At 36.8% G+C, this 144,179-nt stretch overlaps 5 protein-coding genes, 2 long non-coding RNA genes and 1 pseudogene across 8 annotated transcripts; 4 read left to right on the top strand and 4 right to left on the bottom strand.

The window, feature by feature from the left end:
• LOC113109723 (flocculation protein FLO11-like) lies at positions 1-3,235 on the bottom strand. The gene is made up of 3 exons (XM_026273463.1): positions 3,115-3,235; positions 2,973-3,025; positions 1-2,885 (listed from the first exon to the last, which is right to left on the bottom strand). The coding sequence occupies exons 1-3, from the start codon at positions 3,132-3,134 to the stop codon at positions 73-75; spliced, it is 2,886 nt and encodes a 961-aa protein (XP_026129248.1). The 5' UTR covers positions 3,135-3,235; the 3' UTR covers positions 1-72.
• Positions 3,236-8,373: 5,138 nt separating this feature from the next.
• On the bottom strand, positions 8,374-20,841 carry LOC113109721 (V-type proton ATPase subunit B, brain isoform-like). Its single transcript, XM_026273462.1, has 14 exons — positions 20,634-20,841; positions 18,055-18,110; positions 17,634-17,732; positions 17,442-17,535; positions 17,282-17,359; positions 17,033-17,172; positions 13,483-13,584; positions 13,305-13,402; positions 13,064-13,187; positions 12,313-12,463; positions 12,137-12,219; positions 11,932-12,036; positions 11,310-11,439; positions 8,374-9,287 (listed from the first exon to the last, which is right to left on the bottom strand). The coding sequence occupies exons 1-14, from the start codon at positions 20,764-20,766 to the stop codon at positions 9,151-9,153; spliced, it is 1,530 nt and encodes a 509-aa protein (XP_026129247.1). The 5' UTR covers positions 20,767-20,841; the 3' UTR covers positions 8,374-9,150.
• An 865-nt stretch (positions 20,842-21,706) lies between these two features.
• LOC113109458 (coxsackievirus and adenovirus receptor-like) lies at positions 21,707-23,869 on the bottom strand. Its single transcript, XM_026273023.1, has 5 exons — positions 23,760-23,869; positions 22,987-23,183; positions 22,119-22,229; positions 21,900-22,038; positions 21,707-21,776 (listed from the first exon to the last, which is right to left on the bottom strand). Exons 1-5 carry the CDS (start codon positions 23,867-23,869, stop codon positions 21,707-21,709), a joined length of 627 nt encoding a protein of 208 aa, XP_026128808.1.
• A 5,331-nt stretch (positions 23,870-29,200) lies between these two features.
• Positions 29,201-66,997, top strand: LOC113109457 (amine oxidase [flavin-containing] A-like; annotated as a pseudogene).
• Positions 58,054-62,056, top strand: LOC113109720 (uncharacterized). The gene is made up of 3 exons (XR_003293009.1): positions 58,054-58,852; positions 59,691-59,723; positions 61,292-62,056. It is a non-coding gene; the product is annotated as an uncharacterized LOC113109720 (long non-coding RNA).
• A 9,780-nt stretch (positions 66,998-76,777) lies between the features above and the next one.
• On the bottom strand, positions 76,778-130,254 carry LOC113109716 (leucine-rich repeat transmembrane neuronal protein 4-like). Of its 2 annotated transcripts, none has more exons than XM_026273460.1 (3): positions 129,647-130,254; positions 111,958-113,603; positions 76,778-77,948 (listed from the first exon to the last, which is right to left on the bottom strand). In XM_026273460.1, the coding sequence occupies exons 1-3, from the start codon at positions 129,648-129,650 to the stop codon at positions 77,883-77,885; spliced, it is 1,716 nt and encodes a 571-aa protein (XP_026129245.1). In that variant the 5' UTR covers positions 129,651-130,254; the 3' UTR covers positions 76,778-77,882. The 2 variants fall into 2 exon arrangements, 1 of the variants encoding a protein (XP_026129245.1); XR_003293006.1 differs by having other exon boundaries at positions 77,877-77,948; positions 111,891-113,603.
• Positions 83,175-88,419, top strand: LOC113109717 (uncharacterized). The gene is made up of 2 exons (XM_026273461.1): positions 83,175-84,641; positions 87,958-88,419. The coding sequence occupies exons 1-2, from the start codon at positions 83,523-83,525 to the stop codon at positions 87,958-87,960; spliced, it is 1,122 nt and encodes a 373-aa protein (XP_026129246.1). The 5' UTR covers positions 83,175-83,522; the 3' UTR covers positions 87,961-88,419.
• LOC113109719 (uncharacterized) lies at positions 104,465-105,542 on the top strand. The gene is made up of 3 exons (XR_003293008.1): positions 104,465-104,624; positions 104,907-105,060; positions 105,279-105,542. It is a non-coding gene; the product is annotated as an uncharacterized LOC113109719 (long non-coding RNA).
• Positions 130,255-144,179: the final 13,925 nt, after the last annotated feature.

The following is a 144,179-nucleotide window of genomic DNA, read 5'->3' as shown; positions in this document are numbered from 1 at the left end:
TACTTTGCTTAAACCATTTATTGGAGTTTCAGATCTGGAAGACATTTGCATTATGCAGATTACTGGAGTCTCTCAGCCCTTGACAGAGTAGACACGTCTTGAGGAAGAGCTGCGGGATGGAGCAGGAGCATTCTGGTTGTTCAGTGAACTGGACCCACTTAAGACCTCAGAAGCAAAAACACTGGATGTACCTTGAGCAGCAACACTTGGATCATAGGGCAAGACCTGGGATCCAGTGGTATACTTTGTAGAAGAGCTTTGTGACTGGAAAGAGCCATCATGACTGGTGCTCCCACGCGATGCAGAAACAGACAGACTAGAAACTCTTGAAGTGGAGCCTCCTGCGGATGACTGGGAAGAGAACTGTATTGGAGAGCTTGGAGATGAAGAGCTACCCAGTGGAGCACCAGCATCTGAAGTTGGAACACCTTGTGTCCAATGAGTGGATGAAGGCTGCCATCTTTGGGACACAGAAGAGCCCCGTTGTGGTTGGCTGGACTGACTGCCTACACTTTGTGGCGAGGACGACACACTTGCAGATGAAGACCCAGGGACAAATTGACCTGTTGCACCTTGTGTAGATGATCCACCAGAAGCACTGCTTCCCTGCAGTGTAAAAGAGGATCCAGCCTGGGTGCCAGAGCTGCCTGTGAAGGTAGAGGTAAATGTCTTCCGTAAACTAGATGGACTGGCAACACCTAGGGATGAGGACACACCGTGATACGAGGATGGCCACCCAGGGCTAAACTGGTTAGCATTATTTTGAGGTGGAGATGATCCACTTGAAGCAGTGTGAAGCAGGGTGAAGGGAGTCGAGGACCCTGCCTGAGTGCCAGAGCTGCCTGTGAAGGTAGAGGTAAACGGTTTCCGTGAACTCTGAAGTGAAGGACCAGAATCAGCTTTGGGGAAGGACACTGATAAACTTGTGTAGGAGGGTTTCGATCCAGGGGCAAACTGACTTGCAGCATCTTGAGACTGGACAGAACCACTGTAACGGCTACTCGTGCTTCCTGGTGCAAAGAGAGCAGAGGCCCCAAGCGGAGCCATCGAGCTGCCCCGGGAGGCAGAGGTAAACTGGCTCTTTGAAGCAGATTGACTAGCAACACCTAGGGGTGATGCGAATGATAAACTTGGATAGGATGGCAACCCAGGGCTAAACTGGCTAGTATGTTGAGGCTGAGGTGATCCATCAGAAATGGTGTGTTGCAGGGTAAAGGGAGTGGAGGACCCAGCCTGGGTGCCAGAACTGCCCGTGTCAGTAGATGGAAGCGGCTCTTGTAAATCCTGAACAGTAGAAGATTGGGATGATGCACTTGAAAAGGAGTGGGACACAGGGGCAAACTGACTTGCAATAGCTTTCTGCTGTGGGGGTCCATCATAAGTGATACTTCCTTGCAGGGTGAAGGGGGTAGACGACTCTGACTGGGTGTCAGAGTTAGAGGCAAAATGCTCACTTGAATGGTGAACTGTAGTAGTCTGACTGTCTACATCTAGGGGCGACAATGCACACTTGCAATATACACTTGAGGAAACTGAAGACGGGACAGAACCACTGGAAGGGCTGCTCATTCCCTGCCAGGCCCCAAACTGAGCCCCAGTGGTATCCTGGAATGCAGAGATATATGGTTTACGGGAATTTGAGACACTAGCAGACTGACTGGAAGTGCTTTGGGGTGAAGAAATGGGCTTAGAAAGAAATGAGTAGCCAAGAGCATATTTCCCAGAGTTAGCTTGAGACGGTGGAAGCAACCCACTGTAATAGTTCCCTCCACGTGATGGAAATACACCAGAAGATTCCATTTGAGACAGAGAGCCAACCGGTGAAACTGCACTATGGGAAGTCCTGCTACTTGTGGGACCGCTTATATATTTGGTAGGGGATATTGGAGTATACTCACCCAGAGTGCCTGGAGGCTTAAGAGATAACCTGGTAGAGCTACTACTGCCTTGTACAGGGACATGACTAGAAGTCACTAACGGCATGCTAGACCTGCTCTGGGTGTTTGATGTAGAAACAATAGGTGAACTTTGAGAATTTGTGGACCGGCTAGCATCAAGCTTGTTAGACATTAAAGATCCTGGAGTATACTGACTAGAGGGAGTGAGAGACTGGGACACGCCACTGTAACTTCCAACTTGTGTAGGTATAGAATGGACCGAACCAGAAGATAAAAATGTGCCAGAAACTCCTGGAGATCTGGAATTAAACCAACTCGGGGTGCTTTGTTTACCAGAGGATAGGTGAGAAATGGTTGAACTGAGCTTTGTACTGGAGTCTGAGGTATACGGAGTAGAGGCCCATTTAGACAAACTACCTTCACCCTGAGGGTACAAAGGTTGACCTGAGCTTTCTGAATGCAGTACAGGGGTACTTTGAGAAGTGGAAGCAGCACCTGGAGCAGATGAACTGCTGTAAGAGGTACTCTGAGAGAACACTGGCAAAGGGGCTTCTGCTGATTGAAGCATTAAGATTCCCTTGGAGCTGGCCACCTGCAAAGTATCACGGTTGGAGTGGCCAGAAATACCAGGCACAGCAGGGTAGCTACTCCCTCTATATATCGGAAATCCAGAATCTCTTGCAGCATACTGGGTTCCCAAATTTAATTGACTAGCGACACCTGGAACGGTTGATCCAGACATCAAACTGCTTGAAGGCCGTTGAACTAGGGGCGGAGGTAAGGAAGCCGAAGCATAGCTGCTTGGAGCAGTCCGGTCATGGGATACTGACTGATCGCTACTAGAACCACCTTTGACAAACTGGAGTAGATTCAACTTTGACCTGCTTCTAAAGGATTTTTGAGGAAACAAAGTGGAGCCCACTTCTCCAACAGGCAGAGTCTCAGTCACGTGGGCCTCCGAGATGTCAGAATTTGAATAAACACCCCCTATAGAATAAAACAGAAAGATTACTTTCATACACAAGCCTTAATCTTTCTTGGAAGACAGGGGGAATGTGGCGTGGGGCACCTCACTTTTAAGTCCATCAGCAGTCCTCCAGAGTAGTAGGAATACTATCAAGGGTAACCTAAAAAAAAAAAAAGAAGAAAAAAAAGCCCCACACATTAACAGGTGTCTGCAGTCATTGACCATTAAAAAGCAAGTGAATAAACTCACATTTTCCATCCTTGACCCATAACAAATATTCACAAGTACTCAAATAAATAATAAAAAAACAAAGTTCAAGTTTTCACACCACAGAAACTGCAATTACCAGCATACATGTTGCAGGAGGTATGTGTATTTTATAGGCATTCACAAGTCCACAGCAAATTACTAATTACATGAAATATTGTTCACCTGGGAAACTGGTTGTTAAACTATAATTGAGGCTTGTGTTTTGAAGGCTCTGATACCCTCTGCAAATTAAACTTTTTTATATAGCTAATTAATCCCAGAACATTACTTTCACTGTGTAATGTTTAAATAAAATGTGTAAGACACCTTACATAAAATATTCCACATCATGTATGTATGATTGTATGTATGTATCTGTGGCATAATAGGTAAGATGGGCATGATTTAGGTAAGATGGGCGTGATTTCCCAAATTGAATTATTAGGACGGGTGACACTTCGTCCCAGTAGGTGGCGGAATATGCACCAAAAGGTGGTTTGCATACTGCCATAAAACATCAGTAGAAGAAAGAAGAAGAAGAAGAAGATAATGATGAAGAAGAACCTGTGGTCTCATTTACAAAACTCTCCGTAGATTTCATCCTAAAAGTGTACGTAGGCACAAAAATCTCTTTATTAAATCCAAGTATCCTTGTTATTTTTTAGCATAAATATATGACAATAAAAATCCCTAAAAACAAAACTGTTTACAATAGTTCTCAGATAAATATAATATAATTGGTCTCTTTCCTTTCCACGGGCCGAATAGTATTTCATTTTTTTTTTTAATCGAAGTGCACATATTGAAATGTAAACTGATTTTAAAATCATTCCTTACTCCATTACTTTTCTCGTGATTGTTTGGGTGGATAATATCCTCGCAGTGGCAGCACCGCTGTCTAGTTCCAGGTCAAACATCATTGAGTCTGTGTGTGTGTGTTAGGGCACGACCTATTTATTCTATTCATCTTTTTCAAATTAGTTCATTTCCTTTATACACTATATTCATTTGAGTGGTTTACTTTATATTTTGTTAACATTGTGAAATCTTTTGATTTAATCATTTTTTGTTGTTATTTGATATTGAGTTAAAGTGTATTGTTTAAGACTTGTGTAGGTTGTGATCTGGAACAACTTGTTAATTTCTCTCTCTGTGTGTGTGAGTGAGTTCTTCAGTTGGAGCTGATGGCCTTCATTGACCAGGGTTGATGACTTCCTCTTTAGATGGTGGTGGTGTTTCTTCACTGTGTAATGTGGCCTTTGGCATGCACTGGGGTCTTTTATTTTGGTATGTGAGTGTGTTATGTAGATTAAGAGCCCCTTTTGGAGAGTCTTCCCTGTAATTTAGGCCGCAGCTCTGTGACATTTTGAATGACTGATTTTAAGTGTTTCTAATAGTTGATGTTTCTTTTAATAAATGTTATGCTACTTCAATAAAAGATTGGTGTTTGATACCGGTGTCTACATGTTTTGCTTGTCACTGGGCAGGAGACCTGTTTAAAGTTTGTGATTCTTTGGGTGAAAGTACCAAGGTGGCTTAGTCAGGCATTCTTCGATTTAAATTAATTTATTGAAATCCAGCATTGGCCACAATCTGGTGTAGTTTACTATAGGGTTTCTCTTATTGGTTACCTTCACACCCACCTGACCACTCGCCCTGCCACATTTGGAATATTTGGCAGGGTTGCCATAGCTCAGGGTAAGCTTGTTTTTGGTTTTCCATTTTTTTCTTTTTTGCAGATGTGGGAAGGGCATTTTTTACTTTATTTTGTATGGAAATGTTTTGCATGTTGTGTTCTTTAAGAGGCAGAGCAGCACTGCAGGTCATTTTTGTGAGTGTGTGGGGGGGTTGGGCTCTCCGTGGATGGGCCAATCTACAATTGGTAAGCGTTGATGGGAAGAGGAGCTCCTTTTTATATAATGCATGTTATGTAAAATTCGGAAACCCCTGGGCATGAAATTGTTGAAAAGGAGGTAGGTAAAAGGTGGTTGCATCAAGCTGGAATACGTTAAGTTTTGCTCACTGGATGTCTGTTGGAGGTCCTTAGGTGAGAATGGGAGAGAACTCTGAGGGGGTCCTGGTATCAAGGTTAGTTCTCTGTGCCATTAATGTTGTATGGGGTGCACGGGAGAATATTTTTAGAGGCCCATGGTGCCCAAGTAGAGCTAGGCCCATCAAAGGAACTGTCGAGATGGCAGAAAGTCCAATTGGATCAGCTCTTTGGAACTTGTGGTAAGGGTCTTAGGCCATAAAGTGTCATTATACCCATCGTGTTCATGGTTCTTAATCATGGAATTGGTCCTCCTGTGGTAAATCCAAGGATGATTTGAATGTTTGTGACCTGGCCTTTTTGCCAGTGTAACCCCTCTCACCCGGGTCCTCTCTGACGCTCCTCGCACTCGCTCCGAGCGGGGCTCGAACCCGGGTCTTCCGGCATGGGAGGCGGACGCACTAACAAGGAGGCTAAATGGCTACAGCCACTAGCGTCTGTCGCTAGTGCGTCTCTTGAGATCGGGGAGTGAGGTTTACCTGCACAGCACTACTTGCTGGCCTCCGTTACACTCACCCCCCTAAACCTCACTCCCATCCGGGTCACGGCACCAATGTAACCCCTCTCACCCGGGTCCTCTCTGACGCTCCTCGCACTCGCTCCGAGCGGGGCTCGAACCCGGGTCTTCCGGCATGGGAGGCGGACGCACTAACAAGGAGGCTAAATGGCTACAGCCACTAGCGTCTGTTGCTAGTGCGTCTCTTGAGATCGGGGAGTGAGGTTTACCTGCACAGCACTACTCGCTGGCCTCCGTTACACTCACCCCCCTAAACCTCACTCCCATCCGGGTCACGGCACCAATGTAACCCCTCTCACCCGGGTCCTCTCTGACGCTCCTCGCACTCGCTCCGAGCGGTGCTCGAACCCGGGTCTTCCGGCATGGGAGGCGGACGCACTAACAAGGAGGCTAAATGGCTACAGCCACTAGCGTCTGTCGCTAGTGCGTCTCTTGAGATCGGGGAGTGAGGTTTACCTGCACAGCACTACTTGCTGGCCTCCGTTACACCAGGAAGTGTAACGGGTAGGTTTGCACCTCACCTTATGTCTTGTAAGGTCCCTCTGATGGTTTAAAGTGAGCAGTCTTTTGCATGCTAGTTGACTTGTTATAACTCCAATGTTCTGTCAAGGTATACAGTTGCAGGGTATGGCATTTTCAATTAGTACCAGTAAATTGGTCAATGTGGTTTCTGCATGACCTTATGCTTTGTTAACCCCCTCTAAATATGGCCTTCCAGTGGGATTGATTGCCTCATTGTCATTGGTGTAGGTAAGTTGGGGCATTTTCGATGCCGCTGAATGTGGGTAACACGGGTATAAAATTCAGTTAGTCAACTTAAGTGGCATTAATGTTCCTAGTTTCCCTTCAAGGGTTCATGAAGATCAAGGCCAATAACTGGTCAGTTCTGAATGTCTACTGCTTGTCAAGGGCTGTGGGCAAAGTGGTAAACAGTGCAATGTCACCCTCTGGTGTCATATCCAGTGCCATGTCAGTTTTTGTCAGGCCTTTTGGACAATTTCTGAGGTTTGTTCATCGTTGGGGTGACGATGCCTGATGTTAGGGTGGAATGTAGCAGTGTGGTATAGACCCTTAAAGATTGGCTGGCATTACCCAAACAGCTAGATCACGATTGGTCAGTCCCGTTTTGTGCATATAAACACTTGACTTCGAACACTTGATAATAACTGTGGAACACACTACACTATTTATATTTACATACACACTTATTTATCTAACACACATACTTGGTGTACACTTACATTTTTGCACATAATATACCTGTACATGCATAACTGCTTATTGTAATATACCTGCCATACAATTATCAATTTGTATATTGTCATTCCTTACCTACTTATTTGTATTTTTTATTATTTTATTTTATTTTATTTTTGTCTCTGTCATTCTGTTGCACTGCAGAGCATCTGCCATGAAAACAAATTCCTCGTATGTGTAAACATACCTGGCAATAAAGCTCATTCTGATTCTGATAAAAAAGGGGGAAGTGGTTGGTTTCTTGGGCTGCATCGTCCTTGGTGCTGCCCCTTTTTGACATGGCACTATGAATGAATGCTAGCAGCTGGGTTATCCTTCTGTCTGTATTGTTTTATATCTGTCCATCTTCATACTTACCCTGCCTTTGGGAACAAACCTGTGTCCTTTGCTTAGGGATGTTATGTCCCGGTATATTACGGGTGGCGTATTTGTCTATACGACTTTCATGACCGCTCGTCCCCCTGCCACATATGGATAGATCTCTCACTCTCTCTCTGACTCTCACTTAGTATAACTTTGCTAAGACATATTTTCCGGTTGAATGAGTATGCACTTAATATTTTGTAAAGTGCTGTTGTGCAAATTACATCAGTTTCAAAATAATTCAACACCAAACCATTAATTACAGGTGCATCTCAATAAATGTAAATGTTGTGGAAAAGATCATTTAAGTTATTCAGCTGAAATTGTGAAAATCGTGTATTAAATTCACTGCACACTGTCTGAAGTAGTTTGTCTTTGGTTCTTTTAATTGTGGTGATTTTGGCTCACATAAAAAAAAAAACCCCACCAGTTCACTATCTTAACAAATTAGAATATGGTTAAATGACAATCAGTAAATCAACTAAAAACACCCTGCAGTTGGTTAAATTACCATGGTGTTTGTGTGCTTGACTGGCCAGCAAACTCACCAGACCTGAACCCCATAGAGAATCTATTATCTATTATTGATCTATTGCCAAGAAGAAAATGAAAAACAAGAGACCGAAAAATGCAGATGAGCTGAAGGCCACTGACAAATAAACCTGGGATTCTATACCACCTCAGCAGTGCCACAAACTGATCACCCCCATGCCACGCTGAATTGAGACAGTAATTAAAGCAAAAAGGTGCCCCTACCAAGTATTGAGTACATGTACAATAAATTAACATACTTTCCAGAAGGCCAACAATGCACTAAATTTTTTTTGTTTTTATTGATCTTATGAAGCACTCTAATTTGATATGGTGAATTTGTGAACAAAATCATCACAATTAAAAGAACCAAAGACATAAACTACTTCAGTCTGTGTGCACTGAATTTATTTAATACACAAGTTTCACAATTTGAATTGAATTTCTGAAATAAATTAACTTTTCCACTACATTCTAATTTGAGATGCACCTGTATATTTGATGACTATCAAAATGACAATTCATTTATAACACATCACAGTTTTTTTTTTTTTTTTTTTTTTTATTCAGCCAGTGTTCACATACATTTTCAATATAGCATTCATGCATTAGGACAACAATCACTTCATTATGAATTCACTTGATATCACACACTTTAACACAGTACATATATTCATGGCACCAAAATAAATTATAATAAACATATTGCTTACACAAACAAATTACACACTTTTATACAAATTGTAAAATAATTAACAGTACACCACAAATGATAAATCTGTTCAATGTTTGCTTTTCTATTCCTTTGTAATTCATTCTATGAACATGGGCTTCTTTTCATACTTCATGTTAAATATGCACTTTTATAGATAGTTTATTCATTATTACAATAAAATATTCATAGAACGCATCAAGCTATTATACATTTAACTTGGCACTTCTGAAACACAGGCTGCTTTGTAGTAGATTTGTCAGTTGCTCTAAAATGTTGCCAGCAAAGAGAAATATTGTCCTTTCCTGCACTGTTCAGAACAAAGTTTGACCCACTGAGCTACACACACACACACACAATAATTTCACACTGCAGTGTAACAACAATATTCATATAATATTTGCTTTACTATTCAGCAACACTTACATAGTAAATAAATAAATAAATACCAAGAGCAGCGATGAAAAAAAAAAAAACGTAGTATTCCATCAATGTAGACTCTGTGTACTTGATCTGAGCAGAGAACAGCGAGTAACATCTAGAAGTGTAGAGGACAGATTCATAGCTAGTTGAGAGACCAAAGTAATAACATAGAAGGAAGCAACACTAATGTTTGGAGTCTCGGGGGTAAAACTCAGTCAGAGTGCTCTGAGGAATCCTCTTCAGCATCTCCTTGGGGAAGATTCTCAACAGCTGCCAGCCAATGTCCAGTGTTTCAAACACAGTTCGGTTCTCATATGCACCTGTGGCACAAAACATGTTAGGCTCATTCTGAAGTTAGAAAATAGTGCAACCCATATATATATATATATAACTAAATATTAGATATCACCTACAGTACATGCCATCAAAGATGGAAGGGAGTTGTTTCTTGGAGAAATATAAAGGGGTCATGTGACGTTGCAAAAAATAACTTAATTTTGTGTATTTGATGTAATGCAATGTGTTAATGCGATTTAATGCTTAAACACATTATTTTCCATATAATGCCTTTCTGAAATGTGACTTTTTTTTCACAAATCTCATCGTTCTAAAAAAGCGAGGTGTGCTGTGATTGGCCAGCTATCCCGTGCATTGTGATTTGCCGACTGCCTCAAGCGTGTGACGGAAGTGTTACCCTCCTTCATTCATGCCTTCTCCCAGCAGGACGAGACTCAGTCCAGCTGCTCTGCTCATGCACATCCCATCATCGGTTCTCTTTAGTGGTTCAGTTAGGAGTAACTGACTAATTTAGGATATTGGTTTTGTTTCACGTCAGTGGGAGAGTCAGGCATGTTTATGAACGAAACAAATTAATTTGTGGATTAGTGCGTACTGGAGACGTGAACCGTTTCAAATGATTCAGTTTGATTTGGTGAACTGGTTCACTAAGAACATCCGATTAAATTGAATGATTCATTCACCGTCCAGACATCACTAGACGAGACAAAACCAACAAAACCCATTACAAATGAGGCATTTGTTGCATCCAGTGGGAACATAATTACTGATTATAATGACTTATACTGTCTTTTTGCGATTTGTGTTGCGTAAAAATAAAACCATGTCTCCATTTTTCATCAGAGAAACAACAAACCTACTCTACACTGCTCAAAACTCACAACATGGCACCAGCAAAAACAGCGAGAATAAAAGTTAAACCCTTTTTGCAAATCTTCCCACATCATGATGTAGACATGGGGCCATGTTAGTATGAGCCGTTATAGGAGGGCGTGGACGAGTCTTAACTTTTATAAAGAATATCTCTTTGGATTTGAGACTTTAGTCTTTGCAAATTTACATATCTTCTTGAGCTTGTGACACTCCAAAGAGGAAGGAAATTTTAAAATCGCATCATATGACACCTTTAACATTACATCACTTGCTCACCAATGCAGTGAATGGGTGCCATCAGAATGAGAGTCCAGACAGCTGATAAAAACAACACAAGAAATCCACACGACTCTAGTTCATCAATTGATGTCTTTGTTTCTTAAAAAAGCACTGCTTTCCGCTTCACAAAACATGAATTGATGGACTGGACTTGTGTGGATTAATTGTGGATGGTGAGGTTTTTATCAGCTGTTTGGACTTTCATTCTGATTGCACCCAATCACTGCAGAGCATCCGATGGGGAACAAGAGATGTAATGCTAAATTTCTCCAAATCTGTTCCCATGAAGAAACAAACTCACCTACATTTTGGATTGCCTTTTTAAAAAATTTAAACATTTAATTAATTTTACTTTTACTAGCCACATTTCCTTCTTACTAAACATCCTTGCATGCCAAATGTAAATAACGAGAGCAATAACGGTTGTATTTTTCAATACAATCAATGCATTCCTAAGGTGACATTTACACTGAGGTAAACATATGCTTGATGACAAACTAAAGTTTTTGTTTCTTTGTATGGTGCTGAAAACCAGTTGGCAAAGATAAGTTACAATCATTGAAGTGCTTACACCTCGAAAACTGTTTGCCAAGCATTGAACACTTAACAAGAGATAATGAATTAGAATTAACTGAAGACAGAAATCGACCTTTTTTTCAAAATGTTTAGAAAAAACATTGTTTTTTTATGGCTGGATATAGATATCAACAATATTGTGAACTGATAATGCACAGAGAAAGATACATTTTTTTTTGTATAAACTTTGTTTGGGACTCATTTGAGGGCAGCTGAATAGATGCGTTTTTTAAGTTTTTTTTTTTTTTGGAAGGGCCTTAAGACAAGATTTTTTTTTTGGTATCATTCCACAGGTCAACTCTTATTGCTATACTTACCCTGGGAAATAAAATTCCTCTCAAATTTCTGTAAGAACTCCAGGTACAACAAGTCATCTGATGTCAGTGCTTCTTCCCCAACCACGGCCTTCATTGCCTGCACATCTTTCCCGATGGCATAGCAAGCATACTGCAAAAGATTAGAAATAATTTAAAATCAAATTTAAATCTCTATGTGCCTAAAACTTTAAGGCCTGTATTCACAAAACATTTTATCTTACCGCTAAGAGTTCTCCTACATAGTAGTAAAAGGTTTTCAGATTTCTTTAGAAGTTATTTGATGAAGAAATATGAATCGTACATCACCTTCAGCATTACAATTATTTCACCTGCACCAGACAGAGACTGAGACCATGCCATGGCACGTCAGACTAATCATCAGCTTGAGATCAGTTTATGAGATCGGCCTTTATAGAGACCACCAATCAAAGATCCCAAAGCAATTTGTGGCCAATAGTGACTGGTAGCCGATCAGCAATGGGACTAGTAACTATGCATTATTTATTTCTATTATATAGTAAGAACATGTAATGTGTAACAATGACACCTTAAAATAAAGTGTTACCAAAATTGAAAATATTTTAGACATAATTAGCTGATCTAAAATGATGTCCATACTTACCAGCTGATTAGAGACATCTGAGTGGTCTTTGCGTGTCATTCCTTCACCAATGGCTGACTTCATCAATCGAGACAAAGAAGGTAGTACATTGATGGGAGGATAGATCTGTATAGAAATATCAACAGTTGCTATTTAACAGCATAAAGGATTCAATAATGTTCTAAAAAATATATTTTCATCCAGTAAGCTTGATTCCATTACTCGCCTGTCTGTTATGAAGCTGCCTGTCCACATAAATTTGACCCTCGGTGATGTAGCCAGTTAAATCGGGAATAGGATGTGTAATATCTGTGGACAGGAGATTAAATTAAGCAAGTAAACCATTTATGATGATTAAAGTAATGAAAGAGGAGTAGGAACAAGTACTGTAGGTTTGCTAACCATCATTGGGCATAGTGAGGATTGGGATTTGAGTGATGGAGCCATTGCGTCCCTCCACACGTCCAGCCCTCTCGTATATTGTTGCCAGATCAGTGTACATGTAACCTGGGAAACCACGTCGACCAGGAACCTCTTCTCTAGCTGCTGAGACCTTCAAGATGATAGGGATTAATGCAAAGTCAGGAGTAGCATGTTTAGCCTTGATGCTAATGGCTGTAAGTATAAATTCACTAGGTACGCCAAATCGATTAATTGCAACCGAAATAAAAGTTTATGTAACGTGTGTGTGCTGTATATATTTATATGCATATATAAATACACACACACACACACACACACACACACACACACACACACACACACACACACGTGCATGCATTTAAGAAATATGTTATGTATATTTTAGTGTTGTCTTATGATTAATCAGGATTAATCTAATCCAAAATAAATTTTTGTTTACATAATATATGTGTGTGCACTGTGTACATTTATTATGGATATATAAATAAACATATGCATGTATGTTTAAGAAAAATATGTTATTTTTATATATTAAATATATTGATATATGATATAATTTATATGAATATAAATATATAAATATACACAAATATTTTCAAGATATATGCTGTATGTGTTTGTCTTTGTATATACAGAATAAATATACAGAATAAACGCACATATTATGTAAACAAAAACATATTTTGGATGCAATTAATCATTTGACAGCCCGAAAATTAACACACTGTACCTCTCGTAAAGCCTCGGCATAAGAGCTCATGTCAGTCAATATGACCAGCACGTGTTTCTCACACTGGTAAGCCAGAAACTCAGCTGAGGTAAGTGCAAGGCGAGGGGTGATGATGCGTTCAATCCTGCAACAGGACATCAAACATTTTAGTCCAAGTCACATTAAAATACTTTTATAAATAAAATATACATTTTGGGGTGAAATGCCTTAAACGTTCAAGAATATTTGAGAGTATACTGACGTGGGATCATTGGCCAAATTTAAAAAGAGGCACACATTGTCCATGGAACCGTTTTCTTCAAAATCAGACTTAAAAAATCTTGCAGTCTCCATGTTGACCTAATGACACAAGTTACTTCATTAAGATTTCCCATTGGTATGGATGTAGACGTTATTCTTTAATCAGAAGTGCTCCTCACCCCCATGGCAGCAAACACAATGGCAAAGTTGTCCTCACTATAATCCATAACATCTTTGGACTTCTTCACCAATCCCGCCTGACGACAGATCTGTGCAGCAATCTGAACAACACAGTTACATTAAAGTGAGAAAAAAAAGTGGGTTCAATATTGCTTCTATTGTTCTCATTTGTAAGTAGCTTTGGATAAAAGCTTCGGCTAAATTATTAAATGTAAATGCCAATTGTTAGGTAGACTGAGACGATCTAAGGTCAAATATTATTTACATATTTAGTAATACAAAGCACGACGCATTGCATACAAATCACAGCGAGAGCTTTCCAATATGCGCGCCACTGAGTAACGTCTGTACTTCCAAGTCAGAGAGCACCTGTCCATCAAAAGCTCACTATCCAATCAGAGTAAATCACTGTTAAGCCCGCCCCCACGAGAGGTTTGTCAAAACACCAAATGAAAAACTGTGAAGCGTAAGCGAAATCTGTGGCAATGCATTCAGAATCCACGATTAGAGAAAACAAATCTTTAAAAAACATTAACAAAGAATGAAGCATATTTGAAGAGCCTATTAAATATGTGCGACTGATTGTATTTTTCTTCTTTTGTAATGGTATATTTTTGATAGTTTCTGAAAAAGTTACATTCAGTTTTATAAAGTTACGTTCATTTTTTTAAGCAAATATAATTCCATATGTTCCATAACTATACATTGTTAATCATAAATTACATTTATGTTTATACGTGGAATTCAACATTTTTATATTTGTAAAATGCACACTTGTAAATTAACATATCTGTATATCCATTTAAACAATCTATAAACATTTATACTACAGGGGTCGTTGAATGCTTGAATCTAGTTGGCTGACGAACGTTCTGAGGTGTGCAATTATTTTCTGGGAAACGCACAGTGAACGTAGTTCCAGACAGCTCTCTTGACCGCTTTACAGTTTCATATCACTTCGCATAGTTAACTGTAATAACAGTCACTCAGTTTGCACAAAAATATGTCGTCAGCGCTGCCCTAACGATTTTATCATTTGACGCTTCGCGTTGTGGCCACATCACCACCTCGGGTGTGCATTATTTTTCTAATAATTCAACGGCCCATCGTCAATTATTCCTTACTTCAACACTTCTACTTCTGTATATAGTGCATTATTATTTAATGTTCTTTTTTTAATTAAAGGGTGAGGTGTATAAATTTTAACATCTAGCGGTGAGCTTGCGAATTGCAACCAACGGCTCTGTCCCCCGCTCACCCCTCCCTTCAGAGAAGCTACGGTGGCTGATTCAGGACTAAGATGTCGGCGGTAAAGACAGCAGAAAGCAATGAGATTTCTTCAATATAAAATATATTAAGGAATTATATTTACTTAATTATTCAATGAATCATTGTTATTGCGAATATTAATGCACTTGTTCATCATTGTGTCAGTGTTTTATTTGCAAGAACAACAAAGTGACAAAACATGCTCTGTAGAGCAGTTTGTTTGTTTAGGGCTACTGTATAAACATGGTGGAGACTTCCAGGTAAGGGAACCTTTGAATGTAGATATAAATTGCCCAAGCTAAGGTAATAAAAACACAACAGTTCATTAAGTTAGGTCTTTATACACATCTGAAAACATAGTTATGTATGTTATATAGTAAAATTACAGAATGCACCCTTTAAGGTTATATTCCATCTCTGTGTTATTCCTATATACAAACCTGATTCCAAAAAAGTTGGGACACTCTACAAATTGTGAGTAAAAAAAGGAATGGAATAATTTAAAAATCTCATTAAATATTTCACATTAGACTATTTCACTATACATTTCACTATTCACAATAGAATATAAATAACATATCAAATGTTGAAAGTGAGACATTTTGAAATGTAATGCCAAATATTGGCTCATTTTGGATTTCATTAAAGGGCTACACAGTCCTTGTCTCTCAGAAATCAAGATGGGCAGAGGATCACCATTCCCCCAATGCTGCGGTGGAATATCAGAAAGGAGTTTCTCAGAGAAAAATTGTAAAGAGTTTGAAGTTATCATCATCATCTTCTACAGTGAATAATATCATCCAAAGATTGAGAGAATCTGAAATAATCTCTGTGCGTAAGGGTCAAGAGCAGAAAACCATACTGGGTACCCGTGATCTTCAGGCCCTTAGATGGCACTGGTCACATACAGGAACGCTACTGTAATGGAAATCACAACATGGGCTCAGGAATACTTACAGAAAACATTGTCGGTGAACACAATCCACCGTGCCATTCGCCGTTACCGGCTAAAACTCTGTAGGTCAAAAAAGAAGCCATATCTAAACATGATCTAGTTGCGCAGGCATTTTCTCTGGGCTAAGGCTCATTTAAAATGGACTGTGGCAAAGTGGAAAACTGTTCTGTAGTCAGACGATCAAAATTTGAAGTTCTTTTTGGAAAACTGGGACGCCATGTTATCCGGACTAAAGTGGACAAGGACAACGCAAGTTGTTATCAGCGCTCAGTTCAGAAGCCTGCATCTCTGATGGTATGGAGTTGCATGAGTGCGTGTGGCACATATGCTCCCATCCAGACGTTGTCTCTTTCAGGGAAGATCTTGCATTTTCCAACATGACAAAGCCAGACCACATACTGCATCAATTACAACATCATGGGTGTGTAGAAGAAGGATCTGGGTCCTGAAATGGCCAGACTGCAGTCCAGATCTTTCGCCCATAGAAAACATTTGGCGCTCATAAAGACGAAGATGTGACAAAGAAGACCAAAGATAGTTGAGCAACTACTGTAGAAGCCTGTATTAGACAAGAATGGGACAAGATTCCTATTCCTAAACTTGAGCAACTTGTCTCCTCAGTCCCCAGACGTTTGCAGACTGTTATAAAAAGAAGAGGGGATGCCACACAGTGGTAAACATGGCCTTGTCCCAACTTTTTGAGATGCGTTGATGCCATGAAATTTAAAATAAACTTATTTTCCCCTTAAAAATACACATTTTCTCAGTTTTAACATTTGATATGTAATCTATGTTGTATTCTGAATAAAATATGGAAATTTGAAACTTCCATATCATTGCATTCTGTTTTTATTCACAATTTGCGCAGTGTCCCAACTTTTTTGGAATCGGGTTTGTATGTCTGTACTTTCTTCTGCACTGGAAATTTCAGCAACATTACTCCAGTCAACAGTGTAACATGATTTTTCAGAAATGATTTTATTATGCTGACTTGCTGCTCAAGAAACTCTTTGACTCTTTTTTACTATCAATTATGAAAACAGTTGCACTCACTGCATAATACTTTAATAGTAGGTTCAAAATAACAGAATTTATTTGAAACAAATTCAACAATTTGAAACAAAGTATAATTATAAAGTGATATTATAAATGTCTTTACTGTCACTTTTGATTAATTTAATGTATCTTTACTGAATAAAGGTAAAAATTTCATTCAAAATATCCAGTGTGTGTGTGTCTCTTCAGGCAGAATCACCTTTTATATAATCATGCTTTAAAATAAATAAATAAATAAAACGTTTAAAAAACAACAACAGCAGTCTCACCTCATTGTGGGGTAGACCAGCTGCAGAAAAAATGGGAATTTTTTGGCCTCTTGCAATACTGTTCATTCCATCAATGGCAGAGATGCCAGTCTGGATCATTTCCTCAGGATAAATACGACACTGAGGATTAATCGGCTGACCTACAGGAAGCAGGAGGAAATTGGATGGTACACATATCATCAATACCCAAAAATGCCACCGATGACTATTTGTGAGTGTCATAATTTATGTGGCCTCAGTGACATGTACCATTAATGTCTAAGTAGTCCTCCGCCAGCACCACGGGTCCTCGATCAATTGGCTTTCCTGAGCCGTTGAAGACCCGACCTATAACAGACTTCTAGTTTTACCAATTACACATGATAAAAAATATCACATGGCTTCAGCATGTCTCCTTTTTTCTTCTTACCCAGCATATCCTCAGACACAGGTATGCGCAAAATGTCCCCTGTGAATTCACATGAAGTTTTTTTGGCATCGATACCAGATGTTCCCTCAAACACCTTAAAAATTAAATAATAAGGGATGATACTGATCAGATTTCTGCAGTGGATTTTTTTTTTTTTTTACATAGGTATTTCAGAAGGTCTCATTCACTGACCTGTACCACAGCTTTGGAACCTGTGACCTCCAGCACTTGTCCGCTCCTCTTGGTGCCATCAGGCAAAGTCAGATGAACGATCTCAGCAAACCTGGGGAACTGAAGCACACGTTACTAAACAACCAGTTAACATTACATCAATTACTAGTGTAATCCAGCACTTTCCAAACAAATGAGATGAATGTCTTCACTTCTGAATTCATGTTTATAAACACAATAATGAAAATCTGTTATTGAGTAGAAGTGGCCAAGTCATCATTACCATTTATGTGAAAATATTTTATATTGACTTTTATTTTGTACTTTATACTCAATAACCAAGCTGACAGCTGTGGGGCCATATTTGGATGCATAATGTTTCTAAAACACAATAAAAATTAGACATGTAACAATGGTGATAAATAATATAGAAATACAATACCTTCACTTGATCCAAAATGACCAGGGGTCCATTAACACCAGCCACGGTTTTATAAGCTTTACATACAATAAAAAAAATCAATGTCAAATACAAACACAACTTAGTCTCTGAAGTTTTTTTTTTTTTTTTTTTTTTTATAATCAGTAAGCTCTGCATTATGAAAAATAAATACAGTAAAAAATAAAGCACATATCACCTGATAAAATGACATCATGTTATGCTCAAAGTGTCTTTAAAAGAAAAATAAAGAAAAAGAATGAGAATGTCATAACATACAAAAACATGAATCCTAAAAGGAAATAAATAACAGAGATGCTCATAATCAGTAAATAAAAAGACATTATGCCTCACAAATGTGCTATTCCTAACAATTTATTTATTTGCTTAAGTTTAAAAAAAAATATTTTACCATATTTAAGAATTAACCAGTTTAAATATCAAATCTGTTGAAGCTCCTAGCATGTTGTGATGTCATCAGTGCAGCTGATGATGGGGCCATCTGTGGCAAGCCAATTTATAATTAATCTGTTTATTTTGTTACTACTATTTACTTTTATTTCTAGTAAAACAACAACATCACAAGTATTAACCAGGATCCTATGATCGATTACGTTTTATCAATACCGATACCGATACTGCTTATCGATAAAGGTACTTATCGATACTGTTATTGATACTATGTGGTGCTAAAAGATACGATGTGAAATGTTGAAAATATCAAGTTATTTTATTACTGCTGAACTTTAGCAACTGTATTAAAGTTCTTCAGTAAAGAACAATGAGTGATTTTTTCTCTTTGTGTTTTATTTTATTAATTTTAAAGAAACAGTTTAGCCAAAAATGAAAATTGTCATCATTTGCTCACTATCAAGTTGTTTTAAACCTGAATGAGTTTCTTTCTTCTGTTGAACATAAAAATTATTTTGAAAAATGTGTGAAACCAGCTGCTGGTTATTTTTATTTTTTTAAATGTCGCAAATTTCCCCTACTTATTAAAAAGCTAGGTTCATTACAGTAGCAAACATCATGAACACGATAAACACCAGATGAACACGACCTCAACATATATAACAAACTACAAAGTGCTCAATCTGAAATCTGAATTTATTCAGATAAATAACTGACTATATACAGTACCGATTTAAAGACATAAAGCTTTATTTCCGAGATAGTAAGTTAAGATTTTCATTAAGCAATATTAACAACATAATTGTATCATTCATTCTAATATACTCAAATCAATTTCTGATACTAATACGCTCATGTTTAATAATTACTGAATAATTATGTTCATAAAGAAATAAGCAATATTTTGTGTTGGATCAGTTACCTGTGTCGTCAGTGCGCAGCAGACACACCCACCTAAACTATTTAAATATATCGCTTATCCTGCCGCTAAAGACCGCAAACACTGCAGATAACATCTGAAGTAAACATTAATTTACATACACATAACATAAAATCGAGTCCCGTTTGACTGATTTGCTTCAAATCGAGTGATATTAGGACAGCGGTTTGAATGCGACTAAATGGTGCTCTCTGCTGGTAGGGATTAGTAAGGATCGAACACTTCCGGTGGCTTCACTGTCTGCTGGCAGTTTAGGACGCGATATGTGATCCAGTCATATATATAAATCAGTGGTGTGGACCAGCAACTGTTTGGTTACCCACATTCTTCAAAACATCATCTTTTGTGTTCAGAAAGAAACTAACACAAGTTTTGGTACAACATGACAGAGAGTAGCTAAATAATGACAGAATTGTATGACAATCAGCAGTATGTTTAGTACTGTTGCTTTAAGAGCAGCATGCATCTGTTTTTCTCTCAACTGTTTACTTTCAATTAAGACATAATTAACTGTGTTTATACGTAAACTGTATGTGTTTATGTGTTTTAACCATATTAGTGCAATTAGGTGACAACTAAGTAATCAGGTGCTATTTGACCAGCCTTTTAGTGTATGCACACTTCAGGTGTACAAGCTCTGAATAAACAGATTAACTTAAACTAGTATGTATTCCAATTTTTTCTGGTAGTAACAACTTTTTAATTGGTAGTAGTACTTCTGTACTACTGTAATAACGTAATAAATAATAATGAAAAAGAACTAGTAACATAATTATATATATTAAAGGACTACTCTAAATGTTAAAACGGCTTGCCACGAAGCCATCACGATGCAGATCGTGTATAAAACCTGAATCATGTTGATTTTTTTTAACGACATATGTGGTGAAAACCAAACCTCTAAATTGATGTTAAGATCATGCAATTAGACATAAACAATATGCAGTTGCAAGGAACATATTCTTCAAGCTGACCCTGAATTCATTTGATTGCATATTTTGGATCAGGCGTAATTAACGTTACAATATCAGAAATGCTACAAATTAGAAGCTAAATGTCTGCAGCTGAAATTAACATGATGATGATGATGATGATGATGATGATGATTAGAAGATGCAGTGTAAATACAGAGCGCGTCATTCATTCGTTGCGACATAGACACATCATTTGATGGCTACGTGGATGGGTTTCTGTTTGTACGGGCCCTTCATAGTCAGCACTGGTCACTCACTTAATCTCGGCTGAGAAATGTAGTCACGAGTCACGGCGAGGACATTTTCCCGAACGGCGACGTATTTGCTCCCGGTAACAGCAGATGATATTTCACTCACGGCTCCACTCACCATTCCTCTAAGAGCCTTCATGATGACTATACTACACAAAAATCACAACTGTAAGCTAAGCGTGAGATCACGACTGATCATGCGCAATAGTGTTTATGTGGTTCTCCCCCCTCCCCTTTTCAAAATCGACGCAGTGAACAATGGCGCCCTCTAGAGGTGTCACTAGAGACAGGATAATAGGATATGCTTTATTATATTTCATATTATTAGAATAACAACGTGAGTAAAAATATGTTAATTTCAGAATTTAAATGTTTTTACGTTTCTACTTTGCTTGAATGATACCAGCTCTAAATGATCTTTGTGCAAATCCCGATGATCATGTAGATAGATAGATAGATATATATATATCTTCAAAATTAGTTTAAATAACATATAATTATTATTTTTACAATTATTGTACAATTATTCAAGAAGCAGTATGTATGACTGCATATTAATTTAATTTTTTTTTTACAAAATGCTTAAAAATAGACTTCCATTTGTATTTTAACAAAAAATGTGGATATTAAAAAAGTTATGATTTTGTTGTTTTTCAACAACTGATTTTCTTGAATGTTTCATTGCAAATTCAACAAACAAATTTAGAATAAGTCCTAAAAAAAAAAAAAAAAAAAAAAAAAAAAAACAATTACTATTAATTGTTACATCCAACTATAAATACACATCCAATTTCATCACCTTTGTTTTCCCTTTTTTTCTGTCATTACATTTCTTGTCATTACAGCTTATTGATGTTTAAAAATTACCATCAACATCCAAATATCATAGAACAACCATACAATTTCCATATTTACTGTATTTACATCATCTTAAGAAAACATCAACAATGGAAGCTCCTCACACACAAATATAGAATTTAGGTCTTGTTAAGAGATTTTACCAAATCATATGTGCATTATTAATCCTATACATAATATCCTTCTTTCACATTAAACCTACTGTATAATTACATTGAACGTTACATAATTACAAGGCAAAACATTTTGATTCCTGTAGGCTGTATTCCTGAGGGTGCAGGAGCATCCTCTCTTTAAGGACAGAAAGAAAAATAAAAGAAATCAGAGCCAGAAAGTCTCATTATTAACATCAAACTTCACATCATTGAAGCAAATGGATGGATTCATGAAGAAAAATGGAGGGGTTGATATCACCTAATCTCATTGGAGAACTCTTTCTCATGTTGATTCCAGTTACATTTGAGGATGATAAGCCATATAATGATCAGAGGGATCATGATGATCAGTAAACATCCAACAATGGTTCCTGTGATGACCCCCGCTCTTTTAGGAGCTTTGGAAGATTGAGAAAACAATTATGAGAAATCAGTTAGCATAAAATCACCACAGGGTGTGTCTATACGCTTCACTTACGCATCAGAGATTGAAGGTGAAGCCGACAGCTCTCTTTCCCAACAGCAATAGAAACTGCACAGGAATAGACACCGGAGTGGCTTACGGAGTGATTACTGATCAGAAGTTCTCCTAATGACGGAGTCTAAAGGTATGGAAGAAAACAACAACAACAACAACAACAACAACAAAAAAACATGATTTAAATTATTTAGAAATGTCAGTCGTCCATAAATCTATAGGTTTTTATATATATATATATTTTTCTCATATGTAGAAATATGTAGAAATGTTATTATAATGCATCATCTGTGAAAGTACAAGGTGCTTTATTATATTTCATATTATTAGAATAACAACATCAATACATATTTATGTTTCATTTAGTTTTAATTTTTATATATATATATATATATATATATATATATATATATATATATATATATATATATATATATATATACACTTTCTATGTACAATTATATGCATAAATAACTTCTTTAATCCTTGCTGATTTTCAACGACAATTAACCAATTCCCCCATGTAAAAACAATAAATGGCTTAAATGACACAAAAATTTTATTAAACAAATTCTATTTATAATTTTTTTTTTTTACAAAAAAATTAATTTGTTTTTGTTTTTCATTTTACATTATTTTATTTTAAATAGGTGCTAATTAACTAGGTTAATTTAGGTCCTGCATGGAATGCATTTCCAATATTTCTCTCCACTAGACATAATTCAAATAAATTGTTCTCTAATGCATAATATATTATATCATAGGCTCAACATTCTTTTGCAAAAGCCATAATTAAGAAATTAAAACTTCACTAGGGAATCACTGGACAAGAAGCATGTCATTATAACACTTTACCAGCTGAGGTAGCCCTTACTCTGAAATGCATCTGGAGGAATGGACCCTCCACTCTCTCTCCTCCATGAATACAGCAGAGGTACAGTGCGTTCATCTGACCTGCAGCGGAGAGATGCTGCTTCACCACCATCGACCCAAAACGTGGGCACAGACGGCCTCACTGCCACAAAGAGAGGCGAAACAATTTTTGCATTCACAATCAACTCAATACTTCAGCACAATCTGTGTGAAAGTGAAAATAGTCCTTTCACTGCCACAAAGAGAGTCCAACAACTGTTACAATTCACCCATACAAATTCAAGACTGTTTATAAATTGCATTGTGAAATTTTATAGGAAGCAAAAATAACTTCTGAGAAGTGGTACACAGCTATTATCTTCAAGGACATCTCTTTAAAATAAACCTTTTCAGAGGAAAAAAATCATTTTCAAACTGTTTGGCCCTTTTCAACAGCTCTGAGTTTGCCTGAACACATCTCCGTTTCTATTGGTCAAATGAACTGACAGCCCCGCCCCCACTCACACTCCATTGGTTGAGCCCCTTTGTTGCCGTAACATTTAGCTTTGATTGTAGAACTGTGGTGTACTTAAATGTAGTCTTTGCATATTAAACGGGGAAAGAGGAAAGTATTGCCAAATCAAAATCTGAAAGAAATTTAAAGATCCCTAATGGAAACATACCCATAGTAGATAATGATTCAGAATCTCACACAGAAAATAGCTTATACTCCATGTTGCAAAATAAGGTTGCTAAAAAAGACTGGATATACAGTATATGTGACATTACCCATCACAATCGCCTATGTCTGCTTGGCTCGACGTGTAGGTGCAGTCTAGAGTAACCGGATCCCCTTGAGCCATCTGAAGAGTTTGTGGCCCACTGGAGGTCACTTTCATTGCTGCTGTCACATCTGCAGAATATGGCGAGAGATTCATGTGCATCCACTAAAAAAATGCTCTGAAGAGCTGTTCAGTCGTGACGTTGGTTTATATTCCAACCTGCAAGTTAATATCATTCATTTTGAATAAGGTTTTCTTTTTATTATTTATTTATTGAGTAAAATAGGGTTGTGGTTAACATTATGTGAATAAACTTTAATTTTGTGCTACATATTTACTCTGGAGGCCCATTTCCACCACATGAGAAACAAAATCATGCTTTGGTAAATTATAATTATGAGATACAGTAATTTTTATTATTATTTACAACTGGAAAAAAGTATTTATATTTAATGTATAAAGTCAAAATTATGAGATAAATAGTCATAATTATGATAGAAAAACAATTATGACAGTAAAAAATGTTGAGATAAAAAAAAGTCATAAAAATCTAATTTTAAGTTTTTATGCTAAATGTGTCTTTATAGGTTATAATTTTGACTTTGTTTTGACTTCTTAATCTCATTATTCCTTAGTTTCTAATAATATTGACTGTATCTTATGAAAAATGACTTTTTTCTTACATGAAAGAAATTGGCTTCCGTAATAAATACATTCACACCTACAAACATACTGACTACAACAAAACATCACATACTTGCAGACATGGAAGTAACTTAAACATAAACATAAACTTTACATAAATTAAAAACTGCTATTCTGAAAAATAAAAATAAAAATCAGAAGGAATCCATGGCTTGAAAATGCCACCTGTCTCATTTAATAAATTAACAATGGACTACAAACATCTTCAAACTGTTCATGTAAATGCAGTTTACAGATCATTTTCTTTTAAATGTGATATTGAAGCTTCAAACCAGAATTAATTTATTAGCATAACTATAGTCTTCGGGTTGTTCTGTTCTTTCTAGGTATATTTTGTCTCTGTCTGTCAAAGTCCAAGGATGATCATTTTCAATTAGCCTGTTATTCCCAAATCTCTCATAGTCCTAGTTTCATGCTGACAGTCTGACCTGGTGCTCACTCATGAATGATTCATATGAGCTCATATAATGAAACTCTCCAAATGACTAATATCTGGATTTGGTCCAAAAGCTTGTGAATAATTCCCATCATACATCCATGACTTGGATGATGGAAAACTTTCAGGCCTAATTGAGGAACTTTAGCTGTGTTGTGAGCAGAATGTCAAATTAACCTGGTCTAGAAAGTGCTGGAATTCAAGTTTCAAAGTACATCAAGTCTTGGTGAAACTTACTTGCTTTGAGCAAAAGCATGGCGAGCACAGTCAATATCATAAATGAGGACGATGGGGACAAACTTGCAAGTCTAACACAAGGCCATTTTTGACATCTGTAAAAGATGAAGGCAAAAAGACAGCAAACGCTATAAAAGAACATGACTGAGAGAGACTGTGAAGAAGATAATGAGCATGTCTTGCTGGGTACAATATTTTGAACTTTCAATGGTAACACACAAACCTTGTGTTGCAGAAGCGGTTTTGTAAATTCCAGTTTGAACACCTTTCTTTGTGCCACTTTCTCCCATTCAGCTGTCTGACGTTTTTAAGACACACGCTTGAGCCCAGAAATGAAAAGAAACTGCAAAAAAAGATATATATTTTACACCAATTAACTTTACTAGTGAATTTTAACAAAATGGCTATAAAGTATGATGTACGATGGATGATGTAATTTCATATCAATGATCCCTACAAGGAATGTTTTTAGAACTTTTAGGTTCTCTCAAAGTTATGAACAAACATTCTTCCGATAATGTTTGTTGTAATATTGTTATCTGGTCTTTAACAATATTCTTCAAATGTTAGCACAAACACTGGTGTTCCCAGTGAAAAATAAGCTGGCTTTCAAAAATGCTACAGGTCCAATCCTGACAAAATCTGGGGCTTCGTTTACACTTAGCATTAACATGCGACCTGTATCCGTATGTTGTCCACGGACACATTGAAAAGTGTTAATGCACTTCTGATCGGAATGTAAATCGATGCGTGTCCTGGTCCAGAGGTAGTTGAGGACAAATTGTGATTGGATCTCAGTGTAATGTAAACGCAATCCAGCCATCGTGTCTGCATTCGCAGGTCAACATCATGCAAAACACCACCCCATCGCCCGCAAACTGAAAAATGACGGAGAACACCCGTGTGGAGACTATGAGACTCCTACATTTATCTTTGATTTGTAAAATGTCCCTTGACTGAAAATCTTTTCAAAAGAAAACCCACCACTTCAAGATGCCTTTGGACTAGGCCATTCTCGGCAGACTTAAATATTTTGCTGGACAGACAGATCAGATTGTTTATCCAGATAGAAAAGTCAATTGATGTTGCCCAGTATAAACGCGCCATGGTCTGAACGCATGTTAATGCCAAATGTAAACGCAGCCTGGGATTCAATCTTTTTGTCAGCTTGTTTTATTTCAGTTTACACAGGCTTTTTGGAACTGATTGATTGTAGGCCTCATCGATCTGAGCTGGTAAACAAATTCACAAAAAGTTAATAAGTTGTTGAAATACCCAAAATGATGACATTTTAGGAAGTTGTTATACTCTCTTTGAACAAAGTTAGAAGGTTTAAGTCCAATGTGAAGACATTAGCATTTTTGGGAAAAATAATACCCCTGCTGGGTCAAAATGGCTGGAACACAGAAAAAAAAAAAAAAAAAAAAAGAAAAAGAAAAAATAATAAAATGCATTTTAAACATTCAGATAACGTTTGGGTACTTTAGCAAAACATTCTAGCTTCTTTTAAAGCACTTCACTGGTAGTGAACATTGATCTTACATATAAAAAGTAAAAATAGGACACAAATCTTATAAAAACGTTATACCACAGCAAAAGTCCAAAATACGCACCTGTAGTGACCTCAAGACATTTTTCCACAATCACAAAGTGAAACGTTTCTTATCTTCCTCCCTGTGGTGAGAGAAAGGAACATATCTTTGGTGCTTTTCTTTTTGTAACACACTCCATTCTTCCTCCTACACTGTTGTGAGAGCTGTAACCTCATTGATCAGCAAAATTTATCCTGTACCATAGATTATACAACACAAGAAGAAACATTTTGGCTGTTCATGCTGATTGACCAGAACAACAGGTTCCTCTGTGTGCAAAGGCTTATCTGAGCTAGAAAATAGGCCATAAAAACAGATATTTCTGCAATTTTACTGTACATAGAGACTTACACATGGAGGGACAGTTCATCTCTCTGCTTTAGTCTTCATGCACCTTGCCTTCTGGGAAGTCGTGGCCTAGTGGTTAGAGAGTTTGACTCCTAACCCTAGGGTTGTGGGTTCAAATCTCGGGCTGGCAATACCATGACTTAGGTGCCCTTGAGCAATGCACCGAACCCCCAACTGCTCCCCGGCGCCGCAGCATCAATGGCGTCCCACTGCTCTGGGTCTTAAATGCAGAGCACAAATTCTGAGTATGGGTCACCGTACTTGGCTGAATGTCATGTCACATCACTCACTTCTGAATGGCTCTACTGTGAGACAACAAGCCTCTTCTGGTATCAAGTGAAGGTGGTGCAATGGTCATGTGGTCCACAGAGACTGTTCTCAGGTTAATCCACTCAGAAATACAAAGGACAGAATAATAAATTATTGGAACGTTTCATTATATCATGTTTAATGCAATAATGTTTACTGATAATAAACTGAGTTTATTCCTTGCTATGCTCAGTGAATTTTTACCAAACTAACATGCAGTGAAAGTTTGTCTAAAGGTAGTTCCTTTGCAAAGAACAGTGAGGCTCTCTCATGCCGACCTAAACAGGCCACTGCAACCTTATCTTCAAGAAATGTCCATGCTTTTTAAAAATCGAACTAGAATTATCAACATAATGAAACTGTGAATAAAACTTCATGACAAAGAAATACATTTAGTAAATTTAACAGCTGCTATGGCAACTTTGGCCTTACATGTGAGACTCAAATGGTTAACGGATGGCAAATATGTAGTTCAGTAAGAATGCTAGGAAAATAAAGGTTTTCCTTAAAATGTAAATAAACAAAATAACACTGTTTGGATCAAAGGTTAACCGACTATTCATATAGTTATGTGGTAAATACTGGCACACTTTTTGGGCACACATAACCTAAACAGAAGTGGAAGGTCTGAGTTAGTATCCTCCAAGGCTCGGGCTAAACGCCAAAAGAGTTGTGTGACCCCAAACCAGGTTTGAAATTAAAACCTGTCAAAAACCAAATGCAGGAAGTTGTGGCCGTTATTATTTTTAAATTTCAATGCCTTGAGAAATACTTTCTGCAGCGCCCAGCTTTCACGTTTTACTATTATATTCTAGATTCTGCAAATTATAATATTTAGCCTATATTTCCATTCAAAAAAGAACGCAATTTTCGCTGTTCAACGAAGATAATATATATATATATATATATATATATATATATATATATATATATATATATATATATATATATATATATATACTGTTCCAACCAAGTAAAATTAATTCGTTTAACCCAAGCTAAAGAATAATAATGTGCATTTGATTAATTCTGTCATTAAATACTCACCCTCATGTTGTTTCAAACCCAGATGATTTTCATTCATCATTGTTACACAAATTAAGATCCAAAAGCTTTCAGACCCTGAATAGACAGCAACACAACTATCACATTCAAGGCCTATAAATGTAAATACTGTTGAATAAAGTCGCTTTTTTGTTTTCTTTGCATACAAAAAGTATTGTCGTAGCTTCTTGCTTTCTGCAGGGTAAAAAAGCTCTCTAAAACTAAAACTCTCCTTTTAATTCTAGGAAAACAGGAAACAACACACTTTGTGTAACTAGCCTTCTGAACCAAAACCTTACTGAAATATAGTGTTTGTGACAACTAGTCCCAACTTGCTTGTTTTTGAGGTGTGATAATTGGAACATCCCAAAAGCTTGTTTAAGCCCACAAGCATTAAAAAAGTGTTTTCAAGCGAGATGTTTATTGCTGTAATCCACTCACCAAACTATTTGAGAAATACCCCGAGCTACTCTCAGCGTCCACCGGGATCAATAAACAGCCGTTGCCTGGGGCTGTCAAAGCCTTCGCTTTAAATGAGGGCAAGCAGGGTTTTCATCAACTTACACAAAGTCGATTTTGAATGATGCATCTGGCTGCCTTTAGATGTCCCAGTATGTGCAGAAACACACTTACTGGTAATTTATTTGTAGCTCGCAGACCCATGTCATGGAGCTTATTTGAGAGCTTGGTCTGGAGGTCTTTCCACAATACACTGAGGCCAAGAAGGTGCATCACGTGGGTGCTCCGCATGACAAAATCAAAACGTAAACCACTAGCATGCCGTCATACTCCCTGCTCACCCTGCTGGACTTTACCCAGATCATGAGAAACACCACTATCTCATCTGACAAAGTGCCAGTTTTTTTTTTTTTTTTGAGTGCTAGAACGTGACTAATAGCCATCATTTCATGTCTTAATGGATGAAGAATTCAGGTTCCATATTGTATCGAAGATGCATATTTACCTTCTACATTCAGCCACGATAGATCTTGTAGATCTGTATAGATGTATTTTTAGCTGCTATTTCTAAGGGTGGTTAATGGATTGATGGGTTTCTCCAATCTATTGAGGTCATTTTCGAAATGATGCTAGTTTCAAGCTTAACCATGAGGTGAGAAATGTGTATACCGCCTAAATAATCCATTTTACTCAGACCTTATCAGTTGAAGACCCAATGAGTTCTCCTAATGCCCAGCTCTATGATGGCATGACGCTGCACGCATTCATGGATAAACATATCTGGACAAGACGTGAGCATCGAGCATTTCCTGCATTTTCAGTTCACTTGACATTTGTCAATACTTATCTACTGTATCTGTGCGTCCTATAGAGGTAAAGAGGAACTGGCCTTGTGTAGCCGTATTGTTTCAGTCATGGCTTGAAATCCCAGCTTTTTTAATACAAACTGGTTTAAAAGGAATAAATAATACAGAGACTATTATAACATTTTGTCATCATTAATTGCCTCTTATGTATTAATGATTGTTTTCTTCCATTGAATACAGAATTGACCAGGGACCTGTCAAGCCTCCAAAAATATATAAAAAAACACTGTATAAGTATTATAAAAGAACAAACAATATATACATTTCAGCGTTGGGCTGAGTGTTTATGAAAAAAAAATGTTTTGGGGCTTTTTTAAATATGTTTTTGGGGTGATTTACAGCTGGGGTTATTATTGACTAATGTATGGAAAATAATTAATTTTTAGTTATTTTTTTTGTTTGTTTGTTCCACTAAAAAGCATATGAATATGAGTTTAGAACAACTTGAGGGTGAGAAAAAAAATGAAAGAAAATACAATTTCTGAATAATCCCACACACACACACACACACACACACACACACACACACACACACATATATATATATATATATATATATATATATATTATAAATATCAATTTTAGTTTGCTCTGTAAAAAGGTTTAAGAAAACAGCTAATTTAGAAGAGCTTTTATCTTCTGTTCCTCTTTTACCTACTTTTTGTCAGCACAGACTGTTTTGTTTATCTCTCCACCAGATTAGATCTATCCATTATTATTACAATGCATCTTTGCCTTAGCATAACAGGCAATACAATATCATAGTCTCAAAAAAAAAACATAGATCTGTCACCATGCTATGATCATTTTTTTGTACAGCAGATATTTGAAAGTAATTTCACTGTGGCAGAGAAGAAACCCAGTGGGGCATCGTGCCAAAACACACAGACATCTGTAAGGAGGTGTTGTGGTGTTTTATGTGTGTGTTGAGAGCAGCAGCAGCAGCAGCAGCAGCTCAGTGTGATGCCCATCTCTCTCCACAGGGGGGCACTCAGCAGCTGTTAGAGAAGCTGGTGGAGCAGATCGGCAAAGAACGGGTCCGGCTGGGTGCCGCCGTAATGCCCATATGTCAGGTAACGACTCCATCAGCGCAAGGTTGACACAGAGATAACGAGCATTTCTCCACCAGTGGTGCGAGTGATAAGTTCCTTTCCTTTAAACAAGATACTATTCGGAAACCAAGACTTGGGTCCCACAGTGTGCCTTTCGCTTGTTTTGCTCTTCCTCTTCCTTCCCATTTCTGTATTGTACATTATGGTACGCTGAAGTGCTTGTCATGACTAAAATATTTAGATGAGCTAAATCAAATCCACTCCATTAGATCGCTCTCATTTGAGAATTGGTGACACAAAATCTTTTGAAAGCCTAACGTCGGGGAATTAGCCTATAATGTCGCTCTCACACATAGAGAGGTAAAATCCATTAGCCTCTTAATGGTGTTACATCGACATGCCATTGCCTGAGTAGAAAGTTTTACTCACCCCCACTGTTTATCCACATGAACTCATTGACTTCTATCACACACATAGGTGCTGGTCATATAGAATATCATCAAAAAGTTGATTTATTTAATTCCATTCAAAAAGTGAAAGTTGTATGTTATATTCATGCATTACACACATACTGATGTATTACACATGTATATTTCTTTTAATTTTGATGATTCGATATCTCAGAAAATTTGAATATAACTTAAGAATAATACAAAGAAAGGATTTTTTGAAATATCCTAAATAACTAAAAGTATGAAAATGAAAAGTATGAGCATGTACAGCACTCATTACTTAGTTAGGGCTCCTTTTCCTTCTGAATTACTGCAGCAATGCGGCGTGGCATGGAGTCGATTAGTCTGTGACGCTGCTCAGGTGTTATGAGAGCCCAGGTTGCTCTGATAGTGGCCTTCAGCTCTTCTGCATTCTTGGGTCTGGCATATCTCATCTTCCTCTTCACAATACCACATATATTTTCTATAGGGTTAAGGTCAGGTGAGTTTGCTGACCAATTAAGAACAGGGATACCATGGTCCTTAAACCAGGTACTAGTAGCTTTGGCACTGTGTGCAGGTGCCAAGTCCTGTTGGAAAATGAAATCTGCATCTCCATAAAGTTGATCACCAGCAGGAAGCATGAAGTGCTCTAAAACTTCCTGGTATATGGCTGCGTTGGCCTTGGACCTCAGAAAACACAGTGGACCAACACCAGCAGATGACATGGCACTTCTGAATTTTCTGAGATACTGAAAGATACTGGACTTTCCTTAGTTGTCAGTTATAAACATCAAAATTTAAATAAATAAACATTTGAAATATATCGGTCTTTGTGTAATGAATAAATATAATATACAAGTTTAACTTTTTGAATGGAATTGGTGAAATAAATCAACTTTTTGATGATATTCTAATTATATGACCAGCACCTATAAACCTTTAATCTGAATATATAAATATAGCTGTTTACTTTAAAACTGCTATATATGTCAAATATAAATATAAAAATGTGTATTTAAATGCATAGTATCCAGTTTCTTTTTGCAATATAGTGTATATAAAATAACAATTTCCTGAAAAAATAGCTATGAAATCAATTATCTCTGGCTCTGAAAACAGCAAAAATACAGTACATATGTTAATTCTTTTAAGGCAATTGGAAAATTACAAAATCAGTTGAAATTGAAATGGGTTAAATGGCTTACATCACTTTCAGCACCTTTAGGCAAATAATATTTTACTAAAAATAATTATTAATTCATAAAATATTTAAATATTAATCAAAACATATTATTGTACCCATGTTTTTGTTTTAAGCCAATCAGAAAATTAGCAAATCAGATGAAATGGAATCGAATTAAGTGGCTAACATCAATTTCAGCAGTTTTGGGCAATAGAATATTTTACAAAAATTATTATGAATGTATCAGATATTTTAATATGAAGAAACTATTAATGTTCCCATGTTTTTATTTTGAGCCAATCTGAATTATTTTTATTTTTTTACCTAACATATTTTCCCCTGGGAATCAAACCCACAACCTTTTGTGCCGTTAACACAGTAGCAGAACTAGTTTGGAGTCTGTGTTTGGAATATGTTTTTAAAAGAAGACTCTTATATGCTCATTACGGCTGCATTTATTTTATCTAAATTACAGTAAAAAAATGCATATTGTGAAATGTTATTACAATTTTTCAAATAACATAATTTTTCATTTTTTATGTCAAAATGTAATTTATTTTCAACATCCTAACTCCAGTCTTCAGTGTCACATGATCCTTCAGAAATCATTCTGCTATGGAAATGTGCTGCTCTAGAATCATTACTGAAAACAGTTGTGCAGTTCAGTATTTTTATACAAACCATGATACATGTTTTTCCAGATTATTTGATGAGTAGAAAGTACAAAAGAACAGCATTTATTTGAAATAAGAATCTATTGTATTGTACACACACACACACAGACACACACACACACACAACCATCAAATACAATTCAATGAAAAGTCATCAAACAAATATGTTTTAGGCTAAAACTTAAAGGCAGATATATGAGATTACAAAGACAAACCGTAGAGTTCCAGAGCTTGAAAGTGATGACACAAAAAGATTGTCCACCTAGAGTATAGTCAGACTCTAGAAACGGACAATAGGCCAAGTTTAGATGATCCTAGATGCCGAGGGTGAAGTAGGTTTGATAGATATAGAGGTGAGAGACCATTTAAAGCCATAAAGGGTTAGTTCACCCAAAAATGCTCACTCTCAAAGCATCCTAGGTGTACAGTATATGCCTTTCTTCTTTCAGACGAATCCATTCGGAGTTACAGTTGAACAGTCCACAAGTCGTCAAATAAAGCGTGCACATTCATAATAAAACGTGCCTCACACGGCTCCAGGGTGTAGATAAAGGACTTCTGTGGTGAATGCATGTTTTTTTTGTTTTGTTTTTTAAGAAAAAAATATCCATATTTCAAATGTAACAAACACTTCTTTTTCTCACTTCCGTTATCTCTCATGTGCGGAAGCAGTTCAGGCAGATGTTCGAGCATTTTATTATGTTTTTAGAAAACCATGTCTTGATTTTCCAGGTAACAAGCTGAATCAATATGGGGCTCAGTAGAGTAAAGATGTGTTAGTTCAAATTCTGTCATTAATTACTCGCCCTCATCTCCTTTCAAACCTGTAAGAACTTGGTTCATCTTCAGAACACAAGTTAAGGTATTTTTTATGGAATCTGAGAGCTCTCTTACTCTCCATAGAGAGCAAGGATATTACCACAATCAACACACAGAAAGTAATCATCGCTGTTTACATATAGCAGAAATATAAAAATAGCGGAGGACAGTAGCTCCTGGAGGAGAACTGTCGAATAAATTATGTTATTGTTCTTTGCGCACAAAAAGTGTTCTCGTAGCTTCGTAAAATTACGGTTGTACCCCTGATGTCACATGGACTATTTTACTGATGTTCTTCCTTTCTGTGCGTCAATCATGGTAATATCCTTGCTGTCTATGGAGGGTCAGAGAGCTCTCAGATTCCATCAAAAATATCTTAATTTGAGTTCCAAAGAAGTGTTTTGGAATGGCATGAGGGTGAGTAATTAAAGACAAAATGTAAATTTTTGGGTGAACTATGCCTGTAATGCACCCCCCAGCCAACCCCTCCCTTCCCATAGTCGAGGGTAACGTTCATGAATGTCTCAGATGATGAAACATCCAGGCGTTTTGCCATAGATTTAGTAGCTGTTCTCCATTACAAATAGTTGTCTATTAAAAGTAGTGCTCCTATTTCTATCTATGGCACCTTTGGGAGTTCTAACAGCCAGTATTCATTTATATCTTAGTCCAGTCTGTTTGGGACGGCTTTATGACAGGAAGCCATAATAATGCCAACAAGCCTCCCAAGTGTTAGATCTCTCTCTTTCTGTGTGTGTGTGTGTATCTAATGTATTTATTCTCCATCTTCAATCCATAATTCTATGTATTTCACCACAGAGATCAATACATAACAATTCCCTTATTTTGTTGAGTACATTTTCCTTCGCAACAGGCCTTAATTAGTGTCCTTGCCATTCTAGTTAGTTTCAACCTCACAATACCAGCCTTTACCGGGTTTCAGTTTTTAATCAATTCTAATACGTTTTTCTCTTACAGAATTCAGAGAACATAAAAGTTATGACTTCGGCAGGCACAGTCACTTGTAAAGCTGTCATTGTTGCGTGTCCTTCTCACTTGGCAGGTTAGTGCACAAACACACGGGTCTATGTGAATCACATGGTTTGTATAAAACAGTCTGTCGAGCTGACCCCAAAACAGCAGTCAATCATGTGCCCCCTGCAGTGCACTTCCTCTGGGAGTACCGCCATCCTGGCTGCAAGTTTGGCTGCCACGTTTTGTTTAACAGATAGTGCGGCGCAGTCTGTTGCACAAAGTCTGGCGAGAACACTTTTAATGTGACAGATCTAAGGACAGCTCTGAATTACGCAGAGTGCCTGAACTGCCATCGTCCTTCTGGCTCTAAATCAGAATTTGCAGACGACAAGCTGACAGGTGAGGCGAGCTCTTAAAAACTGGAGACACTGTTGAGATTAGACAGCCGTCCAAAATGCATTCAGCGATTAAATAATGGAGGCAGGCAGCATGGCTTGAAGTCAACACTTGGGCTCGTCTTCTCCTGTTAAAAAACAAAAGACAAAAACTAAAAAACTTTACTTTTTTTTAACAGCCTTACTGGGAATCAGAATGCATTATACAATCTGTACACATACACCTGTGTATATTACGTAGTTTTACCTATTTATTCTTTTTTTTTTTATGACATGCATAAAAAAAAATATTAATCCGAAATGCTGTTTTAGTGCAAAATAATTTTAAATCTTAAACAGAATGTCCTTTGACAGCTTTTCCATACAGTTCAATTTGATTTGATGCCAAAAAAAAGAAAAAAAAACATATATATATATATATATATATGTTATATATATATATATATATATATATATATATAAAACATATATATATATGTATATGTATATGTATATATGTATATGTATATGTATATGTATATGTATATATGTATATGTATATGTATATGTATATATATATATATATATATATATATATATATATATATATATATATATATATATATATATATATATATAAAATAAAAGTTATTAAAGTTACGCCAATTATATTTGAGAGTAACAACAGGAAATAATTTTTTTTTTTGTGTCAATTACTCTAACAAAGCTATAACTTAAGCAGACTTGGGATATAGTGAAACAAGTCATTCAGATAACTTTTATGGTACTTTTTATCATACTGCTTATGAGTTTGGCTTTTATCTGCTTTAATTGAATGGAAAAGCTGCTTATGGCAAATGTAAAAGATTAAAAACTATTATTTAGTTGCAGATCCCTTACATTTAATCACAGCAGTGAGTCTGTGGCCCACAGACATCACAAGACTCTTGGGATTATCCTTTGAAATGCTTTTCCCAGCTTTTAATGCAGCAAGTTCCAACTGTTGCTTGTTTTGGGGAGTTTCTGCCTTTAGTCTTATCTTCTGCTTGTAAAATTCTTCTTCAGTCGGATTTAAACCTAGAGATTGATTTGGGTCTTTCTATTTCTTTGCCCTGATAAACTCCTTGACTGAACTGGCAGGGTGTTTTGGGTCAATATAAAGCACTTTCTGATGAGTCTGGTGGAATTTTCTTAAATATTGGTAGCCAAGATGTTTCTGTACCCTTCCAAATTAATTCTGCTACTGTCATCATACATTAAGTCATCATTAAAATTGAGAGGGGCTGTTCCAGAGACAGCTATGCATGTCTATTCCATGACACCACCTCCACCAAGCTTTACAGATAAGATTCCATAAAACGTAGTTCCAAAACTCTACTCTACTCTCTGTTTTTTTTTTTTGCATACTCTAATCTTATACCTTTCGATTTTTGGTGCTGGTCAGATGTTTGCATCTTTCTGTGTAGCTTCTGTAATTCTATGTCAAAGTCTCCTGCGGACAGTAGATTTTTAGAGCATCACCCCAGCTTTCTGGAGGTTGTTGCTGATTTTACAGACATGTATTTTAGGGTTCATTTTCACAGCTTTTATGATTCGTCTTTCATCAACTACAGTTGTTTTTCTCAGCCGCTCAGGTCGATGTTGGCAGCTGATCTGTTTTTGCTATAGCTCTAGGTGACTTCTTTTCTTTTAGCATCCAAATTGCTTGCTTTTCTCTCAAAGTCAGCCCCCTTGTCTTCATACTGGCTTGTGTGTCACCATCGAATGCTAGACCCATAATGCAGAAGCAATGGATATAACTACTACGACACATTCCCTGCTTTTAATATCTGAATAATTTATGCAACAGGACACAGTTGATCACTTAGTAAGACCTGTGAGGCAACTGTTCCAATACTTATGCTCACATCAGATAGTGGGATGCACTTTAAAAGTGCTGATCTTCTTAGCTGGTAAAACATTTCTGTGCTTAATCACAGAATAATAAAATGTGACATTCTGTAGTTTTGTCTTATATTCATGTGTTAATCATATTTACAGGTTTCTTGACTCAACAGTAAACAGAGCAATTTTGTCTTTATTGTCCCAATACTTATGGAGTGCACTATAGTAGCAAAAATTGCTAATCAGCCAATCACATGGCAGCAACTCAATGCATTTAGGCATCTAGATGTGGTGAAGATGACTTGCTGAAGTTAAACCGAGCATCAGAATGGGGAAGAAAGGGGATTTAAGTGACTTTGAATGTGGAATGGTTGTTGGTTGAGTATTTCAAAAACTGCTGATCTACTGGGATTTCCACGCACAACCATATTTAGGGTTTACAGAGAATGGTCCGAAAAAGTGAAAATATCTGGTGAGCGGTAGTTGTGTGGACGAAAATGCCTTGTTGATCTCAAGCGGTCAGAGGAGAATGGGCAGACTGGTTAGAGATGATAGAAAGGAAACAGTAACTCAAATAACAACTCGTTACAACCAAGGAAGGCAGAATACCATCTCTAAATGCACAACAGCCATATCACCCTGGATCCCATGACTGGTTTCCCACTGAAGCTAAGCAGGGCTGAGCCTGGTCAGTACCTGGATGGGAGACCTCCTGGAAAAACTAGGTTGCTGCCGGAAGAGGTGCTAGTGAGGCCAGCAGGGGGTGCTCACCCTGTGGTCTGTGTGGGTCCTAGCGCCCCACTGTAGTGATGGGGACACTATACTGTCAACAAGCACCATCCTTCGGATGAGACGTTAAACGAGGTCCTCACTCTCTGTGGTCATTAAAAAATCCCAGGATGTCTTTCGAAAAGAGTAGAGGTGTGACCTCGACATCCTGGATAAATTCGCCCATTGGCCTCTGACCATCATGGCCTCCTAACAATCCCCATATCTGCTGATTGGCTTCATCACTCTGTCTCCTCTCCATCAGTAAGCTGGTGCGTGGTGGGCGTTCTGGCGCAATATGGCTGCCGTCGCATCATCCAGGTGGATGCTGCCCACTGGTGGTGGATGAGGAGATACCCCTGACAATGTAAAGCGCTTTGAGTGCCTAGAAAAGCGATATATAGAACTAAAAATGTTATGTAACATAACACACTGGGTGCCGTTCCTGTCAGCTAAGAACAGGAAATGGAGGCTACAATTCACACAGGCTCACCAGAATTGGACAATAGAAGATTGGAAAAATGTTGCCTGGTCTGATGAGTCACGATTTCTGCTGCGACATTCAGATGGTAGGGTCAGAATTTGGCGTAAAGAACATGAAAGCAAGGATCCATCCTGCCTTGTCTCAATGGTTCAGGCTGATGGTGGTGTTGTAATGGTGTGGGAGATATTTCCTTGGCACACTTTGGGCCCCTTAGTACCAACTGAGCATCAGTTAAACACCACAGCCTACAATTTTGTTGCTGACCACTTCCATCCCTTTATGACTATATTGTACCCATCTTCTGATGGCTACTTCCAGCAGTATAATGCACCATGTCACAAGGCTCATATAATCTCAGATTTGTTTTTGAACATGACAATGAGTTCACTTTACTCAAATGCCCTCCAAAGTCACCAGATCTGAATCCAATAGAGCAGCTTTGGGATGTGCTGGAACAGGAGATTCGCATCATGGATCTGCAGCAGTCAAATCCGCAGCAACTACGTGATGCTATCATGTCTATCATAAAATCTCTGAGCAATGTTTCCAACACCTTGTTGAATCTATGCCATGAAGAATTGAGGCAGTTCTGAAGGCAAAAGGGGGTCCGACTAGCAAGGTGTACCTAATAAAGTGGGCAGTGCGTGTATATTAGTATATTATATTAAAATATTTTTTCATCTAATTTCAGTTTTTGACTTCTATGTGTGATGTACAAACTGGTCCGCTCATGGAATTGAACACCTACAGGGTTTGTAACACCAATTGACTCACTCACTGGAGTGTTAGCATGCTCCGCTGTGTCGTCCTGTCATCTTGGCTGATGGAGACCAATGTTTTAACCTCCCATCCATCTATCTTTTATAATGAGTGAAGTCACTCCCCCACCTCCACTTCAATGATTAATGAACTGCTTGACTTGACAGTACTTTATTATGCTTCATTTTGCCATGCCAGGTAATAGAAGACTTCTCTTCTACTGGCAGCCCACAAGAGCTGCCTCTCCCTGCATATTCTCAATACTGAGTTTCATATTACATTAAACATTTAAAGGAATAGTTCATCCAAAATTTCAAAATGTCACAGTATTCAGTTTCTGTTCCAATGATTTAAAAAAAAATGCTAAATACAGGTTTGGAACAACATAAGGGTGAATAAACAATCCCTGAATATTAGGTTTGGTAGGAACTATCCCTAAGAGGACTAAATGTAAATTTGACACTCTTCCCCTGGCTTTACAGTCATCACTTTAAGACATTTGTCTACTTGAGAAATCACAGGGAATGCCTGTCATGAGAAAATTCAGTGAACGTTTTAAACCTTATACTCAATCTTGGATTTCTCTGTCATTTGGGGAGAGGACAGAATATGAAGTGTGGGTGTGCGTGGGCAACCATGAGAAAAGGACGTGTGTGTGTGTGTGTGTGTGTGTGTTTGCTGGGATTGTTGTGCGTGGGCGCGTGTAGCTGTATAAACCCATGAAGCATTCATGCTTTGCTGCACCAAACCTACAATATGCCCGCGATTAGTCAGGTTGTGGGATGTATGTGCTTTTTGTCTTGCCATTTTTGTTGGCGTGCGGATGCTCAATCGAGTTTGGATGCGTTCCTTCGGTGGGTTTGCGGCATGTCGAAGCATAAATGGTTGCAGCTGGTTAGATGCTATATTTAACTCAAGTCTTCCTCCAAAACGCTGTACCTGACTAAGCTGGCACTGCAGCTGCATGCAATTTGAGCTGACTGGCAGAGAAAACGGTCCCCGGCCCGGCCTCCCATCGACTCCACTTTGATGAGAGAGCATCTCCAGTGACAGCGGACTACAGCGGTGGCAAGAAACCTCACAGGCGCGTCACTCAGAGTTTTGCTTAGAGGTCTGTTTATACTGTAAGAAAGCAGGGAAGCATTAGCATCCGTTTGACTGCCATGACCTATTTTTAAGGGAGTTTACAACAAAGTTTAAGCAGATTTTTTTTTTTTTTTGGTTTAAGAGTGCCGGATTGTTTCCAGTTTCCCAGCATTTTGGGAATGAGTTCAAAAGCACAGGTTTTACGCCTAAACCTTTAATTAGCAAATTGCTGGTATCACTTTGCCATTTACAGATGAATGAAGGCAGGGTGGATGTGTGAATGGGAACAAAGGATGCTGCAGATTTTGGCCAGGAGTTTGCAGCTGAAAATGGCATTTTATGGGTGAAGCTATGTTCACTTGGACATATCAAAGTTTAAAAATGCTTTGACGTTGATGGACAGGTGCAGTTTTCTTTTCTGATTGTTCCATACATTTGTACTTTAATTACAGTTTACTAATAAACTAATCATAGCATAGTTTACCTTTATTTGCATGTGTTTAATTTTATTTAAATTATCATATTTTCTAAATGCAACTGTTTTAGTTATCTAACTTTGTAAGCAATTACAATAAATGCATTTGTTGATTGTGAAAACATGAACATTTTTATGAATGTGACTAACTGTAGAACAAGCAATATTCAGTTAGTTCAAATGTATTAAATTTTGGACATACTGTAAAATTATATAAACCTTATTGTGTATTTAAAATCTATTGGTACTATTACAGCAATCTTACTGGTTTCATATGGGAAACATATGCATCACATTAAGCATGCATTTATTGATTTGTTTGTTAAAACTATATAATTCAGTTGTATACAAATAATATACTTTATTAAATAATATTATATATTAAAAATAATAATAATATGGAAGCCTAAATATTTTTGTGTGAAAGAATTGGTATTGGGAGAGAGACATTGTCATTCTAGGATGCATTTTTTTGGACAGAATTCTGTAAAATAAGATGGATGAATCAGTATTTTGGTCTGTGTTTTTATATCTAAACAGTTGTCAAATATTCTTGAAATTATTATTTTTTTAATTATAGGAAGTATGCAAATTTTATATTTATAATATAAATGTATAATTAGTTTAGTTATTCAAAACAAAAGCTAATTGAAAACAAGCATTCAGCCCAGTATGTTCAGAATTTTGTTCTGGTGCAACAGTAGTGTGAACCAATGTTTTTATTTATTTATTTATTTATTAATTTTTTTTATAAGTACAGCTTTCCCCAAGGCTCCAGGCAAGTAATGCTGAGGAGCACCTGTGGCTCATTAGCCTGAGGTTATGCTATAAATGTCTGCTCCACCACTCACTGCTACCTGAGTAACAGAGGTGACAGATACCAACGAGTGAGGTGGAACAGAGACAACACAAATATAAAAATAAATAAATAAATAAAAATCCTGAGGGCAAGAATGAGAGGGATAGACTGACAGAAGTGAAAGGAACAAAAATATGGGCTGAAAACTATCCAGGGAATTCACCAAAGCATGAACTGCTGCCACAAAGCGTGTGCGTGTTATTTATTTATTTGCATTAGTGTGTCGTTTTAACACACAGTTCACTAAATGAATCATGCCAGTCAGGTAAATTTCCAACATTCTCAAATAATGTGCTGAATGTAATTTGCACAAAACAATTTCCATCCTCCAAGCTGCTTCTGAGTGCTCAGTTGTGGATGGTACAGCAGATTACAACAATCTGGTGTACTTTACAGGCCTGTACAGCATCACTCATTAAATGCTTCGTTAAAATAGCGGAACTGCACTTTTTCGATACAGTTTATGTCCATTTAACACTCCCTCCATCATTTGATTGTTGTTAGGTGAATTACTGCTACCATAAACAATGTAAAACATACACAAACGTCTTTTTTTTTTTTTTAAGCTGCGCAAATGAATTCAACATTCTGTCCTTCTGTTTAGCTGCCAGAAAGGTGGTGTTGTGGCAATGCTATTTCCTAACGTCTAGTAAATTGTAGTAAGCAGACAGCCGCTGTCACTTACAAGCACATAGTTATGATGGACTGCCTGGCCCAGAGTGATTGCTCTCAATCAATGAGAGCAACTCCACTGCTCAGTCACTGCAGCTAAATTAGATCCGTTTCCCCCGTCTGCTATCACAGCCCTTTAGAATAACAGATTCATGTGGGTTGACATGATATTGTCGGTCACATGTAAACAATTGCACATATAAATTATGGTTAAGAAAAGATGCACTGGCATGTTGTGTGGTTTGTTGGAAAGTCCTTTGGGAGAGATTTAACCCAATAGAAATGTGCTAATCAGAGCCTCTTGTACAATTAGCAACTTTCATGAAACATAATGTAATCAAAATATAATTTTCTGATTGCCGTTGCTTAATAAAATTACACGCATAGCGCTTCTCCGCTTTGCTTGTCTTGTTTGATTTTTCATTGTCAGGATAGAGACATTTATTAACATTCGCTCCAATTAAAATGCTTTTCTGCCTATACCGGATCCACTTGAATGATGTTGTGCTATCTGCTAAATATTTTACAGATGGACTTAGTGACAATTTCCTTCCCAACAGTATCCAAGCCCCCTTTTATGTCCCTTTTGTTGCAATAACCCTGGTATTTTGTATTTGTGGCTTATAAGATAATCATATTCATTTAGTTGATATATTAAAACACTCAGCTGGCATAACAGTGACCTGCAGCTTTTTAAGTAATGTTGGTCCTGGAAGTATTATTTATTTATTTTTTCCTGCTCATTTTCCTTTTTTCTTTATTTTTTTTTTAATCTTCAATGAACAGTTTGAAGCCATGAACCATGCAAGCCAGCTCCCAAATGGATAACAACATTAAAACATTTGACTCAAAGCTAAAAACTATTTGAAAACTGGAAAATATAAGTATAGTATAAGATATAAGTATAAGACTGTGTACATAACATCTCGAGGGAATAAACTATGCCGCATTCACTCAGTGTTTGTTTTGTTTTTAGTGTGCGCATGTGTTTTGCTTATGTCTGTTTACATTTGGTGTCAAAACTGGAGAAACACTCTCATGTTTCTTGCATTACCTGGTTTTGTTTTAAAGGGCTGAGAAACAAAAAAATGCCTTGTACTTTTGACATATAAGAGGTCATATTTACAATAAAAAAAAAAAAAAATCCTATAACTTTCAGAACTCAAAACTTTGGGTGCATCTCAATCAGCTCCCGAGCTCACGAATCTCTAAATCTTGTACACAAATTCGGTAAATAGGAACATTGGGACACTGATCACTCAGTTTCCGGTGACATGACTACATACAATATCTGAAAAAAATGATAACATAGTAGAACGTCACCACTGGAATTAATAAACAACAGGCAGGTCCGATCTTTTTTTGATATTAATTTTTATTCTCTTTAAACATGTTGTTCTGTTGCATGTTCTTATAACATTTCAGGCAAATATTAATTATACATTTTAACTAGATGTTGTTCATTACCTGTCTAGCGATGTGTTTTTCTGAAATATCCCAAACAAAATATGTATATATATATATATATATACAGTATTGTTCAAAATAATAGCAGTACAATGTGACTAACCAGAATAATCAAGGTTTTTCGTATATTTTTTTATTGCTACGTGGCAAACAAGTTACCAGTAGGTTCAGTAGATTCTCAGAAAACAAATGAGACCCAGCATTCATGATATGCACGCTCTTAAGGCTGTGCAATTGGGCAATTAGTTGAATTAGTTGAAAGGGGTGTGTTCAAAAAAATAGCAGTGTGGCATTCAATCACTGAGGTCATCAATTTTGTGAAGAAACAGGTGTGAATCAGGTGGCCCCTATTTAAGGATGAAGCCATCACTTGTTGAACATGCATTTGAAAGCTGAGGAAAATGGGTCGTTCAAGACATTGTTCAGAAGAACAGCGTACTTTGATTAAAAAGTTGATTAGAGAGGGGAAAACCTATAAAGAGGTGCAAAAAATGATAGGCTGTTCAGCTAAAATGATCTCCAATGCCTTAAAATGGAGAGCAAAACCAGAGAGACGTGGAAGAAAAAGGAAGACAACCATCAAAATGGATAGAAGAATAACCAGAATGGCAAAGGCTCAGCCAATGATCACCTCCAGGATGATCAAAGACAGTCTGGAGTTACCTGTAAGTACTGTGACAGTTAGAAGACATCTGTGTGAAGCTAATCTATTTTCAAGAATCCCCCGCAAAGTCCCTCTGTTAAAAAAAGGCATGTTCAGAAGAGGTAACAATTTGCCAAAGAACACATCAACTGGCCTAAAGAGAAATGGAGGAACATTTTGTGGACTGATGAGAGTAAAATTGTTCTTTTTGGGTCCAAGGGCCACAGGCAGTTTGTGAGACGACCCCCAAACTCTGAATTCAAGCCACAGTACACAGTGAAGACAGTGAAGCATGGAGGTGCAAGCATCATGATATGGGCATGTTTCTCCTACTATGGTGTTGGGCCTATTTATCGCATACCAGGGATCATGGATCAGTTTGCATATGTTAAAATACTTGAAGAGGTCATGTTGCCCTATGCTGAAGAGGACATGCCCTTGAAATGGTTGTTTCAACAAGACAATGACCCAAAACACACTAGTAAACGGGCAAAGTCTTGGTTCCAAACCAACAAAATTAATGTTATGGAGTGGCCAGCCCAATCTCCAGACCTTAATCCAATTGAGAACTTGTGGGGTGATATCAAAAATGCTGTTTCTGAAGCAAAACCAAGAAATGTGAATGAATTGTGGAATGTTGTTAAAGAATCATGGAGTGGAATAACAGCTGAGAGGTGCCACAAGTTGGTTGACTCCATGCCACACAGATGTCAAGCAGTTTTAAAAAACTGTGGTCATACAACTAAATATTAGTTTAGTGATTCACAGGATTGCTAAATCCCAGAAAAAAAAAAATGTTTGTACAAAATAGTTTTGAGTTTGTACAGTCAAAGGTAGACACTGCTATTTTTTTGAACACACCCCTTTCAACTAATTCAACTAATTGCCCAATTGCACAGCCTTAAGAGCGTGCATATCATGAATGCTGGGTCTCGTTTGTTTTCTGACAATCTACTGAACCTACTGGTAACTTGTTTGCCACGTAGAAATAAAAAATATACTAAAAACCTTGATTATTCTGGTTAGTCACATTGTACTGCTATTATTTTGAACAATACTGTATATATATATATATATATATATATTTAAAACGTTGTAATGTGTGTTATTATGCATGTAGGCCGTTTCTCAAATGGAAGGCTGCATCCTCTGGAGGTCACATTTGTAGGCTGCATATATCATAAAGTATCTTAAAGTTAGGCTATAAATTTGATCATTATTCTTAGTTTTTCGTATATTGTTGTAATATGTTTATGAGTAGCGAATGTAATGCTTAGTTAACTGAAATAAACCAAGCTTGAAGACGTATGCAGCCTGCAATTGCAAACACCATAAGATTTAGCCTTCCATTTGAGAAATGTCTGTGTTTATAGAGAGGCAAACACACAGGTCAATGCAGAAACCAAATGATAAAGATAACTCTGGAGACAACAAGATGCAGTGCCAAGTTGTGGAAAAACAGTCTATGCATTACCTTCCTTCTGATCCCAACATTGGGAAAGAGTAATTAACTTCAGTTAAATTAAAGGTCCAGACTGCGTCAGAACTTGGTCCTTTGTTTACTTCATTTAACCACAGATTTGTTTACAAACAAGGCACAATTTGATGCGGGATTTAAAAACTGGACAGAAAATAGCTTATTCTAAATTACAGTATTCTTGTTTTTGATCTAAAAATCTTGATAAAATTATAAGTGGACCACAGAGAACAGTACACAATAAAAATCAAAGGCACTTAATGACCCCTTTAATAGCTAATTGTGCTCTGATTCTCTGATTGGTTGATCTTGATTAAGTGTGGGTATTGAAGTACTTTAAAAGTGATTTGTGGCTAAGAGTAGTGTGAAAAGGTTTATACATACAAAAATCAGTTTTTCTTTGAGGGAAATCATAATTTATTTGCTGTACCGTTGCTGTCAATATGCAGAGCATGCAGTTTGCTTAGCACACCAACTCCCAGGGGGGCAACATCCCAGTTCTATATTAATATTAGCATATACATGTACATATACATAAATACAAATCTAAACATATATAGATAATTATAAAAAATGCATTTTGTGATGAATGCAGTAGGCAGTATAAGCATATGTGATGCACCATCCCTGCATCTGCGCCCGTGCTCGCTCTCACATCATGTTTGCGGCTGAATACAAATGATCATCATAATTAATGGACAACTAGGCTATATCAGGGAAAAGACATCAGTGCAGTCCTGCACAGAGAAAAAAACAATTAAAAAGCCCAAGATGAAGCCCGTGCATCACTTTCAGGTAGCCTAGCTATATTCACAATCCTGTGAAAATTTACATTAGTAACGTCTTTTCATGTCGGTAATAATTTCCCCACCAACAACACATCTGACTTAAAATTCTAGTTCCCATGACTTAAAATGTATTTTTATAAAACAACGAGGCAATTGGTTAGGCGATTAAAAAAATCATATGTTTTCATTGAATAACCCTGTTAAAATAAATAATGCAATACAAAATAAACAATTTACATTATTACAAATGCCTGAAAAGGACACAAAAGGCCCGATAACTGCTGTTGTTACACTTACATGAAGATCAAATCCTTGTTTAATATTGACCAAACATTTAATTCAAATATCCACTTAATTTTGCTACAAGTGTGACTGCATCATATAACAATTATTAATTAATAATATTAATAATGTTCATCGTCTGGCTGACTACGTCTTGTATTAATTTTTTTCTAAAAATCCTGTCAAACGTGCACAAACTGACAGTCACCACCATAAGCTACTACTAAATATTCTAAATATTGTAGAAACATAATTTTCTGTAAAGTTGCTTTGTAATGATTCGTATGGTAAAATCGATATACAAATAAACTTGAATTGAATTGAATAGAATTTTTGGCCACCGTTTTTGCGACAGAAATGCTACAGCCTCTTTAATTTCTTCAACAATAAGAAAAAAGTGGACATCACAAAACTTACCAACATTATCCATGGTTATAGTTGTGAAACTGCTTAAATTTTATTTTGGGTGATTTCTGAATGCTTGAGACTATAAAATCAATCAGACAACTCTATTAATACAATCATGGCCACAGTTAACTGTCTAGAGCAACACTTGTAATTTATAAATAATACAATTTAATTGCAATTTATTTATTTACTTTTATATTTTATTAAAGTTCTATTTTGACCCCTTATAGTAGGTGTTTATTTTATTTTATTTTATTTTGGGAGGGGGCACAACAATACTATTCTGCTTAGGGCACCCATTTGGCCAGCAGCGGCCCTGTTTATTTGCAAGGAAAGACTTATTTTCATAGTGTGCTTCTTGATTAAAGCCAGTGTAGGTGATTTGGGAAAAAAAAAACAACAACAACAACAAGAACAACAACAACAACAACAAAAAAAAAAACATTTGGATTTGGAGAGTGATTTGCAGGGAGGGTGGGATCTTATGCTTTCAAAGGAAGATTGCTATTGCTACCAACAGTGCCCTACCTTGGTTCAGATTTCTCTTGTGTAAAATGTGCGCTTGTAAGTATATATTTATTTAAAAATTTGACTTGCAGATAATATATTATTAACTAAATAAAAGTGCACGTTTATGACTATTTCTTAACAAATAATTGCTTTTAATGTAAACTTTAACTAAAATACGTTTTCATTTCATTATGAAAAACATGCAGTTACATATATATATAAACATTTAGTTCAGTTTGCACATAAATATGTTATTTTCATACAAGTTTTATTGTCAGGCTATAGAGTTATGTTTGTTATGTAAGTGACCAACTGGGCAGCAGACAACAATTTATTTATGTGCCCCCTCTTCAAAAGGCTAGATGACACGTTGGCTTGTCGCCAGATGGCTGTCTCGTCAAAAATGAGGTCAGTGTCCCTTCTGGCACTGTTTGTGTTACTCAGGCAGAGATGGCCCTGAGGGCTGCACATAAAGTTATTGGATACCCCACACTTACACTCGCAAAATGGCTAAGCCATAATTACGGCTTTTAGGAAAACAAAGTAGTAGTCTTAAATCGCAGGGATTCTTTAATAGATTGGCAATTTCATGGAGAGCTAGTCACTGGGGTATTAGATCCAATTTGTGAAAGTGCTGCTTGATTAGAAGGTATAGCCACCTGAATCAATACCAAAGGATGATCTGAGACCTATGAGTTGTTCTATACCATATTCTTCCTGTCTGTGTTCCTGCAGTCACCATTTGTCCCTTTCATATCTTTGAATTCATTTGCTGTTTTCCATTTCTCTTTAAAGCACATATTTCTATTCAGCCCTGACATGTCCTCTATAACGTCCCCTAAATCAAATGTATAAACAGTATCCCAGAATCCCCTATGATCAAGAGTGTCAGCGAGACATTCCAAAACTTAGTGAGCTGCCTACGTAGGCAGAATTTTAAGGCATCGTAGATGTTTACCTGACTCTGAGACTATAGTAAAATGTACACTCTAAGAAATTGTATCCAATTTACCAAATTTACAAAAATTAAGAAAAACACAGCGAAGAGCTTTGTGAAAATTTTAATCCAAGATGGCTGCTGATGTGATTGTTGAAATGTTGCTTATTAACATATACTGTATTTCATTCAGTACTTTAAAAAAATTATAAAGCTAGCTAACATTTTTAGCCAATATTTCTATCTATCTTTTAAGCTAGTTAGAGTCTCATAGCATTAGCTTAGCAAACATGCTAACATCAGACTATTGAATTCAATTATGAGTTGCTTCTTTCATATGGAGTACAATGTTTCCAAAGTGTTCCAATGCTTTCTAATGTGGTCAGGATGCTTTCTCAGAAGGTAACTCCCTATGAAGACAGTAACCAATCAGACAGCTCACAAATTTTACAGTTTTTTATTTATTTATTTATTTTTTTGTTATTATTACTTGGACGTACTTCTCAATACTTTGGGGACCTTTTCAAAACTCTCCTTACCAACTTTCAGTAATTTCACATCCACTAAACTACCAAAACACTTCATAAATGTCTCAAATCAAGCGATAATTTGTCATAAATTGTCCATAAAACAATGCCTTAAAAACACTAACAATAAAAATAGTATTATATGGTGATTTCTTTTGTAAAATTATTCTTTGCGTCTCTCTACTGTTTGGAATTAATGCTGTATATTTTACATGGTCCATTTTTACATTAGAGTGAAAAAATTATAACCAACCTTATGAAAATAAACCATGGTTTTATCATAGTACAAGTGAATTGTAATTTTCATAAGGGCTTAAGTCCCCTTTTGTGGAGATGGTAATGAAACTGAACGCCTAAAATCTGTGTTGGTGTTAAACAGTTGTTTTTACTAATTGTTTGATAGAATTTCTTACTTTCTTTTTTATTATTATTATTTTTTTAGATCTGGAATTATTTCAGTATAGTTTTAGTGTACAAATGTAGCAGAATGCAGTCATAGTCGGTTTTGTATTATGTTAGGTAAATGTGCAAATTTGAAGGCTAAATGGCGATGGTTGTGTCTGAGTATGAATAAAATTCATGTAATTTGAAAGACAATAAATGTATTTTGTGATAAAAAAAAAAAAATGGCCTACAGTTTAGTCCACGTTGACTGCTGTTTTTTTCAAGTTGTAAATAAAACAAAAGATAACTGAAATATAATTAGACAGGTAATTTTGTCTTTCTATCAGTCTTTCTACTTCAAAATGTCATGTTTAACTCAATGTGTTACTTGCTATTTCTTTAAAATGAGTTGGGAAATTTGCTTGGAATTTCTGAGTGAAAATTGCTTCAACACTTTTCTTTTTTTTTTGTGAAGACTTGAAAAAGTGAAATCAAATTAGTACTGATGTTCATTCATGTTAATTTCATGCTTTGATGATTTGAAGATGATTGTTTCACGTGTGCAGCTTTAACTGGTGCAATACAGTGATCTGTCAAGACACATTAAAGAGCCACAACACTGTATTCATTGTTAGATTTTTGTATTATTATTATTAAAAAAGACAACATTTGAAAACTGAGACCTCGTTTCACACCAGAGGTATCCTGCTCTGTCTTGTCTGTTGGGACGTTTTCAGTTTCCTCTTTGCTCCACAATTTATTTTGTAACAACATGTTGTGTAGTGTGATAGAGGCATGGCTGGTCGGACACTGCAGCAGTAACTAAGGAGGGCGGGTTTTGTGAAGGGTCAATAGTAAGAACAAGTATCACTCCATTGTTGTTTTCTAGCACTTAATGGCTCTTATTTAATTCAGAGGCTCTCTGATTATGCCCTCTCTTTCAAGCCCATATCAATTACGAGCCTGCCCTGCCGGCTGAGTGCCAGCACCTCACCGAGTGCCTGCCTACCGGCTACATGACGAAGTTTATAGTCACGTACCCCACTGTGAGTAACATGCATAACCCATCCACTTACCCACAACTGGCTTACCGGCTTTTCCAGCACAGTGCAGTCACTTCCCCTACAGCTCTATTGCATTAAACTCTATAATGAAGTTAAAATGTGCAGAGGCATGGAGAGCTGCCTACTAGTGCTCTGACTAGCATATTCAGTATAAGCCCTCCCTTTAATTTAATATTTAATCTTGGCTCTGCAGTGACTGGAGAAGCCACCTTAATCAGGGGATAAGATTTGTCTGTCAACAGTGAAAGATGTTTTTTGAACATCTTTTGCATATTAAATAATAAGATAATAGGTTTTATTCACTCACTACTTGTGCATAAAATGTTAAAAGTAACGATGCGTTTACACAATTAGAGCCCACTGAAAACCAAAAAAAAACCTTCATAAATTCATAAATCATAAATTTAATCACTTCACAAAATCGATTTACAAATACCACAAAAAAAAAAAAAAAAACATTTTGTTTTAAAATGTTGTGATTGAAATAAAATATATAGTTTAAATAGCAAGTATTGTGAAAAAAAAAAATGAATACAATATTTAGTTATTTAATTGAATTGGCATGGTATGCACTTATTTTTCCAGAAAAAGCAAAACACTTTTTAACGACAAATTAGTTCATTATATGCATTAGTGTGTTCAATATTTTAGTCTAATAGAACAGTTTTATTTACTTAAAGAGATCGTTCACATAAAAATGAATATTCTGTCATCATTTAGTTCCTTCATATCATTTCAAACCTGTTTGATGTTTGGTTGCTAGTCAGTATGAAGATATTGTATATAACTGCCCATAAATCTACAATTTATGCAAATATAGCTGACATTTATGCAGATAATGTCCATTTCCAGCATTGCGCTGGTCTCTTTAAATAAAGAATGAATGCTTTTAATTTTCAAGGTTGTTCGTTATCTGTTTTCTTTTCATCTGCTTCCCAGGCGTTTTGGAAGAAAAAAGGTTTCTCTTGGGAAATCGTAGCACGTCCCTCTGAGGACTGCCCTTTAAGCGTCACATTTGATGCCACCAGCCCCCAGGGGCAATCCTGCGCTGGTGGGGTTCATCACTGAAGTACAGGCCTGTGACTGGTGCGACAGAAAGGTGAGAGACAGACAGAGAGACTGAGACTCAGGCTTTGGGAAAGAGAGCAATGCATTTTAATAGCATATCGCAAGAGTGAGAAATGGAAAGGGAAAGTGAGAGATACAGAGAAGGACGTTTAATATGTCAGGTCTATTCTCAGTTTCACACTTTCAGGGAATACTGGGACAGTGAGTCAAGAGGTGAAAAAAAATATATATAAAAAGTATATATTGACATTAAGTTGCTCATAAACCGCCTTAGTAAAGCATAACAGTTACAATACCCTGCTGAAGAGACTGGCAGAGTTGCTCATAACCATATGTTGTGTTTTGGAAACTCATGTGCTGGTTTTCTTCATCTAGTTGAGCTTGAAGTTCTACCATATGTGGAGAAAACTGTTAGCATTACCATTTCAAAGTTCATTTCACACTTTTAGGAGCCTTCAAAACCATGTACCATAACATATGGGTGGTTAGCCATTTAATAATAATATTATTTGCAAAAGAAAATGATGCAATAATAGCTTTATGTATGTACTTTTAAAAAGTCATTTGATCCTACTTACAGCATCTGGGGAATAACTGCTAACCATGCTACCAATTATTGTATCCAAAATAGCAAAATGCTCTTGCTCAACCAGCATGAGCTACATTTTGCTGGCGAAAATAATGACTATTTGGTCCCGCAGCTAGACCTGCACCAGCGTTATTACTGTTAGCTATTAAAATAATTTGGTAAACAAAATATGTTACCATAAAATGCAATTTAGAGTTTAAGTTTAAGTACTAAAATGACTAAAAATGAAAAAGAAATAAACGCTGGTAACAATTACAAAAAAGCATTATCAAATAAAATTAATAATTAAATTATTAAAGTAAATATCAAAATGAAAACTGAAAATACAAAAAATTATTACAAATACTGTAATAGTATATAAATAATACTTGTACTGTATGCTAGTCTTTCAGTGACCAAATTGTCTGTAAACAAGCAATATCAGATTAGCGATTAGCCAAATGTCTTTGGTACAAATTTACCTGGAGCTGTTATCTTGGGAAAACAAATATTTCCAGCTCTGAGTCTTCACAGAGTCTTTTCCTCGCTGATAATGTGGCCAACTATTGATTCATCTGTCACTCATCGCTCAATCAAACAAATATGGCCACACATCTTGCGTGCAGAAAATTGCTAGCCTACAGCTCAAATCCATGAAAACCAGATGAGACCAGAATCCCCTTTTCGAGATGAACTGGTCTGATGAACACGTTTCCATCACGCTTCTTCCCAGACCGTCTGTATTCATTCATAATAGACAAGAGCAGTGAGTTTATGGTCGGTCATTCATAATGAATCAAAGGGACAAGCCAGCTCTGGTTCTCATTTGCTAATACAGCATTACTAGATTGTATTTGGTAGTGTTTTATGTTGAAATATCCAATTGTAACCTCCATTAATTGAGATTTGTCCATAAAATGAAGAAGAGTCACTTACACTGTAATGCACTTGTCGACAAGCTCTGGTTCTTACAGATCTGGTTCTCAGCGCAATTTGCCAGAGTTGTGTGCTTTCTGCTGTTATTTCAACATTACCTTCACATGAATGAGCCGCCAAACTTTGAAGTGTGGACATGAAGTGTAATTTTGTGCGGTTTGTTTTATGGCCAGGCATTAGAGAAAGTAGCTAGCCCTCCAACTTCTCATGGACACTTTTATAACACCCCCGCAGATGCCTCCTCGGCCGCCCCACCCCCTGCCTGGTGCGAAGCCATAACTGTAGGCTGAATTATGGGCTGGGACACTCGGTTCAAGTGGAAGTGCACAACATGCAGATGCAGGGTTTTATACGTTCCCTTAACATCTGTCATTCGCTGACGTAGTAACAGCAAGGGTTTGCGGCCTGGCTTTTTTCTGCCCATAACTCATTGAGAACAGAGACCAAAGAGGGATTGAGTTATTTGGATCGATGGAGGTTTGAGAACCAGACTCAGCCCAGTTCTCGCCCTTTGGGAAAAAGAATTACAGTTTAGCATAATTTGGAGAATAGTACTTTTTAAGGAGACTATGTACTTTAGAAGTGTATAAGTAATGTGTTTGGTGATGTTATTTGCAATTAAATGAAAATGTATTAAAGTTTACATTTATATTTCTAAAGAGTGCTTTTTTTGATCCTCTTAAGACGTGCACTTTTATATGTAAGAAATATTTTACGACACTCATGTAGCCTTTTATTTCATTAATATTATATAATCTGCAAGTACATTTTTTTTTTATATTTATACATACTTTTAGGATATAAAGTTCACTCGAAGTGTACATTTTCACAAGGATGGATGCACAATTACACACACATATATTAATACTTTTTTGTGATAAGTTGATGATTAAATGTTTTTGTGCTCATTTTAGATGGAGGAGAGAAGAGATGCTGTGATCTCCAGCTTGGTGAAGTACCTTGGTCCGCAGGCGTCCACCTACATTCACAATGAAGAAAAGGTATGTGGCGAATTTCAGCCAATATGTGCGCTGAGTCACAGAAAGTAAAGTCATTGTCTTGCGAAACCCTTAGCTACAGCTTTATTTAGTAGCATCTAGAGGCACCCGGAGTGTATGGAAGAAATGGAAAAATAATACAGAGAAATATTTTATGGCGTCTTGCGTTGTTAGACGCAGCAGAAAAAAATGTGGAAACTAGACTCGGGAAGCTTTTTTATTTTAGGTCTTTAGGTTTTGCGGACACCACTGAGTGTGTGGAGGTTTGTCTCTGCAACTGTATGAGTAACTTATGTTAATCTTGGATTGCGGAGAAATTGTGGTTACTTTTATTTTTATTTATTAAATATACTGTTTAAATAAATGGTAATTGATTATTAGTTGAGCTGCACCCACTTTGGTAATTGCTGCTAACTGAAGGTAAGAACAGTACATTTTCAGCATATTTTCATTTTTGGGTGAACTAATTCTTTAATTTAGCACTAATGTAGGTATCCTTTATATACAAAAAATAGTGAAGAAATAAGGGGAACAAATCTCCCTGGACAAGTAGTATAATTTGTACAATAGTGAGTTAAAAATAATTTAAACTGAAGTTAATTTCAGTAAACTCAATCCAACAACATTGAAGATGCATTCATGGAATGCAAATTCAGATGGCGAAACTAGTTTTTCATACATTTATGAATTGGACCTCAGGCAATGTCAACAGCGTGACCCAGTTCCATTTTTGGAAATTATATTACAAATGCCATTGCCATCTAGATAGATATTAAGACTCACTCAACCTTTTATTTTGATTGGTTCAGTCTTCCATTGGTTGGGGAGGGGGGGGGGGGTTGTATGGGTCAGACCCATAATTTATCCCGTAAGAAGTATGATTTTCTTGTATATTAACTCAGCTGTAAAAAATAATGAACACATAGAGAGGTACACCCAGTATCCCCACGACCCTATATTGGGTGAGCTTTTTGGAAAATGGATGGAAGAAACATCTTTTAGACTTGAGTGGATCCAAATGTCAAAGCTCTCAGTTTGCAGTTCCTGTTCTCACTGAATGAGTCAGCATGTGAAAATAACACACATTGTCTAGAATCAGGCATGAAACCTATTAAGACCTGCTAGAGTTCATCACCTCTGTCAAATCTCCTGCATGACTCTGAAAACCTTCAGGGTGACACCTGCCACAAGCATAAACTAAAAATGGAAATCTCTGCGGCCACCTCTATTCCTCGTGACCAAAGCTGAGAGCCAGTCCTCCATTGTACTTAAAACGCACCATTTCACAAACAAAATGGGAATTTATTTGCCCTGAGAGGTAAAAAGGCACCATAGACCATGCTGGAGGCGTAAATGAGATTGACAAATGGGCACATTGGTTTGACAGCCATCAGATTCAACAGTATGTTAACATTTTACCGCCATGGTGCAAATGGGGTGTCAGACCACTTTAGCACTGTAAGTGAAAAGGGAGAATAGCCTTAAGCAACTCTGTGGCCTGTGGATAGAGCGAGCGGGAGAGGATGATGGAACTACCGATGGCAAGGCCATTTTCCAATGAGCTGCAACTGAGAAAGGAAATATGCTACATTTTCAACTAGAGAATTACCAAGAGTGCCCTGAGAGGTCTCATGCACTGGGCTTATAGGTGCATTGTGGAAAGCAAAGGCACATCAACTCAAAAAGATCCAGATGGTGTTTAATGCATATAGTGTAAAGAAGCTAAAGCACATCCGTTCTCCCTTAATAGGCTTTAAATAACTTAATAATAAAAACATCATTGTATGAAGGCCCATTTCCACCACAAAAACAAAAATGCTTTGGTAAATCATAATTATTACATAAATTATTAAACACTAAGTCATAATTTCTAAATAAAATCTAAAGTCTAAATAAAAAAATGAAAAGAAAATGTATTAAATTAAAAAGAGTCATACAAATTCAACTTGTTGTCTTTTTTTGCAATACATAATTATATAATAATTATGAGTTGTTGTTTTATGAATTTTTATTTTAAAATGTAATTTAAAATGAAAACTAAATGAATTAACCTGAATAAAAAAAAATAAAATAAAAAAGTTTTTTGTGTGTGTCTTTTTTTGTGTGTCATAATTACAACAAATCATAATTACCTCAAAATGTTTTCTAAAAAATATGGCTCTGGTAAATCTTAACATATTTAATTAAAATATTTAATTAAATCATAAATATTGCACAAAGCTGACATTCGAAATAAAAGGCTGACATAATTATGACAAAACATATTTTTATGTCATAATTATGACTTTTTTAATCATTTCAATTGTTGTAGTCTATCCCAGTTTTAGGCCACAGGTTAGAAAAAAAAAACTCTGGACCCATGGTCAGTTTATCTCATAATTATTACTCCTCTCACAATTTCAACTTTTTATCTCATACTTATGACTTGTTAATTATGACTATGTCAGTTTCAACTTTTCTTTCACAGAATCATATTCATATATAACTCATATGTTATATCTCATTATTTTGACTTTATGTCATCATTTTGATTTATGTAAATGATGACAATTTCAAATTATGCCATAACTATTTTTTATTAGTAGTGGAAATGGGCTTAGATATAATTGGTATTTAGACATAAAGTTGAGGCATTATATTTATTTATTTATTTATTTTTACATCCATTTTTGCCCCTGAATTTTTTTTTATCTACATTAGTAAATAACTCCCACTTCCTGCTTTCAGGCAGTTTTATTTACATAGGTTTACCATTGCTGTGTCTGCTATTGTTTTTGTTTGTGTGTTTATTATTTTTTACAAAATACTGTGTGTGTGTGTGTGTGTGTGTGTGTGTGTGTGTGTGTGTGTGTGTATATATATATATATATACAGTATTGTTCAAAATAATAGCAGTACAATGTGACTAACCAGAATAATCAAGGTTTTTAGTATATTTTTTATTGCTACGTGGCAAACAAGTTACCAGTAGGTTCAGTAGATTGTCAGAAAACAAACAAGACCCAGCATTCATGATGGGACTTTGAACTTATTTTCTGTTATTTTCAGAAGCTAGTGGAACAGTAAAAAAGAAAATACAGAAAATACACCTGGAACCGGATGTTAACAGAGGCTAGGGATGCTGAAGATGCATATAAGAATACTGTAGCAAGCAGAGCAAGGTCGCTGCGCAAAATATAGGAAGTAAATATAAATATTGAATTGGGGTGAGTTGTATGAATGTATCACTGAAGGGAATTGACTGCATTCAATGGCAATGACATTTTCTTTTCCTCTTACCTCTGTATGAAGTACTGCACTGCTTTGTTTACACCTGTAACCAAGGAAACAGTTTACTTCTGGTTTTCCACAGGTGCGACCTGCTGTCAGAGAGAGAATTTGTTTCGATTTCATTCCAATGTTTTCATGTAGTATAATTTCACAATGATAAAGATGTTCTGTTTTGCTTTAAATTTTGTAAGAATAGTTTAATTAAAATGAATTTTTTTATATAAAATAATAATAATAATAATAATAATTCAAACCTAAAGTAGCTTAATATCTTTATTTGGATCATGATTAAACTGCAGTGGCTGCCTAGTAATGTCAGATGGCTACAGATATGTTTAAGACCAGTATGCGTGTTATAGAGCTAATAAACAATAATTAAATTTGCTTGTAAAAAAAAACAATAACAAAAAAGTAAAAAAAATACATTATTAACATGCAAATCATTCTAAGATGCTTAAATAGTTTAATGGTTTTGCTTCAACCCAGCAAGCAATAGCCGTCATTTCAACGTCTGGGTTAAATATAGACCAGATATAGTCCGGCTATGTGTAACCCACTTTTAGCCCAAATAACATTTAATCTGGATAAATGTATTTTTTTTGCAAAATAACTTGTGAGATGTATGATATTCCATCATGTACACAGAGTCTAACGTGATTACAAGTTGTTTGGTTTACTTTATTTTACATGTTATATGTGTAGGCTGTGCGTAGCCACGATTTAGCTCGTATTCAGACCCGGCTATTGTAGCCCACTTTTTGTCAAAACTGATTAATTGTATTTTTTTGCCAGGCAGTGCATGAAATGGTTAATATTCAATCATGTTCGCATTGGTATGATATCAAGGTTCAATACGTCATTTCACGGCATGGTAGATCACGATTTAGCTCCGAATTGGACGGGCTATATGCGGTCTGCTTTAGCCCACCTGGCGAAATCATTGCAATCTGGGCTCAGATTTAGACCAGCGACCTAGAATATTAGTCTTTGAAATGTTTTCGCTTACACAGCTTAATATATATTTTCTGTCAAACATTCATACACAATCTACGATAAAAATATCTAATCAAATGCAATTGCATTTCCCAACCGCTAGATGGCACAATTGAAACACTACTGAGACATGTCTACTGGAACTAATGCCATTGCGTGACTAGATCACTTAAGCCAAATCTCGCGATAAACATTTCCGCCATTTTATTTTACACGAGGCAGCTGTCGGAGTGCAACGGGTGAGCAACAGTCTGAGTGAAAACCTTCACATTTCTACTTCGATCTTGTAAGTATGCGTGTTATTTTTGATATGTTTATTGTTTAAATTAGTTAGCTGTTATAATGTGTAGAAACCGTGACATTTTAACATTAACATTGCAGAGTACTACTTTTCTCCAAAAAGTTAACGTTACCTTGCACGTGTTATTGCAAACGTATCTAAATTCAATGAATGTGGTAAGCATGAAACTATGAAACTTATCATTACTATTTTTTTATTATTATAAAGATACCAGTATTTATTTGTATTTAAATTAGAGTTGATTTAAAGCAAATTCTGTAAGTACTTTACATAAAATTTAACAGCAGCATAGTGCAACATGAAAAAAAAAAAAAAAAAAATCCTCTCCATTTAATAAAAGGTAGTGGCAAACATAAAGTCTTTAAACTAGTTTGTAAATAATTAAAATATGCAGCATACATTCAGTTTTCAGTGAATTTGTTTCAGATATAAATTTGAATGCTGCTTCTCCATGTTTTGTTTTGACTTTGGAGATATAAAAGTAGCTGGCTACTGTCCCAGATGTCCTGAGAGGTCTGCTCTGGATGGTTCATAGTGCATCAGAAGATTAGAAATTTACTTTGGCCTTAAAATGTTAATTTAATAACCAACTGTAGTTTTTGGATATTAATTTTTTGACAGACAGATAGCCAGTGTAAAAACCTCAGAACTGGAGTGATGTAATCCACTTTATTTGATTTAAAGACACTGTTTATTGGAAATTATCCTGCAATCAGTCAACAAAGTACAGCAATTGAATATACAGAACACTTGTCAGTGACTACCATTAAATGTCTTGTTACCAACATTCATCAAAATATATTTTTTTGTGTGTGTTCAACAGAAGAAAGCCATACAGGTTTGGAACCAAGTGAAAGTGAGTAAATGATTACATGTTGTTGTTTTTTATTTTATTTTTTTATTTTTTTTAAGTGAACTACGCCTATAAGTATTTTTTATGTTTATTAGAGTTATATGAGTAAGTGATAAAGAATGATTTATAATGATAGTTCACTTTGAAATTAAATTTTGATATGTTTAAGCTTACCTTATGGGCATCCAAGATGTAGGTGTCTTTGTTTCCGCAGTAGTTTCAATTTTTATATTTTTAGGTCAAACTGTTCTTGTCTGTCAGTCATATAATGCAGGTCTATATGGTCACCACCTGAAAGAGCATGCACAGAGAAGTCCAAATTAAACAATTCCCCACCATACACACTGATAGTCTAAGACACGAAACGAGCGGTTTGTGTCAGAAAACGAACAGTATTTATATCGTTTTACCTCTTATAACACAGCAACGTCGAAGTGATCTGAGGGCGCGCGTGCTTCGGTGTGTGCGCATTCTGGGCTGGCTTAGTCTAAGTGCGGCGCTTGCGCAAATTAAGCCAGAACGCGGACGCATCACACACCTGGAAGCACGCGAGCCCTCATATCACTTGGACGTGGCTGTGTACAAGAGGTAAAAACGATATAAATACTGTTCATTTTCTCACACAGACTGCTCGTTTCGTGTCTTAGTCCATCAATGTGTACTTACGATGGGGAATTGTTTAATTTGGACTTCTCTGTGCATGGCCTTTTTAGGTGGTGACCATAGACCTGCATTATATGACTGACAGACAAGAATAGTTTGACCTAAAAAATTGAAACTACTGCGGAAACAAAGACACCTACATCTTGGACGTTCTTAAGGTAAGCTAAAACATACCAAAATTTAATTTCGAAGTGAACTATCCCTTTAAACTTGAGGGAAGAACTAAAGTAGAAATGAAAATAAAATCTGTTTTCACCTTCATTAGAATGATAATTTAAAAAAATACTGTATTTCAGTTTCAAAACACATTATGGTAGTAGTCAGACATGTCTTGGGATAACAGTGTTACATAATCAATTATAATGTTAATTTTATTTCCATATTCAGAAGTTATGGATCCCAAATATCTAAGAGAATGGCGTCGCTTGAGAGATCGAGTTAATGCTCTCGCTGAAAATTAATAGGTCATTTTCATTGCCATTTTAAGTGAAATTACAGAACTTGCATATATGAGCTTGATAAAAATGAACATTCGAGAAGAAAATGTCAGATATATATGTATATGTGTGTGTCTATATAGCCTATATATGTGTATATATATATATATATATATATATATATATATATATATATATATAATGCCTTGTACAGAATTGTTTAATACGCGTATCGTTACACGCCGTATTGCATCACCACTAAGCGAGCAAAAATGTTCAATTATTGATATTAATTATAATATTGATATAAATTATTGTCTATATTGATATAAATTATATAGTCTCAATCTATATTCTGTTAACTCTATCTATTAAATCATCCTAGCAAAAGTGATTGACTAATTAGTTAAAAAGGATTGTCAACAATGTTTTTTTTTGAGCAATAATTCTTTCCTTTTTCTCATTTGGCAGACGCAGTGATGACCAGCTTTCCATCAGCTATGGAATGTGAAATAAAAAATGCTATTTCTAATCATTTCAAACAAGCACCAGGGAGGGCAGGGGGTGGGGGTTATGGATCTAAAGTAAACAGTTAATTCTTAAAAATTAATTGTTTTACATATTTTTCCAATGTTTTATTTGTTCATTTTTATGTTTGAATGTTGTCCAAGTTGTTGTTGTCTATATAATTGTTCAAAATAAATCCCTTTATATTCAATTTGTTTGGATGGATTTTAATTTATGAGAACCTGTTATATTTGAGTGAAAAGAATCCTTATGCCTCATTTTGTTGTCTATTACATGTATATGTAGTGTAATGGATGACTAGTCTATTCTTGGGCTATGGTTAGACGTCTATTAGATTTTCACTGACAGCCCAAAATCAGCCTTGTTTTAGCCTAGACCCATATTGCCTGTCTATTAGACGTATGTAGTTGTTTAGCGGTCTAATTGATGACTAGTCTATTCTTGGGCTATGTTTAGACGTCTATTGGACGTATAAATATAGTCGTTCAATAGCTGTCTGATTGTCTATTCTTGGGCTATGGTTAGACATCTATTAGACGTATATATGTAGTCATTTAATAGCTGTCTATTCTTGGGGTATGTTTAGACGTCTATTAGATTTTCACTGACAGCCCAAAATTAGCCTCGATTTAGCCTAGACGTCTCGGCTGTGTTTAGACGGCTATTAGACGTCTATTAGACGCAAAATTGCTTGCTGGGAAGTACTTTTATAAAATCTACAGGCACATTGAAGAACATTCAACATTAACCAAGATGCCCACTTTAGACCATCAGGGTATTTCATGAAGAAAGGCTGCAGGGCTCTAATGATGAATAATTCCATGAATAATGAACACGTCTTCATTAAATTAAATTATAAATAATTTCTACACCTTTTTATTCAGTTTGGACATGAACTGAAGGGAACATTTTAGTCTAATCCACACAAAATTCATTGAGGTGACCTTATTAAAAGAGAGAAATAGGAGGTTGCAGGGAGTTTATGATTATGTGAAGCTGCAGTAATATAAAAATACCCTGCTCATTGTGAAGAGAAACAAGAAGACTGTCTGCCAAATGTTGTCTGGCAGACATCGAAACATTTTGTCAGTATCAATGCAAATAGCACCTGCATCTTAAATCTGCCTCTCTTGGGAAATCTTAATATTTCCCAGAGAATTTTTTAGCCCAAAATTAGAGTTCACTCTGACTTCTTGAAAATGTTAATTGTTGTGTTGTGTTTTCAGGACTGGGCAAAAGAGGAGTGGAGCGGAGGCTGTCCTGTGAATGTAATGATCCCTGGGATGCTAACGTATTACCACCGAGTCTTCGAAAGCCTTTCGGCAGATAAACCAATCCACTGCACTGGCCATATTCCCTTCAAGCCTCTTTCAAAGCTCCAGTGCCTAATTTCCTTCACATTCTCTGTCCAAGGAATAGTTCCCACAAAAATGAAAATTCTGTCATTATATACTCACCATCATGCCTTTACAAACCCACTGGTATTTTTCTACAGAACACAAAAGGAGTTTTGCTCTTTCCCATACAATGGCTGTTCATAGAGTGACCATAGTGGTCTGGCTGTGAAAAAAAGCACCATAAAAGTAGTCTATTCGACTCCAAGCCTGTATTAAAGCTATTGAACACCTTCTGGAGAATACAGAAAAAGTGTCATATAGATTACCTTTATGGTCTTGGAGTGAAAAAGTAGAAAAAAAGAAAAAGAAATCCAGTTCTTTTTGGGCAATAAAAGGGTCTTTTTGGGCAATAAAAGGGGCTCAGATATTATATTATATTATATTATATTATATTATATTATATTTTATATTATATTATATTATATTATATTATATTATATTATATTATATTATATTATATTATATTATATTATATAACAGTTGTCCAGGCACCAAAAACATTGTGCAACATATTTGATAACAACGTCAACAATTATTATTATTATTATTAACCACTATTATTAATAATGACACTATTCAAGGCACTTTTTTATAGTATTAGAATATTTAACACTACTACTATGTATTATTAATAATAAACACTGTTATTAATAATAACAACAGTAGTCCAGGCACCAAAATATTTAGTAAAATATACTATATAAATTGTGATTAATAATAATAATAATTCTATAATAATATTAATAATAACAAGAGTAGTCCAGACACCAAAACAGGACATGCGTTATCGTCCTAATGCATGGTGATGAGTAGCGTATGAGTGGAAAAAGAGTCAAAGGATCAGTGCTGGAGAACTGCAGAAAATAGTCTTGGGGTCAGAAGGCCTAGAAGAAAAAAAACCTCAGTTTGGGAGGGTTTCAAGAAAGAAAAAAACACGCTTTCATCCAAAAACAAACTTCAGCATATGTATTTGCTAGACACTACTGAAACATTAAACAAGACTGGGTTCAGTGGGAAGTATAAGTAAAATATACTGCTGGATCTTTAATGTTGTTGGTCTATTTTTCTGTTGGAGATCCTGGATATATTGTTCAGATAGATGACATAATAATACTAATGGATAACATTTTTAAAACTGAAATCTTATAATGGGCCATGGGTGGATCTTCCAACAGGACAATGGGTCACTGAGAACAAAATCAGGCTTCTGCCCTGGCCAACCCAGTTCCCTGAGCTGAACCCTATAGAAAATGAGTGGGGTGAACATGGAGCTGGAAATCTGAAGGCTCTGGAGTGATTCTGGATGAAGGAATGGTCTCCGATCTCCTGTCAGATGTTCTCTCAATGCTTCAGGCATTGTAAGTGAAGACTCAAGAGCTGTTCTCTTGAAAATGGTATGATTAATTGTGACCAATGTGTATTAGATTAATAAATAAATAAAAAAAAAACTATAAAAAATAAATTCATACTGACATTTATCTCCCATTTTATTGTTTATATTCTTATTCTCCAATGAAAGGTTAGATTTTAGTAAAAAAAAAAATTTTTAAATATCTGAAGGACTGATGATACAGATTATTTTTCACAGCCTTCTTTGATCATATTTATCAAGGGTATGAATAATTTTGAGCACAACTGTATATATAAAATAAAATATTGATAATATTAATATATATTAATATATTAATATATTAATACAAGTTTGGAATGACATGAATGAAAAGTAAATGTACATTATTGGGTAAACCATTGCGGTTTACCTACATTCATATTTACCATGTATATACATTAGTAAGTACAGTAAAGTATCGAATTAGTTACCATGTATGGTCACTGGCTGTAAGTACCCATACTTGTCCGTATGTACAAAATAATTACTATGCATGTACGACTGTTATGTGCAGCCCCGTTTCTTATTTTGACACCATGTACATTCACTTCAGGTAAGTACCATGTGTTGTGTTACCACTCACTTGTAGTTACAAGATATTTACCATGTACCATGAAAGTACACGTATTGTGAAATAAAGTGATACCACCATTGCTTTCATCACTGATCGCCTTGACTTTAGAAGACATTACCTGTAGATAAAAACAAAAGTGAGAATACATACATTTTATGTTGATTTTACCTTTAGCATTTTACCTTAAAATGCGAATGCTACCTGAATGCATTACTAGATGTCAAAAGGACAGCACTCTCGGGGGGAAATATTGCAAAAGCTATTTGAAATGGCCCGGTTAAGCGATTGACAGGGCTGAACTAATGCTCGCCCAAGGAGAACGTACAGAAAGAGAGAAAGCGAGAGTGTGCGGTGACTAGAGAGCAGGGGAAATTTCCATAATAGAATTAAATCCATAAGGAGAGGAATGAGTTCATCATATAAAGGTGGCTGAGGCATGTACAGACTTCCCATTTTGTCTGGTACCTGTGCGGGCGATGAGCCGTTTCCTGAAGGAGGGCTGTAATCTGCCCTTGACCCACTTTGAAACAGACGAGATCTTGAAGCTCTTGATCTTTGGGATTCTACAAGACTCTTTCATGCATTAAATCTCAATCCATTCTTCCTCACTCTAGCTTCTGAAAATTTAAATGATTTCTATTAGATGTGAATAATTAAAAGGCCTAAGCATTAATTAATGACTGGTCCACTAGCACAGAGTTCTGAAGCATCCCAGTCAAGATGTCTCAAGATAGTTCTGTAGTACACTGTAATACATAAAAAGGTTCTGTTAAATTATAATACTTAAAAATTAGGGCTGTCAATTTAACATTAATTTAATGTGTTCTGCTCTGTGAGCAAATTTTATGAAGAAATACATCTTTCTCAGCTGTTTAAACTGTAACTGTCTCCTGTTAAATTTTAGTTTTAGTTACTGCTTTATTTAAGGTAATAAATGCTTTTTATGATTTGAGTTTTAGTTAACTATAATAACCCTGGCGCAAGTAATGTTATGACAAGGTGGTTGTTGGATGTTCTGATTTTGTTTTAAAGTGATACTGGGGCTGAAAAGTTTTAAAACTGTAGGACTACACTCTAAGATATTATGCTGGCTTCTTTTTATGAAGTACTTCCAAAGCTAGAAGAGCATATCTTGCCTGCCATAGATGGTGGAATAGAAAACAAACTGCTTTTATGTCTTAGTGATTCACACTGACAAAGAGCATAGGTGAAAAGCACTGTGGGTAAAGGATATCCCTCAGGGTTTCGTGAACAACTAAGTCCACGCATCCATAATGCATGAAGACTAAACTGCGTGGTGGATGGGAAACAGCCTTGCATGGGAAATATGTTGCTGAATGCAGCGATAAGCATTTTTGAGAACCCAATTAAAAGTTATTTCTGTTAAATTCACAGTGGACATCAATGTACAAAGTAGATGAGGGAAACTAGGGTGCATGGTGTATTCAAAGCATTACCATTACTGCGTGGAATGGTGCACTGTGATTGGTTGAGTGGATATATCGCATTTAGCAAAAAAGGGTGACTGGCGTTTGTCACGGTTTGGAATAAAAGTGAGAAACATGACCTAATAACTTTGCATATATTGCATTTTGCTTAAAATTAAGAATTTTCTTTTCAGTACCATCCAGATGCAATACTGATTTTGATGGAATCTCGTTTTGTGAAAAAACAAAATGCATCTATATACATTGTATATATAGTTTATTTATTTTGTAGTAGATACTACTATAGACTAGAGCTCTTTTGAGTGTTCAGTGACATACTTACCTAAAGATTCATGAATGCTATTAGCACAAAATAATATAACCATTAATCATTTTTGATAGGCGATAGGCATCAACCATGAAGTCTTTATTTTACCAGTCACCTTGACACTTTCCACATTCCGGGTCTTAGTACTCCCGGGTCATAGTGGTTTTAAATTATAGAGGAAGTTGCAATACTTGATTAAACACTTTAAACATGATTAATTTTGTAATTGTCTTGTCTCTTAATTGTCCGTCTCTTTTGTCAGGATTCATTGGGCAGGCACAGAGACGGCTAACCAATGGTGTGGATACATTAATGGGGCAATTCAGGCTGGTCAGCGGGTGGCTATTGCGGTCCTGGCTCAGATTCTTCATTCTTCTCTGTCCATGGAGGAACTGGACTCCCTGAAACACAGTGACCCAAGAAAGTGTTCAAAGTGCAAGTCGTCCAAGAGTTACTATCTCTTCGGTGTGGTAATGACAGCAGCTGCTCTGGTGACGGCATTCCTGTTGGCCAAACCAGAATTGGGATTTTAATGGATTTAAAAGGATTATTGGCCACACTTAGCCACTGTATTAAAATACAAAAGTAAAAAAAAAAAAAAAAAAAAACCCAGTAATTTACAGATTCATGTCAACTTGACCTATTTACTGAATCCTTCGGCTGTTGAGTTTAAGTATCAGTATTCTAAAATCAAACACCATTACAGTATAATCACTTGTTGTATCTTGTACTTAATAATGAAGCTGACTTGGGAAATTTCCTTATTTGATTTTCTAATTTGCTTTTGGTGCCTCATATAATTGTAACTATGTGAATATGAAACATCAAAGCACAAAAGTGAAGCAAACACACCATGAGCTACGTGAACTCCATCTCTGTTGTTTTTAGGAAAATATTGCCAGTTGGACACTGAATTTTGTCAAAGCCTCTTTAAACATGACAAATGAGATTAATGGCTCTAGTTGTGCCACATCATTTTAATAACAATAATATGGTAAGCGAAAATGTATTAAAACTAAAATTAGCCAAATTGCGACCAGTCTCGAAAAATGTATAAACGTTAAATGGTAACATAAATAGTATCTCAGAAACAACATTATACAATATCATCATTAACAAGTAACAAATATGCACTGTATACTTGCCTACTATATTACATTATTACATTAGGGGGTACTGCATGTTCTTTACAGACTGCTTATTGTTAATTTTTGTGTTTGCGTTCATCTGTCTTTGTTAAATTGTTGCAAATTATAAACTGCAGCTAATATTCTATTTTTGTGAGAGTATGTTTGGAAATACACTATGCCAGTGAACGCATTTCTAATTTTATATATATATATATATATATATATATATATATATATATATATATATATATAAACTGTCAGTTATTTCTTAAATGAAAGTAAACAGTTGAGGAAAAAAATGGGATGTGTATTATATTGGATGCGTACATCGTCTCTTAAAGTGACCGCGTCTAATTTAGCTACTGGCTGCTGTAATGTTAATCCAAGAAAATGAAAGAAAATCACTCACTGCTCATGTTATGGTCAGTGTGCACATGTAGTCTTCGCGCACTTTCTAAAATCCAGACTGTGTTAAGTTTGCACGCTAGTACTCTGCCCTTTCTTGAGTTGATAAGCCACGTTCATCTTGGACGCCACTCCACCTATGTATCCTTAGGATACCCGTTTAAACAGGGTGTTGCTACTAGGGATCTGTCCTTCAGCAAGCTTATGTGAGAGCAAGCGGTAGTGCCCCTGTGTGACAGGCCAAGACTTAGTATGATCCTAGGCTCTTGGTCGTATCCCTTTAAAGGAATCTATTCTTGATCCCAAGTCTTGAGCTCTACCCCTGGCCCAGGAGTCTGGCCCTAACAGGTAAGTTTGGGTATGTAGCCTAGGCCTTTGGCCATAAGGGATATGTAACAAATAAGTACTTAGTGCTCATCATGGTTCTTGCCTGCACTCCCCTCAGCATGGTGGCATTGGTATACCCCGTAACAACCCCTAGAGGACGCAGTTCGAACCATGGTTCCCTGAGTAGGGAACAAGACACGGTGTCCTCTAGTTTCCTGCCATGCTTTGGACACAAGCTTCAGATGAAGAAGTGGATGATGTGTTCTCCTGGCGCCTATTTATACTCATCATGGGCTGTCACCGGCCAACGTGTTGTTAGTTTTTCAATGTATGCTTCAAACACTGGTCACGATGAGGCATTCCCCATAGTGACCCCTAGAGGATGCAGTGTCTCATTCCCTACTCAGGGAACCATGGTTATGTAAGTAATCGGAGACGATTTTCAGCAAGAATCCCACTATTAAAGACAATTAAATAAAAAAGTTTAGTGGGCCGACGGCTTCAGCAAAAACATTGATTAACAACCTCGTAGCTTTCAATAGGTCTGTCTTTTAACGATTTAGAAGATTTAAAAGAATGGTTAAAAGAAAAAAACAATTTAAGATGTGCAGCAACCTAAACTGTTGACTTTAACTTGATTGTTGACTTCCAAATCAGCTTAAACCGGAACATCAGTTAAATTATCTTATTATATTGTGAAATTTCCATATTTGATCTTTTAAGCTTCTTTTGGTGCCCCACCATATAATTACGATGTTCTTATGTGAAGGGAATATGAAACATCAAAGCACAGAACTGAAGCAAACACCGTGAGCTATAAAAGTTATTGTCATGCACAGTAAGTGCTCTCTCTGTCAACCCCATGGAAATGTCAATTGGTTTCAGTGCTTTAGTAGAAAAAACACGCTAGACATGCAACAAGTTTGTCAAGTCCTTTTTAAATGTGTGTAATTGCTCTAGTTGCATGCAGACAAAAAAAAAAAAAAAAAAAAAGGAAAGTGAGGGCTTTAAATATAGACAAAGCCAGATCTGGAAGAAACTTTGAGAAAACCTTGCCACTGCGACTTTGAAATAAAGTCATCCGTACAGCATAGCAGATCAAACACTCGTGGACACACGTGTGGCCGCCCACACATGCACGAGAGATGGATGAGCCATTCATACTGCACGAACGTCCCTGTGAAAGTGATTTAATCGCTAGTGCTTGATTACACAGATGATAGAAAAAGCTCAAGCTCAGATGCTCTCCAAGGAGCGATTTAACTCCTCCGGCGGCCCCTAACCAAGCATTATTTGTCTTCGTTATCACCGCTTCGCGGGGGATCAACTCTTCATTTTCCCTGCTTGCACGCCCACCCCATCAAGATCAATCCCTAGCCTGTCCGACATGTTTTTGTAAGCGTCCAATTTATGGGCTCCACAGCCAGCACTTCCTCCGCTTGCTCTGGCCAGAAGCCATGGGAAAGATGAGTCTCTTGTGATTGTGAATCTGATTTTCCATTCCATTTGCTAAATTACCTCCACGTCCGACCACAAGTCTTCATTTAGAGCCACTCCGCCGTGTGGATTGGCTATTATTTTGGACGTCCCACAAGCAGCTGCATGCGTCTCAAAGGATCCACCGCCTAAATATTGCATAATGTAACAACTTGTCCCAGTCTTTGGCAGATTGCCCGTGTTGGTTTGCAGTTTGAAGATGTGTAATTCAAAGCAGAGCACCAACTTCAGATTAGGTGTACCCTTGCCAAGACTGAAGGTGGCCCCTGAGGAGAATCGTAGGGTCATTTGGCCTCTTCTTTTTGGATAATATGTGTTGCACCACACGTTGGTTTGTAGTATTCATAATGACAAGCTTATGAATGTCTCGGGGGGTTAAACTCAAGCATGCACACAAGAGCAATCACAGACACTTTCTGACGTGTGGGGAAAAAAATGAGTCAATCTCCTACAGTGATGTATGTTTTTTTTTTTTTTTTTCATTGCATTTTAGATGTCATGCAATGTAATGAAAAATGTAGTAAAAATATTTATATTCAACCTGTAAATTGATGTTCCATCAAAAAAAGATTTGATAGTTTGAATGTAAATATTTTAAATTAATATTGCATAAAGGCCTATTGTCACATTCCATACCATTCAATCTTTTTACAAAGTTTAAATCACTCAGGACTCTTCAAATGACTGTATCATCATATTTTTTTTGTGATGCCAAAGACCCATAGAAAAGACAGCTCACAAAGCTGGTTTTCAAAAGAAAGCCTATATGCGTATTTCTTTTTTGACTAGCCTTGCAAACCCTCTTCCACTGACAAGGAGCCGATGGCCGATCTGGAAACACTCCATGCATTTTAACTGCAGAAAGAAGCAGCAGTGCCTAAAACCTGCTGGTCTTGCAGCAGGAATCCATAAAGTGGGGACACAAAGTTGTCAAAGAACCCAACTTAGCAAGACTAATCAAAAAGAACAGAAGATCAGACAAAACTAAACAGACTGTGTATATACAGTCTAAACGCCTGATGTAACGTTCAGTTGAAGGTTGTGTGATTTCTAAACACTACTGTTTAAAATGTTGGGGTGAGAAAGATAAAAAAAAAAATTGAAATACATTTCTTATGCTCACTCAAGACTGCATTTGATTAAAAACACTTTAAATTAGTAATATGAAATATTTTTACACTTTAAAATCAGATGAATAAAATTTTCAAACTTTGAAGTTGGCTTGAAAAAGCCTTGACTGAAATGTTTTGGCAGTTTTAAAAAAACGTTGAAAGAGTAGATAGATTAGATAGATCTTGATAGCATGCCGCTAGCATGATTAGCATGTGGTTAACATTTTTCTTACATGTGTCCAGCATGATTGGCATGTTGCTATTGGCATATTACAAGCCTATGATGTGTTTAGCACGTTTTGCATAATTATCATACTGTAGATGCATCCCAAATACCATAGTTATGCACTAGTCTATGACAATTTTGTAGTATAAATATTACAAGTAGTGTGTTCAGACAGAAAATTCCAAAAATAAAAAGTGCACTTGAATTCCCCGGATAATGAACTTCAATACCGAAAAATGTGCTGTGGAATATTGAACATTTCATGCACTCAACTGTCACAGCTTTAATTGCATCGCAAAGGGGGAGGGGAATTCAGACTCCAATTATAAATGACAAAATAACCATATAAAATTATTACCCTACATGGTTGAGTCCATAGAGCATAAGTACATAGTATATAGTGTCTCGTTTGGGATGCATTTCTTGTTTTTAGCATGATTAACAAGTTGCACATTGTTACTTTGTGAGCATTGTGACTGGAGGGAATACCCATAAGCCCTTTCTCTTGAATAATTATTAAATCAATAATTACATGTATGCTCAAAAAAAAACACAGGGATTGGGATATGGAAATCATTTAGAATTATTAAAGGCTTTGAGCTCTATTTAATATTGTGATGTATGTTTACTTTATATTAAGTGGCCTTAACTACTATGTACAATGTACTCATTGTGTTGATATTGTGTTGCAATATACTTTTGCTGCTATAGGTGGGATACGGGGAAGGTTAGGTATTGGCAGGTTAGGTTTGTTGGTATTGGCAGGTTTAAAGGAACATTCCACTTTTTGAAAATAGGCTCATTTTCCAACTCCCCTAGAGTTAAACAGTTGAGTTTTACCATTTTCAAATCCATTCAGCCAATCTTCGGCTCTGGCGGTAGCACTTTTAGCTTAGCTTAGCATAGATCATTAAATATGATTAGACCATTTGCATCTCGCTCAAAAATGACCAAAGATTTTCAATATTTTCCTATTTAAAACTTGAATCTTCTGTAGTTACATTGTGTACTAAAACCAACGGAAAATGAAAAGTTGTTACTTTCTAGGCTTATATGGCTAGGAACTATACTCTCATTCCAGCAGTATAGTTCCTAGCCATATCAGCCTAGAAAATGGCAACTTTTCATTTTCCATTGATCTTAGTAAACGATGTAACTACAGAAGATTCAATTCAGATTCAAAGATTGCTACTACCAGGGCCAGAGATTGGATGAATGGATTTGAAACAGTAAAACTCAACGGTTTAACTCTAGGGGAGTTGGAAAATGAGCCTATTTTAAAAAAAAAGTGGAGTGTCCCTTTAAGGGTGGGTTAAAGTGTAAGGGATGGGTCAACAATGTAACTATAAATGTAATTCAATTAATTACATGTGTGATTACATGCAGGTATTTTTAAAATTTTAGTAAAAATGTAAAAACATGTATTTACACAATAAGTGCATTGTCCCAAATGAGTAATTTAAACGTGATTACATGGTAGTTAAGGCCACTTAATATAAAGTTGGACCGAAGTCATAGCAGGATGAAACAACACGATGGTGAGCAAATGATCACACAACCTTTATTTCAAGGGATTTAAACATTTAATCTCACTGTGATATTAGCGAGAGCTCATCTTTCCCCATGTTAAAGGAATAGCTCATCCAAAATTTAAACTTTGCTTAAATGATAATAGATCATCTTACAGATCATCTTCATGTCTTGTCAAGTGAAAAGCTGAATGTTTTTATAAACAATCTATTAAGACATTTTAACTTCAAATGGTTTCTTCAGGCTTAAATACAAAAAAAGTTGTCTCATCTCAATAAGGCGAGAAATATACACAGACCAAGAATCGTTTACAATCAAAAACAGTCCAAAACAAATAAAAAAACACACTGTGATATTTTATCACCTGTTTGAACTCATTCTGATGGCACCCATTCACTGCCACTGGAGATGATCCATTGGTGAACAAGTGATGTTCTGTAATACTACATTTTCCCAAATCTATTCCTATAAAGGAACAATTTAATTTATATATTGGATGACCTGAGGGTGAGCAAATTTACATCTGATTTTAATTTGGGGCTGAACTGTTCCTTTAACTACTGCAACTTTATCTGATGGCTTGTGGATAAAACAGACTACTGGTTTTCATATTAATTAATAGGTTTTTGGTCTTTTTTTAGCCATATCTTGTACTGTATGGGTGAACTTGGCAGTCTAGATCATCTTTGCTATGCTTCTAATTAGCTATGTTTTCTGGAAAGGCAATTTCTGTCTGGATGTTATGTAGGTTTTTCCAGCCTTTTATTTCCTGGAGAGAGTGCAACCATGTGCTGCTAAAGATCAAGAATGGGGCAGTTTTCTTTCCTACTAGATATATTCCCTCGAGGCCTAATCTTTGCCAGCAGTACTGTCTCTTGACACCCACATCAATCTGAGATCATCTGTCAATCATCTGTGATGCAATCACACATTTTCAATGATACTCTGAAATCTCATCCATCCATCCATAATGAAGAGTATTTTTAAACTATGACATGATCATGTCTGTCTATTCTTGTACCTATGGAATGAAAAAAAAGCATTTTTATCACACAGTGGATTTTATTCTTTTATAAGCATTAACTAAAATGTACTTGAAACCGCAAATTAACATATATACAGTGGTTCCATGTAAAATATATGAATGCCTATGCATTATATAAGTAAATATCAAACCAAGTACCTTTTATAAAAAACTAAAAAAAAAAACTAAAATATTACCTATACAAAAAATTGTTTTGGTTTTCTATTGTCTTCTATTGTATGGAAAATTATTACAATGGCTATTATAGGTAACTGAAACCTTCCCTTTTTGTGTAACAAAATGAATACATATATATTTTTTCTGATTACGTCAAAAACAACAATCACTGAATATTCTAATGCTGCAATTATTTTGTTTCCATCCATGTGCAGTAACTTAAACAACTTACATTTTACAGACTGCTTGTTGTAAGTTTTGCGTCACCAGAGAAAGATGCTGATGCTGTCAAAGAAGCCAAACAACAGCAGTGGTGTTCCTGTAAAATAAAATAATAATAATAAAAAAACAAACAGTGCTTTTAATGACTCAGTTGCGTAAATGATTCAATGACTTGCATATAAGAACATTTACCTACTACTTTCCTTCATAACTGAATGAGCATTTTAACCAAATCGGTTCAAAAAATGCTAAAATGACTTACTCATAGTGGTGCATCAGTGTAACCTGGAAAACAAGTAAAAGTACAAACACACTTCCAGAAAGAAACACAAACAAGTGAAGTGATATAATCAGTGAAATGTCCCAGTGCTACTGGACTGGAACCAACTTTTGTATAATTTCTAATAAAATATGAAACAATACTGTAAAATCAGTTTGAACAAAACATTGCTTCTCAAAAAAAAAAAAAAAAAAAAAAAAAAAAAAATATATATATATATATATATATATATATATATATATATATATATATATATATATATATATATATATATATATATATATATATATATATATCTGGCAGTAACCCAGCTATTGTACATCTTAATAGTACCTTTTCAGAGCCATCTACAGAAAACATATTTTTGCACATAAATTCAAGACACGGCACAGAAATGGGAAAACAACAGTTAGAAAATGTTTTCAATGTGATTTTTTAAAAACACTTTTTAAATTACTGCCATGTGCAAGACTCTATATAAGATGTGCACAATGTCAAATCTGCATGTTTACATAGAAAACAATGAAAAAGCAGCACACTGAGATCTCACAGAATCTCACAACTGATATATATATATATATATATATATATATATATGTGTGTGTGTGTGTGTGTGTGTGTGTGTGTGTGTGTGTGTGTGTGTGTTTGTAACGTCTAACAATTTTCTAAAAATAATAATAATAATAATTGAGTGTGTAATTGTGACCCTTTTTTGAATCCTCCAGTTCTGAGTATCTTTGAATTCTGAGAAAATTGTAAGACAAATAGTAATGTTTAGGTATTTGGTAAGGTTATGGTATGTAGAACATCATCATACTGAATAATGCATTAACATGTGTTTAATAAGTATTAATAAACAGCCAATATGCTAGAAATAATCATGTTAATAAACAACTAGTTCATAGTGAATAGTGATTCCTAATCTAAATATTCTTTTGAATGATTCTTTACACCAAGTAGTTTTACTCAATCTATATAAGCAGTCTCAAAAGAAATTCTACAGTAGCACACATGCAACAGATAGTGACATCTGCATTATTCACTAGGTATGATTTGCATTTTAAAAACAATAATATGACTGCGCTCTCCAAGAAAATACTTAAGAAATACAGTAGATGTATATAGAGAGCATATAAACAGAAACCAAATTAATGCACAAATTGAATGTATTATTCCATGTTTTAGTTTGACATTTAACATGCCTGCAACTCATACAGACTATTTCACAAAACTGATTTTTTGGTCTTTGTGCCTGTGCTCTCTTGGGGTTTCATGATTGGGGTTAATAGAGCACACAACAGCCAATAACTGGATGTAGTCGGGTCCTCTGAACACAGCACTCTTCCAGGAGGCTGTTGACTGGGCGAAATGTCAAGACTCCTTTCCAAACGATAAGGAATGGGGGGCCTATGAATAATTCATGGGGGGAGTTTGGTCGAACACAGTGCTGCGTCTGTTAAGCTGTCGCTTCGGCAGGCAAGAGAGAGAGAAGGGGGAGATACAACACTGTAGGAAAACACCGGAGCTAATTTGCCATCTGGACCTCATATCAGACAGCTTGACGTGTTCCTGGAGGACTCGACGCAGGGCAAACTCTTCATGTTAACCCCCTCTTGAGAAATAGCATGTTTAGCACTAATTATGACATGCCGGAATGAGGTTTGAACAGCCAGAGCTTTGTTTTTTTGGAGAGGGCAGGGTTGACACAAATCTGAGAGGCACTCCTTCAGGGTTATGAGGCCAATATTGATCTGACAGCATCTCGAAGAGGAAATACAAGGAAAGACATTTCCTTGAGCGTGCGGATGCAGCCAAGTAGCTTGAACTTTCTTTTACTAACTTGTTCACAATGACAGATTTTCATAGCTGAAGGTTGCAGTACTGCTGGTCGCTTGCAGACTATGCTGCTGGGAGTGTGGAATTGGCTGTAGATTTTGAAAACTAATCACAAATGAGAATATTGCCTACATCGTCACCAGTGCTGGCAAAAACTGCCAGCTCGTATTTAAAGGGAATGACTTACGGTGATTCTGTCACTGCAATTCATGGCCAATATGAACAGCCCCTTTAGTTCAACAAAGTTTTGAGACTCAGACTTGGCCAAATAAGCTCTAAAACAGAAACACATTTACTTTTTTCTGATTAAACAGGGAAATTCAGCTTTGCAATCACAGGAATACATTACATTTTAAAACATATTCAAATAGAAAATTGTTCTTTTAAATTGTAATAATAATTCAGAATATTTATATTAAATAAATACAGCATTGGTAAACAAAAACAACTACTTACCTTAGTTATTTCAAGGATTAATTGCGGTTATAAATATAACTTCAGAAATAATCGTAATTATTCCCAAACTTTTTTTTAATTAAAGCTTAATTGTACTGCATTACAGTTGTTTATTTTAATTGGTATGTACCAGTGAGCTACATGAAATGTTCAACTAGTGAAAAATAAACTCCATTTTTGTTTTTACAGGAAAATCCATATTGTTAAATAAAGTAATAATAAATGCATAAAAAATTAACAAGTTGATCAATACTAATTTCCTTTTGACAAATGTATATTTCTCACCATTGATTTTGACAATGTTCTCATTATAAAACAGAACTTGGTGGCGTTCAAGTTTGGTTATAAAATATAATTATTAAATTAAAATGCATATAAATAAATGACACTTTCAAGTTGCAATATTTGAAGATAGAGGGGCTGCTGGAACCTGAACAAATATCAAAACTTTGTCTTTAAACTAGGATTTAAAACATTTTTTTTTATATTCAGATCTTGAAATTTCCTTATACACTCCTATTAAATGAGAATACATACTGTATGTACACTCAAACATTTCAAACAGTGTTAGCATAGTCAGTGAGATCACTGCTCTTGTTTAAATAACGCAGTATAACAGTATGAAGTTTATTACTGTTATGAAGGGCAGGTAAACTTGATAATCTCTACAAATAAAACTGTACAGAGGTGTTTGCAGAAACGTTAAGCATAACAAATCCAGTATTAGGCAGCAAAGATAAAGGTTTTAACTCAGTCATTTTACACAAACTTTCCAAGGATATACATTAAATAACAAAGGAAAGGGCAAGTTCTGTTTTAAATCCAAGGGTATATTAACAAAGTTTGTTGTTTATGTACAGGTCCACACAAACGTCAAATGACGCTGGGCGATTCATCAAAGGCTGGATAACTTTCATTGGTATGTTCCACCGAAGGCTTCCCAAATAAACCTGACACATTCAGGTGCATTAAAGAACAAAGTGAGGCATCCAAATGTTTTAGTAAAATATGCACCTGCACCTGTCTCTCAGATGTCCGTTTGCAGTGTCTGACTGAAGACTATCCACCAGAATCCATTAAAGAAGCACTGAAAGCATGAATGGTATCATGAGAAACAAGATTGATGCAACAGATAAAATGCAGGTAGGCACAAATCCACCCGCCGGTGGATTATTTTTAGGAACAAAACAGTCCCTTCAGTGTATGGTGGGTATGTCTCCAATCCAAGCTCCAGGTAATGGTCTGGGACATGTGTATTCATTCTGCAGGAACAAACAAGAAATAAGACGATTACTACAGTACAAAAACATGAAGTTCAGCTAAGTACTGATACAGGGGTCAATGACATTATGCCTTTTTTGTAGAGATATTTCATAATTTCTAGATTAACTCTTTCCCCGCCAGCATTTTTTTTTTAAAGTTGCCAGCCACCGCCAGGGTTTTTGACGATTTTCGCTAAACTTTAATGGCCCACTGTATATTTTCTTCTATGAATATATGAACATGTTACATATCAAAATAAAGATCTGAGCCTCTGCTTTTAAACAAAAAAAAAAAACTATTTTATTTTATCTTCTTTTTTTATTGCCACCTGAACATAGATAGGTTTTGTCAAAAACACAACATTCTGGACAAAAAGCTGAGAAAAAGCCATTTTTATGAAACAAGTGCATTTTCAAGCAGAATACATTCAGATGTCGTTTTCATCATACATAAAACCTTCAAAAATATATTACAATTAAACATAAATCATTTAAAGTTCAGGCTTATGAATGATACCAGTGAGAAAAAGGAGGCCCATGAAAGTTTTCATCTCTGAAACTGTGACAGGCTTCCATGCATGACATCTAGCATGTTTTGAAGTGTCATCCATAGCCTGAATACACTGATCTGCATACAGGTTGGTCAACAATGTTCTGAATCAGTACATCAGAAATGAACAACTCTGCAAAGTCTACAGGTTGTTCTGACTCAAGAGCAGCAGCATCACCAATAGGCCCAGGATTCTCAGTGAAGGGGCTGTTTTTTGGCTGCCAGTTAATTTCATGCCACTTAGAATCATCAGGTTCAGTATCTTCAGCTGGATGGTTCACACCTGCCCTAGTTTGATCACCAGCAGCACTATGTCGATGTACTTGACGCATCCGGCCTCTGCCTCGCTGTGTTCTACCTGTAAATAATTATATGAATAATTGGAATTACTTTCAATAAAAAGACATAAATACATACACATATGAAAACATGCACACAAAAAGTGAGATGTTTCAAGTCTTTATTTGTTATACACATATACATATATTTTCTTATCTTACCTTTACACATTCTGCCACCTGGGAAAGACGACTGAGATGATCTTGGCCTTGAATGTGTCCACTCACTGTCCGAAGTATCACTGTCTGAACTGTCACTGTCCACTCTTCGACACACAGGTGAACTATGTCTTCGTCCAGATCGACGGGTGAACAAACTATCTGCTGCTCGTCCGTGACTAGAACTTTCTGTGACGACATGTGCATCTGTCTCACTGACTACTTCGTCCTAATCAGATTCAGAATGATCAAATAAGGAGCGATCGGACTCTGAGTCCATCAACACCTCCAGTACTTGATCAGCCGTATACCTCTTCATTTGTCCGTCAGATATTTTGACCTACATTTTCGCTAACATACTCCATTCATGTTAGAGACGATTGCAGTCGGTTTCTTTGATCAAAAAGTTACGTACTCTTTCAGAGCATGTGCAAGAGTCTTCCTTACCGTATACCACCTAAAACACGGATACCCGGAAAATTCTGTGTTTGGCGGGGATGTGTTTTTCATAAAAAACGGAAAATTCTGTGTTTGGCGGGGAAAGAGTTAAGAAAATAATTGTAATATTTTCTTTAATATAATTGTAATATATAATAATTGTAATATTATATATATATATATATATATATATATATATATATATATATAGTTAATTTATTTCAGTGATTCAATTCAAATTGTGAAAGTTGAGTATTAAATAAATTTAATGCGCACAGACTGAAGTCTTTGGTTCTTTAATTGTGATGGTTTTGGCTCACATTTAACAAAAACCCATCAATTCACTATCTCAACAAAATAGAATATACATTAGAATATCAGCTGCAAAGATTTCCTGAGCCTTCAAAATGGTCTCTCAGTTTGGTTCACTAGGCTACACAATTATGGGGAAGACTGCTGATCTGAAGTCACAAAGATGTATTGCCAAAGAAGTGCTTCGGTGCTTTATCAAAGCATGTTAACAGAAAGTTGAGAGGAAGGAAAAAATGTGAAAGAAAAAGATGCATAACCAACTGAGAGAGCCATAGCCTTATGAGGATTGTCAAGCAAAATCGATTCAAGAATTTGAGTGAACTTTACAAGGAATAGACTGAGGCTGGGGTCAAGGCATCAAGAGCCACCACACACAGACGTGTCAAGGAATTTGGTTACAGTTGTATTCCTCTTGTTAAGCCACTTCTGAACCACATATCAGAGGTGTCTTACTTGGGCTAAAGAGTAGAGAACTGGAGTATTGCCCAGTGGTCCAAAGTCCTCTTTTCAGATGAAAGCAAGCTTTGTATTTCACTTGGAAACCAAGGTCCTAGAGTCTGGAGGAAGGGTGGAGAAGCTCATAGTCCAAGTTGCTTGAAGTCCAGTGTTAAGTTTCCACAGTCTGTGATGATTTGGGGTGCAATGTCATCTGCTAGAGTTGGTCCATTCTGTTTTTTTTTTTTTTTTTGAAAACCAAAGTCACTGCACCCGTTTACCAAGAAATTTTGGAGCACTGCATGCTTCCTTCTGCTGACCAGCTTTTTGAAGATGCTGATTCCATTTTCCAGCAGGATCCGGCATCTGCCCACACTGCCAAAAGCACCAAAAGTTGATTAAATAACCATGGTGTTGGTGTGCTTGACTGGCCAGAAAAACTCATCAGACCTGCATTGTCAAGAGGAAAATGAGAAACAAGAGACCAAAAAATTCAGATGAGCTGAAGGTCACTGTCAAAGAAACCTGGGCTTCTATTCTAATTTGTTGAGATTGTGAATTGGCTAAAATCATCACAATTAAAAGACCCAAAGAGTTAAACTACTTCAGTCTGGGTGAACATATATATATATATATATATATATATATATATATATATATATATATATATATATATATATATATATATATATATATATGTTTATATATATGTTTATTTATTTATTTATTTATTTATTATTACCAAAATTGTTTCACGACTTTGAATTGGTTTCTGCAACAAGCACAGTACACTACTTTGTATTCAAATGCAAGGGTGGATTCCTGTTGGTTACACAACACAATATTTTTTCCCTTTTCTATTTAGGTAATAAATGTAAACATAAAAGATGTAAATGTAAGTTTCTCAGTACCACGTGAATCCAATGAGAGCACATTTCTAAAAAATTAGCTAAACTAGATTTGTTCCATTTTCTGTATCTTATTTGTCAATGACCCACAGAGCTAAATGTTAATTAAAGATCAATCTGATTATATAAAAGTGTCAGGATAATAATACAGACACACCAATTCAGCCACATGCAATTTTTGTATAAAATGAAACGGTTGCACTTTATTTTACAGTACGTGTACTAACATGTACTTATAGTGTACTTACAGTGTATTTATCTAAGAAAGTTCTGGTAATACAAGGTAACTACATGGGGTGGGGTTAGGTTTAGGGGTAGGTTCAGGGTTAGTACCTAGTTTTTACATAGTTATTGTAATTACTATAATAAGTACATAGTATGTACATGGGGAACAGGACTGTAAAATAAAGTGCTACCAATGAAACACTCATGCATGGTCAAAAAATAGTTTGTGAAGCAGTACTGGATGATTTGTCAGCTATCAGTTAAGGAAGTCAGAAATCGAAACATGGCAGCACATTGTGTGCCATCTTTGTTAAGATGTTAATTAGAGTTGAGACCACTGAATTTACTCAGCTCAAGTGACCTTGCTGTCATGAGCACTTTGTCTTAAATGGATTAAACAAACCACTGCGAATACTAATTAACAATATGTATTGAGCACAATCATCATTATCTCAATTATCCACAAGTTCAACTAAGGTTCTTTCAGAAATCATGGGAATAACAACTATACTGTCCAATGAGTCAACTTGAAGACATCTTTTCATACAAAGATTGAAGTAATTAATTGCTAAAATTAGTACAAAAAGGGATGCTGCATTTTCTGAGAATAAGAATCTTCATGGATGAAAACTTTCTATCTATGTACTGTATACACACACACACACACACATTGTAAATGGCATGTTTGTCATTTTTCTAAGGGTAAGTTGATGCAGCTTATTCCAATGGACACTTTTATTATATGAAAAGTGCAGCTTGAAAATACTGGTTTTGTAAGCCACGGGAGAAAAGTCATACACACAAAAACGATGATCACTTAAATGTTTTCTGAACAGAAAAATGGGACATAGGTTTCATAGTTTCTGCAAACAATGCGCAAGCAGCAGATTCTTCAGGAAGAAGCTCTCAGAAAGAGAGAAAAATTGCAAACGTAATGCAATCTGTTTTTTTTAGTTATACAGACAAGTTTTATGTTTAAAACCTCAGAAAACTAAAAATGGCAGATTTTACCACCATTGCAAGACTACGTTTGAGCTGCCTGAGGATGAGCTTTGATTTTCTTGAAGTCAAACTGGCTGACAGAAGCTGTACCCCAGACTTACAATTGAAATGAACTTCTGGTGAGGCTGCAAGTGTTTTCAGTGTGTTCTTTCCCTGAGATACAACAGCCAATGCAGGGCTCTAAAGGGCTCAACAGCCATTGAAAATTACTTGGGTGTGTATGTGGAAAATTATTGAGCCACACCGATAAAATTAATGGATTGATATGTCATCAAAACTCCATAATTTATCTGACCTTAAATGCAAATAATGTTTCAACTGTGCACTCTGCTCCATTTAAAACAGCATTAAGTATGTACGCTCCAATGCAAAATTTAAAGCACACTGCGTGCATATTAATTTGGGTCATGCAGATGTTGATGGGTAACCTTCCTAAAGTGTCCAGTAACTCATTAAATATTCATGAGCATAAATATTTATTAGTTAGTGAGTGGTTTTGCAAACACCTGGAAATGTGAAATCTACCACAGACAGATTGCAAAATGCATTATTGTGGACTGTAGGCCAATGATATACTTTGTTTTTGAATAATCTATCTATCTATCTATCTATCTATCTTAGTCCGCAGATTTTAATCACTTAAGAACAACAAATGCTCTTACGCAAAAAAAAAATAAAATAAATTCTGACTTAAGGGCCCTGTAATGTATGGAATAACAAAATAACAAGCACTTCAATACACTCAAGACAAGAGCTGGGAGCAGATGCACACTCTAGAATGCTAAAAACAGACTAAATAGATAAGCATAATAGATACTGTGGCAGGGGGGGCGTGGTTTAGCGAAGTCTGCAGCGGGAGAGAGAATCAGGAGACTAGCGGTAAGTGAGTGGTTTGGGCAAAAATTATCATCACCTGTTTCTCGTTCTAGTAATTGGCGTGGAGAGAGTATAAAACGCCGGGAGAAACGGATGCAAGCGAGAGAGAGACGGACTGCTGACCCGAACCGGAAGGAGTGAACCGGAAGTTTGACGGAGTGTCAGAATAAGAGTCCCCGTTTGGGTGGTTGTGATTTTCTTTGTTCTTTGTTTAGTTTTGGGTCAAATAAATACGTCAAGCAGTCCAGCCGACCCCTTTGTCCTCTTCCTTGCCACACGAACTCACTACACTGGTGGCGAAACCCGGGAAGGAAGAAGGACCGCCGCCACCATGCAAAGCCCGTCCTCCACGCCGCTTGCGGATATCATCGCTTCCCTCGCGGTCCTGCACCAAGAACAACATCAGGCCCTGCTGGACCTGAGGACCGATCAGGAGAGACGATTCCAGGCCATCGTTCAGGCCCAGCAGGAGGACCGCGAGAGGTTCCGGAGCTGGATGGATCGGGAGGTTCGCGCCGAGGCCGCCGGGCCGCCCGCCGCCCCCATGCACCTGCCGCTTCACAAGATGGGGGCCCAGGACGATCCGGAGGCCTTCCTGGAGCTCTTCGAAAAGTCGGCGGAGGCCTGCGGGTGGCCCCGCGAGCAGTGGCCGGTACGCCTAATACCCCTGCTCTCCGGTGAGGCCCAGGTGGCCGCGCAACAACTTCCGGTGGCGAACCTCCTGGTCTTTGACGACCTCAAGAGGGCCATTATCCAGCGGGTCGGCCGGTCGCCAGAGCAACATCGCCAGCGCTTCCGGTCCCTGGATTTGGGCGAGGCCGGCCGGCCCTTCGCGATGGCCCAACAGCTCCGGGACTCCTGCCGCAAGTGGCTACTGGCCGAGGGAAGTGACGTGGAGCATGTCGTCGACCTGGTGGTGCTGGAGCAGTTCATCGCTCGGCTTCCCAAGAAGACGGCCGAGTGGGTCCAGTGCCACCGCCCCACGTCGCTGGACTCGGCCATCCATCTGGCGGAGGACCACATGGTGGCGTGCCCAGGGGTCGGCGCACCCCCACCTGCTAACTCTCTCTCTCCTTCTCTCTCTCCCCCCTCTCTCTCTCGCCCTGTCCCTCTCCCTAGGTCCCGTCCACCCGGCCCTCCTCGTGTCCCGCCCCGGGGGCGGGACAGGATCGACCATGGACACTTCGGGAGCCCAAGGGCCCCGCCCAGGGGGGCAGGGATTGTGCCTGCTGGGGGGGACAGTGCTTCCTTTTCTCCACTCTCTCCGCGCCAATTCTCCAATCCACTCCCTGCCACTGGGGCGGCGGGTAGGTCTGGGCTGGCCTGTTGGCGTTGCGGGGACCCGGAGCATTTCGTGGACAGGTGTCCAGCGATGGAGGTGGGGACAATGATCCGGGTCCCGGATGTCCCACAGGTCACCCCCGGTCAGGCTGGCGAGTACCAAATACCCGTGAGTATCAAGGGGGGTACATATCCGGCCTTGGTGGATTCGGGATGTAACCAAACCTCAATCCATCAAAGCCTGATTCAACCGGGGGCATTGGATACAAGCCGCGTGGTTAAGGTGCGGTGTGTACACGGGGATGTGGTGGAGTATCCGGTTGTCCCAATTAGCATTCATTTCCGGGGACAAAAACATAGTGTAGAGGTGGCGGTTAGTCCCCACCTCCGGCATCCGGTAATTTTGGGAACGAATTGGCCTGCGTTTACGGTTTTATTGGGGTCGTTATGTGCGGATGCCTCTTGGGGAAATAAGGCACGGAAGGAGGCCGTGCGGGTACAGGTGGGAGAAACTGAGCCAGGGTCGCTGTGGTCTGCTTCAGGGGAACTGAACGAAATCGGGAGACTAATTCTCTCGGAGCGTGATGACTTTCCTCTGGAGCAGTCTCAGGATGAGACACTAAAACATGCGTTTCAACAGGTCCGCGCCATCGATGGCCAGTCTCTCCAACCTGCCCTCCCGCTCTCCTATCCGTATTTTGCCATTTTAAAAGACCGGTTGTATAGAGTGACCCAAGACGCTCGGACAAAATTGAATACAACCCAATTGTTAATTCCAAAGAGCCGCCGGGAAATGCTTTTCCAGGCGGCTCATTCTAATCCTATGGCGGGCCATTTGGGACAGGCCGCAACACTAAATCGCCTCATGGCCCGCTTCTTTTGGCCGGGCATTCATGACAACGTGCGCAGGTGGTGCGCGTCTTGTCCGGAATGTCAATTGGTAAACCCACCGGCCGCCCCAAAAGCGCCTTTGCGCCCTCTTCCCTTAATGCAGGTCCCCTTCGAGAGAATTGGCATGGACCTCATCGGGCCATTAGAGCGATCGGCACGAGGACATCGCTTTGCATTAGTCATAGTTGATTATGCAACACGATATCCTGAAGCGGTGGCCCTCCGCAACATTTCCGCTAAAAGTGTTGCGGATGCCCTGTTTCGTCTTATCTCCCGGGTGGGGGTTCCAAAAGAAATCCTCACCGATCAGGGCACGGCGTTTATGTCACGTACGCTACGCGAACTGTACGGATTGTTGGGCATTAAATCGATTCGAACTAGCGTCTATCACCCACAAACCGACGGCCTGGTCGAACGATTTAATCGCACACTTAAATCCATGATTCGTAAGTTCGTTCACGAAGACGCCAAAAATTGGGATAGGTGGCTAGAGCCCTTGTTATTTGCTGTGCGAGAGGTCCCACAAGCCTCCACGGGGTTTTCCCCCTTCGAGCTTCTCTATGGACGCCAGCCCCGGGGGGTGCTCGACGTACTGAGAGAAACTTGGGAGGAGGGACCGTCTCAGGGCAAAAACGAAATTCAGTATGTGCTGGACTTGAGAACAAAACTCCACACATTGGGGCGGCTATCCATGGAGAATTTGTTACAAGCCCAGGACCGCCAGAGCCAGCTGTATAACAGGGGAACTAGGTTACGCAAATTTGCACCGGGAGAGAAAGTACTTGTATTACTCCCAACGTCGAGCTCCAAATTAATGGCTAAGTGGCAGGGACCGTTTGAGGTCGCACGACAGGTCGGAGATCTCGATTATGAGGTAATACGGTCCGATAGGAACGGGTCCCGTCAGATATACCACCTCAACCTCCTTAAAAAATGGAATGAGGCGGAATCAGTGATGTTGGCAACGGTGATTGGCGGAGAGGATGATCTCGGGCCAGAGGCGAATATCAAACCCCAATCCCTCGCTCTGGCTCCAGGTGGAGACCACCTCTCGCCGTCCCAACTCACTGATGTAACGAAATTACAAGCAGAGTTTGCCGACGTCTTCTCGCCCCTGCCGGGCCGTACTAACCTAATTCAGCACCATATCGAGACCGAGCCGGGCGTGGTAGTTCGCAGCCGGCCGTATCGTTTACCTGAGCACAAGAAACAAGTAGTTCAGGCTGAATTGGGCGCTATGCTTGACATGGGGGTAATAGAAGAATCTAATAGTAACTGGGCGAGCCCGATAGTTTTAGTTCCGAAAACGGACGGCTCAGTCCGATTCTGTGTAGATTACCGTAAGGTGAATGCTGTGTCGAAATTCGACGCGTATCCAATGCCGCGGGTTGACGAGTTGCTTGATCGGCTAGGCACGGCTCGCTTTTATTCGACATTGGACTTAACAAAGGGCTATTGGCAGATCCCCTTGTCTCCATTGTCCAGAGAAAAGACAGCGTTCACAACGCCGTTCGGATTACACCAGTTTGTTACCCTTCCGTTTGGCTTGTTCGGGGGCCCCAGCTACCTTCCAGCGCCTCATGGATCGGATTCTACGGCCCCATGCTGCATATGCTGCTGCCTACCTAGATGATATTATTATATTTAGTAATGACTGGCAGCGGCATATGCAGCATCTGAGGGCTGTCCTGAGGTCGCTGAGGGGAGCGGGGCTCACGGCCAACCCAAAGAAGTGTGCGATTGGGCGTGTGGAAGTAAGGTATCTGGGCTTCCACTTGGGGCATGGGCAGGTGCGTCCCCAAATTGATAAGACTGCCGCTATTGCGACCTGCCCACGACCCAAGACCAAAAAGGAGGTAAGACAGTTCTTGGGGCTGGCGGGATATTATAGACGGTTTATTCCTAATTATTCGGACCTCACCAGCCCTTTGACTGACCTTACTAAAAAGGAGGTACCAGATACGGTCCAGTGGACGGAGCCGTGTCAGCAGGCCTTTACTCAGGTCAAGGCTGCTCTGTGTGGCGGGCCGCTGTTACACTCTCCTGATTTTTCTCTCCCTTTTCTGTTGCAGACAGACGCATCGGACAGGGGGCTGGGGGCAGTCCTGTCCCAGGAGATAGAGGGGGAGGAACGGCCGGTGCTGTACATTAGCCGGAAGCTCTCGAAGAGAGAGGCTAAGTACAGCACCATCGAGAAAGAGTGCCTTGCCATCAGATGGGCCGTCCTCACCCTCCGCTATTATCTCCTGGGACGGGAGTTCACCCTCTGTTCGGACCACGCTCCGCTGCAGTGGCTCCACCGCATGAAGGATACCAACGCGCGGATCACTCGTTGGTATCTAGCTCTTCAGCCTTTTAAGTTCAAGGTGATCCACAGGCCGGGTGTTCAGATGGCGGTGGCCGACTTCCTCTCCAGAAATGGGGGGGGGGGGGGGGGCTGCAGGCCGGATGGCTCCCCGGCCTGAGTCGGGCGGTGGGGGTATGTGGCAGGGGGGGCGTGGTTTAGCGAAGTCTGCAGCGGGAGAGAGAATCAGGAGACTAGCGGTAAGTGAGTGGTTTGGGCAAAAATTATCATCACCTGTTTCTCGTTCTAGTAATTGGCGTGGAGAGAGTATAAAACGCCGGGAGAAACGGATGCAAGCGAGAGAGAGACGGACTGCTGACCCGAACCGGAAGGAGTGAACCGGAAGTTTGACGGAGTGTCAGAATAAGAGTCCCCGTTTGGGTGGTTGTGATTTTCTTTGTTCTTTGTTTAGTTTTGGGTCAAATAAATACGTCAAGCAGTCCAGCCGACCCCTTTGTCCTCTTCCTTGCCACACGAACTCACTACAGATACCATTTATTTCCTTGCACTGTGCAACTGAAATCAGCATTCAATTGGCAAACTTTGGGCTTGACCTTTTAATTCAGAAGGATTGTAATGCAACATAGATGACATATCTGTTGTTGGCTGTGTTTGGAAAAGATTGTATAAGGAATAACTGAAGACAGACTGTTGAATAACTACACAAAATAATACTTGCTTGGTCAATGTCATTGTGGGTTTTGGTTCTTTTGCTGCTGCAGGCTGGCACACTAACATGGTTGAATAACTTGGCACTACTTCATTGCTGCAAATTGCTGAAAAATAATCACAGACCTTAGGAAAGTTTAACTATACTTTTTTATCATTTTGTGTTTGAGGGTTGTGCACTTTAGGCTGAACTAAGCCCACCACCCCCACCCCCCTCTGCAAGTGGCAAGTCCCCTGTGTGCCTCAGCACTAAAAGAGCCTTTCCCTGAAAGAGACATTTCTTTAAAAGAGGTTACACGGTGCGTCTTTGTTTAGACAACGGATCCTCTGTTTAAAGAGGCCGTTTCACCTGTGCATTTCTGGATGTAGTCGTTACCTGGCACCGGGTGATGCTACGATCACTGCCTCAGGTGTCTGGGCATTAAACACGTTGAGGTGGCTTTCACATATGAATCATGTTCCCATTGCGGGAAGATGACCATCTTGGAGCTGCGAGCCAGGCTCTGTTTTCTCAAAGCTCCATTGTCTCTGCTGCGATCTAGAGTTCATTGTGGTGGCTGCCCCTGCTGCTACCATGGAGCTGGGCATAGACAGGCCACCCTACCCATCCTGCCCCCCTTCAAATCTGGCAGCAAGCGGAAGAGCGAGAGGTCCCGGGACAGGTCACCCAGAGAGGGAGGAAGCTTCTCATTGATGGATGGTGAAGGCACCTCTCCTTTCCTCAGATGAGGGCCGGGTGGAGAATCTGGAAAATCTTGACATGAGAGCGGTTTTCTCTATCTCTGGGTCCCAGGAGGGCAAGGAGAGTTGCAGACGTCCCAACACCATCAACAAAGGCCCTACTCACGAACCCTCAGTCAACCTGTGGAAACAGGTAAGAATTGCACTGCACACTCAGACCCCTCTTTGGTCTGCTCACAAGCCGCCTGAGTTGGGTCCCTGCATTCCACCTCGCTGCCCCGCAGAGTGAGTCCGTCCCGGGGATTGGTTTGCAGCAATCATTCTGAAGGACACATAGTTTCATGTGTCGATCCTTTTGTGCTACAGACCATTTCTGTAGTTTGATAGGATAGGCAAATCAGTACTGTAGGTGGCACTTGGGAAAAGAACAAACTCTCCCCAATGCGGGGATCTTTTTTCTCAGTATGGAGTTGGATTCGGTGAACAGCAGCACGCCTCACAAAGGAACATGCGTGGTTGGTGTAAACCTGCTTTAATTCGTTCAAGGGCAGGACAGCAGTCCCACAGAAACTATTTTAGAGGCTCCTTGGGCATATGGGAGCACTTACACCACTAAGACTATTGCTTATGAGATTGCTTAAGAATTGATATCATAGCATGGCACTCACAGGTCCAAGTTACACCCTGGAACAGGACTCCAGGCATGCTGTGGTTCAACACAGATGTCTCCACCCCCGGCTGATGGGCACACAGTGTCGGGGGTATGGATGGGCCCCCATCTGCACTGGCATATCAACTGCCTAACAGTATAACAAGTAGCAGTATGTCTTGCCTTGGAGCATCTCAAAAGGCACTTTCGAGGCAAGGACAGACTGGTCTGAACAGACAACACAGCAACCATTGCATACATCAGTCGACAAGGTGGTCTGCGCTCCCTGAGGTCACTTCATGCCATTCACATTCCGGGCCTGCTTAACTGTATTGCTGATGAGCTGTCATGAGCTACGCTCCCGGGAAAGTGGTGACTCCATCCCCATATGGTCCATCTGATTTGGAGATGTTACGAAGCTGCTCAGGTAGACCTGTTTGCCTCTCCAGTGACCTCTCACTGACAGGTGTTCTACTCCCTGACCGAGGGAACACTTGGCATGGACACATTGGCACACAGCTGGTTGCGGGGGCCTCGCAAATATGCGTTTCTCCCAATGATCCTTCTTACACATATGCTGTGCAAGGTCAAAGAGGTCGGGGAGCAGGCTATGCTTGTGGCGCCATATTGGGCCCCTCAGACATGATTCACCAAACTAGTGCTCCTCGCAACAGTCCCTCCCCGGAAGATTCCTCTGAGGAAGGATCTACTGATTTACTGATCTACTGTGTTTTTTAAAGACAATTTTAAAACCCCAAATCATGCAGCCCTAATAAGCATTTTAAACTGCAATGTGAAACCTTTTGCATGTTTAATTCAGCAAGCACTGTTCATTTATTTACTTGCAAAAATAAAAACCGTGAAATCCAATTTCATGTTTAAACTTTTCAACGCTAGTCCACTAATAACAAAAAAAGTAACAAAAAGTCACAAATGAAGAAAAAGTGAAACACAATGCATTGTGGGATAAAGTATGGTAATTCATTTTTTTTTAAATTGTAATAATCCATAATGATTACAATCAACAAGTTTTATTAGCAATTATTAAGGTCTTTGCACTACGCATATTTCTATGACAAAGACTATTTTTTTACAGTTATATTCTTACATTGTGAGCATTTTAAGCAAATGAATGAAGTGACTGAAATTTGCTGTAGTCATTAAACTGCAATTTAATCTGAACTGACTTTTATATTACTTTTTATTAGAGGTGTAACGCAGAGATGTATAGTAACGAAGTAGAACTACTTCACTACTGTACTTAAGTACTAAAAGTCGGTATCTGTACTTTACTAGTAGAGTATTATTTTTTTCCCCTACTTCCACTTTTACTTCAGTACATATTTTCGATGAGTTTAATACTTTTACTCCGTTATTTTTGTTATGTGCTGCATCGTTACTCGTTACCCACACTACCACTGCCAGAACTGTAGATGGCAGGTTTGATGAAGCTGGCACATCATTGAACGAATCAAGCGATAAAGAAGACTGCGCGTGCTGACTGAACTGCTGTGAAGAGAGAGATGAACACCGAGCCGAGACAAATAATGACTCGTTCATGAGTCAAGAACCGGTTGCATCGGTTTCCGGATGCCCAGTTCTTTCTGACAGTTAGATTCAATAAACCGGTTGAAGAAAACAGTTCACCGGTTCTTTTGCGCTCGACGTAATGACGTCATTGGGGATGATTGCAAGCCTTCGGTTTACCTGGGCTCATAACATCAGCACAGAATCAGTTCAGAATCAATCACCAAAAGAATCAGTTCGGTCCATCGCTCTGTGTGTCGGTTTGCTTCACGCTGAATCACACATGCGCAGTATCATCAGCTCCTCGGTTCTCGAATCGGACACGAATTCGTAAATGGTTCTCGACTCGTGAACGAGTCAGTCTTTTGTTCGTTATCTGGCTCGGCTCGGTGTTCATCTTCAGTTCTCTCTTCACATCAGTTCAGACAGTGTACTGTTTGAGTAAATCGTTACCCAGGTAAACCGAAGCCCAGGTAAACCGAAGGCTTGCAATCATCGCCAATGACGTCATTACGTCGAGCGCAAAAGAACCGGTGAACTGTTTTCTTCAACCGGTTTATTGAATCGAACTGTCAGAAAGAACTACTGGTTATCCGTAAACCGATGCAACAGGTTCTTGGCTCGTGAACAATTCATTATCTGTCTCGGCTCGGTGTTCATCTCTCTCTTCACAGCAGTTCAGTCAGCACGCACAGTCTTCTTAATCGCTTGATTCGCTCAATGATGTGCCAGCTTCATCAAACCTGCCATCTACAGTTCTGGCAGTGGTAATGTGGGTAACGAGTAACGATGCAGCACATAACAAAAATAACGGAGTAAAAGTATTAAACTCATCGAAAATATGTACTGAAGTAAAAGTGGAAGTAGGGGAAAAAAATAATACTCTAGTAAAGTACAGATACCGCCTTTTAGTACTTAAGTACAGTAGTGAAGTAGTTCTACTTCGTTACTATACATCTCTGCCCTTACTGTACCGAAAATTAACCGAACCGTGACTTTAAAACCGAGGTACGTACCGAACCATGATTTTTGCGTACCATTACACCCCTTCATTTTATTATTTCAGCACACGATACAGCACAAATTACAGACTTCAATATGGAAAAATTAATTGTTCAGTTTATCAAAGACACAGTCAACAAATGAATCAAATATTAACATAGTTATTGTTTACTAATGCATAGTATACATGCTTCACAATGCAGAAATAATAATAGCAGTACGGTAGCACGCGACTGGAAACATATGTACTGTTATGATAGCAGTAACAATGACAGCACAGTCCTGTCATTACTGACAACAGACCAGTCACCAATCCAAAATTACGCGGCAAAGATGCGATAAATCAGACAAGGTGAAAGACATTTAACACGGAGATGAGCATGACTGGAAATTCCAACAAAGAGACACACAGAAACCCCCTGTGGTAATGCTGACTTAACTAATTAGTGTGCTAATAAGTTTTGCCTGGCTGAACCCTCAGCACCTCCAATTATCCCAACACATGCGGTTTAAGCCAAGTTAAATAATGGATGATCACTTAAACTTCCACTTTGTAGGCCAGGGTGATTAACTAGACTGCGTTTAGTCTTTATTTAGGAAAATAAAATTACCTCACTTCCTCATGGGCAGAGCAGTAATTAGATCATATTAGTGAGGTTTAATTAGGAGCAGAAATATGTAGTAATAAGCTTGTATTGTGTCAGGAGTATGAAGCGCTAAGTGAGACATATGTCAGACTAAACCTGTCAGTAAAACCTTGCTGTTTCTCAACTAGTTTCCAGCCCAAGGCTCCAATTATACCATTGTGTCTCATAAACAACGGGAGGTCAGCTGCTGTGTACAGGGTCTCCTGCTTCCCTTTTTCGCAAACATGAAATAGTGAGCAAATGAGAGAAGTTTTAGAATGAGGAGAAAGGTTGCCTTTGAAAAGTGCTCCAACCTTACAGTGAGTTTTGCTCTTGTTGAACTGATGCCTTTGAACTGAGGCTCTGATGACTGGATGTGTGATCATTTGTTGATTTTTCAAATAGATGTGTAGGTTTTATGTATGTGACTTGTCAGAAAAACTTAAAATCCTGAAACTTGAATAAGTATCATTTCAATCAAAGAGTCAGGTTGAGCCAGTTACATTCAAATTGTTTAATTCAAGAAGTAAAATCACTTTAACAATGTAGTTAATAAACATAACTAAGACACTGTTTTACTAAATGTAATTGTAAATTTATATGGTCCAATAAAAGTATAAAATACATAGTAATACACAGCAATAATTATTTACATATATAAGTAAAAATTTCAATAAGACAATTAGGTAAATATAACGGGCATTGTTATTTTAGTATTATTTAATACAACTTTGGTATTTATTGCTATTTTGAATTAGCTTTTTTTTGGTTTTACATATAATAATTTTATTTGCTTTTTGTCAATATACTTATCTATTTTGTATTACATTTAATCATTTTATGTACTTTTGTTATGTATGTTATTTAATAAAAAAGTGACAAAATTTGCTAATTAAGCCCACATTTCTAATTTATATATATATTAGTTATTTATTTATATTATTCATTATATTTTATTATATGATATTGGTTTGAGACTAAGAGCATTTTATTTAGTGGATAACTTTGCAGCAGTATTTTATTTCTTATTCTTTTTTTATTTGATATATATTTTATTAAAAAGTATATTAAAAAAGTGTATAGTAATAAACAACCTGCAGTTTAATGTTTGCATTTCTTTCCCTTACTGTACCGAAAATTAACCGAACCGTGACTTTAAAACCGAGGTACGTACCGAACCGTGATTTTTGCGTACCGTTACACCCCTAATATATATATATATATATATATATATATATATATATATATATATATATATATATATATATATATATATATATATATATATATAGCTACTGGAAATTACTTCAGTTTAGTTCTAAAAGTTTTAGTTTAGTTTAGTTAATAACACCAAATCAAGTGGCGCCTTGCATGAACATTTCTTAATGATCAAATAAATTATTTGAGAGCTGAATTAGCCTACTGAATTACTGAAATTTTTAATTGATTTGTTGAAATGATTGACTAAAATGGACCGAAATTACCAACTCTAAACAGCATTTTGGCTACTAAAGTTTAAATCAGTAAAATAATATGTAATCATATTTACATTACACATTAAACTTGTTTTTAATCAATGCATTTAAAATAAATCGTAGAAATTAATCAAACTTACCAACTGATTGATTGATTGATTTTTTTTTACCAATTAAGTTTAAGGATCATAAAGTTAATCTAATTAAACTCTCTTTATGTATTTACGAGCTTTATTATTGACTCAAAGTTTTGAAAAGATTAGTTCCTAATAATTATCAGAAATGAATCAAACTTTTGGACACTGAAGTTTAAATCAGGAAGAATAATGAAACTAATCAAATCAATCTCTCTTTAAGAAACTTAATGGCCAAATATATGAATATATCCTGAATTTTCAGTTGATCACTCACAGCCCTATAGTGTCTTATAAGAGGGAGAAATTGTTCAGTCTTCGTTCTGCTCTTGTGCCCTTGGACTCATTCACTATCTATGACAAATCACATTACACAGGGCATTTCCACTCTCTGATCTCTCTGATCCAAGGACAGCAGCGGTCGGTTTGAACCCTGGGGCTGTGTTTATATATTTTTGCATTATTGAGCTCATTACTGCTGGGCCACATCTGAGCGCACTGGCACATTATTCACCAGAAGACGGATATCGCTAATCTTTCTTTCCTAATCTTGAGAAATGCAATATTGAAATTCAGTAGAGAGTGTTATTATGATATCAACTGGACACATTTTCTTCCACTAATAATAGTGATGCTAATAAGTTGAATTATGTGTCATGGTTTCCATCAAATGCTATTTTCTTGGTCAGCTGCATCATGGAACAATCTTATTTTACAGTGGTAGGGGATTCTCAAATTACCCTGCTCTGATAATAACATGCAGACTAGTGTGCTTTTCTACAAATCTTGCCATAATGTTATATATTTTAATGTGTTAAAATATTGGGGACAGTATTTGTGTCTCTGAGCAATCCAACATTTTTCAATACATGAAAAAAAAGCCTTTCTTCAGCTCCTTTCTTGAACTTATTTTAAATCACTTATCTGAAAATACTTTCTGACTGAACATTCTTGACCAGATTGACTGGAGACCAAATCAAAAGCAATACTTGCTGCACGTACTGTATCAAAGAGAATAAAAGGCATAAAATCTGACTTCGAGAACAGTAATTGGCTTTCCCAAATTAAAACCTTCAGATAAACATTAAAGTAAAATACAGCTGAACGACTCTCACAAATACACATATACAGTAATGAACCCCTAAAGACCAATGTCATACAGCTACGGAAAGAGTGTGGATTATTTCCAATTAGTCTTTTCAACTGTGTTTGAATCACATTCAGTGTGAGAAGAGCCGGAAAAAGAAACTATTTCATAAAAAGTACTTCTGTCCCTTTTGGCACAATATGAAAAGAGGTAGAGAGAGAGAGAGAGAGAATGTGGATTGTTTCATTTCACTGGACTGCAGCCTCCATATGTGAAACATGCATACATGCACCCACGGGCAATAAAAAAAGCATCTCTTCAACCATCTTTTCACCGCTCATCAGCCTTAAATAATTCAATGATTTGTGAAAAAAGTTGATAAAATGTAGCTCTATGACTAATATAATCTTATGACTAATAATAATCATATAATATATGACTAATAATCTTTTTTTTTTTCAACTAAAGAAATAACTATACATTTCCTAAAATTCATTTGTTCTTTATGTTAAGCTATATGAAATAAGTAAATAAAAGATGAATCTATAAATCTATTAAATATATTAAAGAAATAAAATAAAATAAAAATTGCAAGTTGTATGTTGACTGAATCAAGGAATATAGACTATGGAATATGTTCAGTTCAAAGGTTCTTGTTTTAGTTGTCATTCAATGGGACATGTGTTTGTTTGTAAAAACTGAATCTTGTCCATGAGAATGATGCACAGATCAGCTGATTTGTACTCTGTACTCAAGACAAAAGCTGAGACTTTTACATGGTAGAGCAACCACTCCACACAATTTCAATTGCACTAAAGTAAACCCAAGTCTACAGAGATTAGAGATATTTTTCACTCTCTCTGTATTCAATCCTCGCACGTTCACTGAAGCTCTTTGGTAAGGATTAAAGCCCTGTTTACACCAAGAATGATAACTATAAAGATAACGATGTTAGCGTCCACACCAGTGAACGATGTCGTCTGTTTATTCTAAGTGCTCGCTCATCTGCCGCTTTAAATTCTTGAGCTCGTTACAGCAGGATAGATTCTGACTGGCTGTCAGCGGTAATGTTTACATGAACACTAATTAGAGTGATCGGGTTAATTTAAATGCACATTTATATGTCACAAGCTTCAAATTGACACAAATATGCACTGCACATATATAGAGTTTCTCACCGTTTGCACATAATAACCGCTCTTCAACACGTTTTTTCTTTATTTGTTTTTAACTGTAGAATTAATATTTATCCATTTATGGGCATTTATGGATAAATATACATATAAACCACTATGCCATGCTGCTCATATTTATCACGCAGTAAAAATGCCCCTCCCCAAGCCCAAAACGGGTTGCCTGTGAATGAGAATCCAAAGCAAGGACTGGTGGGACCTTGGGAGGTTGTCCTGCTCCAGTACACAGTTGCATAGTGAAAGGTTTTATAAAGACAGGACACACATTTATACAACACTTTATTCAAAAGAAAGAGCCGCTCGTTCCGAATGTCATACGTAATTACTATTTCTGCATCATTGCACATGCGCAGTTCTTTCAGTTTCGTTGTCCAATCCGATCGAGTGTTTACATGCACTATCAATCATATTAGAAAAGGAAAAAACCGCCCCCTTCAATCCGATCGAAAATTCATCCTGATCGAGCTCCATCGGATCGATAAAGGTGTTTACATGAAGGCTTTTCAGTCCGACTGAGCTATCAATCCACTTACAAATGGATTTTTTGGTTGCATGTAAAAGTAGCCAATGTTTTTGTCATTCATCAGCTTCATCATTATAGCTGTGGTGTAGACTCTGCCATTCTTTAATATTGAGAAAGATTTTCATTTGTGAACAGGCCTTCAGTCTGTGAACTCATGGTTGGAAGCTATATAACTTGAAAACCAGAAAACCAAGATATCAAAAATACAACTGTGCAGCCATCAGATTTCACTGTCCTGTTCAAATGAAAGTTTGCTAGGAAATGTACCAACTGAAGATAAAAGAAGTCAATGATTAAACATGCTTCCTGTATTTAATAAGAAATATGTATGGGCCAGAGGCTCCACTATATCAACAAAGCTGCAACGGATTGTTAGATTGGCATGATGATGGGGCTAAAGTGTGCATCCTCCATCTGTGAACTTGTCAAATGAAAATGTGAATGACATTTTGAAAGATTATAAATATTTCAACATGCCCAGAGTAAAAGCAGCATGTCAGTTCACTAATTTGTCTGTTTATTCTGCCACCGCAGTAGATCAAGAGCATCTCTTTCTCTGAAGTCGCTGCTGTCTCACATTTATTTTAAAGCTCTACCAAGAAAAAGAAAATCAGACTCCCCTGTTGTCTTCGCCTGAGGACTGTACATGGTTCCAGCTGGGGCTTTTAATAAAACGCAAGACCTTTTGTACAATAAAATGTCCATTTGGGGCAAGCCTACAGTAATTTTCAATGTACAAACAAGATGATATAAGACTTTCACGCTTGGTTCACTAGAAGTGGAAAAGTATTTATGTTTGGCCTAATTTGTTAAATTCATCCTACACATAATAATTTCCTACACCTGACTTACCACGTGTCCTAGTTTTGTATTTATTTTTGAAGAGACATCTGTTTAAGGGGAGAAGGAAAAGGATACAGAAGTTTGAAAGACATGTTCTACTTCTCTAGTTACCTTTGAACTTTGAACTATTTTTACTCTTTCTTCAACTGCTTTTACTGTCTCAAGCGTCTTAAAAGTCCAGTCTACTATTAATCTCCACAGATGATCGATTAACACATCAATGGGTAATTTGGGGAGGTGTGAAAGGAAACTGATCTTAATAGAAAAGCTTTTACAAATATAACAAATGTGAATCATTAATTTTGTAACATTCATAATGACGCCCTGTTTTGACATCTAGAGGCATTAAGTATTTAATGGACATTTTAGTCTGATGAGAAAATGAGAATCAATGTGCTTTTGCAGTTTCTGGTTCATATGATGTAAAAAAAAAAAAAAAAAGCCTTACAGTAGAGAGATGAATGATAAAGTATGTCACTATTGTCTCAATAGTTTGAAAATATTTCTACAGTACATAGTGGAAAAAGTAATATATTTAAAATACATTTATTTCATCCTAAGTATAATTAAAATACATTAACACATTTACTGACATATCACTTATTTACTGATAAAAATGATCATAACATTTTATTTGGAGAACTAATTTCTTATTATTTATCCTAAGATGTGTTTTAATGTCACTATTGATGAGGATTGTATGATATTTGAATACAATTGGTCTTTAAATGCAAGATATTTAAAGTGTGCCTGAAGTATACTTGCAATAGTTCGACTTTAGCACAATCAAATATACTTCATAATATCTTTAGTTGGACTTGAATTAAAGTGCATTAAGTAAAGAAGCTAATCAATGAATTAACATGGTGATTAAATGGGACACAGCTGAAACTAGAGTTGGGTTCGAGTCCACCTTTGTCGAGTACGAGTCAAGACCAAGTCCACAAACATCGAGTCCAAGTCCGAGTCCGAGTCCAAAAGGGGCCGAGTTGGACTCAAGTCCGAGTTCTTAAAGGCCGAGTCCGAGTCGAGTCCGCCCGAGTCCAGAAAGTAATTAAATTAAAAAAGATTATAAATTGGTATTGCACATTTTTACATTCTATTAATATTTTAACCTTTCAACCCATTAAACCAATGGCAATATAAAAATGTAATAAAAAAAAATACCACTGTTACATCTAGTCATTGCCATTGAACATTTTTATTTTATGTCAACATAACTAGTTTCCTATCAAAAAAGGTTTCAAAGGTTTTATTGTATTACAAGTGCATGAAAATACAAATGAACCTATTTTATTATTGTATCACACTATATTGTCCTCCAGTTAAAGATGACATTTCAGTTATTTAATGCCTCTCCCCCACATTTGACAGAGGTAAAGTGCAGCCAATGAGGAGATCCTTAATGATGACATTATGAATTTCTTGTTGTCTTGGAGAACTTGCATCATAAAGTTGCATTGCTTGTTTGGTCAGTTCTGGTCTTGCAAATCCTGCAATGCTGAGCTGTGCAGCATCTGTTGGTTGCTGCTGCTGTCTTTGGTAGTCGGTTGCATCGGTTTTCGGATCACCAGTACACTGAACCAAAAACCGTTTCTTTCGGAGGCGTCCGATTTGAGAACCGATGAACTGATGATACTGCGCATGCGTGTAATTTTTCAAGTATTTTGTTAAACATCGGAAAGTGTGATAAAACTATAAATAAATAAATAAATAAATAAATATACGTTTTTTTTTAAGATAGGGGCTACATGTTTCTAATCTGTATATTGTAGATTATGTATGGGCCAAAGGGGTTTTCAGGGAAGTTGGACAATAATTAAGACTCTAAAGACTCCATGTTTAATATGAATAAGGGATGATTTATGAAATATCTGTACTGTATTTATAGTTAATGATGACAGATTCACAAACTGAGTTTGTAGTAAACAGAACATAGACACGAGTAGAGCAGCTGATGATACTGAACTGCAGCATGTGCCGGTGTCCTGACATTTTATCCTACCCTGTCAGATTTTCCTACCCGGGATTTGAGCGATTCTCGTTCTCGAGTCAAGAATCGGTTGTATCAGTTTTCAGATCATCAGTAAACTGAACCGAAAACCGTTTCTTTCGGACGCGTCCGATTCGAGAACCGAGGAGCTGATGATACTGCGCATTCGTGATTCAGCAAGAAGCCGAATGACTCACAGCGCATCTGAACCGAACTGATTCTTTTGGTGATTGATTCTGAACTGATTTTGTGCTAATGTAATGAGTGCGGGTAAACCGAGGGCTTGAATGAAGGGCAATCTGACGAAACGTAAGTTCATTTAATAACAAATACATCGCAATGGATTATGTATCCGGTGAACTGTTTTTTTTTTTTCAACCGGTTTATTGAATCAAACCGTCCGAAAGAACCGGTACGCGGAAAAGAATCGAACTTCCCATCACTAATCCACATTGATATCCAGTGAGTGGTGCGTGTGTTTCGTCTGCAAGCATGAGACTTCTGTCTGCCGGTGTGGTGCAGTAAAATGGCAGAAGGGGAGACATTCATTAATTTATCATTTAAATTTTATGCTGGTTTTATTGTTACACATGACGTGGACTCGACTGTACTCGGAATATTTTCCGAGTCCAAAATGTTCAAGTCCATGTCAAGTCCGAGTACAAATTCATCCGAGTGCGTGACAAGTCCGAGTTCATTCAAAATTGGACTCGAGTCCGGACTCGAGTCCGAGTCCAAGTTCGAGTACCCCAACTCTAGCTGAAACTAATGGAACTCGAATGGGAACAGGAACAGGAAAACCAAATATGGGCATAATCATAAATATGGAGCACGTGGGGGGAGAAAACAAAACACAAGACAGGGAACAGAGTCTGACAGAAACGCCTTGTCCAAATACCCATACTTGCGATCTTTGCACTCGACTACTTGTATGACATATTTTCTGTATTTGGCCCAAGTGTTTAAGTGAGGATGAAGACTACAAGTGCGTGTAGAACTTTTCATTGCCTGATGGGACACACTTATAATTTTGTTAAAATGCAAGTGTTTGCATAGCTTTATTTTAATTTTAAATACTTTGCATTTTTAAATATAAAATCAACTTCTAAATGTCTTATCAGTAGTCCCTATGACATGACATAATTTTCATTTGGGGTGCTTCTAATTAAGTGATAAAAAGCAGTTCCAAATGTTCTACGAATAAATATACTAATCTTTGCAGCAAAAAAAAAAACAAAAAAAAAACATGGGTAGCACTTTATTTTACAGTAATTAAATGTAATATCTCATTATTAGTATTATTAGTATTATTAATATTTAACTTACATTGCAAAGGTTTCTGTGCTCTCTTGCACAAATTTGCCAAAAAATCTCACAATTTATTTACAGAACATGATGCATGATGCAAAAGGATTATTCGAGATAGTGAGGATTTAGTGTGTGTTAAGGGCACTGCGCTTTGGTGTTTTTAAGATCTGGACAGTCTTGTGCACTTATTTCTTGTCACGCACACATGCTCTCAAGTGGCCAAGACCACAAGTGTGGGTTTTTGGACAAGGCAAATGTCTATTTATCACATCATGGCCATGTTTTTGTAAGGATTTGTCCTTATTACTGACTCAGCTATATCTTTTGTTCATGTAGTCTATTTATTCAGTAGTCCATGATTTTGAGCGAGAAAAACATGCCAGTGACCTTGCATGTTATTGGGCAGACTGTCTCCCAAGGACTGAATTTAAACACACAATAGATGTGAGGTACAGTGAGTTCAGTACACCACCTATAACCCTATATTATCAACAAGTATTATAGACAAGTGTATCTATGCAATTTTCATCTTAAATATGTATGGAAAAGGTTGGGTGAGTGACTGTTAAATCAGAAAATAAACTAGCTGTATGAAACAGCTTCCATTAAACAAGGCACTGTTGGCTTGGCTTTGTTATAAATTGTGTATATTCCTCTATTGTACATCACTTTGTTTAAAAGTCAGCAGTAAAGACATTAGTTAATACAATGAGATTAGGTACATTTGAGTTATTTATCATATTTAATTATTACAGGTTGCGTCATATTCTGAGTTTACATTTCATTGTTTTAATTAATTTTGATTAATACTAAATCAGTTTTTTTGTGAGTGGGATGAATTAATGCACATTCACATTTAGTCTAGAACTACATCGTGTTCACCCAGCGCACACAACGCCTCTCTACTTACAATTTCTCCCAATATGGGGACAGGAGACTTGGCAGTTAATAAATGGGAAAACAAAGTAACTAGCATTACTTTTCTGAAAAAATATTTTCTTGTAAATTAAAAAGCAATGCACTATTTTTCTATCAGATTATTCAAATTTGTCCTGGCTTTTCCATGCTTCTGTCTTTCATTGCAGTGAGTGAGTGTTTCAATTGAACAGTCCACAAGACGTCAAATAAAGTGCACACATCCATAATAATATGTCTCACACACTCCAAGGCATGAATAAAGGCCTTTTTTAATGCTCTGTCTTGATGGTACTCTATATCCCAGATGCTTGTACCCAAGCTCTTCACCTCTCAAGTAGAACTCTATACTACGTGAGCTACTGAACAAACTTACTGAATATAAAAACCCACACATATGAAGCTAGATATGGGAGGTTAACATTCAAAAGTAAGTTTTCAGCAGCATATAAGTATTTGTTAAATTAAGCTGTATTAATCGAAACTGTGAACCTGCAAATCATACTTTGTGTGAAAACTACACTGTAATGAATTGCTGTAAAAATTACAGCATTATTTTACAGCCCCGGACTGTTTTTTAATAATACAGCATATTGCTGTAAACTGCAATGCATTCTGGGGTCACGTGTAGGTCTGACTCAAATTTACAGAATTTTGCTGTAAATTTCAAATCTTCAGAGCCGCATCAACGGTCGAGGAGGTTAACGTTAAAGGCAAGAGGAGTGATTCACAACTGTGGTAAGTGACTTCAGTTTTTTATATTTATTGTTTGGTAGTTTATAGTATATGAATGCATCTACATTCGCGGATTATATTGGTAACCCCAGATTCAAGCATCATCCGTCCGCGGGGCGCGAGGCAGAATTGCGCGGGGTTTCAGTAGCGCGGTCGCGGTAGGATTTCACACATCCCCCGGCGCTATAGCGGCCATTGGCAGAAAATCTCTGGAATCCTTCGTTATGAATGACATGTTTCAGTGCTTATAGTTTATATTCACGATAACTTCGTGTTTATCAGCACACTTCGTCGTGATTATTTTATGAAGTAAAACAACTTTGCACAGGCAGTCATCTGTTAACACGGGCGCCGAAATAAAACGCGTTTCTAAAGCCTCGCGGTCAGTCAGGGTCGCTCACGGAGGATGTGTGTCATATAAATGCTCAGTGGTGCTTTTCCAAGAGGTTAACGTGAGATGTAGATTTTTTTTGAGCCTTTGCTAACTTCAGGGAACGTTAATGTGAAAACTTTAACAAATCTGTTTGATATAAAGTCTGCTTTGTATAGTTAGCCTAATTTATTACCTTAGGGCGACCAAATACTTTTCCCTTGAAATTATTAAATATGCTATTTATAGATATGTGTCTATATTTATGTCGGCACGCAAATCTTGTGTGTATTTTGGCACAGGGTGCACAAAGGCACCTTATCAGTGCGGTGACACTTGAACAAATGAACTGATCATGCGCGACACTGACCAATAAACAAACGAGTTGTTTTATTGCGTCTATGACTTGAATCTTATCATCAGTTGTAGTGATGGGAAGTTCGGATCATTTTACCGAATCGGACTTTTGAGTCTCGTTCAGCAAAATTAACGAATCTTTTTTCGAGTCATTTCAAATGAACGAACAACCAGAAGGTTCAGGAAGAAAAGAACAAAGTGCTTGCAGTCTGTTTCACATTAGGAGGCATTTTGCTGCATAATCGATCCACCACAAACCATATACAACTATGGAAGCTCAACTTCCATTAAATGGACTGAAGACGCTCAAGTAACGTTATAGGTCTCAAAACGCTTGCTCTGCGCCACTGGATACACACCATAGACAGTAAAAGAAATATGACTGACTGTCTGGGCATGCACTTCCGCGTTTCAGAGATCCGCCTTTTACTTTCCGTCAACATTACATTAATTAACGTTTAGAAAATTGATTTTTGACATTTGTGAATCAATTAAGAATCGTCTGCTTATGCATTGCGATACATTTAAGAATCTAATTTTTATCCCACCCCTACTAAATATAGTATATAATGTAAATGTAAAATACAAAATAATAATAATAATAATAATAATAAATAAAATGGTATAGGTATTAATTACTATTGTGATATTGATTGTTATAGGAGACACTTTGAAAGTGGGCACTGGATGCGGAGTATTGAAGGCGAGGTGGTGTGTGAGGGCACTCAGCCCAGTTTCCTGTCCGGCCTTGCCACTCTGTTTGCTGCTTATTACTAGTTTAATCTTGAGTATCAGGAGGAAGCAGTGTGTACCTTGGAGTTCGTTCAAAGGTAATGGTTGAATTCTAACAACTTCAGAACCAGCATTTTATAGATAAGTTATATCAGAACATTCCTTTTAATAATGTTATGTAATAAGTGTTATTCCTGTTGAGGCCTTTAAAAAAATGTGTCTTAACTCGAGAAGAGAATATATTTGTCTCCCTATTTAACACCAGCAAGCTATTGAGTTAAACATGTTTTTTTTTTTTTTTTATTAGTGGACATCTCCATCTTTCTTGGAGGTCCTAAAAAAGATCTTAATTACATATTGTCTGTTTCATGACCCTTTAGGTGCTTTGTGGGCATAAATCCAGAGAGAGGATCAAAAGCCAAGGGAAAAGTGCCATCGAAATAAAAACAGGACAAGTGATACAGAAGAAAATGTGTGGCAGTCAACCCACATGTTGCCACTCTTCTGTGCAAATTCCAATGGAATTTCTGAAATGTAAGGATACACACACACCAAGATTGCGTCTTCCTTTTATTGTTCTCTATCTGCCTTTGACTGTACCTCTCATCCCTCTGTCTCTCTCTGACTGTACCTCTCATCCCTGTATCTGTCTCTGACTGTATCTGTCCTCCCCCTATTTATTTCTGAAAGTATTATTATGTTTTGTAATATAACTAATGTATTGTCCTCTTTGCTCTTTTCAATATTTCTAGTCACACTTTGAATCCTGGGATTGAACTTCATCTGGAGCATAATTGTTATTTGGTTGATTTTTATCTGTTTGATGGAAAGTTTGTATGACTTCTGCAAGTGCGCGGCTCCTTCCGGTCAGTCATGCATCACTTTTTTTTGTATGACTTGTTTGGCAATGTTGGTCGATTCTTTCTATCTGAAAATGTCTTTGTGGTTTTAAAGGATTAGTTCACCCAAAAATGAAAATTAAGTCAATAATTACTTATGTCGTTCCACACCCGTAAGATCTTCGTTCATCCTCACAACACACATTAAGATGTGGCTCAGTGAAGCCTGCATTTCTAGCAAGATCATTTATTTTTTCAATGCCCAGAAAGCCTCTAAAACATTTAAAACAATTCATGTGACTACAGTTGTTCAACCTAAATATTATAAAGCGACGAGAATACTTTTTTTGCCAACCCCCCCCACCATCACCATATCTAGGGATGGGCGGTCTCAAAACACCGCTTCATGAAGCTTAGAAGCTTTACGAAACTTTTGTTTCAAATCATTTGCTCAGAACGTGTATCAAACTGCAAAAGTCACATGAACCATTGAAATTTCAAAACACTTATGACGTAACGAAGCCTCATTTACTGAAATCATGTGACTTTGGCAGTTTGATATGCTCTGATTTGAACTGAAAGATTAATAAAGCTTCGAAGCTTCATGAAGCAGTGTCATCCATCACGAGATGTTGAATAGTCATTATTTTGTTTTTTGCCACACAAAAAGTATTTTCATTGCTTCATTACACTAAGGTTGAACCACTGTAGTCACATTAACTATTTTAAATATGTTTTTAGTACCTTTCTGGGCATTGGAAAAGGAAATGATCTTGCTAGCGATGTAGGCATCACTGGGCCATCAGGTTTTATAAAAAATATCTTAATGTGTGTTGTGAAGATGAACAAAGGTCTTAAGGGTGTGGAATGACATGAGGGTGAGAAATGACAGAATTTTCACTTTTGGGTGAACTGTTTTAATATGACCATGTTGGTCATGTTTCGGTTATAACGCAGTTTGAATATTTCTTTGTGTCTAGGTCCATGATGGCCAATATGTTCCAAGTAATAAAAAAGAAATCATGCCAAAATTTCAAATCCATTTAAAAAAAATGAAATAATTTTAAAATAAATAAAAATGTTCAAAATAATATACTTTTTATGTCATTTTTTTATGTAAATTTGAAAGTGATATATAACATTTTGACCTGTTTTTTTTTAGGTTTTAAAAATGTTATTTTTTGTATTTTTTGGTGAATTAAGTTATGCATTATATAACACTTTATGCAGTTAAAGTCAGCAATAGGAAAAATATATTGTATGCTATCATTTTACATACTTTAAATATAGCAAATACACACATGCTTTTTTTCAAATTGCTTTGCACAGTAAACTACTTGAATGTGTGCATTTGCTATTTAAATAATTGTTAAATGCCATATACAATGTATTAAAAATGCAGTATATAATATATTTTTTGTAAAAATGCAGTATACAAAATATAAAAAAATTACTGTAAATTTTACAGTAAAATACTGGCAGCAGGGTTGCCAGCCAGTTACTGTAAATTTTACAGTAGTCTTACTGTAATTTAATTTACAGAATTTTACTGTAATTGAGAATACAGTAAAAATCTGTAAATTAAATTACAGTACGACTACTGTAAAATTTACAGTAACTGGCTGGCAACCCTGCTGCCAGTATTTTACTGTAAAATTTACAGTAATTTTTTAACAGTGTAATAAAAGTTGTCTGAGTTTTACTGCCACTAGTGTTATATATAAATATATATATATAAAATGTATCAACTGGAATCTGCGGTGATTCATATGTATAGTGCAGGTACTTTTTTTTTTTTTTTGCTGACATTTGACATTTATTTAGAGGCATGCATTTCTGATGAGCTTATGCAGAATATTTCAGTCTTTGTGCTTCAAAATACAAAATCTAACTTAATGTTTCACCAAAAATCCTACGGCACATTTTATTAAATCATGCAGGAACCTAAAGAGCAGCTGAATGTATCCCAGAGATAACTGAACCATGTTCCCCATCCACACTGTGAATTTATTTTCACGTAGTGAAAATTCACAGCTAGCATATTTACAGTAAATCTTACTAATGCATTCTGTGGGAAAGGAAGAGATGAATAAGCTCATTCAAGTCCAAAGAGCTGCCTGGGTTTTCATTCCTTCTCCCCTTCCTGCTCGCCACTGCAGACTCTATTACAGACCAAAAGCTTCAGCCCACTGTGATACATGGGTACTGCTCATGATCAGCACGTCATACCAGCATCCACAGGGATAGCCTCCACTGTGCATGGCCTGAAATGAAAAGCTTTGAACCCGACACAGCAACACTGTGCTCACATAAGCAGAATAGACGCCTGCTCTTGTATTATTAAACATTGCAAGAAACCGGTGCAATAACAAAAACAACAGTTTTACTGAGACTAAGAACCTTAATCTAGTAAGTGATGCTGCTATATTCCTTATAATGCTGCATTCCTTAAAAGTTTTACTGTTCTCGTTGAGGTTACAGTATGTTTATTATTGAGTCATAATGAGATGTTGTAAGAATGAAGACATCCAACCAGAAGATGGCACCTGGACTAAGACTTAAAGACTAAGCATAAGGCAAAGTAAGCTGCAAAAAAAAAAAAAAAAAAAAAAAAAAAAAACCCTCCAAATTCAGTTAAACTTTTATGATTTTTAATGCCTAAGTACAATCAGTAGAAGTAAAAAGCTAAAGTTAGGCAATAAAGAACTACGTCATGGCTACGTTGCCAGATCCAGTTATTGTGAGTGTTTTTTTTGTTTTGTTTTTTTCACTTAATTTGATGCTTCAGAAACTTAAAGTGGGAAGTTACAGTTACAGGGTTAGTTATTTATTTATCTTGAATTTATTTTGGTTAATGCAATTAGTTTTGTGGGGGGGGGGGGGTTGTTTGCTACTGTAGCAATAACTGGCAACATTACTCCATACATGACTAACATGACTAAGTTTACCACTTTTTGAGTTAGTATAGTTTAGAAGAGTTTAAGTATAAAATAAACAAGGCTGGATTTAGTGCGATATTTTACAGACTAAAATAACTTGTGACAGCTCTTGTTTTTATTTAATAAAACACATAGTTTTTCCTGCATAGAAAATTATGAGGCGCTAACAGAAGCTGTTGACAATACAGAGGCAAGCTGCACTGGACAACATCCATTAGGGCTTTTATTCCAAAAGTTTGCACACTTGATAAAAAAAAAAGTTTATCTCATATTTCTTTAGACAGAATCATAATTTCTGTTCATTTTCCATTTAATGTTGTGATCTGATGAGCATTAGCGGCTTCTAGTGCTGTCTGCCTGTTTTCTCTTCCACTATCGCTGTTATGACTCAGATGAAGATAATTTGCTGTTCACGCCACTCATATTATGTGTTTGTAACCCCCCTTCTCTTCCACGTTGAACTTCCATGTTGTTTCATATATAACAAACCGAGAGAAATGTATGTGAAACATTAAAGGGTTAATTCACCCAAAAATTGAAATAGCTTGTGTTTTACTCACCCTCAACGCATCCTAGAAGTGTATGACTTTCTTCTTTCAGACTAATCCAGTCAAAGTTATATTACAATTTGTCCTGGCTATTCCAAGCTCATCATTATTTCGATGTAAACCAAGAGGAGACTGGTTTTCCTTCGCTAAAGTAAGAAAAAGTAGCTTCCTTTGCTCCTATAAACAAACTTGCAATACTAGCATATCTCAGAGCTAGGACAAATTTTTATATAACTGACTGGATTCATCTGAAAAGAAGAAAGTCATTTACACCTAGGATACCTTGAGGGTGAGTAAAACAACGTCTAATTTTAATTTTGGGGGGAACTAACCCTTAATAAGCTAATAAACACATGATTATGATAGTATGTGATTTGTATACGATTTTCATGCAATTTGGGGTATTTTCATTACAATAAAGGATGTTTATGAGAGAAATACTAAGCAGGTGTAGTGATTAGCTGATTATGAAAGGCTCCTATTAACATTTTACCACCATTACATGACCAAAGGTTGCATTAGATCGCAACCGGAAGATATTACAAACACTCAATAATGTGTTTAAAGTGAGTTTTGAGTAAAAGCATAGTATTTATCTTACAAATTGGCTTCTGTATTATGATGCTAATAGTAGCTCTAATGCACCGGTTACCCTGCAGCGATTATATATTTTTTATTTTGGCCAAATAATTCAGGTTGGATCATGTTTTCTTTTATTCTGTAGAAAGACTCTTTATTAATAAATGGATATTTGGATCAAAGTGATGTGGGCCAGGAGGCACTGGACTATGAGGCGTGGAAGAAGAGGTTTTATCAAGTAAAATAAAACAATTAAAAAAAATTAAGGCTGAGATGTTCTGGCTCTGGTTCTGCACTGTGAAAATGACTTTGTTACGAGTGGGGCGGGGGGCGAGGGCTGTGGGAGCAAAGCGAGGACGGTGGAGTAAACGATAATGAGTGACACCTGCGCCACTCTCCAGTCTCTAGTCCCATGGTGGATCCCCGCAAGGATAAAAGAAAGAATGACGACAGTTCAAGATGAGAGAGGACCAGGCCTGGATTTTATGTTGTTTTGGTTCTGTTTGTGCATGGCAGTCAATCCGTGAGAGGACATCCTAATGCCTGATGCATTTCAATTAATAAGTAAAAAAAAAGGAAAAGACATTGGGGTGGAATTGGCCTGCATGCAAAAACAAACTCCTTATATAAGAAGGGGTTGCAGTACCTAGGCAGGAAGTGGCACAAGTCTTAAGAAAGGTACCTCAGTCCAAGACCAAACCTCATTCTTCTACAGGTGGTGGTTGAAGGTTGAAAGCTTTCATATCATAGGGCTCCAGTGCCTTCTTCCCTGCTGCCACTAAGGTGTGCAACTCTCTCAGATGAATATGTTTAGAAAGAAGTATAGCTGCTGAAATAACTGAAATACCTTTTTGGGATCAATAAAGTGTTCTCTTGCTTTCTCACAATTCAAAACAAGACATATCTTCTTGGGGTAACACCAAGTGCATTGACAAGGTGCAAATGAATCTGCCATGCAACCACCCACCTTGTTATGGAGGTGGTGTTTTACACAGAATCTCAAAAATAACACTGAAAACTTGTACTGAAATTCTGAAGCATCTGTTAAAAGCAAACTTGTATTGTGTGGTATTGTATTAGCACTTCTTACTGTTTGTTCTGTTAAGGATGTTCATTGTCTCATTAATTCAACTCAGTGATTTCATTGCTCAAACGAAACATTTACAGAGTTTAATAGCTTTTCTCATTCACTGATGTTTGGTTTCTTCCATTAGCTAATTTGAATAAGTAGATTACTTCCAGTTGAGTATTTTGGCTTCCTTGCCATATACAGATCCTCTGTATAAGGGCAAATAAACCTTTTTTTGTTCAAACATGCTGTGCATGTCCATTGATAAGATTGATCTCTTTGCGGTGAGACATTCTTTACAACATCAAAGGGGGGGGAAGACAGAAATTGTGTTTTTACAGATTTTTACAGACTATTTCTGGCTGACCTGAAGCAGATCCACATCATAGGATTTTGCATGACTGTTTTATAACAGCATGTTCACCTCATACTACGAACGTTGGTGACAAACTTTATTATTTCCCTCCCTTTCATCACCTATGTCATCCCAGTATGATTAAAAGATAACAGTCATTGCTTTGCACATTAAATATATCCCAAATTAAAATGCAGCCTTCAAAATCTTTCAAAAGAGCTGAATAAAAACCAATCATGGAGAAAGATGCTTTTAAACACATGACATTAAGAGAGTAAAGTAGGAGCCATTTTGCATGCTCTAATGGGTTGTGACAACGAATACATCATTATCCTGCGCTGCAATTTTAATTATCGGCAGATGTCTTTTTTAAAAGTTCTTTCTGCTGTACTCTCAGAAGCTAGATGATGCAAACCCATTCCCAATGCAACATGCTGGATTTTGACTGTCTGCAAGTAAATAATAATAATAATAATCAAATCAGAGGTTTTCAGAAACCCTTTTGCCTCTCAAGTGAATATCAGTGTCCCAAACACAAAGCATACTAATCATAATCATTAGGACAAACAAAATGAATAAGCCTTTCGCAAGTGAAATAATGAGGCCAAAACCAAGATGCAGATGTGTGCTGCAGGGCAGTGCTTTTTGGTAAAGAAACCATTGACTCCTGGTTTAGGGGTTTACATTGTATGACAACATTAGGGATGCACAATGTTTCTGTGGTCATACTGGTATCACTCAATAAATGTGACTGTTTGGTATCAATTTAAGCATGCAGACGTCTGGATCTTGAACGTTAGATGTCAACCATTAGCTAATATCATCCAATATAACATTTAACAGCTTCAAAATATAAATAATTATTGGTATCAACCAGAAATGCCCAAATAAGTGTATATCAAGACATTGTGTCTATTAATTAAAAAAGTGGAGTCAAGGAAAGTAGACTAAATGAGACATTTCAAAAACCTTAGGAGTCAAGGGTGCTTACCCTTGCTCTGATGGAAATTTGCACCATGCACAATGAAGAATTACCTCTATTTCCTGAGTCGTTCATTTGTTTTGATCTGATTTGATTTTAGGCTGCTTTCACATGTCATACCTCACATTCCCGGGAGCCGGATATGGTGCAGGTACAGGTACCTGTCCCATTGCCCAGCACCTCCAAGGCTTCTGGTGTGGCTGCAGGGTTGTAGCTCATGTAATATTCCTGGAGCTGGGAGCTCAGGTTCTGTTCTGGCTCCTGACTCTTTTTCCTCCGCTTACGGCCCACTGTACTCTGCTGCAAAAGCCGGGTGGCACCAGGGTAACGTTTCCAGGAGAGATAAATTACAGACAAGACAAGGGACACTGAGAAGAACAGTGCCACCCCACCCATCACCACTTTGTGAAATGACACGTTGTCTTGCTCAGGAGCTGGTGTGACTAATAGGCTGTCAGATGATGAGGGTGTCCATTGATGGGAGTCTCTGGGATCTGGATTTGCATGGCTGGGGAAGGTGGGGCGTTGAGGTGGTTGAGGATGGGGAGGTGGAAATGGCGCCTCAGAGGCAGGTGAAGGCAAGGGTGGAGGCGGTGTTGTAGGAGCCATTGTCGAGTCAGTCGGTTCAAGGGCAAGGTCAAAATTTGGATCAAAGGTCTGCAGATACAAAGGTGATTGAGCAGTAATTTCGTAGTCATCACAGTCAATGTAGGTCTTTGAAGCTTCCATTACCTTCTCTCCTTGAAGGTGCTTAGGACTGCTGCAGATTATACTAGTGTCCTTGGTGCCTCTGAAATTCTTGAGCCAAACAACAAGAGGACAAATGCCTGGTCCGCAATCCCACATGTTGCCTGCAAGGCTAATGGTTGTTAGGGAAATCCAGGCAGCCACAACCTCCTGAGACACATTGGCCAGTTTGTTAGACTCTAGGTTAAGGACCTGAAGATTGGGGAGGCATTGAAATACTACATGATCTAGTACCTGAATCTCATTGCCAGAGATATCAAGCTTTTGCAAGGTGTACCAGCTCCATGGAAGGCCTTGGTTGACAGCTCGAATACGGTTCCATTGTAGATACAGGGCACGAAGGTTAGCAAGGCGAGGAAACAGAAAGAAGTTTATTCGTGAAAACTGATTATGCTCCAGGTGGAGCTCCATCAGTCGAGACAAACCCAGGAATGCTGTACGAGTAAGAACCCGAAGCCGGTTATAGCTCAAGTCTAGAAACTCCAAGCTTCTGCACTCTAGAAATGCCCGGACAGGGATTGTTGTCAGCCCGTTGGAGCGCAAGTGCAGATTCTGCAGTTTTCGAAGACCAAAAAACTGTCCTGGCTGCAGCTCCTGTAACTTGTTGTAGGAGAGGTCAAGACTACGTAGGTTAGGTACTCCGTGAAAAGTGACATTATGAAGCTGTGAAATTCTATTGGAGCTCAAGATCAATTCCTTCAATCGCCGCACCCCTTGAAAAGCACGACTATCCACAAACATGATTTGATTGTGGTCCAGGTACAGCCACAGTAGCTGGTTAAGATGGGCAAACTGGTAAGGGAGCATTGTGTGCAGGTCATTGTAACGCAGGGATAGACCTTGACAACTAACTGAAATATTTTCCGGGACGTCTTGGAAGCCAGCTGACTCACAATGGACAATCTTTCCCTCGCAACGGCAGCTATAGGGGCACATCCTTTCCCCTGAACTGAACAGCAGGAGGGAGGAGGCTTGAAGGAGGAAGAGGCCCGCTAATCTCTTGTCACAAATAACAGAACCTGCAGAGGGAGAGAGCACAACATCAGCTTATCATGTTCAACAAGAAGACCAATTTACTTAGCAAAATATTCAGCTGTCGAGGCTCACATGATAAAATTGCTGCTACCATCCACACCTATAATATTTTTCTTAGGTCAAGAGGTCATTATCTAATTTGACATAACTGTCTGATACTCTTCTATTTGACTCATCTGCAATCTTGGTGAAATTTAATAAGCATTCAAGTGAAACAACAATTTCAAGTCAAATATCTCCCAGGACTGGAATGCTGTCATTTACAAAACAATTAAAGGGATAGTTCACCCAAAGAAAGAAATTCATTAATTGCTCACCCTCATGTTGTTCCAAACCCAAAAGACCTTCATTCATCTTCGTCACAATTTAAGATTTTTTGATGGAATTTTTGACCCTGCATAGGCAACAATGCAACGACCATGCTGTGGTGTAATGCATACAGTGTGGACATTTATGGTGCTTATAATATGCCAAAACTATTTGAATTTGTATAATGTAAATTTTAATTATTGCCACTGTTATTTAACAAAACTGAATATTTTGTGGCATTTAACACAGTTTTGAATTAGATTTTTTATGTTTTTACTTTAATATTGAACATTTGAAATTTAACAGTTTTAATTGTTAGTTTTATATACATATATTTTCAAACAGCAGATTTTTTGCTCTGAATTATTAGCCTGCAAAAATTCTGTTTTTAAAAATACAGCTTCAAGTTTTCAAGATGAAGAGGGAATTCGGAACTATAAATTGAATATTCTAAAATTCAGTACGTTGAAATTCAGATCTCACAGAAAGTAGGTCAGAGGCCATCCACATAGAAGAGTAGATGATCTCAGAAAAATAGAACAAAGCATTTTGACCAATTAGTAGTTTTCTGGCATGAATGTGTGGTTCAATATCTACCTGATCATGAATCACCCAGAGGTAGTCTAAGTGATTCTTAAACATTTATGATTTATATTTGTATGTTAGGTTAGCAATCAGCATGTGAAACATTTGTCTGAGCACTCTGTTGTTTGTTTTAAAGTACATTTGGTGTGAAAGTGATTAGCATGCCATCCTGCTATAGCCTGCATGATGCGAGTGAAAGCAAAGTAGACAGTAGAACATTCATTATAATCAGTGATATTCCCTATACTCGATGCGGCACGGCGTATTTTGAAGCTTGAGGCGACAAAGCAGCCATTGCAAAGAGCTTGTACTTCGTCAGAAATAGAACGGCGAATCTGTTTGCTGTTGGGAATTTCGCATTCAGTGTAGACAGTATTAATTATAATGTCTGTCTTTTGTTGTGTCGCACTGCACCGCTCGCCTCCAGTGTAGACATGGTGTAGCGTCATATGTAACTCTTATTTCTGCTGCATTCATTCCGTGATAGGACTCCACTCTGATGTTTGTTAGACTGTGTTTTTAGCTGAAGGCATCATGAATAATTATTTAGATACACCTGTAACTTGGAGTCACGATTACAGTATAGACCATTTATTTCCACTCAATATCATAGACATAAACTTATATAGGCTGTATGGTGGGTTCATGCTTTCTGCAGTCCTGTTTAGTTCTTTGTAATCGCATACAGAATAGACCTGGTGTTGCTCTGCACCGCATCCAGTGTAGGTAATAGACTATCACTGATTAATAAATGGGCTCGTCTGTATTTTTTGCTTTTGCTTGCATCCTGTGTGGCATGCTAATCACTCTCAAACCAAAAGTACTTTAAAACAAACACCAGAGACTGTTTAGACCAATTACAATAAAAAAATAAAATAAATAAAACCACCACCTAACTTGGACGTATTCCGTGTTTGGGAGCAGCTGAAGCCGTGCTTTTGATTGATTCGCAAACAAAAGTTGCACAGATTAACTTATGTGATTGAACACAGTGCTGTATATTCATGTAGTTGTCAAAAATAGTGTACAGCAATTGTTGTAGAATGGATGCTTGCGTGCTTTGGAGAAGTTTGTGAGGATCAGTGGTGTTTATGTACATATGGGCATCAAACGCTCCAAAATAGCTTGTTCTGACAAGAGGAACAATCGCTCTGTTTCCACACATTCAGAATGTTGTCATTTTTCATTTGTGTTTTGGTATGTTTACTGATTCTGAATGGATCCTCATAGTGGTTTATGCAGTCCTTTGTCATCTCCCTGTGGTCTTGTTTGTTATGGCAGGTTGACTTGCTTTTTTTTTGGTAAAGTTACTGTATAATTGAGCTTTAGAACTGTTAAGTTGTCAAGAATATCTGCAGTGACATTTTTGTAAAGTATGTTTGCAGTATTGGAGAGGAGGGGGACCTTGGAGTACAAAGGTTTGGAACTATTGGCTTAGATGTTTCACATGCTGAGAACGCTAACCTAACATATAAATATAAATCATAAATGTTTAAGATTAGGCTATTTCTGGCCGATTCATGATCAGGTAGATCTTGCACCCTACGCTCATGCCAGAAAACTACTAGTTGGCCAAAATGCTTTGTTGAATTTTAGAATATTACATTTAAAGTTCTGAATGTCCTCTTTATCTTGAAAACTTGAAGCTGTATTATATAAAATGGGACATTTGCAGTCTAAGTATTCAAAACAAAACATGCTTTTTGAAAATACATGTATATAAAACTAAAACTTTAATTGTGTTACATTTAAAATGTTAAATATTCAAGTTTAAAGAAATTAATTCGGAACTATATTATTAATATTCAGTTTTATTAAATGACACTTGTCAATAATTCAAATTCACACAATGCATATTTAAATAGTTTTTGTCCACTGTAATTGTTGAATAAAGTTCTTATTTTTGTTTTCTTTGTATTCTCATAGCTTCATAACATTACGGTTGAATGGTATTTAAACTATGCCTTTCTCCATCTCTCTCCATCATCAGTTTGTCAAACCATCGGTATCTCAATATTTCTCTCCCCCTTCCATCATCATTCCACATACTCCACCTCCCTTTCTTTATATCCTTTATATAATTAAATAATCCATTTTTAATTTAACTTTCCTCTCTCTCCCTTCTCTCTCTCTCTCATCTCAACATCCATTGCTTTGTAATTATTTAGACCCCCCATTCATTGAAATTTATTTTTTTATTATTTGTTTGCTTGTTTTTTTCTTGTTTTTAAAGAACATCAACGCAACACCAATGGCAACAATAATTAATTTTTTTTTTAACTTAATATAAATATTCAAGTGAGGAAATGTATCTCCTGTCTGTCATCATCTCTAATATTTAATAATCCTCTTTTTTGAAACAATATATTCCATACATCATTGTTTGTGATCCTTCTGCTTCATTTTTTAATCCTTTCTCTCTCTCTCTCTCTCTCTCTCTCTCTCTCTCTTCTCTGCATTAACCAAATCCACTGGAAATATTTCTAAGCACTCAATGTCATAACAAATGTGTCTATATCTATCTCTCTCTGTTGCTATGCATCTGTCCGTTTTTATTGTTGTTGTCGTTTTGTTACCTTCTATTATGTCTGCTGTCATTTTTCCTTCTATTGTATTTTATCATATTTATGAAACAATGATAATAATAAAAAAAGATGTTTAAACAATGCCATTACTACCTTTCCGGTCCTTGAACATGTCAGGTGCATTGCTGTCTATGCAGGGTCAGAAAGCTCTCAGATTTCTTTCAAAATATCTTAATTTGAGATGAAAATGAATGAAGGTCTTATGTATCTGAACCAGCATGAGGGTTAAGAAGTAATGGCAGAATTTTCATTTTTGGGTGAACTATCACTTTAATGGTAATAGTAGTTAAGAAAAATGGTCATTGATAGGATTTTTTTTTTATTTTAGTGTATTGCAGATTTGTGAGAAGCTGATTGTACATGATGGCTACTCACCAAATAAATATATATTTTATTAAATGAAAAAGAGAGAGAACAATATATATATATATATATATATATATATATATATATATATATATATATATATATATATATATATATACAGTATTGTTCAAAATAATAGCAGTACAATGTGACTAACCAGAATAATCAAGGTTTTTCGTATATTTTTTTATTGCTACATGGCAAACAAGTTACCAGTAGGTTCAGTAGATTCTCAGAAAACAAATGAGACCCAGCATTCATGATATGCACGCTCTTAAGGCTGTGCAATTGGGCAATTAGTTGAATTAGTTGAAAGGGGTGTGTTCAAAAAAATAGCAGTGTGGCATTCAATCACTGAGGTCATCAATTTTGTGAAGAAACAGGTGTGAATCAGGTGGCCCCTATTTAAGGATGAAGCCAACACTTGTTGAACATGCATTTGAAAGCTGAGGAAAATGGGTCGTTCAAGACATTGTTCAGAAGAACAGCGTACTTTGATTAAAAAGTTGATTAGAGAGGGGAAAACCTATAAAGAGGTGCAAAAAATGATAGGCTGTTCAGCTAAAATGATCTCCAATGCCTTAAAATGGAGAGCAAAACCAGAGAGACGTGGAAGAAAACGGAAGACAACCATCAAAATGGATAGAAGAATAACCAGAATGGCAAAGGCTCAGCCAATGATCACCTCCAGGATGATCAAAGACAGTCTGGAGTTACCTGTAAGTACTGTGACAGTTAGAAGACGTCTGTGTGAAGCTAATCTATTTTCAAGAATCCCCCGCAAAGTCCCTCTGTTAAAAAAAAGGAATGTGCAGAAGAGGTTACAATTTGCCAAAGAACACATCAACTGGCCTAAAGAGAAATGGAGGAACATTTTGTGGACTGATGAGAGTAAAATTGTTCTTTTTGGGTCCAAGGGCCACAGGCAGTTTGTGAGACGACCCCCAAACTCTGAATTCAAGCCACAGTACACAGTGAAGACAGTGAAGCATGGAGGTGCAAGCATCATGATATGGGCATGTTTCTCCTACTATGGTGTTGGGCCTATTTATCGCATACCAGGGATCATGGATCAGTTTGCATATGTTAAAATACTTGAAGAGGTCATGTTGCCCTATGCTGAAGAGGACATGCCCTTGAAATGGTTGTTTCAACAAGACAATGACCCAAAACACACTAGTAAACGGGCAAAGTCTTGGTTCCAAACCAACAAAATTAATGTTATGGAGTGGCCAGCCCAATCTCCAGACCTTAATCCAATTGAGAACTTGTGGGGTGATATCAAAAATGCTGTTTCTGAAGCAAAACCAAGAAATGTGAATGAATTGTGGAATGTTGTTAAAGAATCATGGAGTGGAATAACAGCTGAGAGGTGCCACAAGTTGGTTGACTCCATGCCACACAGATGTCAAGCAGTTTTAAAAAACTGTGGTCATACAACTAAATATTAGTTTAGTGATTCACAGGATTGCTAAATCCCAGAAAAAAAAAATGTTTGTACAAAATAGTTTTGAGTTTGTACAGTCAAAGGTAGACACTGCTATTTTTTTTGAACACACCCCTTTCAACTAATTGCCCAACTGCACAGCCTTAAGAGCGTGCATATCATGAATGCTGGGTCTTGTTTGTTTTCTGACAATCTACTGAACCTACTGGTAACTTGTTTGCCACGTAGCAATAAAAAATATACTAAAAACCTTGATTATTCTGGTTAGTCACATTGTACTGCTATTATTTTGAACAATACTGTATATATATATATATATATATATATATATATATATAGCATATATATATATATATAGCATATATATATATAGCATATACATTAAATATAACAGCATTAATATATTTATATACTTAAATATTATATCTTTATTCTCTTCATAAATACAAAATGTTTTTTTTTTGCTATTTATTTCAGGATTGGTTGATGGCATAATTTGCATTTGCGGTTTGTCTGTCTCTTCAAACTGAGAGGTAATAGATTAATTCATTATCATGAATACAACCTTCCCACTCCCCGTCAAGATTATCACACACAGCTCAGCCTCTTATACATCTGAATTGCATTCATCTGACATCTGTCTCAAAATATGAGATCACAAATTTATATTCTATAGGAATATAGGATCATATAGATCTCATTATGATCTCATATTCTAGAAAGACCTCAAAGCGACCAATGTTGTACACATCCAGTTGTCATGACATCTGCACAGTGGTGGACGAAGTACACAAATCAAGTACTTGAGTAAAAGTACAGATACATATGGTAAAATATTACTCCAGTAAAAGTAAAAGTACTCCTTTTTCAATTTTACTCAAGTGAAAGTACAAAAGTACTCAATTTTTTATGTACTTAAGTAAAAAAGTACTGCAAGAGAGATGTTTGCAATTTTACATAGGCTACTTAATTTAATTTTATATTAGCACATTTTTTTTATAATCCTACTGATCAAAATACCTGGGATTTTTTCCAAAATAACCACTATATGGAGTCAAAATATATTTTTGTTGTTGATATGGACTACGCTGATGAGAGTAATGTTCACTGTGAAGCTTACACTGTGATGTACCTGAGAGAAAACAGAGATGACCATCTGATCTTTACCAGTAAGAACAAAGTATTTTAAAGTTAGTTGTTTTACAGAACATCAAAGTTACAGTACAGACCAAAAGTTTGGAAAACTCATACAAAGAGTTTTCTTTATTTTCATGACTATGAAGATTGTTGAGTCACACTGAAGGCATCAAGGGCTATTTGAGCAAGAAGGAGAGTGATGCGGTGCTGCGCCAGATGACCTGGCCTCCACAGTCACCGGACCTGAACCCAATCCAGATGGTTTAGGGGTGAGCTGGACCACAGACAGAAGGCAAAAGGGCCAACAAGTGCTACGCATCTCTCGGGGAACTCCTTCAAGACTGTTGGAAGACCATTTCAGGTGACTACCTCTTGAAGCTCATCAAGAGAATGCCAAGAGTGTGCAAAGCAGTAATCAAAGCAAAAGGTGGCTACTTTGAAGAACCTACAATATGACATATTTTCAGTTGTTTCACACTTTTTTGTTATGTAAATAATTCCATATATAATTCCACATGTGTTAATTCATAATTTTGATGCCTTCAGTGTGAATCTACAATTTTAATAGTCATGAAAATAAAGAAAACTCTTTGAATGAGAAGGTGTGTCCAAACTTTTGGTCTGTACTGTATATATGACATGATAATAAGGCCTGAAGTTAGGAAGAACATTTTAAGGAAAATAATAATAAAAAAAAATTCATAATGATTTTTTCCTTCTCAAATCTTGTCTGTGGTTTAAAAACACCCCTGGCCAAACGGGGTGCATCTCTTCCCACTTTGATAATTACTGTAGTTACCATGTTCTGAACATCACATCCTTTCTTTTCTAACCAGATGTAATCTATCTATCTATCTATCTATCTATCTATCTATCTATCTATCTATCTATCTATATATATATATATATATATATATATATATATATATATATATATATATATGTGGCTGAATAAAAATATTTGGACATTTATAAAAATTACATCAACTTAGCACCAGCAACCTTGTTAGCTAGACAGTTAGCATCAGCTAACAATATTTACTTATTTTCAGTACGATGAACATTCATGTCTGTCTACTCGTCTAGTTAATCCAAACAATATACATACGTATAACGTTACTGTCGATAAACAATATAAAAACAGACGTCACATTTTAATAAAACTGTTAACATTACGGCAGCGGTGAATTTGAACATGCATGAGTTATTGTATTTAATCTGTGTTGTTTTAAGGTTTTTGTTGTTTTACCTAAAATTGATGTGTCTGCATCGTCTGCACTCGAGCATTTCAGTGGGCTTAAATAGATCTCTCTTTACAACGGATTTAGTTCCCAAACAACTGACAGTTTTGACCTAAATATGATTTTCATTTACAATAATTAATCCAAAATTTCGACATAACTTACTTTTAGCAACATCAGACGCACGCGCGCTCACAAGATCTCCCGGTTCTTACTTCTGGTGACTCGCACTAAACGGTTCATTTGAATCAGTGAGTGGTCGACTCCAGAACAGCTGCAATCGGATCATTCTAATTCGTAAACGAATCGTTTGGTGCGATTCGCGATCCGATTTAAAAGTTTATTTTGAAAAGACTCAGTTCGTTCATGATGAGTCAGACACCGCTTCTGCGTGTCGGAGCACGTGATATATTATAGGGAGTAACGATATGTTTTATGAAATGTAGTGAAGTAAAAAGTACGATTTTATGCTTTGGAATGTAGTGAAGTAAAAGTAAAAGTTGCTCAAAATAAAACTACTCCAGTTAAGTACAGATACTTGAAAAATGTACTTAAGTACAGTAACGAAGTAAAGCTACTCCGTTACTGTCCACCACTGCATCTGCACATATATTATTCAGTAACATAACAACCAGGATTTAGAAGTTCTACAGCTCACAGCTCTATAATCACTATAAATCTCTTATTTAGCCTTTGGCACTTGCTTTTGAATTACACTAGAATTACATAAGGAGTCTCAAGAGAGTCATTTGGATTAATTTACTAGGGGCCATTTTTAAAGCTTTTTTTTAAAGTAATCATCACCTATGCACTAATCAACTTTAAGATGTGACTAATGTCCAGTAATATCTTTAATACCATATTTTATACTGTTCTATAGAAATTGATTAGTCAATTTGGAGCTGAATCATTACGTCAAACATAATTACTCTGAAGCTATTACCTTCTCCTGTCTGAAATGTGTTTCATATTGTGTTATCCATGCCAGAAAAGATGATGCAAAATGGACAATTTCATTACCATCTTTTGCATCTCATACGTTTTAAGTGCAACAGGAGTTTTCTTTGCCAGGAAAGAGAATACAGCAAAATGCAGAACAAAGAAGAAAAAAATTGATCAGAGTTTTAATGTATAAGCTTTCAGTTGAAGATCTGCACTGCGTGTACCGTGAACTCAATTGTCTACAGTAAAAAAGGAGGACGGAGGCCATCCAAGCATACACAGCAAATTACAGAGTCATCAGTTTTACCAGACTAGAATCCCACTGATGCTGTTAAGAACATTTCAGAGGAAGACTGGAGAAAAATACCTAGAGATCACAGTCATTTTATCTTCAAACAGTGCCATCTTTTCAAGGTTTCATTTTCTCCACAGTGGTGAAAAAAATAAAAAACAATTCAGTGTCCGAGCAATGAATCCCATAATTGCATTTCATTGTAGTTAGCATGCAGTGACTCAGTATACTCCAAGTAAACATATGGATGACAATGAAAGCCATCATACCAGCTATATTAACTGTCCTCTGGGTCTTTTTGAGGAGATAAAAATGGACCCAGGGCCTTTTCTCTGTGTTTCCAAATGACTTGTTATCTATTATCAATTCTATGCTTCACTGGTAGCCATTCCACATATAATATCCCTCTCTACAAGGACACACATTTGTGAAGTGACACTATGTTTGGGTCACATTTCCTTGAGTGTCCATGTAAGCCAAACAAGAGCAGATTAACCTTCACAATGGTTCCCTACAAACACATTGACATGTCCACATACTGCAGGAAGAAGAATACAAATGTAGTCCTAAAATACCCAGCTTCAAAGTCCAGGAAAAACTCTGTAAGTACAAATGAAAAAGTGTAGGAATTACCTGTTTGTGTGCTTCCTACAGTAATGGACATTATTAACCCAAGGGGTCAGAGTTTTGCTTGAAAGCATGGCCCTGTTATCTTCGGCTCGTACGTGCCCTTACTAGACCATCTGGCTGCAAAGAACATATTTCTCCTGATTTCTTTAGTTTAACAGCAAAATAAATCATAAATTACATAAGTTGTGAAATGGGAGTTGAATTAAATGCAATAAGATTAAAAAAGACATTGTACTGCAAGACAAAAGAAGGACTTTGTCTTTTTACTGAGATATCCTTGCAAGGAGCATTGTAGTTTGATTCATGACAGATGACTGGTATAGGCGATTCTTTTATTGAATAATAACAAAATACTGATAAATAATTTATTGCAAAAATAAATAAATAATATTCACCAAGGCTGCATTCATTTGATCAAAAATAAAGTTAAAACTCTAACAATGTGAAAAATGATTACCATTTATTATTGTACCTTCAGAAATCATCCTAATATGCTAATTTGGTGCTTATTAGAATCTTTTCTAGAGGTCCATGTGACACTGAAGACTGTTAGGATACTCAAAATAAATTAATTTTTAAAATATATTTAAACAAAAATCATTTATTTTACATTTTCACAATTATTACCATTAATAAGTCAAAATAAATGCAGCCTTGGTGAGCATAAGAGAGACTAAAAAGCATAAAAACTTCTTAACTATTTTAAACTTCTGGCAGTATATGTATTTAATATTGCGATACTACATTTTTACCAATCTTGATGATTACATAAGCCTGAGTTTAATGTTGCAATGCAAAAATCATCTTGGTCTCCATTTCACATTTTGCAGCAATTTGGTATCAAATATTTTCATATTGTAGTTGTGAAATTTGATTTTGTTTGCCAATCCAGCATCTATAGCTATATTCATCCATACACAAGTCTTGTCTTTACACACACATCAAGGGACCATTTATTAAAATGCTCAGTTAACCTAACCTGTCTGTCTTTGGGCTGTGGGAGGAAACTGCAACACTCGGCATAAACCCACTCAGACACAGGGAGATCATGTAAACTCCACACAGAAAGCCCTCCTATCTCTGCCGGGACACGACCCGGGGACCTTCTTGCAGTAAGACAACAGTGCTAACCAGCAAGTCACTGTGTGACATTTGATATTCAACCCAACACACTGCCAGCTGATTGCACTGAGTCTCTTATATGTAATCCTCATCTACCAAGGTAGTGTCAATCAATGGCACTCAAGTGGAAATATTTGCAATACCCCTCCTAAACCAACCCTCAGACTCTGTCTTTGATCCAACTCAAATCAAGAGAACAACGAACGAGCCACTTACAGATGCAGCGGCACAGTAGTGTTTGACTGCAAATGTCATTCGGTGTTGAACGAATCAGAGATCTATGGCAGACAGTGGTGGCGAGTCTGCCACCTGTGAGTAATACTGCAGAAAAAAATCGATCCAGACACCACTTTTTTACTCAGCGAACTAAAATACTTTGAAGGTCCATGCGCCATAGCTCATCCAAGGTTAGTTCATTTAAAAGCCACTCATTTAAAACATTGTACAACTGTGGCAGGCTCCTATTCAAAAGGCTAGGAAGACGCTGGCACATACAGCACAGTCAGCTGCCGTATTCCTTGGCACTGTGACAAGCCTGATATTAATATAAATGCCATGGTGAAGCTAAGGCTATTACCCAAAGTGCCAAGATAATGGCAAAACCTGGATTAAACGTGAACTTTTGAAACTGAATGGAATCAAATGGTTTTGACGCATAAGTTTGCCTTTTTATATCATATTCAGTAGACTAATACTTCAAAAAAGAAAAAAAAGAAAGAAAAAAAATCGATAGCCGGCTTCCTGCTGCTCGCATCAAACTCTGCTGTCAAATCAACACTAATTTTAAAAGGCACGTCAGCTGTATGATAGATAGACTGGGTAAATGTTTAATGAAAATCTGCACTTATATCTCTCTACACTAAACTTTGAGCAGATTAAGTGCAAATACAATATTAATAACTTACCTGAAACCAAAGTGGCCACAGGACATGCAAATGTCTATTATTGGAATGCAAAATAATGGTTATTTTCCTTACAAAGCTTCCCCTCGTATTATAAGTATGATTAAATATGACACACAGCTGCTGCATAATGGGTTTGAGCCCTTATTAAGTTGTTTGCCTCTCTACAGGATCCCTCTCTTGAGCATGATTGGGTTCTAATTATAAAAAATATACAAACATAGAAAGACTAAACAGTCAAAGTCCAGTGATGATCCTTTCATTACACTGATTCTTGAGTACCAGGACTAGACAGGCTGTGAAACATGTTTAATGTATATGAGGTATTAGTTTTTGGTCCTACAAGTAGTTTTAGGTGTGAGTGAGAATATAATTGAAAAAAGAAGAAGAAAGAAAATCCAATAAAATAGTATATTTTTTGTAACGGCAGGGGAAGTACTGCAGGATATGCTTTAAGACAAAAATGCATATGTTCTGCACCCAAAGAATTCCTGAACCGATTCCAAAACAACATCTCGAGAGGGACTCCAATTTTATTTGGAAGGAGCACACAGTGGCTCTTCTATAACAATGTTAAGCACCTGCATAATGTGTTTAAGATCATAAAAAGTTTTAGGATAATGAAATTTCAGGGTGGTTAAATAAGAGATCACTCAGCGGGATGGGATACATCCAGTATTTAACAAGGGACAGCAACTCTCAACTAATTCCAGAGCTGGGATAATGGATTCAATCCATATGAGACTACAGCTCAAGCATATAACTCACCTGGTCAAACCAAAGCTGCAATAATGAAATGATGGACCTCCTGCATACTTAAGGCACATTATTCAACACACATTAATTGTGAGATTGAAGAGTGCTGTGTCTGTGCCTCAGTCAGGATGTGGAGCGCCAAACAAAAGTGTGATTTATACTTCAAGCACTATTTACAGCATAATTGTGGTTGAAAAATCCAATTAATCCAATGCTATGAGACAGATATAGGCCTACTGTACATCTGAATTCTACACAGTAAGTAACAGGCTTCACAATGGTGCTCAGGATTAAAAATGCCAAAAGCTTGGTGGCGACTGTTCACAAATAATTTAAACATGCTCCGATAAGATTACAAAGAAGCTCAGGACTGTAAAGGCAAGCATGCAGAGACCAGTCATCTTTCTATATTAAGAAGAGAAACTTCACTGTCTGTGCAGCTGTACACTTTGTTGTGAGGGATGATTCAACCAAAAGTGAAAATTCTGTCATTTTTCCAAACTTCCATGACATCTTTTCTTCTTGTTTTCACTATTTTTGTCCATATAGTGAAATTCATTGGGGACTTAAACAACAGACCCCATTGACTTTGATTGTATGGACAACATTATTTTTAATGAGGCATCTTTTTTTTGTTCCACTGAAGAAAGTAATTCATACAGGTTTGGAACCTCATGTGGATGAGTGTACAATGACAGGATCTTCATTATTAGGTTAACTGTCCCTTTATGTTTAGCAAGGCTTGCACAAATTTTAACCCCCTTTCTCAGTTATATTAGCTTAAGGTATTGTATTAAAGGGATAAATAAGTATGATGATGTAACCAAGTGAAATTAAAATATTTGTGCCTTCATTGAAAACCAAATCAAGCTAGAAATACCAGCCAAGAAAGGAACAGTGTCTGTCTGTGTAATGAGAGCAAAGTACAAATGCAAATCACTTTACATACCTAAAGGTTTTTCTTATGTTCGACACGAGATCTTTAGTCTACAGTTGGATTAAAATACTTGGATCTACACAGAATGCATGGGCTGGCATATTAAAAAATCATATCAGTGTGGTAAAGTGATAAAGCACTGTAGTGTTAATATTAGCCTTCCCTGTAGGCTTTTGAAGTATGTATGTAGAGCTAGTTATCAACATAATGGCCTCAAGAATGGGTCTGATTCTAGTAGACGTAGTAGATTTTCATGACAACTGGCAATTTCTAAGTGCAATCCATCATCCCGAGCCCGCCATGGCCCATCTCTACTCTTCACTCAGCAGGAATAAATGGGAAATCATGTTAGCTTGGTTAGTATAGTTTGGGACTCTGGGATCAAATACTGAAATAGATAGAGAATTAGAATGTTTTAAACATGAAGAACCATGTAAGAGTCGCTAATCTCACTGTAAAAGCATTACAAGCCATAATAAAATTTAATTTATATAATATGCATATAGACATACAGTACAAGAAAGTTCTTTAAAGGTCTATATCTCATTAAGTTAACAGATTATGTATAAATAAAACCACGTTGACATATATTCAAACAATGATCAACTACAGTAAACAAAGCACTCAAATATAGAAGGCTGAACTGGGAACTCAGGACAAGTTATTTTTCATAAATGTCAAATCAGGCAAGATGTGTTTTATGTTATAAATGTATAGGCTACTATTTGGCAAAGGTCAGTGAGTCTTTACAGTGTGTCGGGGGTGTTTTATTTCTGGGCAATAACAGTGGAAATGTTGAAGGTTGGTTGTTGTAGGTTGTTTTTTTTTATATATACATATTTTTTTGTGTGTGTGTGTGTGGCTCCGGCTCTAAAGCAACTATTCACAACTTGTCTTTTTAAAGAATAAACTTGCCATGAGAAATAATCACTTGTGTATAAAGTGTGACAACTAGCCCCAGCTCTGCCCTGTAGTGTGAAAACATAGTTTTGCCAGGTAATCTATATCTAAATCTACATTAAAAGATACATTCATGAAATATTAATATTTTTAAAGTCACACTAAGATATCACACTTAGGGCAAAAAAAAGTTTAGAAAATGAAGAGCGAATGGACCAGACTAATATCTTCCTTTAATAACTGCAAGCTCCTCTGAACTATTAAACACATTTAGGACATTTCTTCTATTTAAAAAGGAAAGGTGGTGGTGAGCTTAGGCTACTATATTTAATTATAATTATATTTATTCCTTTATTTATTTTTTGCTTCATTACCTACATTTCGTCATCTGTCAACAACACATTAAATCTCAGATTTGTGAACGGATTGTTTTCATAGCTAGATCTTTCAATTAACCGTTTAGACAGTGGACAAAATCGGTCTGACCACGAACTGAATCAGTAAGATCACTGGTCACATCGGATATTTTGGACTATCTGACTCCAGTGATCAGGTTTAAGGTGTACTCCACCCCAAAATGAACATGTTTTCATTAATCACTTAATAATGTTTCAAACCCATAAAAACTTTGGTCTTCGGAACACAATTTAAGTTATTTTGGATGAAAACCGGGAGGCTTGTGACTGTCCCATTCACTGCCAAGTTAATTACACTGTCAAGGTCCACAAAAGTATTAAAGACATAATCAGAATAGTCCTTCTGCCATTAATGGTTCTACTGTAAAATGATAAAGCGAAGCGAATACTTTTTGTACGTGAAGAAAAAAAAGAAAGAAAAAAAAAAACGCTTTGTTCAACAGTTTATTTCCTGCATATGCTTTTATGTGTCATCCACATTTTCTTTCAAATCAAAGTGTAAACACATGTAGAAAACGTATTCTTGTGTCGCAGCTAACACAATAGCGTACGTAGTTTGCATTCAGCAGATTTGCTTTAAAATGGTGCTAAGGTGAAGCAGAGGAGACAAATTGTTGAATAAAGTCATTATTTTAGTTTTCTTCATATACAAAAACAGTCTTATCGTCGCTTCATAACGTTACAATTAAACCACTGATGGCAGATGGACTATTGTGATGATGCTTTTCATACTTCTCTGGACCTTGATAGTGTAATTCACTTAGCAAGTCAATAGGACAGTCACAAGCCTCCCGGTTTTCATCCAAAATATCTTAAATTGTGTTCCGAAGACGAGCAAAGCTATTATGGGTTTGTAACGACTTATAACTTTTTTCATAGGAGACTATTATTGCTAATTAAACAATAAAATTTACAATAAAACATAATATTAGGGTATTTTTTTGCTGCAAGTTAAACTCTGACCAGATATAAAAATAAATACACATATTAACAAAAACACAATCGGAAGAACAGTAATAAAATTCAATATGTGCATAAAAAGAGATTGATCTTTTTGTTGCAATAGGCTAAACCATACTGTCAGATACCACGTGCTTACGTAAAAGCAGTTTTTCGAACAGCTTGAACCGATTCAAGAAAATCGAACTTCCCATCACATATTTGACAGACAATCCAATATTTATTTGACATGCGACGTTATAATACCTGTGCCTGGGATGATTTTCATATTTCCATTAATAATACCTGTCTAACAAATGCAGAAGAAGTAAATGTGTAGTTTCCTAATTTGGGATTTTAAGATTTAAGAGCGCATTTTATAGCCCTATTTCATTTTACACAAATGGACCGACTAAATGTTTTCACTCTGCAAATGATATAACATCTATTTGAAATATAAAATGAATGAATCCTCATCTATACTAACGGATAAACTTTAGCCCAGAATGACAAGAACTCACCCATGTCAGCCGCGCGCTTTTGATTCCACTCGCGTTTTATCCGCGCGGTTACTGCACAGTCTCTCAGGATCCACTCAAACGAAGACTTTTACCTTTAGTCCGAGCAGTATTACAGCCCAACTAAAATCATTATCGATCCGACTCCATGTCGCAAGACACTTTAGAACGTGCTGCGTGCCCCGTTTAATCCAACAGCACGGCAAACCAGGGTACATCCAACAGCAATTAACATGATTGCCATCCGTCGTTCAAACGGAATATGAATGAATTCTCGTTACGCAGCGAGCAACTGACTGAAGATGAGGGCAAAAGTTGTTCTGGGACGCATAACTGGAACAATGATGTTTAAATCATGCGGAGCTTATCGACCAGAGGTAACAGAGGTAAGCAAAGCCAGAAAAGACTGAGTCTTGAGTCTTTGTGTGAGAGGAAAGCCGTGCTCGCCGCCGCAGTAGAGAGTCTATAAGAGCTGCTCCGTCCCTAAGAAATATCACAGACCGTGATGATTGCGCGCTCCCGCCCTCAGGTCCTCTCTACAGTCATAATAAAGGTGACCCGAAGGCAAACCTGCTGCAGTAAACACTAGCAGAATGCCAGAACACCCCCCTACCAACCAAGACTGTTGAAGAATGTAAATGACACCCTGCTAATCATTACACAATAGCAAGAGAGATCACCATTAAAGGTCTGGTCACCAACAACGACTGTTTGACTAATTTTATAATATACTATACTATAACACTATATATATATATATATATATATATATATATATATATATATATATATATATATATATATATATATATATATATATATATATTCCATTAATAAGATTCTAGTTCCAAATTGTTCAATTACTTTACATTCTAATGTCTGGAATTATTGTCTGACAGAAAGATTTATGATTTAGGAAGATTCAGCCAGACCATACTCCACAGAATGAATTGAAATAGATGCTTGTCGCTGTTGAAACGTTTTAACCATACATAACATATTTAGAAAGTAAATATTTCAATATTTTATGAGATATATATTCAGGTTCATTTAGGCATATGAAAAATATTTCAGTTTTTTTATGTCCAGATCCTTTTTTTCTTTCTTTTTTCTTCTTGATGTTCTTTGACACAATCATTTATTCAAGTCTTGATTAGTATGAGCACTTACTGTAAAAAAAAAAACAAAACAAACAAAAAAAAAACACAGAGAGAGTAGCAGCTGAACTAAGAAAAAAAAAAAAATCATATAATCTGTATAAACCAATTATTCTGATTCATCTTCTGGTTTGAAAAACAGGTTTGTTACAAGCTATTCTTGTGCTCTGCCTGACCTGATGTCTATGCTTCAAAGCAATGCAAATAGTTAAAAGCCACAAAGAAATACCAGCTTCATTTACTTTTGATAGGAATGTCATGGTACTGTAGGAATGTTTTTCTTTTTTGCTGTTTTTTTAGCCATCCTTGTGGATAAATATAAATTACTTGAAGCTGTTTTGGGAACATAAAATGCGTACATGTTGATGAGTTTTCTTCCGGTCTTTACCTGTGAATCCATCTAATTTTACGCTCCATAAGTAAATTATTTTGTCACAAGCTCTGTTAACAAGGTGCAACTACAGTTCTTGATGCGTTTCAAACTGGCAAATTATCTAAAAAGACAATATGTTGTGCTTATTTCACTAGAACAGCCATTTTTCTCTTAACTCAGTTCCATCTTGGCTGTCTTATACAAGATTTTGACAATAAAAAAAAAAAATTCTTGGAACTTACACATTGGCAGTCTTGATATGAGTGGATTAAGGATGCTATGGCTTCATTTGATCTCTTGCCGCATTGAAGACATGCAGATAATTTTAAGCAATGGAATATATTTTAGCAGAGGATTATCCAGTTTAAGCAGTGCAATAGTTAGGCATGCACAAACAGGCAGTAGCCCATGGCAATGTAAGGATGGACGACAGCAAAACAAGGTCACTGCTAGCAGCATATCTTAATTCAGCATTGTTTTAGATGCTGTGTAGAATTTTTATTTATTTATTAACTAAACCACTGACATTAGCAAGACTTTAAATGAACAGAAGGATTTGTAATGAGAGTTTCTTAAATATTTGAGTCATTAAATGTATTAATGGTTAAACTAACAGATTACCCCAAAATGAAAAATCCTTCTCAAATTATTATGATTATGAGACGTCATAACAGGCATTCTGGATTGAAGTTCACAAATTAAATAGCATGGTGTGCTTCACAAAAAGTTCTAGCCGTGTGTGATTTTCTTTGTTTTGAAAAAAAGAATAAAATAAATGAAAGGCGTTCCCTTGGGAATATCTTCAATAAGCATGTGACATTTTAAGAGTAATAAAGGAAATGTCTCATAACTGGTCATTTCTGCCTGCTCCGTTTGAGTGATTTAGAACTTTAACATGGCTTGGGCTTAGTTGTCTTTCTATTGATTGCCTTTAATAGTCTTCTGTCTGGAGGGAATCTGCTGTTTTACCAGGCTCAACAGCTCATCACAAGTGAAAGTCAAGTTTTCATATATTAAACTCTCTCAGAAAAAAAAAGGACAAAAGTTGTCACTGAGGCTGTACCTTTCAAAAGGTACACCTCTGTACCTAATTTATCCCCAAAGGTTACATATTGGTACCTAAACGGTGCAAATTTGTAACTTTCGAAAAGATACAGACCTAATAATAACTTTTGTGCCTGTTGTTTTTTTTTTTTTCACAATCAAAACCATAGCATGACCAGTGTAGCTCGATTCCCATAACAAATCTTTATAACTGGTTCTTTTTTTGTGAATTGAAAGCAGACAATGCTATTCAGACAGATTTATGATGATTATGAGTTATTTTCAGAATAAAAATAAAATACAGCATGAATCAGAAACATACAGCATGACAAACAGTATAATTCTTGAAGCAAATTACCTTTAGGAGCTGGATCTGTTAAAGTCCTCATGAAATTATTATTCACCCAGTCTTTCTACGAACAGACAGATGTCTCTCTGGTGATGTATGCTAAATTTCTCCACTCATTTTGACTGCTTAACCATAGTTCCTCTGCAGTTTTGTGTTTATCTGCCTTTATTTTTGAATGCCACGCCCGCATTTTAAAATCTGATCAACAATCTTAGAACCAAGTTGCAAATATATGGATGCGAATATTTGTTGCTACTTCTTTCCATTCAAACATTTCTTGAATAAGTATCAACACCGCCCTTTATAAATACACCATTAGCATTAGCAAAAAAAAAAATGGTTCATATGTAAGCAAAATGGACATCATAACCCAAATAAATTGGAATCGGAATCTGAACCAAGACAGATTTGGACCTGGAATCAAACAGAAATTAGATATCTGTATCAATAGATTTAATACTTTCATTAACCACAGCCAGTGTTTGGAAAATTAATTTTAATAATACAGTAGATTACAATATTACGTTACTCCATTAAAAGTAACGAATTGTGTTACTCAGTTACTTTTCATGGAAGTAATGCATTACTTTGTGTTACTTTTTGTCACCTAATCTGGGCTTGTTTATTTATTTTTATTAAAAGAAAAACCAAAGTTGTATTTAGATAACTGCAAAGCCCTTTTACACCAAAATTTAATTGAATAAGCCTCAGGCTGAAGGAAGTGCGTTTGCCTCTGCACCTCACTTCCAATTTTTCTGAACATGGGAACATGATAGGTGCAGTTTATAAATGGTAAAACAAAGTAGCTTGAATTACTTATTTGAAATAGTAACTCAGATATTTCCTTGTACAATTAAAAGAAATGCGTTACTTTACAAGTTACTTGAAAAAGTAATCTTATTACATAACTTGTAACTTTTTTTCAGGAGTGATGATATCATTGTGCCGAGGTCAAAGTGCGGAGAATTGCTCATCCGCCATACATTGTAGTTATAATTTTTTGTCCACTTAGAAAATCACCACATTTTATTTTGTGTCACCGTACTTATTTGTGTAACTACTCATGTAACCATCTTTAAATCGAAAAAACATGAAAGTGTTTGGTGGCTTCATCCCTGTTTCGATCCTAATGAATGAATGGTGCTAAGCTAAATGCTTGCAAAGTGGTGCTGTGTACTACAGCGATTGAGTGCACACTGAGATGTGAGAGGTACGTATCAAATCGTCTAAGTTGATGGAATAACATAGTAGAATATGGAAAAACAGTAGCATTTTTCTTTAATAGCAAATGACTGCAGCGGCGCCTCCATCTGTCCTGCAGTGAGAGCTATTGGTCAGCTTACACACTCCACACAGACACTTGAACAGCACAAATTTCTCTTGGATAACATTAGATTGAGCAGCCATGTAAACTTGCTGCTACTTATATATTACATATGATGAGCCATATTTGAGGTTAATGAATGATAGTCTAGAGTTTGGATTTCCTGCCTGATGTACTGTATTACCATATACACCAGCTGTAAGAGATAACTTTTCAGGAAATATCTGTTTTAGGCTTATGATCAGGTCGATTAGCTATCATTTCCCACTTATTTTAGAAATAAATTATGGGTAGGGATAGGTTTAGGGGTAGGGATTGGGTTAAGTCTATATTTTTGGACACTAATGTTGATCCAGGATCGACTAAAGATATTGCTCAGGAACATGTATTGGCAAAATCATGACCACCCACCCCCAACACTGCTAATGGGCCTTACAAGAACACCAAACAGTCTGATTGAGTGAATAATTCAATGACTCACTCAACAGTCATAATTTCCATTGCTAATGCACAGAATGTGGGAACTGCAAACAAAGACAAGAGTGATGCAATGCAATCTTATATCAGCACTCTTGGAATGACACCCAACCAATCAAATTTGAAATAACTGTATAAGAAAATATAATTCAGGATATGTACTGCATAACAGTCTATACTCTGCACTATGCATTTCATATAAGAACATTTCAAGCACAGACACCTAAACTTACAAACATGCACATGCTACAAGCTCACGCACAAATTAACACGGGCGGTGAAGTGTAACTAAACTTGGCAATGGAAAAAGGAGGATATTTACAGCTCTCAACAGCTTGCTGAAAAAGCAGGGAAGGCATTAATTGCATTGCTCTGTAGCTGTCTTGTATGTATTGATCAACCAAACATAACACCCACTACACCACACTGTGAGCACAATAACTCGGATGCTAATCAAATAATAGGAGAAGAGATATAAGGATGGAAAACAAATCCAAAGAGAGCAAAGAGACAGCACTAGTACACACAGCCTAATAGTCACCTGTCAAAGACTTAATCACTAATGCCATCTTCTTGAAGATGGTAGTAGTTCTCTGGAGTGTGCTGCTCGAATGGGTCTGTTCGATTAAAGGTGAATGCATTAATATTGAGAGCAGGAGAGGCCAGCATGTGACCTTCCAACGGACACAAGTCGCAGTTATTTATATCAAAAGAAAACCTGACTTCTAACAAACATGGAAACCCATTTAACAGTTGTCTTCTGGTGGTGCCAAGCACATGATTTTTTTATTAACTTGTGACTTGAACGAGGAAAGAGCTTGGGATTGCTAATAGTTGCTGTTTTGGACGTTTTAAAGTTGGTTGATTTCTGTTCTCTTGAAGCGAGTACAGTTGAAACATTTTTTTTTTTTTTTTTGTCAACAGTTTGGAACTGGACTGGCCAATTAAAAGCAAACTTAGCTGTCAAACACAAACACAGTACACCATGCTGTAAGCATTCTGCCAAGACAAAAAAGGTAAATAATTTAGAACAACATTCATTATTAAAGAGTCACTATTAAACATCAAGACATTCAATGGGCATCACAGAATTTGTTTAGCTTCTTGCTTTTTTATTAATATTGTATGCAAAAAAGCCTATGCAACATTTTTTTTTCTTTTTCTTACAAACTACAGGGGAATATATCATGCATAAAGTGTTTTTAATAGAGATTTATTATTATTATTTCTTAAGTGAACCTATGCCACAGTTCAGCATGTTCACATTTATGTAGCCAACAATGTGTCTAATTATTTGATATGTTATGTTGGAGCCTTAAGGTATCAGGGAATTTCAAAAGTGTTATTTCCAGAATTGGAACAGTAATTACAATTAATAAATTCTCAAACAATCAAAAAATGCTTTGGACAAATCCTGAACATTTCTGTAGTCATTTATCAGGTCTTTAGCTCTTCGGCTTGTTATCACAGGCAACTATAAAGTCATGAAAGAGTCATGGAACGATTGTGGAAATTAATTGTTTAGAAGGTTTAGAAGCCTACATGCTGTAAAATAGTCATGAATCACATAACTTCAATATACATTTCCTACCATACATTTTATCTCACATTACACAAAGTCATATCGGTTAGATGTTAAGTCAGGTACATTACAGGCCACTTTCTTCCCAAATACAGATCAAAAATCTTTTTGCTCATATCACTGAGATAAAATAGTTTTTTTGTATTTTCTAAAGGGATGGGTTATGCCCTCAGACGGGTCTCACTTCTGCAAGATCTGAGCTGAATGAACCCATTTGGCATTTGGATCTATCTAATGTTTAAAAGAGCACATCAGTCTTAGCAATGATTTTAAGTTTGGGTCAGCCACTTTGTGCCTTAAAATCAATAGTTAAGAAGCTGAAAGGAATAGTGACGAAGTAGACAAATTTTTAAAGAGGATATCTATATTAAACCTAATATAAATGTATCGGTCCACTTTTAATGAGATCACTCACACTACTGTTCAAAAAGTTTGAGTTCAGCAAGTTCACACTGTTTTTGAAAGAAGTCTTCTATGCTTACCAAGGATGCATTTATTTGATTTTAAAATACAGTAAAAATGGTAATTATTTCAAATATGTCAGCATCATTACTGCAGTCTTCAGTGTCATATGAGCCTTAAGAAATCTAACTTTATTGAACTGAAAAAACCACACTATGTAAAAAAATATATATATATATATATATATATATATATATATAAAAAATTGGTCAAATACATTATTGCTATTATTTTATTCTTGTATATTCCACAGGATTCAGAAGAATCAGGGTCATCCATACACACACACACACACACATACATATACATATATCTATGCTTCACAAATAACATATATAACACAACTATAGGAAAAGGTAAGGAAAGGGTTTATGTCTCTCAGTTCTTGCTCTGACAGTATTTAAAAAAAATACACAAATGTATCACAATCAAAAACAGGAATGTTATATGATAAAATCGGTGTGATGAATTGAAAAATACAATAAACCGTACCGGCCATTTTTGTTTGGTGCCAACAATTGAAAGTTATATAGAGCTTGTCCTTGAGTTTGAGCTTATTAAAAGGCAACAGCAAAGCTAGACATGAAGCTGGAGGAGGAATTTAAAAAGCACATCACACTGAGATACAAAGACTGAGAAACACACGCTGTCTGCACTCTCAGCTATTACATTAATACCCCAGGGACCAGCCGCAGTGATCTACTGTACACACGTGACTTCAGAGCCGTGTACCATCTCTAAATCCATGGCAGGTGCACAAAGAGTAACGGCACTGGGGCTCGACCCTTCATCTGGCAAAAGGACTTAATTACAGATATGGATCTTAGCAAACGCCATGTGTGATAAAGACATTAACTCTAAGGAGCCGCTCTCCACGTGTCTCTGAACACTTACAGAACGTCCCCGTGAGATTCAAGCAGCCTTTCTGATTGTCAGCATGACATCGAAATGACTCTGTTAATGTCCTTAATGCACGTTTGTGGTCTTATAGTGCATAATTCATCAGGCAGAGTATGTTGTTTCAAATAAAAAATAAATGTTTTGTCTTAGTAACCTTTAATTGAATTGTCAGTCCTCCCATTCATCCATCTTTAGTGTGTATTTAGTAACATGCACTATTTACAATTCAGTTTATTCCAGTGGATAAAAGTCCCACCCTACATTTTATTGGATTTTTTTTTTCTTGATGGATATTCAGTTTTTTTTTTTTTTTTTTTTATGGAAATAAAATAGTTTGCTGTGCAATCTACAAGCTATAGTTAACTAACTAGTCAAGCTGTAGTGTTGTACTTTAGGCTACTAACAAAAGTTATTGTGTCAGTAGTGTGGTTTCAGATGCATATTAACCTATATGTCTTTAAAGTTTGGGTGCAGTAAGGCTTTATATATATATATATATATATATATATATATATATATATATATATATATATATATATATATATATATATATATATGAAATAAATGTCCTTTGCTGCTCTCTTATGCCAAGGCTGCATTTATTTGGTCAAATGTAAAAAAAAAAAATAAAAAAAAAATAAAAAAAAAATAATAATAATAATAATATATATATATATATATATATATATATATATATATATATATATATATGTGTGTGTGTGTGTGTGTGTGTGTGTGTGTGTGTGTGTGTGTGTTGTATTCTCAAAGACTGATAAATAAATGTACAATAAATTGCATATGTTATTCATTTCTAAAATTAACCCATTTCTTTTTGCATTGTATCAGTATTTTATTAAATTACATTAAACATAAAACCAATACATTTACACAAATAAAATTAGACAGCATTATGTATCTTTTGTTGAAGAACAGCAACAAACATTTTCGCTAGAGAAGACCCTTCTTCCTCGTCAGGGATCATGTGGAGCCCTTTGAAGCTGCACTGAAACTGCAATTTGGACCTTCAAAAACCTTCTCCTTTTTTATTTTTTTCAACCGAAGAAAGAAAGACACGAGCAACTTGGATGTCATGAGGGTGAGTAAATTATCAGGACATTTTTATTCTGGAAGATGACCTAATCTTTTAAATTGGTTGGTTTGGATTCTAAAGCCAGTATAGGATCCAGGCTCCAGGATCTCTGGTGGACTGGAAACAGAGATATTCTCAGGCACGGAAAGGTCGTGGGTGGCCGTCTTCGTTACTTACACTTTGTCTCCTCCTATCAGCAGGGCAATCAAGAGGGCCGGTGGAGTCGGCTGTCAAGATGCTCCATACTAATTGATTTCTCAGCTTTTGACAATGCCTGGCAGCCAGATAATGGATGACAGGGAAAATGATGCCTGCATCTTGATTCCTTGCCTTGCTGACACTTGGATAAACACTGTTTATAGATAACATGCTGGGGGTTATCAGAGGGTGTCCTGACAGTGTTCAGCAAACCAGAATGTGAGACTATTCTCCTGCCGGCTCTATTCTGTGCTTAACATTACCCGTAGCAGTGCTCTTTTACTTTAATGACTCTGGAACAGACACTGTTTGCCATCAGAGACACCCCTAGAGGCTTCTTTCTCAGAGATCCCGACCTCTTCGTTTGAGAGCCACTTTGCAGAGACCCGGGACAAACCTTTTGATATTTCAGTGTTGCTAGTGTTGATATACAGAGGTGCTCACATTCACAGGAAGCAAGTCCAAAAATAATGTCTAATAAATGGCATTACTGCTGTTATGTGATGGTTTTTGTCCCCGGTGCACTCAAAGGTGAATGGAGGTCCATTTAGAGTCTCTGGAAATACATTATAGGGATGCAGTGAACATTCAGCACATGCTACTAATGTTTGTTGCACTTGGATCATTTATAATTTATAAGTATTGCTGAAAAAAAAAAACCTTTATGTGTTTGCTTCATTTGTTACTGTATCCCAATGGGTAAAAAGCCACATTCTATTGTTTACGATAATTAATTGCTCACATTAAAACCCACAGCAACTAAAAGAGCAATGAATCATGAATTTCTCTTTGTAGAAAAAAAACGATTGTCTATTTTACAATTTGTGCAACAACAGTGAATGTACTGTGCAAGGAACATTTTTTAAACATGATATTATTTGTTATTTTTACATTTTCTTTTTTTTGTTTTCTTTCATTGCTCTTTTTGAAGTCACTTTGGATTAAAGCATCTGCAAAAATTATAATACATGTTTTGTTTGTTCTAATTAATTCAGTAAGGAGATTTCATCAGTGTTTTATGGCCAAATTGCGTCATTCTTTGAATTGTTTTGTGCTTTTTGTTTTCATATCGCATTGGATTAGAACTGTGCTGCAGAATGTAAAATGAGTTCATCTTGACATTCTTCTTTTGTAATGTCTAAGTGTAATAAATAAATAATAAATAGTCCATTATTTTGTTGGCTGCGCCTCATAAAACTCGGGTAAAGGATATTTTCAACTTTTCCTTCATCCAAAGCACAGTGAGTCCAACTGAGGGAGGGATGGACTGACAGAAAGATAGAGGGGTGATTGTTGTTTAAAAGACCCTTGTTTGTCCAGAACTATTAAACTGCCTGCTGTTCTTCAGAAAAAAAACCTTCAGGTCCCACCTCTTTTTTTTGGTTTCCCAGTATATTTTGCTTATTTGAACCCTAATGACTGTATGATTTTGAGATCCATCTTTTCATACTGAGGACAACTGAGGGACTCATACACAACTATTACAAATAGTTCAAATGGTCATTGACACCCAAGAAAGAAAAGCGCTACATTAAAAGCCTGGAGGCGGAGGTGAAAACTTTTTGAATTGAAAGTTTAAGGTACATTTAACTTATTTCATCTTTTTTTTTTTTTTTTACTGTAAACATCTTCATTCTGTTCAAAAGTTTTCACCCCCGGTTCTTAAAGGTCCCCTTCTTCGTGATTCCATGTTTTAAACTTTAGTTAGTTTAAACTTCATCCCTCTAGTTCCTGCAGTAATGACATCACTAAAACAGTTTTTTGACTAACCTCCGCCCACACTAATACACAAACAGGGGGCGTGGCCTTGTTGTGCTCCGACAGAGAAGAAGGAAGAGCTGTGTTTGTGTTTGTCGCCATGTCATTGAAGCGCTGTTATTTTCATCTCAGAGTCCAATCACCTTTGTTTGGGCTTCCCAGGGACGCTGTACTTGGAGATTAATGGTTACAATTTATGTTTAACTTGGTTCCGGAAAATTATAATCCACATGTAAAACTATGTGTAGCACATTTTGCTGAGGACAGCTTCCTCAATCTCAATCAGTTTAATGCTGGATTTGCACAAAGATTATTCTTGTAAGATAGAGCAGTTCACTCTTTGTCTGGAGAAGGCGTTGTTTATGGACCACAACCGGTAAGTGTATTTTATTATTTAAGTTGGTGAGTTTAACAGTTTCTGTAACTTATTACACAAAGGGCGATGCTGTTTAGCTTTGTTAACTAGATGGCAGGGCTGTGCAAAAAAATCGAACGTGATTTTCATGCGCATCTCATCAGAAAAATGCTCCTGTGATTCTAAGTACATCTCCAGCACATGCTCCTGCCCACTTGCTTCTTAAAACTAGTCCAAAACTAGCCCAATCGCATTTGTTGGAGGGCCGCGTGCTCTAAGCTGCTGTCGAATCACAACACAGGAATAAGTGCCTGGCACAATCAGAACTCGTAACATATTTATGAATGAGGGACTTCATAGAACAAGGAAGTCATCAGACCGTTTTTATGACAGTGAAAACAGCGGTATACAGATAGGTGAATTATGTGTAAAATACTGTGTTTTTTACACGTGAAACATGAACACGTTATATTGCACACTGTAAACACAATCAAAGCTTAAAAAAAGCGCAAAAAAACGGGACCTTTAATACAGCGTATTTTCTTCTGCAGTGTCAGTGACCGCTTGAACCTTTTGTAATAGTTGCTGGATCCCTCAGTTGTCCTTACTGTGAAAAGATGGATCTCAAAATCATGCATTCAAGGTTCAAATACGCAAAAGATGCTGGAAAACCTTGTTCTGAAGAACAGTGGGAACAAGGGTCTTATCAAAAAAAAAAAAAAAAAAAAAAACAACAACAACTGTGGGTTATCCAGGTAACAAGAACTGCAAGAAAGGTACTTGTTTCTGTGATTACCTATGGCTGAATCACAGCCGCGCTGATAAACTGCCATATCTCACAGCTATGAGTGACATTGCTCATATATATCTATATATATGCACAGCAGTTTTTTTTTTTTTGGTGCTTAAATCTGATTGGCTTATAACGTTATTATAATAGATTGTTTTATAATTTAGTATTATTCAAAAATAATAAATAAAACTACACTTAGAATTGTTTGCATGGACCATATTTTGACTGACTCATTCTAATTGTTTTAATAATAATTAACAAAAAAATAGAATTAAAGTCCAAATCACCCATTGCCGCTGTTGTCCATCAACAAGTGCCTACATTGCTAGAATTGCCACTGAAGAGCGCAAAATGTCTCAATTCGCAACACGAACTTACAACCCACCTTTATTAGAAAGACCCCCAGTTATTAATCATTTCACTGTGTAGTGGGGATGTCTTATGAGAAGAAGATCGCTAAAACACGGAGCACACAGTCTTGACACGATGATGAAACCGCCAGAAGGATGCGGCTGTGAATGTTTTAGTTTACACCCACAGGATTCACCACAGATTTCAGATCATTACCATAATAGGCAAAAGGATTGCACAAGTGCTTAACGACAGATGGTTTTTAAATTGTTATTTTATGAAAAAAGCACTTCAAGCACTTCAGAAATATAATTTTCAAGGTCTGAAGGACAACACATGGACAAGTAATGTGGTGTGGAGTGGCTGCTAGGAGGTTTCCATATAGTGTTGATTATTTGCTCACTAAAAAAGAGCCCATTTTCAAGTCTCCAAGATATTCTTACAGTAACTGGGTTACCATTTTGAATGTAAATGTTTACGTCACTCATTATGGCGAAACCATAAGTTAGACGGCTCAACATAAACGACATGATCCCCACTGCATTGGACAGAGCATCATACTGAATATTAGATCACTGAGATTGTCGGATCAATGAAGTTTTGTATGTAGAACATCACTCCATAGGCTGACCTCTGAGTCAAGCCTTGAATATTTATCCCAGCCCTTTGAGATCCGTATGGCTGGAATTTCATCTTTATGTATTCGATACATTTATTTATTTCTACAGTTGTTCTCGCTGGAATCAGCCAGTGAACAAATCAGTTTAAGAGCTCTAGACTCAGGCCTATACATATTCAGAAGTGCTTTCATGAACATCAGGATGGCAAATTCAATCACAAGATCATATGTTTATTAACACTTATAGGGAGTTCTGGGACACAGAGTGCAAAGTAGATACTGTTCAGTGTTGAAAAATAATGCGGAAATCCCATTCAACTTGCACGACTGTATTTTTTAAAAGTCTCACATTGGTCTATAAGAATAAGCATGTGCGAACTATATAGCCTTTGCTATTATTCTGGAGCACATGGCCGTTATTCATCTAGCTGGAAATGAAAATTACATACTATTCACCAAAATGTCTTCATTATTTGCCATTACAGTGTATTAACTATAGACCGTGTTCCCAATACACTGAATGCCTTTTTAAAGTAACACACACACACACACACACACACACACACACAAACACACACAAACACAAACAGACCATGTGCATGTTGTGGGTCAGGGTTAGGCTTGTCAATGTTTTAACAGGGGTTTTTCAAAATATTTTAAATATGCCTTTTTAAAACAGAACATTAAATTAAATAAATTAATAAATTAACATTTTTGTGTTTATATAATAATATTTGTATACTTTGGTTAAAAAGCCAGTTGTATAGTTTGGAAACTTATTTGTCATATATATACACTCCTATACACTCCTATTTGAAACATAAATCATTTGCTTTGAAGACTAAACAAAATAGCTAAATAACAAAATTATGTCTTATTAACATACCTTAAAAAAAATTATATACTGTACTCCTCATGCAGTCTAAGTGTGATTTAACACATTATATCTTGTTTGAAAACCCCAACAGAATAATGCTTTAGAGTAGACCACCTATACAGTCATGGAAAAAAGTTTTGGCAGCGACATAAATTTTGTTTTGCTAAATTTGCTGCTTAAGCTGTTGTGGTGTTCACTCAAATTGTTTCTAGATCATTGTGTAGTAGGGTGATCAGATACATTTTAAATAAGCGCTACAAGCTTCATTGGCCAAATTTTTCGCACACACACACACACACACACACACACACACACACACACACACACAATAATAATAAATTACACTGTTTTTCATCCTGACAGAAAATGACCAGCAAACATTAATTGCCTAATCATATCAGCAACACATTTGAAAGTGTGAAGGAGTATTAGTCAGGTAAAATCACATAAAATATAATATAAAATAGATGGTTGCTATAAAAGGAGGGAAGAAGCGCTTCCAATCATTGTGTTCTTGTTAGCAGTTGTTACCTCCAAAGAAACACATGCAGCCATCATCGCTTGCATCTAAATGGCCTCACATGCAAGAAAATCACTAGTAAGAATATTGCACCTGAAAGAACCATTTACCAGATCATCAAGAACTTCAAAGAAAGTGGTTGTCCAGCAAATGCAAGAACCATCCTCTCATGAGGAGTCAGCTGGAATCATGTCTCCAGCAATGCAGAGCTTGCTCAGGGATGGCAGCAGGTTGGTGTGAGAGCATCTGCACACACAGTGAGGAAAAGACTTTTGGACAATGGTGTCAAGAAGGGCAGCAAAGACGC

The sequence above is a fragment of the Carassius auratus genome, chromosome 10 (assembly GCF_003368295.1).
Source record: "Carassius auratus strain Wakin chromosome 10, ASM336829v1, whole genome shotgun sequence".
Classification (NCBI taxonomy): domain Eukaryota; kingdom Metazoa; phylum Chordata; class Actinopteri; order Cypriniformes; family Cyprinidae; genus Carassius; species Carassius auratus.
The sequence above is the reverse complement of the archived record's forward strand: the minus strand, read 5'-3'. Positions and strand labels throughout refer to the sequence as shown.

Excerpts from the sequence above, each read along its gene's own strand:
- LOC113109723 (XM_026273463.1), bottom strand. The coding sequence starts at position 3,134 with ATGGGTCAAGGATGGAAAAT. Across the intron at positions 3,026-3,114 it reads ATGGGTCAAGGATGGAAAAT|GTTACCCTTGATAGTATTCC; the intron begins GTGAGTTTATTC and ends TTTTTTTTTTAG. Across the intron at positions 2,886-2,972 it reads GACTGCTGATGGACTTAAAA|GGGGTGTTTATTCAAATTCT; the intron begins GTGAGGTGCCCC and ends TTTATTCTATAG.
- LOC113109721 (XM_026273462.1), bottom strand. The coding sequence starts at position 20,766 with ATGAAGGCTCTTAGAGGAATGGTGAGTGGAGCCGTGAGTGAAATATCA. Across the intron at positions 17,733-18,054 it reads TCATTTTGGATCAAGTGAAG|TTCCCCAGGTTTGCTGAGAT; the intron begins GTATTGTATTTC and ends CGTGTGCTTCAG. Across the intron at positions 13,403-13,482 it reads TTGTGTTTGCTGCCATGGGG|GTCAACATGGAGACTGCAAG; the intron begins GTGAGGAGCACT and ends TTGTGTCATTAG.
- LOC113109458 (XM_026273023.1), bottom strand. The coding sequence starts at position 23,869 with ATGAAAGTGACCTCCAGTGGGCCACAAACTCTTCAGATGGCTCAAGGG. Across the intron at positions 22,230-22,986 it reads AGATGCATTTCAGAGTAAGG|GAGAACTTCTGATCAGTAAT; the intron begins GCTACCTCAGCT and ends CTCCGTCATTAG. Across the intron at positions 22,039-22,118 it reads TCACCTTCAATCTCTGATGC|CTCCTAAAAGAGCGGGGGTC; the intron begins GTAAGTGAAGCG and ends AATCTTCCAAAG.
- LOC113109717 (XM_026273461.1), top strand. The coding sequence starts at position 83,523 with ATGCAAAGCCCGTCCTCCACGCCGCTTGCGGATATCATCGCTTCCCTC.
- LOC113109716 (XM_026273460.1), bottom strand. Across the intron at positions 77,949-111,957 it reads CCGGCTCCCGGGAATGTGAG|AATGAATACACATGTCCCAG; the intron begins GTATGACATGTG and ends TTGTTCCTGCAG.